The 142,829-nt window shown below is 40.4% G+C and overlaps 5 protein-coding genes across 9 annotated transcripts; 3 read left to right on the top strand and 2 right to left on the bottom strand.

Annotated features, from left to right (window-relative positions):
• The first annotated feature begins 22,258 nt into the window (after positions 1-22,258).
• On the top strand, positions 22,259-24,153 carry lrata (lecithin retinol acyltransferase a). Its single transcript, XM_061730895.1, has 2 exons — positions 22,259-22,791; positions 23,632-24,153. Exons 1-2 carry the CDS (start codon positions 22,261-22,263, stop codon positions 23,782-23,784), a joined length of 684 nt encoding a protein of 227 aa, XP_061586879.1. The 5' UTR covers positions 22,259-22,260; the 3' UTR covers positions 23,785-24,153.
• A 556-nt stretch (positions 24,154-24,709) lies between these two features.
• Positions 24,710-27,061, top strand: si:dkey-30k22.5 (lecithin retinol acyltransferase family protein). The gene is made up of 2 exons (XM_061730885.1): positions 24,710-25,195; positions 26,156-27,061. The coding sequence occupies exons 1-2, from the start codon at positions 24,710-24,712 to the stop codon at positions 26,309-26,311; spliced, it is 642 nt and encodes a 213-aa protein (XP_061586869.1). The 3' UTR covers positions 26,312-27,061.
• Positions 27,062-27,648: 587 nt separating this feature from the next.
• npy2r (neuropeptide Y receptor Y2) lies at positions 27,649-34,805 on the top strand. Of its 2 annotated transcripts, XM_061730877.1 has the most exons (3): positions 27,649-27,870; positions 28,713-29,810; positions 34,068-34,805. In XM_061730877.1, exons 2-3 carry the CDS (start codon positions 28,737-28,739, stop codon positions 34,161-34,163), a joined length of 1,170 nt encoding a protein of 389 aa, XP_061586861.1. In that variant the 5' UTR covers positions 27,649-27,870; positions 28,713-28,736; the 3' UTR covers positions 34,164-34,805. The 2 variants fall into 2 exon arrangements, with proteins under 2 accessions (XP_061586861.1, XP_061586854.1); XM_061730870.1 differs by lacking the exon at positions 27,649-27,870 and having other exon boundaries at positions 28,385-29,810.
• Positions 34,806-39,930: 5,125 nt separating this feature from the next.
• On the bottom strand, positions 39,931-59,199 carry LOC133441641 (PDZ and LIM domain protein 3-like). The gene is made up of 7 exons (XM_061719151.1): positions 59,023-59,199; positions 49,828-49,979; positions 46,704-46,788; positions 46,408-46,595; positions 41,575-41,702; positions 40,737-40,848; positions 39,931-40,375 (listed from the first exon to the last, which is right to left on the bottom strand). Exons 1-7 carry the CDS (start codon positions 59,113-59,115, stop codon positions 40,186-40,188), a joined length of 948 nt encoding a protein of 315 aa, XP_061575135.1. The 5' UTR covers positions 59,116-59,199; the 3' UTR covers positions 39,931-40,185.
• Positions 59,200-62,938: 3,739 nt separating this feature from the next.
• sorbs2a (sorbin and SH3 domain containing 2a) lies at positions 62,939-127,781 on the bottom strand. Of its 4 annotated transcripts, XM_061719111.1 has the most exons (28): positions 127,264-127,746; positions 120,803-120,990; positions 105,343-105,398; positions 104,010-104,099; positions 102,702-102,728; positions 102,442-102,566; positions 100,525-100,950; positions 97,761-97,887; positions 96,437-96,612; positions 94,770-94,836; positions 93,917-93,967; positions 93,579-93,792; positions 92,994-93,108; positions 91,282-91,353; positions 88,768-88,824; positions 87,400-87,449; positions 86,471-86,646; positions 80,264-80,343; positions 79,877-79,974; positions 79,349-79,463; positions 79,091-79,219; positions 71,284-71,478; positions 69,343-70,386; positions 67,535-68,005; positions 67,041-67,124; positions 66,725-66,762; positions 65,266-65,372; positions 62,939-63,442 (listed from the first exon to the last, which is right to left on the bottom strand). In XM_061719111.1, the coding sequence occupies exons 3-28, from the start codon at positions 105,350-105,352 to the stop codon at positions 63,381-63,383; spliced, it is 4,206 nt and encodes a 1,401-aa protein (XP_061575095.1). In that variant the 5' UTR covers positions 105,353-105,398; positions 120,803-120,990; positions 127,264-127,746; the 3' UTR covers positions 62,939-63,380. The 4 variants fall into 4 exon arrangements, with proteins under 4 accessions (XP_061575095.1, XP_061575103.1, XP_061575121.1 ...); XM_061719119.1 differs by lacking the exon at positions 100,525-100,950 and having other exon boundaries at positions 127,264-127,743; XM_061719137.1 differs by lacking the exons at positions 67,041-67,124; positions 67,535-68,005; positions 69,343-70,386; positions 100,525-100,950 and adding an exon at positions 101,519-102,139 and having other exon boundaries at positions 127,264-127,697.
• Between the last annotated feature and the right edge of the window lie 15,048 nt (positions 127,782-142,829).

Below are 142,829 nucleotides of genomic sequence, written 5' to 3'. Positions count from 1 at the left end.
GAGGTTGGAGGTGTTGGGTGGTGCTACAGTTGTCAAATTTCAAAGTCGAATAGTCTCATGTTCAGGCTGAGTCAACTTACTTTATTTTGTTTTACTTTCAGATTCCATAGCACTTTTATTACTACTACTACTAATACTTCTACTGTCATTTAGCAGATGCTTTCATCCATAGCGACTTACATCTGAGAGAACAACACAAGCATGGATGTAGGAGGGTACAGCTGGATAAGTGCTGGTCAGACTGCTGTGAGTCCAGTTGAGACACAGGTGCTGCCATGCCTGTGCTAGATAATTCATACAAGAAAGTTACGTCTTAAAAGACACCATCATACATCATCTTCTCATAAGTGCATGCATCTCAGTCATGCAAAGAGCTGGACAAATCTAACTCAATCTGAGGAGCAGAAAGTTTACTAAATGCAGAAACAAACAATACTGATGTATTGATGTGAAAAAAAGAATATCAATCTTAATCAAAAGATGTAATCCTAAACATAGAAAACTATTGATCTTGAGCTTCCAAAACAATTCTCTATTTTTGAATAATTTCAAAGGCAGAGAACCATCTCACCATATTGATTGTTTGTGACAAGGAGCTATGTGAAAAGATGATTTTGTGTCTTGCCTCAATTCCTATTTGAAGCTGTGGTTTGACAGTATGATAAAAATAGAGAACATGTTGAATTATACCAGTTCAGCGTAGCTTTCACAGCTCTGCAGCCTTGACTTTTCTCTCATTTTACCCGCAGCCCTGAAGATTTCAGAACATTTCATTTACTTGGCAGAGGCGATTTGGAGATTGCAATTGGCAAAAGCTGACTGGCTCTCAAGCAGAATTTATTCTCCCAGCTCTCCCACATCAGTTCAAAGGAGAAAAGAAAGAGAGAGAGAAAAACAAAATCCAGTAACTGTTCATGAAAGAATGAACAATTCAGTCACTGAAAATCTGTTTTTATACCTGTCTTTCACTAAAAATAACCACGGACTAATGAGTGTGAGGTTGAATAAACATATTTTGCATGTTTTTTTCTGAATTGAATTCCTGAAAACATTTTATTTATTCAATTATAAAGCTGTTTTTTGCCTCACAGCAAAAACAACAAGAACAACAAGAACAACAAGAACAACAACAACAACAACAACAACAACAACAACAACAAAAAACCCTTCTTGAGTCTCAGCCAGAGCTTTAGTTTGCTTGTCCAAAGATATGGATGTTGGATACTCAGGTGAATCTAAATAAGTTATAAGTTTATGCATGTATGCGTTGGACCGGAGACCTGCTGCAGACTGTGCATCTTCTTTTGGATGAAGTGGGTATGAGACATTAATTAAACTTTTGTCAGTTTTGAGTGAGAATGGAATATGTGTTTGCAACAAACCTGGCATTTAATGTTAGCGCTAGGGGGAATCAACCTGCATAGAAATAAATAAAAGACCCATTAATGTCAGTCCACTTCAGTGATAATGTGGATACAGTCCTAACAGACAAACAACAAAGCAATCTTAACCATATAGGTGTACAGAAAGTGCACTAAAAGGTCTGTTTGCATAAGAATCTCCTTCCAAAAAGGATGAAAGTTCATGGTCTCTGCTTCAATAGAAGAGTATCGGAAGTTAGATATTTATGACAAAAAAGGCAAGTGTTAGAAATGGAGTCTATCAACTTAGCTTCTTTTGCATCTCTTGACAGTTTACGCAACATTCAGCTGCCCACATGTACAGACTTATAGCAAACTGGCAGTGACTTGAGGGACATGCCTGCACAAAGAGTCCTTTTTTATACACTTGTTGTACAGTTACATAGTTAAAATGGCTTTGGTTTGTCTGTAGGGACCCTATCCATGCATTCACTCAAGTGGATTGGCATTTTGAGTGTTCTCAGAGGCATAGCATAGCTATTTATTTTGATGTCTTCCCTCAAGTGCTGACAAAAACTGACATTTTGCTGTAAACAGATCATATGTTTTCACTCAGAACTGCTCTGATTCAGTTCATGTTGGTACCTGACGGAAGTTGACACTCCTTACACTATAATATGGGACCTTGGACTGTTACTACTCTGGATAACTCCTTAAATAACAGCTTTCAAAAACTTTCATGGCCATTCTCTTTAATTCTCTGAAAACTTTGATTTAACTGTGATTTCATTTTTATGCTTTCATTCATTGACTGTGAAATCCAGTAGCCCATTTTTCATGTCAATCAAGCCATTGTGCGACTCCTTGTGGCCAGTAGTGCACCTTAACTGTGGAGGTGCATCGCCCCCATGTGGATACAAATAATTTACCTTAGACTATGATCCCTCGGAACAACTTTGTACCAATTTGCAGCTAACACTTTATATAAGTCGACAAGTGGACCAAAGAATAAAAGCAAAGGGAGATATTCACTGAACAGTTTAAGTGCTCAGGTGTTTCTTTCACTTTTTTAACTCATTTGTGAAACATAATTATGGTTTATGATCACTTAAACCATAGCTTTCATTGTATATTGTTTTACGTTCTTGGGATAAATTAGGTTAGATCTAACAACAAACTATTGTAAATGTGCATTCATTAATACTTGAAAAGCTCATCATGACCAAACAATAGCTTTAAAAAGAAAATGGCCTTCTCTTTAAGCCCTTATGCACCCCTAGAATGTTATCATAATGAAGATGAAGATTCACATTTTATCAGAGCAGCATATGAGCCAGTTCTTATATGAATGTTTGATGGGGAATTAACCCACTTGTGGGGGTAAAATCCCTACAAACCAAACAATACATTTCTGCATATAAAACTAAACTCACAGACAGACTGCAGACTGTTTAAGCAGTGCAAAAGTGAGGCAGTGGATTTATCAAAGCTTTTCTTGTTTAAAAAGAACACAAAAGCTAAGGTCAGGGTGAAGAGACTGAAATCACGTTCGCTGAAAGATCTCAATAAGTGCTCCCAAAAATGACAGCATAACCACACTGAATGGCTGCTATTATGCCTGAACCCCTGTAAAAGTGGAGGATAATGACTAGAAAAAAGGTCAGTACGCGAACTGCCTTTGTATGCCTGAGTTGCTTTTGTATCAACATCAGCTTTAGTATTATTTGAAATAGCTGCACTTTGTTTGCCTAAGAGGATTACTGATGAATTTCTTCGGCCAATCTGCAGAGAAATGTTGCTTTTCTGCACACACAAAGAAGCTAATTTACCAGCTTAAATCGTATGCAGCAGGCTATATATGCAGCTGAGTTATTGTTGACTGAAGACAAACACTTTCAAACAGAAAAAAAGAAACAGCCAAAGAGAGCAGACAAATGAAAACTTATCAGGGCCAGCTTTGAAAATTAAGCTACAACCTCAAAATCAAGAGAAACTCAGAAGATACTGCTTGCAAAAAATGATTAATACGAGCACCAGTGCACGAGTCTCCAAAGTCATGGAAAAAATAGTAGCAGAGCAAATTGAAGATCATCTTAACAACAGTCCATATACCTTGAACAGGATGCAATTTGGCTTTAGAAAACATCATTCTACTGAGACGGCGGTTTGCTTCTTTCTGGAAAATATCAAATCAAAGCTTGATGGAGGCGGTGTCATTGGTGCTGTTTTCATCGATCTTAGAAAAGCATTTGACACCATTAACCATCAGATACTGTTGACCAAACTGTCTAGCTTTAACTTCTCCCAAAGTACTCTGAATTGGATTGAATCATACATATCTGCAAGATCACAGTGTGTTAGGATACAAAACATGAAGTCAACATTACGCAACAACAATCTTGGGGTACCGCAGGGGTCAGTGCTAGGTCCACTGCTTTTCAGTTTGTTTATAAATGATCTGCCAAGTTGTTGTCCTTCGAATGTCACCTGCCAAATGTATGCCGATGATACTGTTCTGTATGTCCATGCAAAGGACAAAAAACACGCTGCGCAAGAACTGACAGATGCTATGACAAATGTGTATAACTGGCTTGAGAAATCCCAACTATACTTGAACACATCCAAGACTGTGTGTATGTACTTCTCAAAAAGAGCAAATACTGACAGCGATACCAACGTTTCTGTGCAAGGCAAAACAATTGAGGTGGTACAAGAGTTTAAATACTTGGGAATCACTCTTGACTCACAACTTCTCTTTAAACGACAGATAAAAAACACTGTGAATAGAATTAAGTTTAACTTGTCCAACTTTAGGTTTATTAGAAACAATCTAACTCTTGAGTCAGCAAAATTGTATTTTGATGCTATGATCATGTCACATATGTCCTATTGCATAACAAGTTGGGCATCGGCCTGTAAGACGAGACTAAAACCGATTGAAACGGTTTATAAACAAGCTCTGAAAGTATTGGATAAAAAACCAAAAACGTACCATCACTGTCAGATATTACAAAAACATGAGCGCTTAAGCTGGGACAACACTGTTAAACACACAGACGCTATCTTGATTTACAAAATCCTCCATGGCAAAGCACCTCCTCCATTACAATATTTTGTGAAAAAAAATTCAAACAGATCAACAAGAGCTGGTTCTAGAGGTGACTGTGTAGTTCCTTTTAGAAAGAGTGCCTTTAGCCAAGCCACTTTTTCTGTTCGTGCTTCCCACACCTGGAATTCAATACCAAACACAATACGTGAACTCCCGAATCTGTCCTCTTTTACCAAACATCTTAAAGCTTGGCTATTGGAAGAACAACACTGTTGCCACAACCGTGCCTAAAACATGTATACTTTTCATTGATGTTGCTTTTCTTTTCCTTTTCTGTCCTATTGTGTTTTTAAGGACACTTGTAATTGCTCCTCCTGCTAACTGTTCTACTTGTCGTTACTGTTGTTTTATTGATTTTAGTATTTTATGTTGTTGACACTAACCTGCCTAAGGGACTAAAGATGAAAATTAGCCGTTGGCTATAATCTTGCATATTTACATGTATATGTTCATTAATATGTATTGTCCCTGTTATAAATAAATAAACTCAAACTCAAACGAGTTTAGGTAAAGATGAAACAGGGATTTAATTGACTGCTGAAAATTGTCCAACCTTTTCTGTCTTGGGTTGTACGATTTTATCTACTGTTGTGACAATACTTTACAACTGTTTAATGTGTCTGGTGATGAGGAAAAAAACATTAAAGAGGAAAAAAACATTAAAGATAATGAACTGCTTTGCACTGATTTGTGGTGGTGGTGTACAGTTTAAGTCCCTGATATTTCAAGGACTATTCCTGTCCTTTTATAGGTAAAGATTGAATCACAGTCAGTGCATTGGAGAAAAACTCATACCATGCTGATATACTTGAAGTATTGTTCTTTCCTTTTCTTTTTTAAAGATGTTTTTGAGAAAATTCAGGATACTTCGAGAGTGAAACAGTGAACACTACTCGTTCCTCATACCAGAAACTATGTTTATGTCTCACTTCAAAGTCAATTTATTGAGTGTTTTACCAACCTCAGTGAAATTTGGTTTCTACGGTGTAAAGGTAAACAAACTCGCGATGGGTTTTATTTTGGGTGAATTTTTAAGAGCATACAGTTTATTTAAAAAATAAAGAATTCTCCAAATTGAGAGCACTCCAAATGCTCTCAGTTTGAACATTTCTTTATTTTGATCACAAATGATTTGCTGCTAGCAACCAAGGCTATAACTCTTCAGAATAGGGTCGCAAGAGGGGCAAATATTTTTCTAAAATAACCCAAGTCTCATTATTTCATATGAGTTTAAATAAATGCTATGTTGTGTCTTACACCAGTGTTATTTATTTTATCGCTACATTTTTCTTTATGGCAGAACATAAGTGTAGTTGATAAATTCAGTAATTCAACAAATGTAATTCACACAACCACACTACAAAGAAAGAAAAAAAAACAGAATGTCCCTTTAAATGCCCTCTATATAGCACTACCTCTCCTGACCACATGGGGGCAAAGAGATTTGCAATGTTGGCAAAACAATTACTGACAATACTGTGCTAATGAGTGGGCACCCCGAGTCCTCACTGTAATACCTTTTCGTTCCATTAGAGGTACACTTTATTGTGTCTTACCCCAGGGATTAACCAAATGGCAACATTCAAACCTGCAGGTTGAAGTCAAAGTAGAACTGAGAAAAGTTGCAGTTCTTCCTCTGGCCACTAGGGGCTTGCTCCATTGACTCCCAGAAACAAAGAAACCGGTAGCCTGGTTCAAAGCTCAATTCTTGGCCGCCATTGCTAGATTTCGCAGCTATACTTTATTTATAATTTATTAGAATCACATCAGTTAAAATTATGTAAAGCATCAAATTTATGTATAATTATGGGCATGGTCTTTTGACTGATTGTAGAATAGCTAATGCCTAGCTATCATCACTTTTGGTACTTAATATTTAGCACTGTCAGAAGTTCTGAGCCCAGCTACTGAGCAGTGGAAGAATAGAGAACGAAGCATATTGTTCATATTTGAATGAGAAAATCTTTCGTTGTGCTCCTAGGGTCCGAGGATGACGCTCAGCTAAGCAGCAGGCTGCTTGTGCTGACCATGCATGGGCTAAATGCAGCAGCCGTTTCTAATGTTGCTGCCAAAAAGACGTTTGGAAAAGGAGGTCCCACAACAACTGCATGCCAGCTACTTTGCAGCTCCTCCAGTGCAGAATGGCTAAAGTATCCAGGAGCCATGGCAGATCATTGCAGGGACCACGGTGAGACCCATAGTCAATCAGTCCATGATACGATGGGGGGTCGGAGGTGGCGGTCCCAGCAGACCTCCCCTAGTCCTTGTTTCAGCTCTGGCAGTTCTTGTTTTGGATGCTGCACCATTTGAAATGAGGATGTTTGGACAGATTTGGTTAGAATGAATGTAACATAGGATGGGATAAATTAAGCCTGCCAAGCTAAAATGTCTAAATGTGACTGAAATGAGGGTGTATGGACTGAGGTTTGTCAAGTTCTTGTTATACAGTCTGAGAGGCTGATTCACCAAACATTCTTGTGATACGCTGCACCCATGTTGCTAGAAATTGTCAGCTTGATGAATATTCACTGTGGACTGTGTTGCTATTCTCTTTTAGATTCTCCTCTCTGAGCTTCTACATCCTTATACACCTAGTCGCTCTCTCAGGTCAGCTGATCAGCTGCTCCTGAGAGAGACTAAGGCCCAATCCCAAACTCCACCCTAAACCCTCAAGCCCTGAGCCCTCACAGACTTTCAGTGACGTCAGCGTCACGTGATCAAGTGTGAGAGGGTGTGAGGGCTCCAAATGGTATAAATAGGAATGGGACACACTTAGCAGAAACCGGAAACAAGTCAGATAAAAACGTCTGTTTTTTGGGGTTTTTTTCCAATAAACTTTATTTAAAATTTCAATTTACAAAATTCCTAGTCAGATCAAAATGTTACGTACCGGTATTATAAGTTTGGGAATGATCATCCGGATGTTTGAAAACAAAGTGGTAGCCTATATAAAGGAGCATAAAATTCAACAAAGAACACAATTTAAACATGCGCACAGTACAATATGTATTTCCTTGTTAACATTGTCTTTCTTTCAATCTACCCATACCAGCAAATCCAGTATGCCAGGCTCAATCGCCGAGTAATTTCTTTTTTGTAAGCGCGTGTAAACTGAGTTAAATATTCCAGCTGTGTTATGACCATCTAATATTGCTTTCCATTTTTCAGCATGATGTCATTTCATTTTTGTAAGAGAGCGTATAAATTGATGGTAACCTGAGCTAAATATTACAGTTATCTTATTACTATTTACTGCAACGTTTTTGTTCAACTTGCTGAAATTGTTTAAATTTTGTGGTCATAAATAAATTAATAACCAAATTACTGCCTGACTTGTTTGTGTTGGATCTAAAACTATCTTGCTAGTATTTACATGTATGCATTTCTGTTAACATAGGGAATCTTAATTCAAACACTGTACTCAGATTAAAGAAAAGCATGTCTTGTTTATTCAACACCAGCAGGTTAACTGAGGATTTGTCTAATCCAGTGCTTCTCAATCCTGGTCCTCGTGGGCCCCTGTCCTGCATGTTTTAGATGTTTCCCTGCACCAACACACCTGATTCTAATTAAAGGTCCTCATTAGCTTGTCACCAAGGTCTGCACAGCTCTGTTGATGACACAGGTACTTTTATCACGGTGTGCTGAAGCAGGGTAGCATCTAAAACATGCAGGACAGTGGTACTCGAGGACCAGGATTGAGAAACACTGGTCTAATATAAAATGAAAACAAATGAAATTGAACCTCAAATTATGAATGAAAAAATGATGAAGAAAAACATTTTGTCCTCCATCTTCCCACAAATGTCAATTAACTTAGATAACTGGTCATCCCTCTTCCTTTCCCTCTCCTCCTCCTTTTCATCCAGCTCCCTCAGCCTCTTTTCCTGTCTTTAGTGTTGAAGAAAGTCCAAAACGTCATTTGTCCTTTTTTTGGATTTCTTTCCTCCGTTTGAATGAATGAATGAGTGAATGAAAAACTTTATTTCGAACATGCTAAAAAAAAGAAAAGAGAAAAAAAATATATATATATATATATATATTTTTTTATATATATATATATATATATATATATATATATATATATATATATATATATATATATATATATTTAAACCAAAGAACAATAGTTAAATAATATGTTTGTTGGTCGCTCCCTGTTTGTAAAGGAAATAATAGGGCCGTTGAAAAATCATCACGGGACAACAGTTTCTGAATTTAAATCACCAGTGGGCTATGTATTTATACTTACAGGTGAACTTTCTTCTCGCAGTCGCACATGTTCCTTTTCCTCCGCCCCCTGTTTTGTTTACATTCTCCCTGGTAACCTCCTTTCATGTCACAACGCAATGAACTGTGGGTAATTCCCTTTCCCAGAGTGTGCTGGGATGCTGACTTGCGGGAAGGGGGCAGTAAGGGCTGAAAATGGCTGCCGGGAGCCCTCGCGCACTTAACCACTTGAGGAATGGGACAGCCTTAAGCCCTTACGCAAGGTGCGGGAGCGCGCACGTAAGTCTACGAGTCTGCGAGGGTGGAGATTGGGATTGGGCCTAAAACTAAGAGGAAGCTCAGAGGGGGCCGCGCCTTCGCTGTTGCTCCAAAACTATGGAACAACCTGCCTCAGCAAATCAGACAGTCCTCCTCTCTGTCTGTTTTTAAATCCCTTGTCAAAACCCATCTTTTCTCCTTGGCTTTTAACACTTAGCAAGACAGTTGACTTTATTTTATCCTTTTATTCTTTATTTTATTCTTTTATCTTTTATTTTATCCTATTTTATTGATTGATGGTATGACTTACCTTTATTTTATGTCTTTTAACTTATTTTATTTATTTTTTAAGTCTTGAGCTGTTTTGTCTTGTTATTTATTCTGTACAGCACTTTGGTCAGCTGTGGTTGTTTTAAACATGCTTAACAAATAAAATTGGATTGGATTGGATTGGATTTTACTATTTTTATATGCATTTGTTTGTTGGTTGCTAGTACGATGTCTGCTTCCAGAATTTTCTGGTATGCAATTGATACCTTCCTTCCTTTCACCAGCAAAAACTTTATGCCAGTGACTGCTGTGGCTGTTCAACCCATGACTGATCCACTCTCTTCGCTTAGCTTCTGAAGAAGTGAGCTTTTGTCTGTACTTCTTCTTCTCAAAACATGCCATTGGTAATTATTGTGTAAAAGTTGTACTTTAACTTCAAAATGTATCTAATTTATCAAATTTTTGCTTGCAACCTGCTTGTGTTCAACTTTTCCATGAGGAAGTAGAGAAACGTTTTGCTCGTTGCTCTTCTGTGAAAGCCATATTCATGTGTCAAGTGTCACTACAAAGTATCGTCCAGTCTTTGCCACTCAAATACTGCCATTGTCTATCTCTCAATGAAACTCTTCTTGATCTTTGTGACATAGCATAGCATTAAGAATTTACATTCTCTGCCATTTTTAATCATAAACTGAAAGCTTTCCATTTCTTCAAGCCTTATCTTGTGATTGATTGAAAACCGCCCTGTGATGGACTGGCGACCTGTCCAGGGTGTAGCCCTGCCTCTCGCCTGACAATTAGCTGGGATAGGCTCCAGCAGACCCCCGTAACCCTGCAAAAGATATAGCGGGTATAGATAATGAATGGATGGATGGATGATTGAAAACCGAACGAAGCTGTCGTCTGTGTTGTCTTCTAAGCTAGCGTTCAGAAAAACACCACAGGCTGTGTTGCGCATTCTTCTCGACTTTGTGTGTACGAAGGCTTGCTTTCTCAATGCAGCGTGATGGACACCCTGGCTACCGCGAGGAAGATTGTAGGTCACTTCAAACACAAGCATTTTATTTTTTAAGTCAGAAAAGGACAGTTAGAAGTAAGAATACAGTCTAAAAAGCGCATTACTGGGTGCATGCTGGGTAGTTTAAGTTTAAGCTGCTGTTTTGGACAACCTGGATCAGTTAATTTGGCATTTGTTCACTTTTTTTATGTGTTACTAAAGTATCAGATCAGGACTCGATATCGGCAGATACTCAAAATCAAATGATTTAGGATGGGATCTGGCCCAGAAAAACCTGATTGGAACATCCCCAGTCAAAACTTGACCAAAAAAGCTACAAAGGTTTTGTGTGCTACTCTTTGTTCAGAGATATTTCACAACAGTTTCCATTTCATACTGCTGTGTTTTTAAAAAGTTACTGTTCATATTTAGAGGTTTGTTCTTTTGAACATTTACTAATTCAAAAAAGGCAAATGTTTTTCTATTGGGAAATTTACAGTTCAAGTGTCACTTAATTAGCATACCTCATATTAATATCATAAATTGTTTGCAGGCTATACACCTGTAACATGCTTTGGAGAGGCTGACAGTTTGACTGACTGCTGACATATCCTTTGATTCTGTTAAAGGCTTTCCAATATCTTGTATTCTGTAGAGTTTCTACTGCATGTAGGTGTTAATAAAGGTTATTCAGTAGTAGTTCTTTGAAGTGCCCCTGGTAAAACACACCTCTTTTTATTACATCAAATCAAACAGTGAAGATATATGTGACAAAATAAAGCTTAATAACGGTTCATCTGCCGGCTCCATGTTGACATTAAGATCATAAATCTTACCTTATGTGACCTGGTTTTATTATGTGGAAAAAAAAACAAGCCCAGGATGGATATAAAGCTTTGCTGACCTGAGAATGAACTGCCCATGAACCTAAACAGTGTTGAACTTTTGCTGAACTGGCCCCTTTATGTAGAGACAAACAGATGGAAAGTGTGTCTCTCTTTCTCTAAAAGCCATGATGACTTTCTTTTGACACCTTGTCCAGGATGCTGTTGATTTATTTAGCCCCTGATGCCATGCAGACACACTTAAATTGAACTTAATACATCAGGATGCAAAGCAGCAAGGAAAGGCAAATCAAAATGCATAACAACATTTTAAGTATTTTTTAAGAGCGGTTGCTGAAATTCCCAAAATGTTCACCCCATAAATGGAAAAATTAAATGATGTTGGGTCACTGTATTTTCTGGAAACATTTAAATCTTGATGAAAATATGTCAGTAAATAATATATAACAAAACAAACAAAAACAAAAAATAAAAAAAACAGAAATCCACAGTGCCAGCAGTTCATTATCATAAGTTGTCTTACCAAGAATGAAATCGAAAAAGCCTCGATAAGGCTCGAGCCGTAGGACCATGGTGTAATTCTTCCCAGAAAATGGGGCAAAGGTTTGCTCCAATGCCATGTTTCAGGTTGCGGCCACAGATGATAAGTCAACTGGTGGTCACCCCGGGTAACTCCATAAGAGTGCCAGTATGCAAGTGCCTTAAGGGTTGGGTCATTGGGTAGCAAATTAAGCAGTAGTACTGCTACTACACATTTAGCAGAGCTTTTATCCAAAGCGACTTACTGCAAGAGAACAAACACACCCTTTTGCCCAGGGAGCAATTAGGGTTAAGGGCCCTGCTGAGGGGCCCAAGGTGGTTCATCTTGGTTGTCATTCTGGGTTCTTGAACATGGGTCCTCCAGACCCAAGCCCACCTCTGTAGACACTAGACTACCATCCCCGGTAGTGCAGACCTCTCTCTTCCCATCTACCTGGGAAGATACCACGGCATTCTCTTGCCAGCTGAAAAATATAGTCTCTCTTGTCCCGGGTCTGACTTAGGATCCTCTACCTGTTAGACTGCTCAAAAAGCCTCCCTAGAGAGGCAATTTAGGACAGGTGTGTCTATACTATATGCCTGGACCACCTTAGCTGGTTTGTGTCGACGCAGAGGAACAATGGCTCTGCTCCAAGCCCTTCCCAAATGACTGAACTTTTCAACCTATCTCAGAGTGAGAGTCCAGCCACCGTACATCGGAAACTCAGTTCAGCCATAGTAGGTAGTAGGTGAGGGCAGGAACATAAATTAACTGCTAAACACAGTCATAACCTTTGGCTCAATTGTGTCTTCACAACAATACACTACTAAAAAGTCCATACTACTGTAGGTGTGACATCAACGCCCCTGTTTATCTCCTGCTCCATTCTTCCCTCACTTGTAAACATGACCTTAAAATGCTTAAAGTCTTCTACCTGAAGCCGCGCCTTACTTGCAACCTGGAGAAGGCATTCCATCCTTTTCCGACTAAGAAGTGTGGGTTTGTATTTATGTATGTGTACGCATATGTGTGCGTATATATATGTATATATATTAGATATAGTAATAATGCACATATATACACTTTTGGTTTCTACCGTCATGGTATCAATCAATAATATGTGTGCAGACAAGGTGAAAAAAAAAAAAAAAAAAGAAAAAAAAAAAAAAAAGAAGTGTGGGTTTGGAGGTGATGATTCTCATACGTTTCGTTTTACACTCAGCATTAACCACCCCAGTGGGAAACTGAGGCTCATGGTTAATGACACCAACAGGATCACATCATCTGCAAATTTCAGAGACAGATTTTTTAAGCAACTAAAACAGACTTCCATCCCTTGGTTGTGCCTAAAAATTACATCCCAAAAAGTTGCAAACAGAATCCAATTCCCCTCTAAATGAATTACTACCGGCAATGTTGACAAAACTTTTGATTTGTATAGAGACTACATGGCCCGAAGCAATCCACACAATATTCCATACTTCCACAACTCCGACCACAAAATACCCCAAAGGACAGGGTATTTTTTTGCCAATGTTTTGAAAGAAAATGTCGGCTGATTGAATAAACTCACATGCCCCCTCCAGAATCCTAGGGTGTAGAGTTTTGGACAGCCCGGATGGAATGCAAATTATCCTTCTAGAGGCTGAGGTTTGACTTACTGACTGGACTCTCAGAATTTTTGCATCAGAAAGGCTGAGAGATTTGGCTCCATTATAATATAAACACACTTTTGGATCCCACTACTTACGATAAGAATTCCAAAAAGGTTGGGGTACTGTATGAGTTGCAAGGAATGGCAGATACATTCATATTAAATCCCTACTAGAACCTAAGCAACATATCAGATGCTGAAACTAGGCTGAGACATTTTGTCATTTCATGGAAGATATCATCACATTTTGAATTTGATGGCAGCAACACATCTCCTTGGAACAATGCAACTTTAACCATTGTTTAGTATTTGCTCTTCTTTTCACACCTGTCTGGAAGGCAGGCGCATCTGCAGGCAGACCAGTTCAGAACCCAAACTCTTCACCTCCAAAGCCAAGTTGATGTAATGGGTGCAGTATGTGGTTTAGCATTGGCTTGCTGAAATATGCAAGGCCTTCCCTGAAAGAGATGTTGTCTGGATGGGAGCATATGTTGCTTTAAAAACAATGTACTTTTCAGCATTGGTTGTGTTTTTCCAGATTTGTAAGCTGCCCATGCCATAGGCACTAATGCAACACCATACCATCAGAAATGTAGGCTTTTGAACTAAGTACTGATAACAACCTGCCCTGGACGGTACAGGAATAGTTTCCTGCCATTTATTCATGAATTTTTGATGCAGTTTGCCACAGGTTTGCATCAGCAACAACCAATGCTGCTGTCCACTTGTCAGCTTGTCAGCACGAGCTCAAACAAGCTCAACAGGTCTCCTTCTTCAGTGCCCCTGTTCCCTGGTGAGCCCACCACATAATTCAAGGATTGCTGCCATAGCAGACACCGATGAACTTGCAACTATAGCTCCAGTGCTGCATCCAACAGAGGCACAGAACACGGCCTATTCAGACTAAATGTTCGCCGCATCCTTCATGTTGTGGTTGAAGCTCCGTTGGGAGTTGAAGATCTTTCCACCAGCTTACACTGCCACAACATTCCCGGCAAACTCTCACAACATATTTGGGCCTACTGGATCTGTCAGGCAACCTGTCCTGCCATCTGATTCAACTCATCACAGGGTGATGAGCAGCTGAGCTCTTTTCTTTTCCTGAGGGTCCTACACATACAGGTGCAGATCAGAAGAAATGACTGTCAAGCAAGTCATTCAACTACGTATCCTTATGCATTGTGTTCGAAATGTATAAGCTATGACTACGACAGAAGTCCAACAACAGAACACTGATCAGACTCAGATCAGCAAGCTGTTCCTCCAAAGCACTCGCCTACAGGTGACACTGTTGTTGCCCATATCAATGTTGAAATCCTCCAGCGGAATTACTGTTCTGTTTAGAAGCACCTTAAAAAAAACCCTACTAAGGACTCCAAGAAGGTGGGGTACTCAAAACTACCATTTGTTACTTGCACTGGAGGTCCCGTTCCCTGAACCAAATCTCATCTCATCTACTGTGAAAAAGCCCAATGTACAGGCTTAAAGATGAGGGGCTATGGGGGCAATAAACAGGCACAGACATCTTCCCCTCCAAAGCGGCCCTAAAAACAAGCTTTAGAAATTGTGGGTCAGAATACCAAGGCCCATGCTTTTGGCCACTAACCAGATCACAAGTCAAATCGTTAATGATTGTGTCCCAAGTTGACTTATGGAAACCATGTTACGACGCTCATTTCCTCTAAGTGTTCTCAGCGCTTGAGCCATCACTAAACCTACAGACCCCCTTCTGCAGGGAATCTTTTTGCAAATACTTTATTGAGCTTATTGTCAATGTATTGCACAAAAAGATCAAACACAGTCTTTCATTGACTCAATTTTTTGACTTCCAGTTATTTTGCAAACTCTGTACCTTGTTTATTGCACTCAGGCTGACATTAAGCTCAACCTATTTTGGCTGTTAAATACCCTCATTTTTCAAAAGCTACCAGTCTGTCACACAGATGACCACGTGTGTATCTGAGAAGCACAAATTCTGTGATGCAGCAGTAGCATTACATGTGACTTTTAGTTGAAAGACTTTAGTCCTGGAACCTTGACTTTAAAAAGACTGTAAGACAGTAGGTTTTTCACTTCACTTTGCTGTACAGACAAAGGCTCCATTCAAGAATCATGATGTGGCTTCAAACTGTTTCTTTTACAACGTTAACTGTGTGCACTGAAAAAAATAACCCAAAGGATAACCAAAACATATGAGCAGTATGTAATGTCTTGCGAGTGAGACTGAGCTCTTGTGACAGGACTATGGTATTCAACAAATGTTACTTTGACGAAAGCATTTAATTAATTTCTTTGGACCAATTTGAAAAAGACAAGGGGATTAGCTCAAATTTCATCCTTTACTGAGTAATTAAAAACCTCTTTCAAAACCTCTTTTGGCCATGACATTTTTTTTCTCTTCAAAAACAGCAGTCTTTTCTTTAACATTTAATACTTTGTTCTCGATGCTGTACCAAGGATGGTAAATTCATGTGATCAATGAATATATATATATATATATATATACACACATATATTTTTTTTTTTATTGAGTCCAATATTTTAGACTGGCTTGGATTATAAAAAGGGCATCAATAGTGTAACCTTGATTTGAACTTAATTTATTGATGGTTTAGTTTATTTTGGCTTTGTTGGCACACCCATTAAACAAACAGTTATACGATAGTAGGGTCCCTGTACCTGCCTATAATTAGTGTTACTCATGTCTTGTCTTGAGTTCTGTAGAGGTAAAGGCCTATTTATTCATCGCAAACACATTCTCAGCAGAAGGATTCTATTTTTCTCACAGATAAGGCAATGGGCCAAAGTCAAATTCCAGTGATCTTTTATCCCTTTTGCAAGGATTTACAGAATCTAGGTCAGGTATAGTAACAAATGGTCCATAAACCTGACTTCAAAAAGGCAGCAGTTTTTTTTTCAAAGGATTTGATAGGTTAAATGAAGAGTGTGTAGCTGTTGCTTACAGGGTTAAGATAATCTTGTCAAGGATAATTTTCATGATACAGTTCTGGGAAAGTGTAGCCTGTTTTTAGCCAGGACTGATCAACGATTTACAATCATTCAGGACATTTTGGCCACTGAGAGTCGTAAATGTTCATCTCCCACAAACTCCTTTGCAAGTAATTGACTGGATTATGACCATTTTACCTGTTTAGCAACAAAACAAAATGGGGGATAACATGAAAATTATTAGGAGAGTAGCTCCCACTCCTATTTCAGTTATTTTAGACCATGTCATTTTGTTTTTGCACTGTAACAGTGCAAAGTTAAGTTAAGCCAATGTTTGATTGTGAGCTGACTACAACATCAGGAAAAATACAAGGGGGGGGGGGGGGGGTAGATGTATCCTTCTGAGAGACATCAGAAAAAGTTTGGGACTATATACAGTATCTTCAAAAATAATTGTCAGTGTACTCAGATATCCACTGTATAGTGAACCCACACAAAGGAGAAAATTGAAAATCAGGTATAAGGATATCTCTCTCCAACACTGCTGCAGTATGTGTAATGAAGCCATGACAATTGCCACCTCAATACTTTGTCACATTTTTTTGTTTATTACATAGCAGTATTTGCAAGCCCAGTAGAACCCTCAGTTGCAACACTGATGATGGACAGTCACAGCCTGTTAGACTGGTCAGAAGCTCAGCTGTCTCTGCCCGAAAATGTCTGAATTATAGAACACAGTTACTGTGGCAAACAGATACATCCATTATGCAACATCGACCACATGTGAAAAGAACTTAAATACTCTTTTTCAAAATATTTGTGGATCCATCTGAACGCACAAAGCCTCTTTCATTGCAGTGTGGCAAGACTCTGCTCAACTTTCAGCTCAATTTTACTTCCACAGATCCCAATTGTGATGTATGAACACTGTAGACCATGAAGGTCAAAATAATGCTCACCCGGGGTTGTAACAATAATATCAATGCAGCAGCAGCACTCACATCCTGCACACAATACCACGCTTTCTCATTTTCTGAAGAGGGAACTGTGAAAAATTTACTAATCTGCACAGATGTAGCACATGTAAATGTGCCTGAATTATGAATCCATGAGTATGCTTATGAACATGATTTATATTTTTGTGAAACTCTCAACCTTAATCTTAAAGGACTTGAAAGCTTGCCTACTGTCACATGTCAGGATCGAAGCAGCTGTAAACACCAAACTAGAGAGTTGACAGCAAACCTAACAGTCAGTCCAAAATACTGGATGAACCCTGATTAATGTTTTGACCTCTGACCCAGCTTGTGGGCTGTGAGATTTAGTGGTGACTGACACCAGACTAACGGACTGGTTCTGACAAGCTTGATGTGGCTAGCATGGTAAGTGGGATGGACCTGCATGACCTTGGGAGTTTTAACTGGACTGACAGGGTTGATGACTTTAGTGATGGGTGATGGGGAATGGACCAACAAACCTGGGAGCGGATTCCACCCTGAGGGGCAGGTTCTTTTTAGATAACCACACCCTCTGACCATTTCTGTAGCGTGGAGCAGGTAGGGTCCTGGGTGCCGGCTGAGGTGCAGACAGGGAAATGAAGACAGGCTGGGGCACGTCCACGACCACCACTGGAACAGGGAAAGGGTGAGGTGCGTCTGGGACCACCACTGGAACCGGAGGGGGCTGTCGCCGCCGTCGTTGTCTCCCTTGAGCCTGAACACACTTGGGCCCACCTCGAGCCAGGCATGTTCCACAGGATGACTCTTCCTTAATATAGTCCTCCATAGCTTTGCGTTCAGGAGATGTGAGGGAGAACAGTCTACCACTCGGTGGGGTGCTACCTGGCAACAGGAAAATAGCACAATAATACGGACAATGTGGTGGTAAGGACATGGCTTTAGCCTTGCTAAAGGCTTCTGCTAAGTCATGATAACATGGTGGTAACTTAACTAGGTCAGGGTTAGTGGAATCTGAAACAGCGACCAAATCGCTGGATATGGGAAAACATGTTTCGGTACATTTGGGTCCCCAAGCAGTAATCCTCCCACTGACCCAGTCAAAATCAGGATTGAAAGTCTTAAGCCAAGGGGGCCCTAAAATCACCTGATGAGTCATGGAGTTGAAAACATGGAAACTTATTCTCTCGGTGTGAGAGTCAGGGCAAATTAATTTCACCAATTGTGCACGGTGGGTAATCATACCCAGAGGAGTGCCATCTACTGCTTTCAACTGAAGGGGGTGTTGGAGGGAAAACTTCCTCAGCCAAAGTCAGCTGACCAGAGAAGAGTTTATAAAGTTAGCGTCAGCCCCAGAGTCAATGAACACGGAACTGAAAATTGAATCAAAGTCAGACATAATCTGTACCTGAGGCTGAAATGACGTAGAATTACTGATGACACAGCTTGGACTCACCCTGACCTGTTTCCTACTAGGTGAGCCGGCACCCTTGACATGGCAGGCACTCACATTATGTCCCACTTATCCACAATAGTAGTACCCCCCCTCCCGTTGTTGGTGAAGACGTTCCTCCATGGAGAGACGGGTGTGACCCAGCGGCATGGGCTCCTCTGTAGGATGATTAATGGGGACTAGGCTGTCTGCCGATGGGTCCCGTGAGTCGCTCCTCCACCCATGTCGTGTTGATGAGCGAGTCCGAAGACGTCCCCTCTCCTGGTACCGCTCTGTGAGCCTCTTGTCTATCTTGATTGCCAAGGCGATGAGTAAATCCATGAAGTCCATGAAACCAGCTGGTCTTCCACTGCTTCAGAGAGTACTTGAAAAAAATGCATCAGTCAATGCCGCTGGATTTCACTCGCTTTCAGCAGCGAGGGTGCGGAAGTCAATAGCATAGTCTGCAACCTTGCGGTTGCCTTGCCTCAGCTTAAGCAATGATCTGGCAGCGTCTCTGCCTGTAGCGGTGTGTTGGAATACTAGCTAGAGAAAAAAAAAGAAAGGAATACCAGCTAGAGGGCTCGGGTGAATTGAAAGAGTGCTGCTTGAGACCCGGTCGGATCGGTGATTTTTGTAACAAATTTATCAAACGAGCCTTTCAGAGAGGCATTAAACTCTTCCATTTTCTTTAGTTTTTTTCTTTTTTCATTCCCTGATGGAAATTTCCTGAATCTGTCTCGTTCTCTCGACATTGTGTGACAGTTTGTTACACACTCCACCCGCACCTTGTGTCAATGCATTTGGTCTGACGCAGTTGTATTGAACAACAGACACGCGCAGCTGCGCAGCGACATCAATCAGCAAGCACATCATTGCACATATATTTATTATTATTATGCTATCATTTTTGTCCATCGTTCTTGTAGTTTCTTGTGCCGGCCCCCCTTTTTTTTTCTCTTTTGTGCATGTTTGCAGGCTGGAGCCTCGGGAGCTGCGTTCTGGCCTGTGTTCCCGCCCCCCCCCCCCCCTATCCCCGGTCATCCCGTTGCTGCTTCCGCCTGCCTGCACCCCCCCCCCCCCCCCCTCTGGTCATCCCGCTGCTGCTTCCACATGACTGTTGTGTGCTGCTGACGCCGCTTATTCTTGTTCTTATTTATCCTCCTTTTTATCTATTACTTACTGTAAAGCATTTTGGCTGTTGTAAAGTGCTCTATAAATAAAGTACATTACATTACACTAGGGGCTGGCTCCAAAACTGAGGTAACGTCCAACTTTACAACAAAAACAAGCATGAGCCACTTGCAGCCTGGTCCAAAAAACAGTTCTGCTCTGTCTAGATGGATTTTATATCCATGAGTAAAAATTATATTAAATCACAAATTTGTGTATTAGTAGGGGTGTGTTTTTGTTTTGAGTGACAGCTTCACAACAGTCCATGGTATCTTTTATTTATCTATCTTCACTTTGGCTACTTTGCACTTTTAGTGAACTTGACTTCTGAGCTGTGAATAATAACCTAACAGAGGAAAACCATGCTTTTTTTTCCAGATAATATGGTACATCATGTTGCTTATTGTACTTGCAGACTAAAGGTCATTTGGGTTTGTCAGAGCACAGCTGGAGACTTAAAACAAAGATGGATGAACAGATGGATTGAATGAGGATGAATAAAGTAATACTAGTTGGCATTGTATGTTAGCATACGATAAGCTAAAATTGTTAGCATAGACTGTAAAAAAACAATGGAAGAATCATTCATTTCTGAAGAGCATTTGGATGCCTCTTCTTCATCATACTGAGTGCAGCCATGTTGCCCAGGAAGCCGACAGGAGCACAGCCACTGTATGTCAGTCAAAGTTTGCAATGGCTACCAGTTCTTTCAACCGATCCCCACTAAAATATAGCAGACGTTTACAGTGGAATATCCCATTTCACATGTCAACTCGATGGTGAACTTAAAACTTACTATCAAGTTTAACTGACACTGAGTAACTACAAACTGCAGATTTTTGCTTAGTGCAGTAGCATGATAATTATGAATGACTAAGTGATAACTGCTAGCCATTTGCTGAACCAACTGTCAATCAATCAACTTAGAAATAAATGTATTGCTTCCATATAGACTATCCTGATGTGGTACAAAGTAATTGACACGGCTAAGTGATGTTGTGAAATCAAGCAACTGAGAGCAAAACTGTTTTTTGAATCATGTTGTAAATATGTTTATTTCTGCTCATAATTTGGATATCTTAACATTGGAGTCAGCTTCTAAGGGCCAGTCGAGGAACTGCATTGAATCTTAATTAAACATAAGCCCAGAGTTAGATGCTTGGCACATGTTTCTAAAGTAGGCCTAAAGTAAGTGTGCTCTAACCAGGCTTGTTTGCTCCACATTGTTGCTGTTTTTGGATCAACCAGAGGCTAGGCAGGGTAAACCTTGACCAAATGGAAATTAGCGGAGCTCCGAAAAATTGGGCTTAAAAAACACTTTTCATAAACCTTTGGGGTACATAGAAGGTTTTTCCAGATCTTTAAAAAAAAAAAGAAAAACCGAACAAAACATTCTTGATGGGCTAGCAGGACGCAAAGGGATTTTAATGGTGGCTTCCCTTTACAACAGAGGTCAGTAGTTGAAATTGGTACTGATGTCATATCATAGTTGACTGCACTGCAGTTGCAAAGTCGCAAAAAGCATTGATAATACATTATGCCATGAACTGAGACTAGCAGTTGCTGCTGCTGACCAATCTGCAATACTAGTTCATAACAATGCTGTAAGTGGTGTAACATCAAAGCAACACAGTCTTTGACAAATAGTAATATCCCTCCAAGCTAAATTACATTTAAAATATGTTTAAAAGAGAACAAGTTGTTTAAATTACATTTTGATATGGTCGAAAACAGTTTTTTTGACAAGTCACATAAACTAAACACAAACCAACTTTGGATGACTGTTGGGAATGTTGTATGACTTTTTTGGGCAGCTAAGTAAGGGGAATGGTGGGCCAATTAGCCCAGAAAAGATCCATGCAGGATGTCTGTTGTTTCTGAGTCAATGGTCATAAAAGAAGACAGAACTGTTATAAACAATAACATTAGCCAATTGCTTACTTTGTTGTTGCCATTGGTATTCTGTAGCAAAGGTAAGTGGGATTTCTCTAAATTTCTGAGTCGCAATGCTGAGCTCAATGAGCCTTTCATCCGAAACCTTTGACATGGAGCTTAGAAATTCCAATTTCCATGTGCTCTATTCCGACCCATTAGATGACATGAAAGCACATAAATCATTTATAGAAAAATACCTTATCAAAGATTTATAAAACTAAATATGAGTCATATCTTCTTTCTACTTTCAGCCTGTGTCCAAAGGATGTATTTTGTACCAATAACCTACAACATTTCTTAATTGGGTTATTGGGGCATTCTAGCCTACATCCATAGAGATTATCCTTTTAGCTTTTAATGAACCAAACTGAAGTGTTTCCAAAACACGTGCAGTAAAAAAAAAGTTGCAGCTGGAAATAAAATGCCACAGGTGAATGACGCACGTGCGCACGAGCGTTCACATGCCAACCGGGTCCTCAGGTTTCCTCCTCCTCCTCCTGCCAGTCAAGATAAAAAGCTCATTTCCGTGAAAGTCATTAGAACATTTCCCCACTTCACGTACAGTGTCACGATGCTGCAGCTCCTGACTTTCCTGGTGGAGAGAATCTCTCTTCTGTTCAGACTCAGGTGTTTGGAGCTCAGCTGGTCGGAGTGCGGAGAAGGCGAGCGCCGTTTCCAGCCCGGCCCGCCGGCCCTGCGCAGGGGAGACCTGCTGGAGGTCCCCAGGACCATCTTCACCCACTTCGGCATCTATATCGGTGACAATAAAGTTGCTCACCTGATCCCCGACATCCTCCCCGTGTTTACAAGCAACAGCAAGCTCATCAGTGCCGTCATCACCAATGACAGGCTCATCCTCGGCTGCATGTACAGGCGCGCCACCGTGCGCGTGGACGCGCTGGAGGATTTCGCATATGGCTCCAGCATCCTGGTTAACCGCCCGGATAAGACGATGAAGTTGCAGCCGTTTTCAAGCGAGACTGTGGCCCAGAGGGCCGAGAAACTCATCGGGGCATTTCCATACAGCCTGCTGTGGAACAACTGTGAACATTTTGTGACATACTGCAGATATGGATCTGCGAAAAGTCTGCAAACAGAGAAGGTATGACTGATGGACTGCTTACATGGCTCATGTTATTTAGAAGATAGACCTGATGATGTGATATAGTTGCAAATGTGTAGCATCAGTAATAAACCAGTTATAGAAGGGGAACAGATTTTCCAGCAGTTTCTTAAAATTATAGGTCAGAGGGATCATAGTGATAATACATGGAACAGAAGTAACACAAGTTCATTCAGATACAGAAAATGTTAACTGGGAAAATGCGATGCAAGGCCCTGAGACTGGCTCAAAGGTGTAGGGCTTTATAATAATAATAATGACAATAATAATGATAATGGTTCATCTTTAAGAAGCCAAAAATATACCGAAACATCTCTCTTTGCGATTAATTAACATGATGATGGTCTAAACTATTTAAAGTAGAATATGTTTCTGTATTTTGAGGGTAAGATTGAAGCATAAATATTTTTCTGACCTTTCTAGAAAAAGTCCTCCCTATATAGAGGAACATTTACAATAAAGGAGGGTCCACTTTGCTATATCTTGTATTCAAACCAAGCAGTATGTACAACCATTGAAATAAAACCCAAGTTGGCCTAAAGTTAACACAGCCCAGGAACTATTTATCCACTATATAAAATAAATGTGGTGAGACATTTTGTTATAATTTTATCAACATTAAATAGAAGCAGTTTATTATTGATGCCATTTCCTTTGAAGTGTGCTAAAATGATTTGAGTGTATACTTTTTGTCAGTTAGGAGTTCAGATAAAAAAACAAACAACAATAAAAAAACAACTTTGTGTTATTTCACACATGTTATATGATGTTATATGATATATATTTAAGTCTATTTTTCTCTTTTTCTTTTTTTTTTAGTTCTTTGAAGGCCTGAAATCAGTTATCAGAGACCAGCGCAGCGTCATCATCACGGGGCTTCTTGGACTTATCTCCGTTGTCTACTTTGGTATGGCCCTTACGACTACATTACCCACAATCCTGATTCCCTTCACTCTGTGGATGGCTGGTTGAGGGAGTTACCTTGCTGAACTTGCAGAGAAACTGAACTGGACTCTAAATACTGAATTGAACAGTCTCATCATATGGTGCCTTGTGTTTTGCAAACAAACTTTAATCTTTTTCATCTAGGTTATCTTCAATGTTTTGCATTATGGCATGCATTAATAGTTTCTTGCTGTTTACTCATCTGTGTAGGGACATATATTGCATATTTGATAAAAGATTAGAGTGATTCATTCTTATTCTTTTCTCATTCGCCACAAAAGTGAGTTTACTCTGGAAATCAAAGCGTATGTCGATGTGTATACTGTATAAATGTATAGTAGCAACGGATGAAGCTGTAAATATGATGATTGTATAATAAAGTTTATTTTTACTTGAGCCTTGTGTGAGTCTGAATGTATGCAGAGTCATTAATAATTTAAAATAGCCTTATTTTCTGTAGTATTGGAAGTTTGGTTGCTTTTGGAAGAGTTATGAAAGCTACATTTTGAACTTGAGCTTTTGGTCCATGCATATGACCACACATTTAGATATTATAACCTCACAATACACGTGGACTTAAGTTTAAAAATAGTTAGATATCATCACATTTCTGTTAGTATTCTGGGAAGAGGTGAATAACAAACAAATTCAATGTTGGAAAACTTGTATTTTCATTATAACAAAGGCTGCTTATTTGGGTATTATGGCTCAACGTGTCTGATTGGATTTGTTGCCAAGTCTGCCTTTTTAATGAGGATTCTTGACGTCAATACACCGCGAACAAAGCCTGCATTTGGTAATACAGCAATGTGATTAGAGAAAGCTCCCTTTTTTTCTCCCAAAACCACTGTGAACATTGACCACTATTTAATCGTATTTACACTCTTGCCCCTCCCATTTCAGGCATAAATAAAACATTCGGGCGTCAGGTTGCTTGCTTCAGACTGCCATCATGGTTCTTTACCAACTACTCAGCTTTTTCTTTGCAACTTCTGCAAAACAAGAGGACTCCAAAATGGAGCCATCTCTTTACAAGAGAGGTGACTTGCTAGAGGTGCCCAGGACGTTATTCAGGCACTTTGGTATCTACTTGGGCAACAATCGGGTGGCTCATCTCATTCCCGACATCCTGCCGGCAATTTCCAAGGATACATCTGCAATTGCCAAGATGGTATCGAACAACCGCCTAGTGCTGGGGGTCATCACCAAGGTGGCCAGCGTGAGAGTTGACTCAGTGGAAGATTTTGCTTATGGCTCAGAAATACTAATAAACCACATGGATAAAGTGTGCAAACAGCCTGCCTTGGATGGGGACGAGGTGGGACGGAGAGCTGAGAAACTCTTGGGATCGGTCACCTACAGCTTACTGTGGTACAACTGTGAACACTACGTCATGTATTGCAGATATGGCTTGGCTATAAGCTATCAGACATACCAGGTAGAGTCAATCGTCTCTTGTCAATACGAAGACTAGTATTAAGGAGTTTTCATCTGTCTATAAACTAAAGCGAACTGAAATGTTTCCACAGGACATCATTTTTCATTACTGTAATTTGTGTTTTCATACTAATTAATGTACAAGTTTTTGATGCTTTGCCTCACAAAAACAAAATTCTAAGTTTTAGTAGTTAAATAACTTTTTTTTCTTTTCAAGAGGAATTATATGAAACCCATATTAGAATATTGTATCTCTAGACACAGCTTTGGCATGAACAAGCAGAAATCCTTTAATTCTATGTGTGAACAGCATCCAATTATAGTGAGAAAAAGGCTTTTGAGATGTGAGTTTATTTTAGATTAGATCAGTCTGATTTTATCCTTCTTAAAAGGTCCCTCAACCGCTCATCTAAAACCATCTCATTGTCATAAAATTACAATGTCCTAAGCCTAATAGAAGAAAGAAATGCTTTAAAAGAGTTATAAATTATATAAATATAAATGCCTATCAAAACAACTTTTCTTGACAACTTTGAGCATTTATATGGGTATTTTAAGTGGAAAGGTGCGTTCATTCTTTTTACGCTGATCTGACATTTTCTAGAAGATTTGCATTTTGCATGTGACAAAAAGTTTAAGACTCTTTGTATGAGGTATTTGCAAAGCTGTAACACAGGGTTACACTAAATGTTCTTAAGTGGTGTTGCTGCTGAAAACCACATGTTACCTCAACAATGATTTCACAATGCATTTGACAATGATAACTCAAACAAACCTGTTGTTTGAGTCCACTGCAGTTAAAATGAGCTTAAGTCATTTATGAGGCAAGTAGCTCCATCTAGCGTTAATTCACGCCCAAATTACTGCAATCATGACTCAGACTCGCACTGCTTGACTAATTCAACACTTCTCCTACACAGTACCTCTTTCTGATTATGATTCTTTTTTGTTTTTCTTTCAGTTCTGCACAACAGTACGAAAGATTGTGTTCAGCAGAATGAGTGCCTATTTGACTGCACTGTGTGGAGTATTTACCATGCTGTACTTGAGCTGCATGACACCGCCGGCAGTCTTACTCACTGTGCTCATCTCTTTAACTATTTGGATGGCATCCTAACTTCTGCGTGAGGGGAGGCTTGTGAGAAAAGACTGTGGTGAAAACTGGAAGTGTGAAGCAATAAGAAACAAATATGTGATCACTATCTGTAATAAACATTCAATTTCACTATTTTAGTTTTTTAGAGAATTTTGTTATTTGTTTGTTTATTCAGTATTTATTTTGACTTGACAAATGCATTGCCTTGACAAAAAATGTATCTCCTTCAGAAATTGGTGCTGTCCATAACCTTATCATTATTTTTAAGCAATATGTCTTATTCGGTCTGTTATTCATCATTAAAGTTCACTAGGCTTTGATCTTTACAATTATTCCCTTTGATCAGATGCAGGTGATAGATTATAAATTAATTTTGATTCATATCTGAAACACCTTGATAACTAAACTGATGCTCAGAGATATTTAGAATAATATTAACAAATGAAATATGTAAAAGTATGACAATTTTTGCACAATTTTTTTGTGTCCTTTTGTCTTTTAGAGTCACTGATAGAGTGATCTGAGTGATACCATACATCATTCATGTTGGCCTGGACAAAGTGCAATAAACGTCATCCTCTGTAATAGGAGTATTGCAAACAAAAAGAAAAAGTTACAATGTTAATAGAGATCCTTTAATATTCAAGCATTTTTTGACTGACCTGTAAGGATTAAGTTAATAATTGCTCAGGGGTCATGCTCTGGGTCTCCGGAAAGCACCGAGACACAACTTGTATTGCAATCCAAGCATACAAATAAAACTGAATTTAACTGAACTGAATTCTTGTGTAGTTTCCATATATAAATCATGAAATGCTGTATTGTGTTGCTGTTCATCTAAGCTTATATTTCCTTCCTTTAACGATATGATGAGGACCAAAATATTTTTTTTTAATTATTAATTATTAATTATTGTGTCCTAATAAGTAAGACCTTATTACCAAACGTGCGTATTCTCCTTCCACGTAACTGTATAATAATTGGAAAGGTTTGGTATCATAACTAATACACACATTTTACTTTGGTCTTGTGAGTCACTGGTCTGTAAATATACGAGAATAAACAGGTCATGGTTTAGTGCATTTACGTTACAGAAAGCGTTGCATATTAGGATCCTAAATTCTCAAATTCCCACACAATAGGGCGCTTGTTGACATTTGGGCTTTTCCTGTTGATGACACACATCTGAAATTCCGAACTCGCGCAGAAAGGAGCACAAGAATAAGCACAAGCCATTGTGATTGAAAAAGTAAGCATTTGTAGATGTGTGGAGTCGTGAGGAGGGCAGACTCCCTCCGCTGCCCTGCCCACCCCATGTTTCTGTGTTTCTCTCTGTCTCTCAGGGCAGAAAAGGCACCGACGATGCCAGACGGACTGCAGTGCAGCGCGCACTGGCAAAGGTTGCGCGCTTTGCTGCCGAGCGCACCATGGTCCGTTCTTGGAATATGGAGGCTGTTTCTCATTTTCTTTCTTTCCTTCTGTTAATTTGGATGTCACATTAACAATTGGAATTGCGCCAAATCTTATACCACACGCGCAAACAATGAGGGGACTCTAATTATCTCAGTCTGCAGGATGAGGTGAGTGGAATTAGTCCAACAGTTACACCTTTTTTTTCCTTTCTTGATAAACGATTGTTTTAAATGGCAGCGGGAGTCGTTGGGATCGGTGTTTTAACTTCTAAAACGATTTTATTTCTCGTTTGGCTTGCAATATATGCAACATGAACAAAAGGAAGCTGGCGTGACATCGTGTACAATCTCAACAACAGTTCCGCCATACAAATGAAATATTTTTAAAGTCCAGCAACTGAGCAGGAAGGCAGTATTCTTGGCTTTGACATAAAGTGCATTTATTTTCAAATGTTAACACACCACTGCAACATTTAGCAAGAAGAATATGTGACAGAGAGAGACAGGTGGATTCACTCCAATGTTCAGGGACCTTTTAAAGGGAGATTCGCCCCCACAGCGTGTTGTGCTTCTAAATTGAAGCTTGAGTCAGTGAGTTAAACAGCAATTATTGTAAAATGTCATCAAGGTTTAAAGGGACAAACTGACCCTGAAGTGCTTTTGAAAGTCCAGCTTTTCCCTGCAACCATGAGGTAACCTTCCCAGAAATTGATAGCTGTCATGACAACAGAAAATTAAAAAGTAAAATTTGTAGAATAATATGCAAACTCATATATTTAATGATACAAAGAGATCAAATATTCTCATTAACCTTGCCATTTCAACAGAAAATTGATATTCCTCTCAGAAATGTTACAGCAGACCAATCCAATTGAAAATTAACTTGAGATAGTCCATCTTTTTTTTTTACAAGCTGTTTTATATCTAACTTATAAAATGTCTAAAAATAGTTTTAAGTCATATGCACTGCATGTCTACAAGTCAAACTAATGCTCACACTTGTTCCACAGATTGGTTTTGGGGGACTGTTAGCCATGGATGCAGCAGATGAACTGAACATGACTCAAGCGCTTGATTCTGAGCTTGAAGATAAATCTTTCAACTGCTGCTCAACTGCGCTCCCAATAACTGAAGACAACCTTCTGATTCTGGATGACAGCACAAAGTTGGTTGGGGTTCAAGTTATTCTCATCCTTGCTTACAGCACCATCATCTTGTTTGGAGTCACTGGAAACTCCTTGGTGATATATGTGGTCTACAAGTTTAAAAATCTACGGACAGTGACAAACTTCTTTATCGTAAACTTGGCGGTAGCTGACGTGCTGGTCAACACTCTGTGTTTGCCCTTCACCCTCGTCTACACCCTCTACGATGAGTGGATGTTTGGTCAAGTTTTATGCTTCATGCTGCCCTTTGCTCAAGGCATGACCGTGCACGTCTCCACCATGACCTTAAATATCATTGCTCTGGACCGGCACAGGAGCATCGTCCACCACATGGAGACCAAGATGTCCAAGGACATGTGTGTTGTGGTCATTGTCATCTCGTGGGTCTTCAGCGCCTTGCTGGCAAGCCCTCTGGCCATTTTCAGAGAGTACGGCTCGTTTGATCTTTCACCTGAGGAGTCCATTCAGGTGTGTATGGAGAAGTGGCCGGGGAGCAGCATGAACGGTCGGATATACAGTATGTCAATGCTCGTGGTTCAAGTTGGTATACCTTTGGCCATCAACTCCGTTGCATACATTCGCATCTGGAACAAACTGAAGAACCACATGGTTTGCGGTCGAAATGACCACCAGCGCAGGAAGAAGACCACCAAGATGATGCTGACCATGGTGGTGTTGTTTGCTGTCAGCTGGCTGCCCTTCCATGCATTTCAACTGGCGATCGACATCGACAACACTGTTCTGCATATGAAGGACTTCAAGCTGCTTTTCACCGTGTTCCACATCGTGGCGATGTGCTCGACTTGCGTCAATCCCATCCTGTATGGGTGGATGAACAACAACTACAGGACGGCCTTTTTGTCTGTGTGCAAGTGCTTTGGGCCCTTCGGTGTGAACTCGAGATGCTCCAAAAGCAGACAGACACAAAAAGACAAAGACAGGGTTTGTACAGACTTCAGATCCACAAATGTTTAAAGTGAACAATCAAAGATGGCATGATGGTCATTTATTGACGCATATTGTGTTATTTTTCTGCATCTTAACCTTTTTTATTTTAAGTTATTTAAATTATTTGACATTTCTAAAAAAGGGCTTCAACTTTAAATAAATTAAAACACCGTTACTTAAGTTTTATTACTACATCAAATGCAAGTCAGTCTTTTATTGCACATCATGGAACAAAAGATGATAAGATCAAGATATGCTCAAATTTGACTCTCCTTTCTGATTCCTTAAATGGCACTAAACTGTGACTCCAGATTGTAACTGCTGTTGTTTGGTATTGAGGAAAAAAAATAATCTTGCGCCAGCAGATTGCCATGTGACAACTGCTTTATATCCTCACAGCACACAAGAGTCTCTGCTCTTCCACTGCAGTGCTGCAACACCAAATCCATCAAAGTAGCTGAGCAATCCCTATCAAAGCCGCCAGAAAAGGACTTTCTGGAATTCTGGAACCTAATTAGTACTTTTAGTAACGAAATTTTGATCCTACTTTTTCAATTCATTTGATAGATGTTTTCATATATAATAGTGGGGATAGGCTCCAGCAGACCCTGGTGACCCTGCATGGGATAAGGGGGGTATAAAAAATGGATGTATGTTTTCATAACACCACATTTGAATTATGTTATACAATCATAATAAAAATATAGAAAAAAAAGGGGGGGGGGGGTACATTTTTGGCCAATAGCTATCAGCCCCTAGCAACAGACAGCATTTAAATACTATGCAGGACTGTTTTGAATGACATCAGTATGGCATTAGACACAATATGAAGGTACATGTATGCAGTCGCACATATGATATAGAAGGAATTCACGCAGGTTTAACTTCAGAATCTGATGAGACACAGACGGTGCTGTTACAGATGTATGGCCACAGCAACCAGCTGCTTTTGACAATAGATACCTCATATATTCTATGTAAACAACAATGTCATTCTTCTCAGAGAACAAGTACTTGAGGCGCCCTTCTTAGATTTGCATTAATGTAGTGGCTCCTCTGCGTCTCTCAACTACAACCCTTCATGGTAATACAGACTTATCCGTACCCCATATGTCTGCATGTGCAAGTGGTGGAATATTAAATCTAAAAAAGATACTGACATTTTCAACAAAAGATCAGTGCTTCAACAGAGATGACTCAAACAATTGAAAAGAGGTTTTAACACAGAATTTGAGCTCAGGACTCGAGATATACAGTTCAGTGAATTCATTCAGTCTTTGTAGGTTATTTAGGTTGGAGGATCCGCTGTTACATTCTAGCATTTTACACTCATTTAGTCACTAGGTTTGATGCCAAAGGCTGATGTGATAAGAGAATCAGTAATTTAGCTGCTGAAAGCCTCAGCTAAATTGGCATTCTTTATTAAACAAAACAGCGGGCAGTACAAGTTTTATTAGCTGAAATATGTGCATGTTGAATGTATTTTCTTGAAATATCTTCTCCTGTTTCATACTTCTACATACCTTCAGTTGAACGCTTGCTGTTGCAGACAGAAATGTTATGTAGTACAGTATATGCTGCCGCTAAGAACCAGGAATTCACTGATCGAAAGGATCCAAGGACCTTAACTGAATTAATAAAGCAAGGTTTTTCAGGCTCCTTATAATGTATAACTCCATGAAGAAAATTAATAAAAAACAAAAAAAAATTGAAATCTTTTTGTGTCTGAAGAAAGAAGGATCGCAATGTCATGCTTTTATTTTTGCATGTGCATGTTTTTATGAATGACATTGGTCAACATGCTATCTATGAGAAGTATGTAATTAATACTCCAGATAATACACTAGTGAGTAGGATACTTTTGAAATAAAAAACTGACCAGTAAACAAACAGTTCTACAAGATTTCAACTTTCAATTTCAATTTGGATGCTTATTCCGCTCTGGTGTCACAGCAGTGAATTTGGATTAATACATTATTAACTGATAAATATGTATTTTGTTATTATAAAAGTAAACCTGCACAAAGGGGGGGGGGGGGGGGGGGGGGGGTCTATTATTTACTGGTCAAAAATACACGCAAAATACCAGCCATGTATTTTTTTTTATTTGTGCAGAATGGCTGTACAGCAGCATCTTGCGAGGTGATCCTCAGCGTCCAGAACTGAACAACAGCTGAGCCAACTGTAAATATCTGATAAGGACTGATAAGGAGGGCAAAAGCCAAATATAGACGAGAAGTTGAGAATTTGAGAACAGGGGGGACTTTTTCACTTCTCCTTTTGCTATTCTCTCATTTTAATGCCTTTATTCACATTCATTCACTCTTGTATTACTTTGTTAGGCATTCGAAGAACTGAGGTTGTAAAGTTGTAACATTTTAAAGCTGAGGAACTTGTATCAAAATTTGATGTTGCTGTGGCAACACTTTCAATGTCACTAAGGCCACCCGCTGAGAAATACCCTGTAATTAAAAAGAAAAGAAAAAAAATCACTGTCTGGGCTCCTGATCAAGTATGTGAGAGCTCCACACATACACTTGTTTTTACATGCAGTTGTATCCTGAATTATCAGGATAAAACTGGCATGTAAAACCTAGAATCCACTGGAAACATGGACCCGTCTGGCATCATTAAACTGGATCACGTTGTGTGTCATCCTCATGTATCTAAATTGTATTTCTGCAAATGCTGTAACAAAGAAGATGTTCCTTCTTTGAAGTGAAAACTAGTCTGTGCAGTTCTCCCAATATATCTGAGATTCAAATGCATTCTTGGTCTCAAATTTGTATTTTCATACTACGACAAAAGATAAATGTGAAACATTTGCACAGAGACAGCAGTTATTGGTTTTAATACCTTCTTATTTATATATACATACATAAATACATATATACATACATACAAATTGCTGTGCGAGCCACAGCAGAGACGATGCCTTCGCCATTCTGATAATAGCATTGGTTCTCTTTTTGAGTCTCTGTGTCCCCACAGCACAATTATGTTCAAGTGTTTCTGTTTACTTGAATTCATGGTTTTAGCTTTATTGTTCACTGACACGTGCAGATTTTGAGCAATCTATGCTTTCATTATTTCTATCAGACAAATGCTAAAAATGATGGCTTGTATAGGGGATGCTTTGTCAATGTTGTCCCGTATCGCCAGCTGCCAGTTATATGTTAAATCAATCATCATAAACATAATTTCGGACCACTTCGTGTACATTTACTGTGTGGAGGATTTCCCTGATGCTGGGAGAGTGAAGTTATATGAGCTAAAGATATCCACAACTTTTGTGTGTGTGTATACACAAAAAATGTGAGGGACATTTTGCAGTAGTTAGAAGTTTGAAGAAGTTCTTGTGGTTTGAAGACATCTAAAGGCTGGGATCTAAACAACAAAGGGGAGAGGTGGGTCAGATTGATTCAGAGTACAGTTAGCAGGTAGAGCTTTACTGGCACAGGTGTTGCACATCGACTTATCAACTTATCCTTTCATATTCCCAAAAGCTCGACAATCATATTTTGTTAGCTGTAACCTGGGGGCCTGTCGGAAGAACCAGCCTCACAAGAAAGGATGCTTGCGCACCAGCCTGACAGTCATTATCACTGAGGATTTTTTTTTGTCCTGGTAGTCATGGTGTGTACTCTACCGTGCCAAGCAAATCTGGCATATAACACATGTGACTATTGTATGTGTGCCTGGAGCACAAAAGTGCTGATTGATCTAATTATGTAGAAGTCTGTGCCCGGGGGGTTAGAGTTGTGCCCTGCATATGTCTCTTTTACGTTCCCTGAAGTATCCCAGGCCCCGCTTAGGAAGAGGTCTGCAAAGAGCTTTTTAGAGCATCAAGTATGCTGTCTTTAATAGAATAGCCTACCCTTGCCCAAGGACAATTGGCGCCAGTTCTACAACACCAAACTGAAGTCAAGTTGAAGCAATTAAGAGATACCAGATGACTGCAGGGGAGTCTGTGTGGGAGAAGTGGATGGTGCAGCAAGAGGTGAAGGAACAGTTGGCCCGCTCCCAGCTGAGAACATAGATTAGGTGAGGTGTTTTTGTCCTGTAAAGCTGGAGGATGCAATTACCTTTGCGGAAGACCTCCTTGCTGTCCACCCCAGTGGTTAGCCACAGGAGGACTGTTCTCTTGTCTATACTCATCCAAATATACCCTACACTTCACTAGCTGCAGTATCTTCTGGTTTGCTATGTGTACTGACACAGTCTCTCTCTCACTTTGTCTCACTTCCCCAGAGCCTCGCAGGTGATTCCTTGGCTCTCTGTCAGAGCACAAACCTTCCAAGCGTATGTGGGGGCCAGGACACCTCTGCAACAAGTGTCCTCTCATGACAGACCACCTCCAGCCAAGGAAGGAAGTACAGCTTTGTGGTAAAACTACCTGAGTTGTACCCACTGGACAATGGTGGATTTGGGATTCATGTCTATAATTTCCCAGAAAAAGATTGGTTGTGACGCTTTGGTTGATTTTTGGTAAAAGTTAAAGGGGACCTATTATGGCATCTAATACCTATTTTAAACAAGCCTTGAATGTCTTAAGAAACAAGCTTTTGATTGTTTTTGCTAAATAAATTATAAATTCAGCCTCTGAGCCATGTCTTTATCTTCCCATTCTCTAACCTCATTATCTATGCGGGATTCTGAGTGGGCGGGGCTATGATAATGAGGCATTGTGCTGATTGGCTGCCTGACGCGATGACGCGGTACACCGCTACGAAAAAATGGCGGAAGCTCCGGCCGGCAGAGTTGTTGTTGTTCCGGCCAGAGTTAGTTGTGGTCGTGGTTTCACGCATCGCTCCCGTCGTTACGTAACGACGGGAGCAGAATCTGAACGGCTCGTAGAAGCCACATCACACTGGACGGCTCATCCGGCGGCTGTACAGACACTGCAGAATTTGGTTGCTTTCCTCCTTCTCTGAGTAGGCAGGCTGAGGGGAGACCACTTTATATGTGTTAAAGCAAGAAAAAACATATTTTTCATAATTGGTCCCCTTTAAATATATCCAAAAGGTTGTTTACAGATAACCTGTGGTCGCAGTGTAATTTAAACATAAATGTACAAAGCACAAAAAATGTTAACATCATCTTGATTATGTTAACCAACCATACCATCTGAAACTTTGTGGTCGATATATATATTAGAGAAAATTATATATACATACGTACAACTGCATTTTTCTTAATATAGTTTTTGGGTGTTTTAATATAACTATTTGGTATTTACATACTTTGTTTACCAGTAAACACAACACCAAGTGTTTGTTTACTTTTAAACAAAACGCCACCTTACTATAGCTCTGACTGACTGATGAAGACACATCTTGAGCTCTATGTCATGTTGTATTTTGCAATTTTCATTTTCTATTCACAAACTACATATAAAAAGAGTGAGGTTTTACTTGTATTAAGCCGTGCTGTATTTTTGTTTCGCAAGGTAAAATGTTCAAATGAGCACATTAATATCTTATGATAATGTATACATTAATACATAGTCATGGATGTTAATACATGTATTTTTGGCTCAGGTTTGACATTTCTCGGTGTCCTTGCTTTAGAGGCCAGCGCTGTAGTATCAGACTGATGCAGATGTGTGCATTATAGATTGAGCAGGAAACTGATTGATCAGTAGACGCAAAAAAGAAGTTCCTGACCTTCCCTGACTTGTCTTTGTTCGAGCAATGTAATTACCAGTAGTTGCTTTCACAGTGATTGCGTCAGTGCTCAGATTTTGAAGAGCCCTTCCTGTTGACCATGTCCTCACTGATTTACTTTGCGCCTACGTGAGGAGTCAAGGGAATGGGACATTAGCTTGAGATTTCCATTTTTAGTAAGCTATTGATGGTGTATTCAGCATTAAGTCAATAATTGTTCTTCTAGCCGTCTGACATTATTGAGGAGTTTCTCTTGCCGCAAAGTTTCCCCCAAGGATGAGGATACCACTGGCTTATTAAGTAAAATGAATAGCTTTGCAATGAAATTTAATTTAACCCATCTCAGCTAATGGGTCGTTTTCTTTGGGCTTTCATGTAAGAAAGCGCCTGAGTCCTTGCCCAAAACCCATCCGTTGGCTGTGTATCATTACATGTTAATATTGGATTAATGTAATTTTGTCAGAAGAGTATTGATTTTGAATAAACTAAATCTATTCCTTTGTGGAATAATTAAGAGGAGTTAGTAGCAAGATACAAGGCAGCACCATATTGATCAGAGACACTCTAGTAAAGAACAGAATCAGCTCTTTAAACATGTAAGTGGGAAGCACATGATATGTCATATTTTTAACAGGCAAATAATTTGAAAAGAGCATCAATATGAAAAAATTGAATTGTTAAAAATTCGTCTTTTTAACTTATTAAATCAGTTTGTTGTTTTTTGGAGGTGGACTTTTTTTAAACAACTTATGTGTTTTCATAATGAAATCATTTGTGACAATGAAACAATCCTAATAGAACTTTGTCTTGTACATTTAAAGCATGATCAAAATTAGACAAATTCATGATAATTACATGTGGGCTTTATGTAGCCTATCCATTTACGTTAAGTCAAGAAGTCTTAATGCTTGGATTATTTCAAAAACATAAATATGAAGATGCAACCTAACTTGGTTAAGTTCAGTAAACAACACATCATTTATGAAAATGTCATTATTTTCCATAAAACTGAACCATCTGAATTTAATTACGGTATGACCAAATAAGTAATGAGTGATATTGTGGCTCCCCCTGTTGTCTTCAACACCTTCTCAGCAGTAGTTACTCCTTTTAAGATTGTATGCACAGCGGAATAAATGAATCCTTTTATTTATGCCATTGTTCTGCTTCAACACTTTGATCAAGCGATCAGTGGCAACGACAATGCAGCCTGTGCATGCTTGCCACCCTCAGGGGGAATCTAAAAACACCAACAGCATTTAAACACTCACTGTCCTTCCTGGTGAATACCAAGGGTAACTTCTCATTCAAAGAAGAGACTTCAAGTTACATAATCCATCACAAAATATTTCTCCATGGTGTGCCAGTCTATTCAGCTGTTCTCTGCAGGCAGTCTCAGAGGATGACTACTCACAATCACAATGCAGTTTTCCTTAAAACAAATAGATTCCAAGCACACATTAGCGTTGTTCAGCTGAATACTTAGTTTACTTTAATTAGTTCTGTGTAAATGCATATTCAATTGTATATTGCATTGTAAGTTAAAGACCTTCAAACTTACTAATACTTACTTGGTGGCAAAGCTATAAGGACAAATAAAGCCAACATTCTTAAGAGACTCCTCAAGCAGTAGGTACGGCGTCGTGGCACGGCGTCGTAGGCACGGCGTCGTAGGCACGGCGTCGTAGGCACGGCGTCGTAGGTACGGCGTTGTAGGCACGGCGTCGTAGGTACGGCGTTGTAGGCACGGCGTCGTAGGTACGGCGTCGTAGGTACGGCGTCGTAGGCACGGCGTCGTAGGTACGGCGTCGTAGGCACGGCGTCGTAGGTACGGCGTCTTAGGTACGGCGTCGTAGGTACGGCGTCGTAGGTACGGCGTCGTAGGCACACCGTCGTAGGCACGCCGTCGTTTTGACGTAGAACCATAACTCGTCCTTTAGTCCAATCTTATCGGCCATAATAAGTGAAAAGAGCTGTTCTATGGATTCATTATGGTGTGCATGGGAGAATAAATTGAAATACTTTACATGAATGGAATATTTGCAATATGAATTATTGGATGGATGAACAAGTATGGTAGTGTTTGGAATTGTTTGTCATCCTACCTTTGACAAAATGGTTGGAGTGCAATTGCAGCCCTCCAAGTCCGTGGATGACAGGTGATTCTACCTGTCTTCACTTTTTCATGTTTGATTCAAGCTGGGAGCAGCACATGGTCACATTGCTCAGCTGATTTGTTTGCTGTGGTCTCATTGTGTTGCCAATTGCATCCATGTCAGCTCACATGGATGCACGCTTGGCTGTATGGGCCGGACAGCCACTCCAGAGGTAAGTCGCTAAAGGTTCTAATTGGTGGTTGCTCACCTCCTGTTTGGGAGTGACAACTCACCTGGGGCCGCATCAAGGTCCCTGCCCTCACTGAGGCAGACACAGCTGCTGTGGGACTAGGCCTACCTTTGCCTTCTCTCTTAGGGAGAGATATAGTTGCCAGTCAGGATAAAATTCTGTGGTGGACTGCCTGTCACACTGGACACTGCCCCCTGAGCAAGTGTTGTGAATGGTATGGGGACATTTTGGGGAGGCCCAGGGGGACCTATTTGCCTCTGAGAATTCAAGTGGCTGTCCTCTCTGGTATTCCCTGACAGGGATGAGTGCACACTGCCATCGTAATCCCCAGCCAGATGGGCTATTCTGTGTTTCTTCCTGCGCCTCTGATACTACTCATGCTGCACAGAATGCAGGCCTGGAGCTACAGGGTTCTCCTGGTGGCTCCCAGTTGCCCGACAAGATTTTGGTTCCCCACATTCTGCAGCGTCCTTGTGGCAGAGCCCTGCCAGCACCCTGAGAGGGTGGACCTCTTGTCCCAGTTGTGGGGGGAGGTATGGCACCCATCTCCAGGCCAGCTTCAGCTTAGGGTGTGGCAAATGAAAGGAGGTGGCAGCCCATAGTTGGCTTGGGGCCCTCAGTCTGTGAAACCCTGTGATATGTGAGGGCAGTTTCCTTGCAGAGAACATATGGGCACTGCTGGGATGGTTTCTTCAGTTCCTGCATGGTGCCAGGAAGTTGTGTCTCCCAAGACAGGTCCTGAGTGAGCCTCCTTCTGAACCTATGTCAGAGGTGGCTCTGTGAGTGTTGTTGTCCAAAACTGAATTTCTTCTGGCTGTTACAACTTACAAACGTGTCGATGAGCTCCATGACCTGTCTGCCAGCTCGACCCGTCTCTGCTGAAAGGTGGGCAGATCAGGCGTGACACTATGCCCAAACATTGCCTTCCTGAGGGTTTTGTCCCCCCATTGTCTTGGACTTCTGGAACCAGAAACCATTAATATCTGCAACTCCTAAATGGTCCTTTGACAAAGTATCCATTGTTAATTGATACGCAGATCAAGACCAAAAGAAAATCTCTTTTTTTACCAAGTGTTTTTTTTTTATGTTTTTTTTATCCAGCAAGCAGAATGCAGTCTTTCTATGTTTTTTATGTAATGTAATTATTATTCCTCTGTCCTGTTTATTTCTGTTCTGTGTCGTGCTGCTGTGACAAATGAATTTCCCCTTGGGGATGAATAAAGTCTACCTTACCTTGACGCTTATACATACATACTCAGATTCTGGTATACTGTCCCTTGAGATGATAATGGAAACAGACTTGAGGATAATATTTACACAAGCTGAATACTAATGTATGGAAGGGGTGTAAAAGAACTGCAAATTAGGTTGATTCAATAACAAAAAAAGAATAAATAAATAATAACAAAAGATTTATTGGACCCCCTCCGGGGGTCCAGATTGAAAGTCACGGGACTTTAATCTTGGTTTTCTTACCTATATGTAGAAATTTCTCCAGATTTGTTTTATGATTTGGTGATGTTATGGACTAGAGGTGATGAAATCCCTAAATTCCTTACAATTGCATGTCAAGAAACTTGACATGCAATTCCCATCCTTGCTCATGAATGAGCCTTTTGGGGATGTTCCTTTTATACCCAATCCTGACAATCACTCTAATTAACCTGTTCACCCCCTGTCCAAGCTTTCTTGAAATGTGTTTCAGGCATTTAATTCAAAATGAGTGACTATTTGATGAGAAAACAAAGTATATAATTGTGAATAATAAATGTGTTGTCTTCATAGTGTATATAATTGAGCATAGATTAAAAAAGGATTTGCGAATAACTTAACTCTATATTTATGTCTCACACAATGTCCCAAGATGTTTGAAAATGGGGTTGGTACTTTGGACAAGCAAAAGTACATATAAATAATCTAAAAAAAAATCTCAAATTGAGCAAGGCATCTATATCAAAATACTGTCAGATGTGAAAATGTAAACTTGAAACAAAACAATAAATTAATGGATATGAACACATTACATTTGCCATTATTACCGTAGCTTGAATCTGCATTAGATATTTGAGTCTGCAAAGAGATAATTATGAAAAGAGAAACAATATGAGCCAAAGTCTTTATTGGAAAAATATCAAATTATGGCAGGTCTCACAATGTTTTGTTGCCACATAGGACTCTTTAAACAGCAAAACAGTTCAAATATCAGCTGTGAAATGTGAGCTACAGGTTAAACCATCAAACTGGCATGTACCATAATATTTTGCACAAACCACATATTACAGATCAATACTCAAAAACACAAAGTAAGGAGCTTTGGTTTGCCAAAGTGCATGTGTCTGTGCCTATAGGAGGGGAATCTATGCAGAGCGAAATGTCGTGATGAGGTCGTGTCCCTCTGGTGGTCTCATTCTGGCACGAGCGTGAGTCTCACAGTACAGCTGCTCTTCCACAAAAAAATAGCCCATCTGTTTCAGGTTCATGTCACAGTCGGAGCACACGAAGCATCCAGGGTGACGATACTTGTCCCGGGCTCTAACCACTGTCCCACTGTAGCAGAAAAATCAGAAAGGATCAACATCATGATACAGCAGAGATGATTGTTCACTGGTTTATTACTCTAGTGCATGTGTTTCTAGGTGCTCAGCGGTTCTTGATGGACAAAAACACTCCAGCGGTTAAACAAAATTCACTGAAACACTGTGTGGAGAGGTATAATACATAACTGTTTTTGTTTTAAATAAAATAATAACCAAGCAATAGCTCTATGATGCTTCTGCTGCATCGCAATGGACATTTATGTACATACTAGTCAAAAGGTTTTGACTGAAATGGTAGCCCTGTTGCTCGTGTTGATGCACGTTGTTGTCTTAATGTGAATCCCAGATGATTTGTGGTATTTTTAACTCACACGATCCCATTCCCACACTTGTCGCAGAGAGGCAGTTTGTGCAGGTTTCCTGTTGGTGGAGTTGGTTTCGTTGTTGGAGCTTTAACTGTCCGAGTCACAATGGGACGAGTACCTGGCCACAGGTGAAAGAGACCGTTCAATAAAACAAACCCTGTCTGCATGGACCACAGAAATTAACATTTTGACATTTAGGCTATTTGAGAGAAATGAGAGACATGAGCACTTCAGGAACAGCTGCATACAAAAGCCTTTTGAATTCTTATAATGCTTCCTTTCTGCTTCTAGGCATTAAAGTCTGCAGGGCACTGTTTTTTTTCCACGTACTTGAGGAAACACATGGAGAATAGCTTTTGTATTGACACATTATGCAGCTTAAATAGCACGGCACTTGAATTATAAGGGGAACACATTAGAGAGTCTGATGACACATTGTGTGGCTTCACATTGTCTTTTACAAGGCATAGTACAGTGTGGAATGTTTAATAATTCATATAATAATTGCTGTTTAGATAAAAATTGTTATTGCAGAATAGAAAATCACTAAATTTAACATTCTGTGTTTTTCTTTTTTAAATCAAAGTATGTGATATAAATAAATAAAAAAAGTGTCACTCTTTCCAGAGTAAAAAAAAAATGAAACTGTAAAATTGGTAAGGATGTAATTTTGTTAACAAGAAAATCCTATTGTTAACTACAATAATGTTTGTATGCCAAATACAAAGCTACAACCAGCAGCAGTTCGACCGACTCTTTCTAACCCAACCTGTCAAATGCTGTTGTTGTTCTGGAGGGAATGCATCATCTGGCAGGAAAACACAAAAAAGCCCAAAAAACTCACCATCACTGTCAATAAAGTCCTGGAGGGCTTTAAAGGAGCCAGACTGCCGAGGCTCCTGGGGCTCCTCCTCGTCTTCCTGTAGCATTCGGTACACATCAGACTCCTTGATGCTGGTGAAAGTTTTGGTACTGAGGAGACACAGCACATTCAGACACAGACATTCAGAGGGCATTAGATCAAAGCACAAATGCACACTCTTAGAGCACACTCTTAGATCCTATCAGCTACAGGAAATAGATTATACTGCAATCTAAACTACTTTGCTGTGAAGCTAGTGGTCAATGATGACAGCAGCAGCAGATGGAGAGGATATAGTATAATGATAGTAGTAGGGAAAGGGTTATTGTGAGTAATTTAAAGCCATTTCATGTAACAATACCACATCTGACCACATGGGGACAGCATGTCACAAGAAAGTGGGGTAAAGGGTTATTACAAGATATCTGGACCGTCAACACTTACAAACACAGTACTGTGAGGAACTTGCGAGCAAAGCAAAACTGCACGTCCCCATGTGGACAGAAGCGGCATTGCTACAGAGAGTAGCTTTAAGAAAAAGGGGACCCATAATGGCATTTAATGTATATTTTAAACAGGCCTTGAATGTCTTAAAAACAATCAAGAGCTTGTTTTTTCTACATAAATCAGAAATTCAGCCTCTGGGCCATGTCTTCATTTTTACCGCTCCTAACCTCCTTCTCAGGGAGGGGGAGGGGAGGCTATGATAATGAGGCTCTGTGCTGATTGGCTGCCTGAATGACGTGTAGCAGGGGAGGAGACAAAGCCTCTCTCTGGGCTGAAGAGCAGCCGGCTGCGCACCCAATTATAGCCTGTCCCATGCGATGTGAGCATCAGCGACAAAATCAATTCCATAAAGCCTGAATTATGGTCCTGCGTTAAATCGACGCGTACCCTACGCCGTAGGCTCTGCGTTGGTGTAACGCGGAACCATAAATCAGCCTTTAGTTACCTCGTCTTCACACAGGAAGATTGAATTTAATTCTAAACAGGTACACCACAGTTATTTACTCCGATTCCTCATCATTTCATTTCTTATGTTACAAGACAAATGAATCATGTTAACTGTAAAGAAATCACAACACTGAATGTTCACAAACGGCAACTTTATTGTTAAAAAAAATAAAATAACATAAGTTGTATAGGCTATAAATAACATGTATGCACTATTGCTGGCTCAAGAAAGGACCGTGCATCTTCTGAAGGTGTCGTTGAACAGCTTCAGGTGCTTGAAAGATCTGAAACCATAAACAGAAAAAAAATGTATTATGGTACTAATAGAGCTCCGTAACACGGAGTAACACCGGAGCTAAGCTAAATTAGCCCATGCAAAGATCATACTTGTACACAAATATAAATAACATAAAAAATTAACGTCACTTACCGCTGACTCGTGTGCAGTTGCCGGGTCCTGAGCGGGTACTGTTGGTACTGATCCTTTTATGAGGGTAAATGTCGATGCAAAACCTCATTTTTACTGTCCCTCGCTTTGGAACAATGGCGGACGCTCCGGCCGGCGGAGAGAGTTGTGGGCGTGGTTTCAGCAGCGGAGGAGACCGAGGCGCGGTTTGCATTTTGGTGACATAATGAAAATGCGCAAATCTGAACGGCTCGTAGAAGTCACATCACACTGGAAGGATCCTCCGGGCGGCTGTACTCCTTCTCTGTGTTGACAGGGTGAGGGGAGACCACTTTATATATGTTAAAGCAAGAAAAAACGTGTTTTTCATAATAGGTCCCCTTTAAGAAAAGAAAGAAATATTTTAAAATAATTATTTCAACTGTTTTTTATGCCTCAGTAAATTACAATTCCTTTCACATACCTGATAATGCTTGTGAATGCACTGTGGTTTATGTAAATGAATATGAGTAATTTTGGTTGGATGTCATTTTTGTCTTTGGCAGTGGTTAAACCACAAATAAATCCCTTCCCGTCTGCTGGCTGTCATATTTTCTCAGTTCCATCCATATCTGAGATAGCCTAAAGTAAAGATTTTCAGTGATCGTTATAAACAAGAAAACAGCACATTTTGACACAAATTGACCCCTTGCTGTTGCTGTATTTTTGGCAAAATAGCTTGGAAAATGTTTGTCCTTCAGTTGGTGCTACACGACAGGCAGTTTAACACTGAAATAATTTGATAAAATACAAAAAACTGCTCCGTTTTTGGGGGGGATTTTTAACTATATGAAGTTGGGGATTTTTAGGTAATTATTCTAGCCTGTAAATACATTTTTTTAAATCTTAGAAATAACAAAGTTGATCAAAGATTTTAAATGTTTTAGTTTTTTGATATTTTTTTATAAACTCAGCAGAATTACATTTCCTTAGAAAAATTAATAAAATAAAGGAAATTAGCCTGGACAAAAATGATGGGGCCCTTAACTTTATTTTGTTTCACAACTTCTTGTGGTAACTATTTCAATCAGGCGATTCTACAAGCGTCTCTGTAAGACTTCTACGCCCGTAGACAAGTATTTTGGTCCACTCATGAGCAATCTGCTGCAGCTGTCTCATGTTTAAAGGGTTCCTTCTTCAGACTGCATGTTTTAAATATTTCCTCAAATGTTCACCAGGATTTAGATCAGGGCTCATAGGAGAACACTTCAGAATAGTACAGTATTTTGTTCTTTATCACTCTTGGCTGATTTTAGTCTTGTGTTTTGGATCATTATCCTGTTTGAAGATCCATTAACACTGATAGAGACCAGGCTTTCTAGCACCAGGCACCACATTTGGCTACAGATTGTCTTGATAGTCTAGAACCTAATTTAGCTTCCTCCATGTTTGAATGGTTCATTTTTGCATCTGTAATCATAGAGCTGATATGACTTGCCACAAAGCTCCTGTTTTGTCTCATCTGTCCAAAGCACATTCTCCTAAAAAGCTTTGTGGCTTGTACAGATGCATTTGGATAAATTCAAGTCTGGCATTTTTATGACATGCTTTCAACAGTCGAGTCCTCCTCGATTGTTCTGATGTACTTTCACCTTGAATCTCTTTGGAAGCTGTTCAAGGCTATTTGGTTGCCATTCATAGTATCCACCTCTTGAATTTGTTTTCAATTGTCCTCCTGTGGCAGAAGTCCAGGGATGTTCCTGTGCACCCTACATTCACTGAATGAAATGAGCAACTACCGTCACAGGAACATGAAACTGGGATATATCTTATAGCCTTTACCTTTAATAAGCTTGTCCAGAAAGTTTTTTTTTTCTGGATCACAGACAATTTTCCCATTTTTCTTTCTCTGGTCCATCTTCAGTGTGGTAAACACCATGATACCAACTGCTCCCCGGGTAGGAGAAAAAATGGCAGCCCACTGCTCCTAGTGTAACTAGTGATGTAAACAGAAGACTAATTTTGGTGTTTTTTGTTAGATACATACTGAAAAATAAAGATTATATTATATTATATTATATTATATTATATTATATTATATTATATTATATTATATTATATTATATTATATTATATTATATTAAAAACAGTCGAGTGATGACGTTTTTAACCCTTAAAATAGTCAGACTGACTGATTGCAGGATTAAATGCTAATTACAGGACACTAAACTTATTCATGCTTATGTCACTTTAGATTATTGTGGATCATGCTTTCTTTAATAGAAGGGTACCAACAAACTTATCAGACTCTGTAATGTTAAATTTAGATGAAACTTAGCCAATTTTGATTATTTTGAGTCATATTGGCCCTGTGATGGAGTGGCGGCGTGTCCAGGTGTGCGCCTGCTTTTCACTAAAAGAAAGCTGGGATAGGCTCCAAAAGATTCAATGACCCTAGAATAGGAAAACGCAGGTATGATAATGGTTGAATGAATGGGTGGATGGATGGATGAATGGATGGATGAAGTGCTGTTATGTTGAGTACAATACCTGCATTAGTCATACTGGTAAAAATAAACAGTAAGGGGCTTTTTGAAACTTTTACATTTTAGAGATGGTTTCTGTCACCACAGACCACAAAATGCTTCAAGGTCGTTTTCATCCCAACCATTTGTGTTTATCTCATAGTGCTCATTTCCAGCTCGTTGTCTTTATTTTGGGACTCTAGAGCACCTTTCCTGTAAGAGCTAAAAATATTCTCATTTCCTACATTGGTGTTTTGTACCGCCCGTTAATTCATACTCTGCATGGATCACGTCATTTTAGTCTGTATCTCTTGAGGGTCCGACTCCTTGTTGTTTGTTTAGATGTTTAGAGGCCGGAAAACTGGTGCGTTGGCACCAGTCCTATTGGCCTACACTTGTAAACTTGGACACACATGAAGAACAATGAAGTAGTAGTCATTAGGGGGGGAAATATTCATAGTAATTTTAAACTTTAGTAGTTGGCTCACAAGGAATCCTTACTATATATATATATATATATATATATATATATATATATATATATATATATATATAGAGAGAGAGAGAGAGAGAGAGAGAGAGAGAGAGAGAGAGAGAGAGAGAGAGAGAGAGAGAGAGAGAGAGAGAGAGAGAGAGAGAGAGAGAGAGAGAGAGAGAGAGAGTATTAATTAAAATATGAACCTTGTATTTTTCAATTTCAGAACACTGATGGGTGCTTTCATGGTATATGTGCTGCTCTCCCTTCCCAATGAAAAAGGTCCTGTCTGTTTGCAATCATAGTATATTTTTCTACACTTCAGGATTGAACTTGTGCATCTGAATTCACTTGATTTAACACAATATACCCCCATTTTTGCCTATATTACCATGACTCTGACATGTGTTGGCTTTAGAACGATAAGAAATTCATAGTGGATCCTCTAAATGGCTATGAATAGTAGCAGTGGCCACCTCTCAGGCTTGGGGGGAACCAGGCCTCGCATTTGACCTTCCATGGCATCCTGGATATTTCCTGATGAGTAGAGGCCTATAGGAGTGTTGTAGGACGAGCTGACCACCTGGCGCTTGTCGTCAATGTTTGCTGCTGCAACAAACGGCTGAGCTCTCCGGTTGTGAGCAGCGCCAATTGGTTTATACTCCTATAGAGTGAAGATGGGATTTAAAATGAAAAATATATTATTGCGGCAAGAAAAAGAAGCAAAATTGCCGGAACAAAAACTACATTACTGCTTCACAGTTTTACAAACCTGTTTCTCCGCTTCCAGATTTATTTTAAACGGGTGAGCTTTACCGTCCTCTGTAACAATTGGCGACCACAGTTTTGATCCATTTCTGAGGGGGAAAAAAAGACAGAAGGTCACCTCTTCATCTTTTTGAGTCGTTGGGTCTATCAAACCAAATCAACGTGAAGGGGAAGATCTGCTTACACATTGGTGTTTACAGGGAATGTCAAATTCCTGGTATTTTCATGATAATTATGCCTACTGTTAGGTAACTGTTTAGCAAATGTCTATATAAGAATATTGATTCTGACCATTTTACTTGGTAATTAATTACTTATCATGTGTTTCTATATTGCTTGGGATCTTGGGTCATAAGACGAAAGTGCTGGGAACCACTGAGATTACTGTATCGGACTAACATTTTTGTCAATTCTGCAAAGCAAAATTTGGTTTGGACCCTCTGCAGCGATCGTGGCAGACACCGAGAAACAAGTTACAGAACTTCTTTTGGTACCAGCACATTTCCAACACAAAAAAGAGAACATGCTTAAAAAAAACATAATAAACACTTGAATATCACACATAAATACCGGTGTGTGTGTGTGTGTGTGTGTGTGTGTGTGTGTGTGTGTGTGTGTGTGTGTGTGTGTGTGTGTGTGTGTGTGTGTGTGTGTGTGTGTGTGTGTGTGTGTGTGTTTAATCAGAGCCTTGAGAGCAGAACATCACAGAACACTGGAGCCTGCTTAAATCTTCCATCCTTGATACCTGTAGTTCCACCCTCGGGTGTGAGTCCAGAAAACATCAGGACTGGTTTGATGAGAATGACACAGAGATAGAAATGCTCATCTCTAAAAAAAGGGAAGCCTTTTGTGTCTGGCAAAACGACATAACCTGCAAAGCCAAGAGACAGGCTCACTCTAAAGCCAAGGCTGACATCCAGAACTGTGTGAGACAGATTAAAAACTCCTGGTGGACTGAGAGAGCACTGGAAATCCAGAGGCTGGCAGACTCTGGAGACACCAGAGGCTTTTCAGTGCTACAAAGGCTGTCTATGGCCCAAGCCACCGTGGCCAAAACCCTCTACACTCAAAGGACGGACAGGAGCTGTTGATGGACAACGAGTCCATAAACAACCGATGGAGAGAACACTTCCAGGAACTCCTCAATCGCAACAGCACAACTCAACCAGATGTCATCAGTCACCTCCCTCAGAGTCTCATCAAGGAAGACATGGGGGAACCTCCCACCTTAACAGAGGTCCAAGATGCTATCAGGAGCCTGAAAAACAACAAGGCCACCGGTCCAGATGGGATCCCAGCTCAGGTCCTAAAGGAAGGTGGACCAGAGCTCCTGTGCCGCCTCCATGCCCTCCTTCTGAAGGTCTGGGAAAAAGAAGAATTCCCCTCAGAGCTCAGGGATGCTCTGATAGTGACCATTTTCAAGAAGGGGGATAAATTGTGGAAACTATAGGGGCATCTCACTCCTTTCAACCACTGGCAAAGTACTCGCTCGTGTTCTCGCCAACCGCTTACTACCACTGTCTGAGGAAGTTCTCCCAGAATCACATTGCGGTTTTTGTCCATCTAGGCAAAGCAGATATGATTTTTACAGCACGCCAACTCCAAGAGAAATGCCGTGAACATAAGCAGCCTTTGTACATGGCTTTCATACACCTTTAAAAGGACTTTGACACGGTAGATCTTCAGGCTCTGTGGAGCATCCTTCTGCTTTACGGCTGTCCGGACAAATATGTCAGAATACTGAGGTTACTGCATGATGGAATGACAGCCACAGTTCTCAACAGCAGCGGCTGTCTGAGCCCTTCATTGTGGAGACAGGGGTCAAACAGATATGCATCATTGCACCCACCTTGTTTTCGGTCTTCATTTCCGCCATACTACACCTCATTGGCAAAGAGCTGACACAAGGCATTCCGATCTGGTACAGGACTGATGGCAGGCTCTTTAACCTTAACAGGTTAAAAGCCAAAACCAAGGTTCAATACACCACCATCATGGAGCTCCAGTATGCAGATGACAATGCCATCGTAGCACACTCTGCAGAAGACCTCCAGGGCATCCTGAACGCCTTTGCTAAGGCATACAGAGCCCTGGGTCTGGCCTTGAACGTCAAGAAGACCCAGGTGCTACACCAGCCTCCTCCCAACCAGCCACCTACTCCACCCACGATAAAAGTGGACAACACAAGGCTTGAAAATGTTGACCACTTCCTCTACCTTGGCAGCCTCCTCTCCTCCAAAGCGGACATTGACTCTGACGTCAATCATCACCTGAGCTGTGCCAGCGGAGCTTATGCCAGACTCTGGAAAAGAGTCTTTGAAGACCGAGATCTCCGGGTCGACACCAAGCTCCTGGTTTACAAGGATGTGGTTCTCCCCACCTCGCTGCATGGGGCAGAATCATGGACAACCTACAGCAGGCACCTCAGAGCTCTAGAACAGCAACACCAAAGAATCTTGAGAAACATACTCAGGATCAAATGGGAGGACAGACACACTAACATCAGCGTTCTGGAGGAAGCCAAAATGCCCACCATCACCACCTTAATAATTCAGCACCAACTCCGATGGACTGGCCATCTCATCCGCATGTCCGACACCCGTCTCCCCAAACAGATTCTATACTCCCAGCTGGAAAGAGGTCCGCGAGCTCCAGGTGGGCAGATCAGGAACAATCTGAAGAAATTCCTGATAACATCTCAGGACTGGGAGCACATGGCCTTCAACAGGCACTGCTGGAGGGCAGCGGTGCAAGAAGGTGCTGCACATTATGAGAAGGAACTCTACCGTGTCGCACAAACCAAACGACAACTCCATAAGGAAAGACAGAATCAGGCTCCAGCGCGACCACAACCCACCACCACTTTCCCCTGTCCACATTGCACAAAAATATGTGGGTCACGGATCGCCCACCTGAAGACCCACAAGTAGACGACCCCGCGAAGAAGACAGTACTCGTCTCGAGTGACCGCCGATGATGATGGTGGTGTGTGTGTGTGTGTGTGTGTGTGTGTGTGTGTGTGTGTGTGTGTGTGTGTGTGTGTGTGTGTGTGTGTGTGTGTGTGTGTGTGTGTGTGTGTGTGTGTGTGTGTGTGTGTGTGTGTGTGTGTGTGTGTCAGCTTGTCGTACCGTTCAACAGTGAGACAGAGCTGTCGGGTGGATTCCTTTATCTTGCTCTGGGCCTCACAGTGCAGCATGTCTGCGGCTGGGACTCCCTCGATGGCTAAAACAATGTCACCGGGGCACAAGTTGGCCTTGGATGCCTTACTGCCCGGAGTGATCTGAATGGGAGCAGGTGTAGGGATAACAACAACAATAACAACAACAACAAAGCAGATATGTGTGACTTGTGACAACAGAAACAGCTGACACTGAAAAACATAAAACACCCGTGTGGATGCCTCTGTGTACACCTACAGGATAACTGACTAGCTATGTGAAATGTAAGACAATTTCTGAATTCAACAAGTTATCTTTAATTGTTTCTATTTGTCTTATTTATTACGTCCTTTAAAATGAAAAAAGCTATGAATAATTGCAATCTACTGTATTTTGACCTACAATACAAACACACACATCCTTTAAATCAGGATTGTGCAAGCCAGCTGTCGTTAGTTGAAGGTCATGAGATGTTTGGGGCTGACGATGAAGTTGTCAGGGAGCAGAGCAGAAAAAACACATTATTAAAATATCAGCAGTAGTGGAAAGTAAGTAAATGGAATGTTGATGTGTGCTGACAGGCGGAGGTAATGGGGGATGCTGGAAATTTTGTAGTAAATTGTTTTGCTTTCAAAGTTTAATAGAAAAATGTGACTTTGGTGGAAGAATTTGTTCATCTCTTTTGCCCTGTCAGAAGCAATACTATATCCGTCAAGCACAGCACAAGATGTTATCAACAACTCTACCAAATGAGATTCTTTCCTCGATACACATGGTTTTATTTCAATAAATGTCCCTATAATCCAATTTTAGAGGCAGATCAAAAATGAGAAACAGATTTCTGTATCAGAGTTCTGGTTTTTCCTCCGTCCTATCCAAAAAACCATTCCCCTAAGATTTATTGAGTATCCCTGTAAATAAAGCATTGTACAAAGAAGTTCAAAGCAGCTGCTACAACAACACACGCCTCTTTCAATGATGAAACAATGACAGCAATAAAGAATGATTTTTCTCTTCTCTGCATTCATTTCCTTTTTTTCTGTTGATACACATGTTTTGAATTGTTTTGTTTGTCATTTAGGGCTTTTAAATAACTACATTGCTGCCTTTTTTCTTTAAAGAAACTAAACTCCGTCTGCTCTAGAATCAGTGACTCACTGCATTAAAGTGGTAGATGTCTGCACTTCACTCTCTTAGGTTTTCAATTTCAGCTTGACGATTTTGAAGCTCCTACTGAGGAGGCATCGGTTCGGCACTTTCCACCACCACTTCGTACCATTACATGTGCATTTCACTGTCTAAAAGGAAGTGTGTAAACTCCTATATGACATCACTCATAAGTTGTCTGAAAAGTGCTTTTAAAGCCCCTTCTTGGCTGCTCTGGCAGGCACCATACTGACAGGAATTGACTCCTGAATCACGTCTGGGACTCACTCTATCAAGCTGGACGATGTGTCTTTTGCTACACATGATCATTCTTGTGAGATGTTGCCCCCATGTGACCAGAGGAGGTATTGCTGCATACAGTTGCTTTAATTCAGTGTTTCTCAATCCTGGTCTTCGTGGGCCCCTGTCCTGCATGTTTTAGATGCTACTCTGCTTCAGCACACCGTGATAAAAGTACCTGTGTCATCAACAGAGCTGTGCAGACCTTGGTGACAAGTTAATGAGGACCTTTAATTAGAATCAGGTTTGTTGGTGCAGGGAAACATCTAAAACATGCAGGACAGCGGCCCATGGGGACCAGGATTGAGAAGCACTGCTTTAATTAAACAAGCTGAAAATACAGGACTGTCAGTTAAATGAATGCCATTATAAATCTCCTGCTTAAGTTTTTGTTTAAATAATTATTTTGTAGTTTCCGGTTTCAGTACGTAAAAGAGACAAAATGATGTGTAATTTCACACAAGAATCGGTACATGAACACCAGCAGAAGGACAGAAAACTGCTGCCTGTCTGTTGTTGAATTCCATGTAGATGGCGCAAGGCTCATGAAAAGAAACGGTCTGCTCTCCATCAGTAGCACTTCATCTCATCATACTGTTCGCCATGACTGGGCCCCTTATTCTCTTCCCTTGCTGGGATCACAACTTCATGAGATTTTCCTTCCCTGAATCTCACCTGGCCTAAATATGTATATGAAATACAAACCAAAGGCTCGGCATGGACAACTCATTAATCACCCAGTTTTCTAAGAAGATGCACATAAAAAAAAAACGAAACAAAAAAACAGTGACTGCTCACTGAGATGCAGTGCGGAAAGCCCTGTTATAGAAAGACATTGGCCGGGTTGGGTCTTTTAACTGCCTGTGTCTTGTAACGGTGATAAACTAACTGTGTGCAGTGACAGCATCCAGATGGAATATGTATTCTGTTTCCCAGAAAGTATTCAAGATGAGTAAGAAGTCCCAGAAAGCCACTAGGGTCATAGAGAATATCGCGGCAGGCAACTTCAAACTGAAGGGAACATTCTCATTACTCCACGCAGGGTCTGATTCATGCTCACTCATATTGCAGTAGTGGACAGGGTCAGCTAAACTACATAGAGATGTTACACTGAAACTACGATTAGGTCATCTGCCTATAAATAAACGTGGATGAAAGTGCTGAGAGGATGTCTCATGCTGCCAAAGAGGGAGCAGTAATTTACAGTGGAGCATTAGCTGCTGTGCTGCTGGAAGAATTCGTTATAAAGCTCCGTGTCTGTCAACTGAATCTGTGCACAGATGTGCGTTTCTACTGAATCCTTTTGCTTCCACAAAGCTCAGCTGTCACGTCCGACATTTGTTTTTGCTTAAAATATAATTCCCTTTACTTTTTTTTTTTTTAGCTCAAATTTATTGCAGAATAGAATATAGTTAGAACTCAAATACTCAATGACCTCGAAGTATCACTGAAAGAGTCAGTTAAATTCTCTAAATATTAAGGGAATATGAAGGGAAGAACCAAGGTTGATAATACAGCTACAATCAACATTCTTTACAACTACAATATGACAATTATTTGCTTGTTGCTAAATTAAGTATATGGAGCAAAGCTGTTCAGCTTTTTTATTTTTTGAACACTGTTGTGTTAAATCTGCAAACCCACATCATATTTCGAGTACTGGTAGGTTGTTGGTGCAACTATGATCACTATAGTCTCCCAGCATTTTCTGGACAGTGTATTTATTAACAGAGTGTAAGATAACTGTTGATAATCAAAAATGTACAGTTATATCAACATTAAAATACAAATTATAATAATAATATCAAGAGTGTGCACCATGAGTGACGTGCATTAACATTTAGCAATAACCCTAGGAGACGACTATTACTTTGGCGCTAACATGAATCTGACATGAGCCCTTTGACTGCTGAAGGTTGAAGCTTTTTTGGTTAGGTCCTCATGGTGCTGTGACTGGAACTGACTGCATTCAACCTCTTTGATGGCAACTCAGAGTCAGTTAGTTTGGTGTCTTAGTACAATTGACAGCACACATAATCAATATAAGAGCTATTCTATGATGGCTATTATTTCACTTCTGGAGCCAGCCTCTAGTGGTCAATAGAGGAATTGCACATTTTTGGTCACGTCTGGATTGTGTCCGACTAGCAAATTAAATGTATACCTTTGGTTCCAGTGCAGATGTTGTAAATAAACTATAATTGTTAAAGACTTTGCTCGGGACACACTGTACTTGACACAGAAGAAACAGTCCAATTCAGATTAGCCGCAGTACAGAAGCTAATGTTCACTTGTGTTGTGTAAGATTACAGTCTAAATTATTCAGATGTAATTTGGAGCAGTTTAGAGGCAGTTCTACTGTAACTGGCTTTGAATGTTGGGAGCTGCTCTCTTTTCATACTGGAACGCCAAATATCTTTAAAGGGAATTAAGTTCCTGACAATGGTCTGCTTTCATTCCGCTCTACAAAAAGTGTGGTCAGATTTTATTGGGTTTTATTAATTGCTTCTGAATATCAATCAAGGTCAGCTTTTGTGACTATTAAATCATGACCATATATGAGCAGCTGCAAAGCTAAAGCTAACACACAGAAGGTGACAAGAACTGAGAGGAGATGCTGTGGTGCTTGACAGTATGAAAAAAATGTAAACTTGTTGTTTTTGATGTTAAACCCACAGCTTTAATTTTCTAGTTACTTAGTGGACATCGATTTGGTCCCCTTTCACCACATTGGTTTCAGAGCAGGAAGCTTTTTATCGGTGGGATGATGAAGAAGGTGGCACATTTCTCCATCAGAATAGCACAGAACACAGATTTATTTGACCCTTATTAAATTATCAAATCAAATTTGAAAACTTGGACAATTTCACAAGTGATAAAGTATTTCTATCACTGTCAGGAAGACATTTAACATTAGTTTTATACAAAGGATCACAACGATTAAGGACTATAGATGCTGTACTTTTGGGAACTGCTGTATACATAAATGTTAAATAAATGTAAAATAAGCAGATGTGCTTATGTATAGCATACCCGCTGTCCTTCCAGTATAACCAGTGGTGTCAACAGCAAATGTCTGTTATCTCAGGACTATAAGGGTTTTCTTTTTCTCACTTTAAATCCTCGAGAAGTATGATTTAAATCTTTTAAACATTTTTTGGATGTCTTTCTAAGGGATTATGGTGGATTTCTTCTGAATAAAAAACAAAAACTCCTCCTGGTTCAAAAAGATACAAAGGGGGAATGTCTATGTTTATGCAGCAAAAGATAAAAACTAAAGTCTCCACAGTGAAGAGAGCACCGGCTGCCACTCTGATGACAGGCACTGCTCTCTTTGAGAGAGCTCCTCCAAGGACACATAAAACATTATCTAACTATTTCCACATGCTGTTTGAGAATTTTTGATGAATATATGCTGTTCAAATCAGAACAAAGCACACCTTAAAAGCTGCTGTCTGCTGAAGATAAAGCTGATCATCATTCTTGTTTACTTTCCCCGGCCAGCTGGGAACATCGCTGAGTCATAAACGGGAGGATGTTCCTGACCAAAAATGGCCCTGGAAGCAGAAACTGCATTCATTTGTGCTTGAATGAAGTTTACTGCAGGACGAAAAAGTTTCATACTGTAAGTCCCAAAGGCATTTTCTTTTAAACAAATACACTCTGAAACGTGACTTCCTGTATATTATAGCTCATATACTGTACTATATTCCCTTCGGGCTTCTTCCCCTTTTGCTCTGATCCTCCATGTCTCCCATCGCAGGCCTCTTTCACCACTGTCTCATATAGACTCCAGAGTGTCCACTGACACAACAGGTGTGAGGTTACTGGATAAAGCCAGTGGTTTGAAACCTAACTATACTTTTATATAGTCCCTGAGGTATTTCCCAGAATAAAGATGAACATAACCCCAACAAGAGTGGGATTACCGTCTTCCTCTAATCTGACTTTCTGGGAATTTAGCTCACAAATTGAGATAAAGGCCTTAAGATCAGGGTTCTGATACGTTTGTGTTTTGTAGCTGTGGAAAAAAAAGGGGGGGAGCTGACTCTCCAATATATCACACTTTTACTCCATTGATTTATTATGTGGTTTCTTATTAGTATTAAAAGCACTGATTCAAATAAGTGGCAAGGTCTAAGCCCTGACAAGGCCGCTCCAAATGGTTTTCTTTTCTAAAATCATCAACTTCAGTGTTTTGGTTCACCGTCCTAATATATTGTGTCACACAACCAGTACTCGAGTTGAGGGGGGATGGCATCCCCCCTGAAATAAAAACGGTCAAAATCATCCCCCCAGTAAAACTGCCATCCCCTCTTTCCATCCCTTATGTCATTTCATCAATGAATGTGGTTTTACTGCTATTTCAACATTTAGTCATCACCAGAAAAATAACTTATTTGACCATTTTCACCTGTTTCAAGTAAATTTTCACTTGAAATAAGTAGAAAAATCTGCCAGTGGGACAAGATTTATCTTCTCATTACAAGCAAAAAATCTTTTTCCACTGGCAGATTTTTCTACTTATTTCAAGTGAAAATCTACTTGAAACAGGTGAAAAGTGTTGTTTTTTCCAGTGATGAGTCTTGTTTTAAGTGTAATAAGATTTTTTAACTTTTTTTAACTAGAAACTAAATTCGACTTATCCTGTGAAGGACAGAATCATATTGATAAGTTCAGAAAACTGTTTTTAATTGTTGTGTTTTGATGTATTTGATGTAAGCCCAGTGGATATTTAAAGCTTACAGAAGGCTGCATTTAACTGCTGCTATGTCATTCCTGCAGTATTTCTGCAGGTGTTTTGGTCAGTGTTATTATTTGTAATATATTACATTATTTGTAATCAGCACAAATTATCTGTCCCCATCTGATAAAATCCACCATCCCGCCTGACTTTTTTTTACAACTCGAGTACTGCACACAACTTACATCTACTAAGCTTCAGCTGTTACACAGCCCACCCTGACATTGTCCTGCAGGATACTTCGGTAAATGTGGGGATACATTTTTGCCCTTGATAATACAAAATCGGGTCCAGGTCCTGAGAGTAACTCAAATAAAGATGCTCCTCTTCAACGTACTTCTCTCTTGGGATTATGTTTTCATGCAGCTGGTGCTGTGCCGTGTCTGCACTGGAAGTATTAGGCTACTGTTTATCCCTCTCACACAATTAAACTATGGGTCAAAAAATAAACAACATTGTCCCACTTGCTCCACGGATTGCCAAGGTGCTCTTAGGCAAACTTCACTTGAGTGTGTCCCTCCATGGCATTCTGTCAACCTGCCTGTTCAAAGACTTACATTTGGTAAACATATGAATGAGCTGTCTGGCAGTTCCAGTGACGTCTTCAAGCTTTTTGTTCCTACTTGTTCCTTCTTTATCTCAATGAGGATTCCCCGCTGTGCCTTTGGAGTCATCGTGGCTGCGTGCCCACTTCAAGGAAGAGTAGCAGCAGCACCAAACGGTACTATCATTGGTCTAACTCAGGACTGATGGGTGCTTTAACATGTTGAGTTGACTTTATATCCCATTCCAGTCTTTCCCACAACAACTACGGTAATCACAAGAGCAGCAAAGGTCTTTGGATACCTTCTTTTCTTTCGAGGAATGCGTCCCATGAAGGACAAACTTCTTCTAGTTTTAAATCACAAGTACAAACTAATTTAATGATGAAGTTATTAGTCTGTGAATGTTTAATGCGTGTGCTCAATAAAGACGTAAAAAATTATAATAGTTTGTTGGTTTTCAGTTTAACCACCTTGTGTTTGTCTATTATTAAGCAGTAGACATATATCCAATCCCATTTATGCATTTAAATAAATGCAATGACTACAAGTTCATTGCATCTACTATAGAATAATTACTTTTTGTAAAATTACCATTTTTCACAGAGAGGCAGGAGACCTGAAGACTGAGCCATTAACTGAGATTATTTGAGTTGCTTCATGCTTTTCAGTCTAACTGCTCAGCTTCATGTTCTCCTCCAGCTTCTCTTTGGTAGTTTAGCTGTTCTCATCAATAAATAAAAATTAAAAATTAAAATGGTATCTGAAGTGATTTTGTTGTTTGGTTGAATGTTGTATCAACAGGAAATGCCCCATTTCATGCAGGAAAAGCTTGTTTTCATTAAAACTGTAGATGAAGACAACCTCTAAACTCCAGCCTGACCTTTTTTCATTCCGGCAAATTATTTGACAATCAGTCAGTTTGATTGCCCGAAATATGTGATTGTTGCTCTGCAAAGTGCGACAGTCCTGCTCAACACCTCCAGTGCCTTATTAACACACTAAACTGGACGATGCTGTGAGCTGAGCTTCTGAACAGCTGATATGTGACAGAATGTCTCATCATTCCACCCGATTACAAACCCATCGCCCTCCGTGTTGACTCGGCTGGTGTGAATGTCCTGGAAGATTGCTGCTTGGGATGCTTCACGATTAGAGCTTCAATTTTAGAATCATTCCCCGCGACCCCACATGTTTCTGTCTGAGATCCACGCACACTGATACAAATATTATGCTTGATCTACTAAAAAAATAAGTCAACTTTTTGTATGAGATTATTATGTAGATCAAGAAAGACTAGTCTTTGTATAAACTACTTAATTTTATGTATGTAAATAATACATTTTGCAAGTACAGTCAACTTAATTGTGTTAAGTTTAACTTTATTTATCAAAATTAATTTTACTTTAAAAAGAAAAAAAAGAGAAAAAAAGAAGAAAAAAAAGAGAAAAAATGGAAAAAAGAGAAAAAAAAGAAAAGAAAAAGAAAAAAAAGAAGAAAAAAAGGAAAAAGGAGAAAAAGAATAATAATAAATAAATAATTAAAAAAAATACAAAATTAAGTTGACTTTACTTGCAAAAATTAAGTTGATTTTACTTGCAAATGAATTTTGTACATGCTAAAAATTGAGTAGTTTATAAAAAGACTAGTTTTTCTTTATCGACATAAAAATCTCATTCGAAAAAGTCGCCTTAAATTTTTTTAAAGTAGATCAAGCAAGATATTTTTTACTTTGGTGTTCTACTTAAACAAATAAAGCATGTCTCATCTAAACGTTGGTCAATCTGGCCAATAGATTAAAATTGATCAAGGAAAGGTAAATACAACAAGATCATTGCTTGTTGTTTGTGTGTAAATGAAAAGATTGCCTGGGATTACATAAATACTGCTTGTTAAGGAAAAAATTCAAAATGTCTTGTTTTTTGAACAAATGCAGATTAAGTTCAAAACTAGATGTATTCATGTAAAGCAACAAACTTAATTTTTAATTGTTAATATCACAGATTTAAATATGTTATATTTACATGCACTTTGATGTATTTTCTCAGTGCAGTGAGAGTGTGTGCGGTAGCGCGCATACACCAGCGCAGGGTCAGCTGCTATTTGTATCTAAGCCTGTTGCATTTACTGCGGCACAGGTGCCGCCGCAGCATATTTCCAGGATGAGCCATCCTGGAAGGACAATGTTGACGGTGAAGAAGACTGTAATCCCTCTGTAATTGTGGCTAAAAACATGCTCACATGAACATCCCTTGTCTAAACTGTAGAATTATTGAATCATCTGAACATTTGATAAGTTAATAAATAAAGAGTTTGCCTGGATACACTGCACTTGAAAACAATCTCAGTCATAAAGTCTCAAGGAGACTATAAATGTTTTGTTGAGCAAAAGAGCTGATTTTTCTCCTGTCCTGATAATATCCCATCACTCACCCTGGAGATGGTCAGGGGCTGGTTGAAGTCTTTTCCTCCAGCCAGGCGGAACCCCCAGGGGGCCGGCCCGTCCAGCACCACCTCTACTGGCATGATGGCCCTTTAGATCTCCCAGCTGCTGTGGCAACAGCACAGTGAACTGCACACTGCTGGGATCACAGTTAAACAGCAGAGGAATATCAAAGTGATGGAGATTTTGAACCATGCAGGGGGGGTGGGGGTGGTTGGGGGTTGTGTGTGCAGAAGGAGGGGAATTGACAGAGCCCACCCCAGCAGTGAGGTCATTGGTCCGATTTTGGAAACACACTCCTCATCTAAACCAGCAGCAACACGCTCACTTATTTCTGTTGAGAGCTTGGCTTATTGCTTTTCTATTTACTCTATCTCCCCTCTAAATGAAGTGACATTTGTAAGACTCTCAGTCAGGGAGTACTTGTTGTAAAGAGAGAGAGAGTGTAAGGACAGCTCGAGGTCTGGCCGGCCTCGGCCCGCTGCTCCTCTCCTTATTTGGTTTGGAGGAAAGCTCCTCTCCGAGTCCCTGGAGGTCTCCCAGGCACATTCCAGCCACTATTGATCTGGATGGGACCCATGCTTCTCACCCCTGAGCTTTGGATAACAATCCAGCTTTATTTTACTCATCTGAGAGTAAACCGTCCTAATCTGTGAGGCACCGCCGGCATTCACGCTGAGCAGGGCATGCTGTCATCATCTACATGAAACAAAGTAGCATTAATAAGAACCAGCGTCTGTAGAGAGTCTAAAAAAATCCTTTCCAAGTGAAGTACTTCAGTGTGTATCAGATTCATGGTTTGTATTAGTGTTACCATAACAGTTTGAATAAGAGAAGCACAGCTCTCTCTCTCTCTCTCTCTCTGGACAGCATCATCAACTATAACAGTAGCAGCAGTTTGCTTACATTGACCAGTTCCAGTATTCTTTTTTTTTATCCCTGTCTAACAATTGTCAGTTTATTCTGGCACCAAAAACACCGTCACAGTTATAGGAAATATCTTTAAACATTATGCTATTTATAAAACAGCTATGTATGCCATGTAAGCTGTTATCAGCAGGGACCAAACCTTGCTTCAGTCATTTCTTAAAGCATTAACATCATTTAAAAACTCTGAACTTATTCTTGATGTAAAGTCAGATTAAGCAGTGGATAGTTTGAATAAGTGCTGCACCTGAAACTTTATGCAACAGTGATGTCTTGGCAGGAGAGGTGTTTTCCTTCTCGGCGTAAAGATTCTGGTTATCTGGATTTGACTTTGATTTCTAGGGGGCATGCCAAGCCTCAGCATGCCATTTTATAGACACCCGTGTAGATGAGAGAAATGGATGTAGCTGTCCGGGCCAGATGCACAATATACTACACTGTGATTTTTCATAAGATGACCTGCGTGACCTGTTTTTAAGTGTCAGTAGAATAACATTTGCTGGCAGCTGAGCGCCAAAGAGAATGGAAAACATAAAATACTGAAAGCCAGTGGTAAAGAAATTTAAACTCACTGATCCTCAATGACCCTAAACCCGCCCATCATCTCCTAAACCCGCCCATCATCTAATAAACCCGCCAATAATCTATTAAACCCTCCCATCATCTAATAAACCCGCCAATAATCTATTAAACCCGCCCATCATCTAATAAACCCGCCCATCATCTATTATTAAACCAGCCCATCTAGATCCACTGATACAAAGGTTGTCTCGAAAACCCCTAAGACCATTAAAAGTAAACCAGTAAAAAAAATGTCTCCATACTGGGACAATAGCATCATGTGTGTATATATTATATATATATATATATATATATATATATATATATATATATATATATATATATAAAACCTTGGCTCAGTCAGGTTTCAGTTAAAACAAGGCAACTTCCTCCTTCACTAAGATGATGATGACAAATGGGTGAACTAGTGTTTTGAACAACACTGAAGAACCAGCGGGTGATGTAACTGTGGCAGCATCTGCTTCTGATGTCAAGCACCACTAAGCAGCTTCTGTACGCTGGAAGAGGGCTTGTGGGGAAATACATTGTAAATAAATGAATAAAAAAATCCATTTGCTGTAGAAAAGAAATGTACAAGTCCATGCATATTTCAGAAGATGAAGGTGGTGCTGGCCTTGTCAGTATGCCATTTTCTTTGAGTTTCCAGTCCATGAATTGCAAAATATCATATTTGTATCATATCCCCATTGTGCTTGGTTTGAACATCTACAGACTAGCTTTAAATCAGGTTTGCTGTTCAATCATTGTCAGCTGGGTTTTATTAGCAATACAGCCTCATAAAATCATCCAACAAATGCTACAATATTGTAGAAATACCTTAAATCCAAGAATAGATGTTGAGTTTGAGATTATCATGAGATTAACATTTTTATTACATGTAGAAACATATCAGGGGTAAAATTCACATCTTCAGTCTGAAACTAAGTCATCTCAAAAGGCAGACAAGAGGCCTACTGTTTCAACACTGAAGAGTTCGTGTTCTCTGCAAACTATCACTTCTCATGTGGTTTTTCTACACTACATATGCATAAATGATTATTTTTGCATCACAGAAGAGGTTTACATGTACATGGCTATAAAATTAGTTAACTGAATGTAAGGCAGCAATCACCAGCTCTACTTAGCCTACAGAAACATCTGTTTGACTGGATGGATAAATAATAAGCACCAAGGATGAAATGTGAAGAAAGAGAGGAAACCAGATGTGATGGTGGGTGAGAAAAAGCTGAGTTTATAAAGCAAGTGGATGTTGGCCATTTTACAGCTCTCATACAAAAGGCTTACAAAAACACCCCAGTCACACACACACACTCATACCAACACACACGCGGACAGAAAGTGTTCTCACAGCAGCTGACGAAGTAAATGACGAGGAGTGATGTGAGGGACAGTGAATGATAACATATCTTAAGGTGCTTCAACAATAACTTGTCAACAGTGTCCATTTTTTTTTTGGAACAGAAAAACAAGAAAACAACAAGAAAAGAAAACACATCGTGCATTTCCTTAATGTGACAAACTTAAATGGAAAAACGCCAATTATTTCAAATAATACACATGAACAGTGATGCACTACCCACGCGCCCTGACAGCAGGGTCAAAAGATGCCATCAGTCTCGTGGAAAAACCGCAGTCACGTCTGCGTCCTGAATCTTACTCATAGTCAACATTAAAGGACGGGTCACCTGATCTCATGAAAGCTACCAGGTTATTTGTCTCTCTTAGAACATAACGACACATGACAAGAACAATCCTTCAATTGCAGGTTAGGTACTGTTACAATGTTTAAAAAAAAAAAAAGTAACATGGTGTTCATTCTTTCTAAAATCATCTTACAACACGTCTTGATCAATACTTCGTCCTCTAATAAATATAATACCTAACCTTCTGCATACACTTTCTGCACGACTACGTCCCCTGAAGCCCCACAATCGGAGTAACCTGCAGTGGGTCCAGTCTGATGAACAGATGAGCATAAGCTTGTGTTCAGGTTATTTTTGTTTTGTTTGTTTGTTTTTTTTAAAGTGCATCAATCCTGATTTGAAAGTGATTGGAAGAGAAGCAAAAATAAGAGCTCAAAATACCTGTCAGCTAATCTTACACTTGGACACCGTTTACACAGTGGGATTTCTCTGTTAACCGAGGTGCTATATATTAAAAGTAACCGAATGTGATCAATTATGTTTCAAAATTCAAACCAACCAATGAGAACCCTTGATAACATAATATTGATACGTGTGGAAATTAAAGTTTGAAGTGGCATGATGATGTAAAATGCAGGCTAAGAATCCCAAAACACAGCTCAGACAACTGACACAATACTGCTGTTAAAACTAACACTCTGCATTAAACACCTTTGGGGATCTTTAAGATTGAACACTGATATTTACCGTAAAATGAATTTTGTGACTGCGAAGAAATCAAAACAGACATGATCTTGGTGATCGTACTGCTGTTAAACAGCTGAAACAGAAACGAAAGCATCACTGTGTTCCTTCGATATCCTTCCTCCGTCAACGTTAAAGGTCACTGACTGGAGCACGAGATTTGGGTTCTCCGTGATAGAAAAATAAAGGTAAAAAGATAAGATTAAAAAAAAAACAGCATTATCTTATAGAAGTCCTCCATTAAAGATGGCTAGTTAGAGCTAAAAGGTTCTGTCTGGAAGTTTTCCAGCCACACGTATGTGCAGACACACACACACACACACACACACACATACACACACACGCGCGCGCCGGTGTGCTGCGGGTCTCTGTTGATGTGCTGCGGGTGCTGTGCTGACGGCGATGGACGTGTCGCAGAAAGGGGCGGGGCCACAGGGACTCTGGAATCATCATTATAGCTGCTTCACATAGTTTCCTGGGAAGGTTCCAAACAGCTTGCTCCTTCTAGAGGTCCCTGAAACACAGAAACCGGGAGAGAGTCACTCAGCTGGAGCAGGCCTAGAACATTCAAGTGTTGCAGTTGTCTGTACATGTCACAATTAAACAAGACAGACTTAGGGCACATTTAAAAGCAGTCATGTGAAGTCTAAGTAAAACTTTCTTTTTGTTTTTCTTAAATAAAATTAGATATACATTTAAATAATATTGTAAATTATTGTCAGGTCACAAAAAAAAAAAAAAACCTATATAATACCATCTTGCAAATGAAAGCTGGGGGTAAAAGCACCCAAGTATTGCTCCAGGACTGAAAGGGAAATAAACACATTTGTCTTTTGGGGTTTACACAGTTGTACAGATCGGGGATATTACACTGGAGCTGCGCTCAGCTGACGTTTGGTCTTTTCAATATGAAATAGGACAACACTGACATCTAGTGGTGGTAGGTCGTTATTTGTTTCTTTCATATGTAACTAACCATAATATAAACTCTTTAGATACCCTGAAATATACATTTACCTGCACATAATGTCATGTTTAACAAACTCAGCTTGTAACCAACACCCCGATACTCACTCCCAAAGACTTCTCTAGTAGGGTTTACATTAGGACAACCCCTGGCAAAAACGTTGGAATCATCACTGAATGTTCATTCCGCGTTTTTCATTTTGTTGGAAAAATAAAAGGAAATATCACAGTTATGATGACAAACTTTAATTTAACAGTTATAAATAGAGGATGATGTTACAATGTATTGAATCAGTTATAAAAAAACAAACAAAAAAACCCCACAAAAAACCCCAACAATAAGTACTTCTGCATCTCCTCTGGTAAGTTCTTTTTAATTCTATATGATTTCTAATCCTCAAAACATTTAGTAACCTCAGTGAACGTCTCCTCACCATAAAGCAAAAAGGATAAAAGAGAAAAAAACAATAACACATTGTCATACACAACCCTGGCTCTGTGACCACCAGTCGCTGACAGGAAGGTTCATCTTGTGCATATCAAGATGTGCGTGAGGCTACCGAGAGTTCATCTGACCAATTTTCAAATGTGCTGAAATCTATTTTCCAAAAACTGAATTTTGTCATCCCTGAAAAAAAGCTTAAATGCTCTTTGCTTTGTGGCAGGACGCATTATCATCCTGAAAAGTGACTTAATCATCACCAAAACTAAATTTCCTTGACTGAATGAAAAACAGAACGCCTGCATTATTTACTGCTCGACTGCTTCTGTTTAGTGCACTTAAACCTCATTTTTATTCTTTTAGATGTTAATGAGTTATGTTCTTTGTATGAAAATCCCATTTATTCAGCTTGTTTTGGAGTTTTGACCATTTTGTGATGGTTATGGTGAGAAGTATTTAGAAATCATGACTGAGAAGTGAAGAAATCAGACAAATCCATTTCATTATGCAGCTCATAATACTCTGTAATGGCCATGAAGCAGATGATGGGGCACGACGTAAAAAAATACAGAAGCACGTAATCTACAAACATAAATGAAGTTTTCCTTCATTGCAGCACTTAAGTTAATGTGTAAAGTTACATTCTACAATGTTGATAGACTTGATTGTGAACCTTCACAAATTGCAGAAATTCCCTCTGAATTTCATCTGGATTCAAACTCTGTTCAACCCACTCGTTCTTTAATTTCTCTTGATCAATCTCTCTGCCATCAGGAGCTTTGCCACTGTCCTCCTGAAAGACATAACATCCAGTCTTCTCTTGATGTTCTGATCAACTACATCCACCACGTCTGCCCTTCATGTTTTGGGTTTTTGAACAATTCTCCCGATAGGTTAAAGTTGACACTTTACATGTTTTGCCATCTTACCAACAAACCAGCCATCATCGCATTTCTCCATCACATCAACAACGTCTCCCTCCCTCAGCTCCAGCTCGTCCTCGTTGCGAGGTGCGTAGTTGTACAGAGCCTGGAACCTGTATTGGGCACACCTTTGTGAGTTTAACTGTATCTATTCAAATTACTGTTTAAATTGTACATGAACATTCTTACGGTCTATCTACACTTAAAGGAGCCGTCTGTAAGAAATGGCCAAAACTGGTACTGCAGTCACTTTCAAAATATTGTTGAGCGGCGTGTACCCTCCCCCTCCTCCCCCCGACCAGAGGTTGCCAGGTTTTTCATCCAACACGTTCGTAGTGGCTGCTGCGATAATTAAAGCCGAGCTGGCAACCCGGATGCCGAAACAATACTGACTTGGTGATTGGGAGATAGGTGGAGGGTGGAGCTTCAGAAACAATACTGACTTGGTGATTGGGAGATAGGTGGAGGGTGGAGCTTCAGAAACAATACTGACTTGGTGATTGGGAGATAGGTGGAGGGTGGAGCTTCAGGCCAAAACAAAAAATGACAACATAAACATCAGTTGAGGGCTGCAACTCCTCTTTTTAAACTGGAATATCCTGGCTTGAGTGCTGTTGTCAGTGACATAAGTATTTGAAATGAACATGATTTTTAAATGTCTGTTGACATATCGGGGTCATTTTATGATTCGTTTTATTATTACTCTTACATAGAGAGGGAACATACAATTTAAGAGGGAATCGTAATTTTAAACAGCTTACCATCAATTCAACTCTAAAAAGTATGTGCATATCTGTTTGTGGTGTAAAATTGTGGAACAAACTTGATGAGGACATGGAAATGTGCATTAACTCAAAACAATTTCAAAATAAGTATAAACAGACACTCTTGGCCAGCTACAAAGGACTGGACAGCTAATCTTATTTTATTTTTTAGACAGGATTTTCTTATGTAATTGAAATTTGTTGGGTGTCTGTATCTGTGTGTGTGCATGTATGTATGAATGTGTGAATATATGAGTGTGTAAATGGATACGTATATGTATAGGTGTATGTGTGTGTGTATGTATATATGTGTGTGTGTGTGTATATATATATATATATATATGTGTATATATATGTGTGTATATATATATATGTATGTGTTTATGTTTATATATTATGTTTATGTAATTGTATTTTATATATAATTGTATTGTATGCTGTGTGGCGATGTAAGGGGGGGCTGAACTTGATAAGCTTTGCTTCCTTCAGCTCCTTCTCAAACTTGCACGGCATCGTAATGTGCTCTTTTTTATATTATACAGTATGTACCTGCATGTTTGAGACAAATAAAAATCAAATCAAATCAAATCAAATCAAATACAGCTCCTTTAAGTACAGCGAGACACATGTTTTGTTTGGTAATGGATGTTCAGAGAAAAATGAAGACAATCATAATATCAGCAATAACAAATGTCACTTACGGATCTCCTCCACCTTGGAGCGCCTCTTGTACTAACCGCTGAGGAGGAGACAGAGTAAGAGGGAGACAATTAATCAAAATGCGATACGCGTGGAGCCTTTGTTAAGTGTTTGAGGAGGAAAGACTGCTCCCTTGTCATTGACAGATACAGAACCCTGTTCCAAAATGGAAAATAATACTGTTTGCAGAAATTATCAAAATGTATGCTTCAAAATAAGTGGTGGTCATGAATGATAATGAGATTTCTAAAGTTTTCTTTCCTGCACAAAGACAAGAGTGCATTAGGAGCAGGGTTGAGTGAAGACATGCCCCCCTACCCTTCGACCTCTAAGGGATGATTGATAGGACCTCCGGGTCAAGATGGGGCTACGGGGAGGTTTACCGCCAACAACTGGATCCTGCTTAACAGGCAGAAAGACCAGAGGCAACAAACACCTGTCATCTCCAACAGTAACCACGTCAGCAACGTTGATGATGAGCTGAACACCAAAGCAGAAAATCTAACCACATACTGTTAACGTCATCACTCAGCATGCTGGTGCCAATGAAAACCCTCCTGATCACACAGGGGGACAACTAACAGAAGCAACTCCCAAGCATTTTCCCGTACATCATCATGTTGGATATTAATGTACGATGGAAGTTAGTGTACATATACTGATTAATTCCCAGCCACTAGAACTTTCATAGACAACAGCTAATGAATAATATATGACAATTTTATTAACTACAGTCAAGAACACAATAGTTAGGACGACACACTGTTAGGCAAGCTCCTAACATAATCTTCATCTCCACATTCCAGCTTTACCTTCAGTTTGGGAGACCTACGTTCTGGATGTGGTACGGGAGGAGCAGAGCGCGGGGCGGAGAGGGGAGGAGAGGCAGTTTTAGTGGGAGAAGGGGGAGGAGGGGGGGAACGTGATTCTGAAACAGGGCAAGATGTGGTTGACCACGAAGAACAGGGGGAGCTTGAGGGGTGAGAGACAGAGCGCTGCGGGGGAACATCTGCTGAGGGGTGAGAAACGTGAAGAGGAGGTGAAGACACAGATGAAGAGGTGGAGACAGGAGGGAGTGGAGAAGCTGTGAATTGGGGAAGGGGACAAGGGGAGCCAGGGGGACAGGGAGGGAGGATGCCGCGGTCATGCTGCTGCGCCCGTGTTAAAGAAGATGAAATGGATGATGAGGGGGGAGGAAGGTTGGAGGTCACAGGGGGCGGTGTGGAGGGTGAGGGGGGGCCGGGGGGAGGAAGCTGTGGCAGAGTGGGAGGTGAGACTTCAACCTATGGGAGTAAAGATACACACAGGGATACTGATGCTGAGCCACATCACCATAAAGTCAGATTATTTGTGCCTCAATAAAACCTAAGAAGGGACATGAAGGAAAAATAGAGGGATGAACAATAATAACCACACTTGCTTTGACTAAACTTTTCTATCATATTGAGAACTATTTCACTTATGTCCAACATTTCACATGTAAGAAATAACAGACACATAAAAAAAAAAAAAAACATACAATGAGTATTTATCTGTATACTATTACTAAACTGCTGTCAAAGCTGGAATTCAAGACAAAAACATCAATATTGGATTTTAGGGCTGTTCGATTAATCGATTTTAAATAGTAATCGCGATTATGTAATTAGAACAATGTTAAAACGTGAAACTCGTAAAAATCGATTTTTCACTTTTTTTTTTTTTTTTTTAAATACCTTGTCTGCACACATATTAATGATTGATACCATATTAATGATTGATGGAAATACCTCTCAATACCTGCGACAAGTGCCCCATGGGAGAGGCTCTTTAGTGTAGGAGGGGGCGTTGTAACATGCCACCGGGCATCCCTCAAGCCAGATGCGGTAGACCGGCTCGTGTTCCTTGCAAAAAACTTGCAAATGTGAATAGCAAATGTAATGACTGACATTACACACCTCTACCTCCTTCATGGGTTGCATTATTATTTAGCATGCAAAGACCCAGTTTAGTTTAATTAGAAAATGTCTTGTTTTATTTAATTGGAAATATAACTTACTGTATGTTTGCAAGTGCTGATTTGCTGATTTTTTTTTTCAGAGATAAAACTTTATATTTGATTATATTTTTTTAAAACTTTTTTTCAACTTGTTTTACAGAGTTTTGCACTTTATTCATTCATTTTTGGTTTAATAAGAGCAAACTTTGCACTTAAAGCCCAATGGGGCAAATGTTCAATAAAAAAACAGCATATTTGAAATCATTTCTTTGCCTTTTGTCAATTCACAAAATAATCGTAATCGTAATCGAAAATCGGATTTTGAGAGAAAAAAAATCGAGATTTTATTTTTGGGCAAAATCGAACAGCCCTATTGGATTTGTACACTTGATTACTCATATAGTTTACTGTGCTTTATCTCAGCACCACTTCATGGCACACTGTAGGCTTCTATAATTGTAAATAAAACAAACTGGAATTCAATGTGTAATCAGTTTTGAAGATTTTTTTGTGTAGTTATATGTATTGTTTGCAACTTTATATACTTAAATGGCAAAGTGATCCATCAGTGGGAGAGCAAAACAATTATTATTTTCGCCTCAATGTCCCTTCCCAACTCTTGCAGCTCACACCATGCTCTACCTGTGGACTGAGCCTCTCATTGAAAACTCTGGTGTCCTCCTCTCTGTACATCACGGCTTCATCCTCCTCCTCGATGAATAACTCAGTGAATCCTTTTCCTGTTACTGAAACTGGCCTCTGAGTATCAACTGGTTGCTCTGTCAGAGATATCAACTGCTCTTCCCACAGATGACCCAGCGGCATCATCGTTACAGGCTTATGAACCTCTAACCGAGTTCTTCCCGGTGCCTGGCTTTCTGAAGGGGCTGCTGGGAGCTTCACCGCTTCCTGATGGGATTGTTCATCTTTTTTCTCGAACCATCTGCTCTGAGATTCACTTACTGGCTCGGTGTGTGGGAAATCTACTGAAGGTCTTCGAAAAACATCACCCTCATCTGTGCAGCTGGAACCGTCTAGAATCATGGACAAGAGCTCATCGTACGGGTCTTTTACGTGCAGCTCAATCTCAGGGCTTTTGCTGCTTTCACTTGCATAAGACGTGATCTTGTGATGCTTTGGAAGTTGTGCTGGTGACTTTCTTAACACCGGCCCTGTGCAGGACAAAACCTCTGGCTTACTGAGGCCTAACATTTGGGCTTCTTCTGTGATATGCAAGCCCCCACCACCGTTATAACGAAGAGAAGAGCCAGGCAGTGAAGAAAAGAGTGAGGAATGCGTAGCAGGAGGAGGGAGAGGAGGAGGAGTTGGTGGTGGAGTAGGTTGGGAGAAAGGCGGGGCAGCTGTGGTGTGGCCTAAACCAGCACCATTCTCTGTGAGAGGTTGCGCCCTGGAAGATGCTGGATGTGAAAGAGTGAAGCCTTTTTGTGGTTGCAAGGGTGAAGCTGGTTTAGACTCCTGAGCTGTTCGGAAAGAAGAAAGGTCAGCGGGGAGAGGAGGTGGTGTGGGCGGTGCAGGGGTGTCTGTGAGGGGACGACTGGAGGCCGGTGGCTCTAGCGTGAGGGAAAGCCACTCGCTGGTGACAGCTTGCACTTCATGCCTTCTCAAGGGGGGTTGAGGGGAAAGGAGGTCACGAGTGGTGGAAGATGGAGGTAGGTGATAGAACAGCTCCATGAAAATAAAGTGAGAAAGAAGGAACAAAGGGTAATTAATAAAACTAGACACAGAAACCCATTTCAGTGAGTGTTGGACTGGCCACAGATGAACAGGGCTGGTACAGCTTATGTATATGTGTATACCAGGGGCGAAAATCCCGGGGGGGACAGGGGGGACAAGTCCCCCCCATTAGTAAAGCTGTCCCCCCCTAGAATAATTTGAGACAGAATTAATAATTTTGGAACAATGCAGTAGTATTTAAATAAATGAAATGAAAATTTGTGACCGAAACCGAAATCGAAAATAATAATAAACAGTAAAATCTCATTACACTTAAAACAAGAGTCATCACCAGAAAAATAACTTGTTATTTGACAATTTTCATCTGTTTCAAGTAAATTTTCACTTGAAATAAGTAGAAAAATCTGCCAGTGGGACAAGATTTATCTTATAAGCAAAACAATCTTGTTCCACTGGTAGATTTTTCTACTTATTTTAAGTGAAAATCGACTTAAAACAGGTGAAAATTGTTGTTTTTTTCCAGTGATGAGTCTTGTTTTAAGTGTAATGAGATTTTTTTTAACTAAAAATGAGACATTTTAACTAGAAATAAGACAAATATTCTTGTTAAGATTGTGGGTTTTTGCAGTGTATTATGTCAGATGTGCTGTATTATTGCCACCTTCCACCTAATACCATTGTTTTGTATTGCTCTAAGAAAGGTCTTCTGCCTGTTTGCGAGATAGAGATGAAAATGTCAAAATGCTGTATTAAAGGAAGGCTAAAACTTTTATTCCTTGTCCCCTCCTGGATTTATTCTCTAAAATTTTACCGTTTATTGTCCCCCCCCAACTATGAAACGGGATTTTCGCCCCTGGTGTAAACAGTCTGGACCCCTCACTTCCTTACCTTGACGGGTGTTGAGCTGGGTGTCCTGTTGCCATGGTAAGCATGCGGATCTGTGTGGTGGGCAGAACTTTTGGACGGAGAGCGTTTGACGAAGTCAACGTAGGCAACAGGAAAGATTCCCTGTTTGGTTGAGTCTGGGATCTTCCCCTCATACCAGTTCTGATCCACCTGCCTGATCACAATAACTCTCTCACCCTACACACATTCAACACACACCCAACCACACAAAGATTAGTTGCTAAGCTGCACTGTTGTCATAAACAAAGACCTACAAGACAAACTCTCACACCACAGCATAGAGGTTTCGCTTATCTGGTCGGAGCATGTCAATATTTATCAACTTTATCAACGAGGTCTGTCACAATACTATCACCTGTATGATGATGAACCTGGTTTCCATGATGTGGCCCTCAATAAGGCCTGGCGTAGTTGTATATATATATAGACCCTCCAGGAATCCGCGATTCCGTGATCGCGGAATTTTTCGCGGATTTCACGGCTGTCCGCGGATTTACAGACCTTCCGCGGATTTCAATGTCTGGTGCAGAAAAATCACTTTTACTGGGGTTAATATTGCATATGTCCGCGCTGAATATGCGAATTATGCGGGGCTCGCTTGATTTCACCGCATCATCGCCGCATAAAGTTTGGAAAAGGGGGGAAGTGTTGTGAGTGACAGGTCGGGACGCCCGGTCGCGACGTGCGGGACCCGCCCGGGGACCTCCGCACCCCTCACCGCCACCCCCCAAACAGCAGCTCTCACCCGCGGGGGTGAGAGGTAAAGAGAGTGCCGCTTGCGCGGGGGGCGCGGCTGCCGGTGGACTCAGGTCTCCGCGCTGACCGCGTACCACTGCGCCTGCGAGGGCCGGCGGAGGCGGAGCTCCCATACACTGGGGGATCTTGGCGGCGGACGCGTGGGGTGACGGCGTTATACATCCATGGGTGACGGAGCTCTGTCTCGTCCCCCTCGTCGCGCCGGTGCGCCCGGCAATCACCCGAGCACTGAGCCGCGGGCTGGAGGGAGAGAGACGGCCACCGCCCCTCTCCTCTCCTCTCCACCTGCGCTCTCCTTTTTTTTTCTTTACGACCTCAGATCAGACGAGACAGCCCGCTGAATTTAAGAGGGAAGAGCTCAGCGCCGAATCCGCAACTTCCAGCATATTCCGCAATTTCACCGCATAAAAGCACATAAAAAACCCGCACATTTAATCGCATAATCAATGATTTTAGCCCGCGGAATAAAGGATTTTTGCCCGCGGAATAAAGGATTTCTGCCCGCGGAATAAAGGATTTCTGCCCGCGGAATAAAGGATTTTTGCCCGCGTTTTTCTGGAGGGTCTATATATACTTGTTTACCAAACATTTAATCAATTCTGATGCCAGTAAAACATGCTTAAGCAGTATTTTTCTTAAGGAATGAACAAATGTCTTTGAACCATGCGGCTAAACATGGAAGTGATTTAAAGCCTTTTTTTTTCCCGCAGCCACAATGTCTTAATATTATCAGGAAATTCAAAGGAGACTTTATGACCTGTTTTCAAAGGCAGGCACAGTTGAATTGTTTTCTAATGTTTTAATGAAGTGTCAATGACATGCTTTTGATAAAATACAACATAGATGGAGAGCAAAGATGCTCTTTTCAACTATGCCTTCACTGCTCTGTTCATTGCAGCCAGCTTTATAAAGATGGAGCCAGCGACTCAGCTCCACTACAACCCATCTTCTAAGGAATCCACCGCCTTTTAAATTTATGTCACGGCTTTGTTCAATCCACTTCTGAGTTACAGCAATTGCAGTATGTTTGATTTAATTTCAAACACCTAAATAAAAGGTTTCAAGTTGAAAATAAAATAATATATCCCCCTCAAATGTCCTTGATCTTTGAAAGAATGCACTATTATTCTGTTTTATATTATTATTACCATGACAATGCGTGTGTGTTATTTATGTCCCTGTGTTTATGATTATGGCTCCAAGATAATATTTTATTCCAAGTTAAAGCAGCTGTTGTGACTGTATTTACTGCAATGCCGTCCTAGCTGCCTCCCAGCTTGTGTGATCACGAAAGGCCCAGAATGTGGCAGCTCGTCTGGTCTTTAATTAACCCAGACAGGCAGATGTAACACCTCTGTTCACCAAGCTTCACAGCTACCTGTGGCTATTCTAATAAAACCCAAGTCGCTCTCATTTGCCAACAAGGTGGTCTTGGCATCCAGACGTGCAAATGTCAACTTGATCGTACACTCCTCACAAGCACTGAGCTTTCCACAAGAACAGTGACTGGTGAGAGGATTTCACCAGTGTGTGTGAGAGGGAAACATTTTCAACTGTATATATGAGCAGATTTCACTAGTTTGTGTAAGAGCGTTTCAGTAGTATCTGTGAGCACATTTCAGTTGAATATGTGAGTGGATACATTTCCAGTTGTATGTATAAGAGCATTTCACCTGTGTATATGAGAGATTTCACAAGTGAGTAGGGGTGGGCAAAAATATCGATATGGCAATATATCGCGATACTTTCCCAGCCGATTCAATATCGATATTCAAAATTTGAATACCCAAAATTGAATTTGAATACCCCTCCTTGAACCGCCACCTTACTGTGGTGGAGGGGTTTGTGTGCCCGAGTGATCCTAGGAGCTATGTTGTCGGGGGCACTTACGCCCCTGGTAGGGACTCCCATGGCAAACAGGTCCTGGGTGACGGGCCAGACTAAGAGCGGTTCACAAGCCTATCATGAGAAGAAGAAAAACAAGGACCGTTACGTCGCCCGGATCGGCGTCACCGGGGCCCCGCCCTGGAGCCAGGCCTGGGGTCGGGGCTCGTAGGCGAGCGCCTGGTGGCCGGGTCTTTGCCCGTGGGACCCGGCCGGGCTCAGCCCGAAACGGCGACGCGGGTCCGCCTTCCAGTAGGCCCACCACCCGCAGGAAGGACCATGGCAGGCCGGTGCATTGTGGGCTGGGTAGCAGTCGTGGCGGGGTGCCTCGACGACCCAATCCCTGGACATCAACCCTCACAGTGGGGACATGGAATGTCACCTCGCTGGGGGGGAAGGAGCCGGAGCTTGTGCGTGAGGTTGAGAGATACCGGCTAGAGATAGTCGGGCTCACCTCCACACATAGCTTGGGCTCTGGAACCCAGCTCCTTGAAGGGGGCTGGACCCTCCACTACTCTGGAGTTGCCCAGGGTGAGAGGCGGCGGGCTGGTGTGGGCTTGGTTATAGCCCCCCAGCTCAGCCGCCATGTGTTGGAGTTCACCCCGGTGAACGAGAGGGTCGCTTCCCTGCGCCTTCGGGTCGGGGATAGGTCTCTCACTGTTGTTTGTGCCTACGGGCCAAACAGCAGTGGGGAGTACCCGGCCTTCTTGGAGTCCCTGGGAGGAGTACTTGATAGTGCTCCAACTGGGGACTCCATTGTTCTACTGGGGGACTTCAACGCTCACGTGGGCAATGACAGTGATACCTGGAGAGGCGTGATTGGGAGGAACGGCCTCCCCGATCTGAACCCGAGTGGTGTTTTGTTGTTGGACTTCTGTGCGAGTCACAGTTTGTCCATCACGAACACCATGTTCAGGCATAAGGGTATCCATCAGTGCACGTGGCACCAGGACACCCTAGGCCGGAGGTCAATGATCGACTTTGTTGTCGTTTCATCTGACCTTCGGCCGCATGTCTTGGACACTCGGGTGAAGAGAGGGGCTGAGCTGTCAACTGATCACCACCTGGTGGTGAGTTGGATGCGCTGGCGGAGGAGGAGGTTGGACAGACCGGGCAGACCCAAACGGATTGTGAGGGTCTGTTGGGAACGTCTGGCTGAGCCCTCTGTCAGGGACATCTTCAACTCCCACCTCCGGGAGAGCTTCTCTCGGATCCCGGGGGAGGCGGGGGACATCGAGTCCGAGTGGACCATGTTCTCTGCCTCCATTGTCAACGCGGCGGCTCGAAGCTGCGGACGCAAGGTCTCCGGTGCCTGTCGTGGCGGCAATCCTAGAACCCGGTGGTGGACACCGGAAGTACAGGATGCCGTCAGACTGAAGAAGGAGTCCTACCGGGCTATGTTGGCCGGTGGGACTCCTGACGCAGTAGATAGGTACCGGCAGGCCAAGCGGGCCGCGGCTCGGGCAGTCTTGGAGGCAAAAACTCGGGTCTGGGAGGAGTTCGGGGAGGCCATGGAGGAGGACTTTCGGTCGGCCTCGAGGAAATTCTGGAGGACCGTTCGGCGCCTCAGAAGGGGGAAGCAGTACTCTGCCGGCACCATTTATGGTGCTGGTGGGGAGCTGTTGACCTCGACTGGGGACATTGTCGGACGGTGGAAGGAATACTTTGAGGATCTCCTTAACCCGACTGACATGCCTTCCACTGAGGAAGCAGAGGGTTGGGGCTCGGAGGCGTGCTCATCCATCACCCAAGCCGAGGTCACCGAGGTGGTTCGTAAGCTCCTCGGTGGCCGGGCACCGGGGGTGGATGAGATTCGCCCTGAGTACCTCAAGTCTCTGGATGTCGTAGGGCTGTCTTGGCTGACACGCCTGTGCGACATTGCATGGAGGAAGGGGACAGTACCGCTGGGGTGGCAAACCGGGGTGGTGGTCCCTCTGTTTAAAAAGGGGGACCGGAGAGTGTGTTCCAACTACAGGGGGATCACACTTCTCAGCCTCCCGGGGAAAGTCTACGCCAGGGTACTGGAGAGGAGATTACGGCCGATAGTCGAACCTCGGATTCAGGAGGAACAATGCGGTTTTCGTCCCGGTCGTGGAACACTGGACCAGCTCTATACCCTCCGCAGGGTGCTCGAGGGTTCATGGGAATTTGCCCAACCAGTCTACATGTGTTTTGTGGATCTGGAGAAGGCATTTGACCGTGTCCCTCGTGCCATTCTGTGGGGGGTGCTGAGTGAGTATGGAGTCCGGGGCCCTCTACTAAGGGCTGTCCGGTCTCTGTATGATCGAAGCAGGAGTCTGGTTCGCATTGCCGGCAGTAAGTCAGACTTGTTCCCGGTGCATGTTGGACTCCGGCAGGGCTGCCCTTTGTCACCGGTCCTGTTCATAATTTTTATGGACAGGATTTCTAGGCGCAGCCAGGGGCCGGAGGGGATCCGGTTTGGGAACCTCAGGATTTCATCTCTGCTTTTTGCAGATGATGTTGTCCTGTTGGCTTCATCAGACCGGGACCTCCAGCATGTGCTGGGGCGGTTTGCGGCCGAGTGCGACGCGGCAGGGATGAGAATCAGCACCTCCAAGACCGAGGCCATGGTTCTCGACCGGAAAAGGGTGGCATGCCTTCTCCGGGTGGGTGGAGAAGTCCTGCCTCAGGTGGAGGAGTTCAAGTATCTCGGGATCTTGTTCACGAGTGAGGGAACAATGGAGCGTGAGATTGACAGGCGGATCGGTGCAGCGTCCGCAGTAATGCGGTCGATGTACTGGACCGTCGTGGTAAAGAGGGAGCTGAGTCGAAAGGCGAAGCTCTCGATTTACCGGTCAATCTACGCCCCTACCCTCACCTATGGTCATGAACTTTGGGTAGTGACCGAAAGGACAAGATCGCGGATACAAGCGGCCGAGATGAGTTTCCTCCGCAGGGTGGCTGGACGCTCCCTTAGAGATAGGGTGAGGAGTTCGGTCACCCGGGAGGAGCTCGGAGTCGAGCCGCTACTCCTCCACATTGAGAGGAGTCAGCTGAGGTGGCTTGGGCATCTGTACCGGATGCCTCCTGGACGCCTCCCTAGGGAGGTGTTCCAGGCATGTCCCACCGGGAGGAGACCCCGGGGAAGACCCAGGACACGCTGGAGAGACTATGTCTCTCGGCTGGCCTGGGAACGCCTCGGACTCCCCCCGGAAGAGCTGGAGGAGGTGTCTGGGGTGAGGGAAGTCTGGGCATCCCTGCTGAGGCTGCTGCCCCCGCGACCCGGTAACGGATAAGCGGGAGAAGATGAGTGAGATGAGATGAGTGAAAATTTGAATAACATTTTTTTTTTAATATATATATATATATATATATATATATTTTTTTTTTTTTTTATTTTTTTTTTAAATATTTTTTATCCCCGATTTTTTTCCCATTATATCACCCAGTGCTCCTACCTAAGTCAGTCCTGGGCATTGCCACTCTCTACCAACCCTGGGAGGGCCCTGCACTGAGCTCAGGTTTTATTTCACGTTTTATTTCATTTTATAATTTATTTTTTATATAACACAATTGCCTGTCCTTAAAAAAATGAAAAATAATGGACAGAGGTTTATTTATTTATGGATTTATATCTATACTGACTGATCACTGTGCCTGTCCTTGGTTTTAGTACCCATCTTTCTTGTGTTTATTATCATTTGCCACATAATTAAAGCAACCTCATGCTAAATTTAATGTTAATTTCATATGATGTAAATAATATGAAAAACATATACAAATATGTTGTAACTTTAGCTTGTATAGTTATAATAAAACATTGTTTTGACTCAGTTTGTCCCATGAATTGTCACTATAATCTGATGAACGTGCAACTCGGATTTTAAGATCCATCACTATCATCTGATGTACCATATTTTCTGGACTATAAGCCGCACCTGTATATAAGCCGCATCCGCTCTATTTTTAAAAAAACAATAAAAAAAGATATACAAGCCGCACCTGTATATAAGCCTCATCCGCTCTATTTAAAAAAAAAAAAAGATAATCAAGCCGCAGATATTTATGTTGTTAGATTAGATATTTACTACATGTACAGAATGATTTTGAACTGTAAATGATGTACATGTTTGTACCTAAATAGATCCTTTCATAACAGTGTCTTTTAACACGGCAGCAACTTTGCTGATTAAAACGGGACAGAACCAAGAGAAAATAACCGGTATTTATTTATCTGTTTGAAATCTGCTTCTACCTACTTCTATCTGCTAAAGAAGAAGTATCGTATTCTTCTTTGCATTTATTTTGTCTTATTGTAAATTCTTCTTATTCTAATTCCGGTTAGCACTCCCCCTAGTGGTGGAAGAAAAATCCACAGAATAGCCGCACCTTTGTATAAGCCGCATGGTTCAAAACCTATGAAAAAAGTAGCGGCTTATAGTCCAGAAAATACGGTACATATATACAACTTGGATTTTAAGATGTGTAATGCATTTTTACATTTTTCGGTGAACTATGTAGAATATAATAATCGGGATATCGCATAATCGGGATATCGCAATGTGTATCGTATCGTGGCTCAAGTATCGTGATGCGTATCGTGAGGTCCTTCCCAATACCCACCCCTACAAGTGAGTGTGAGAGGTTTTCAGTATAGTGTGTAAAAGAGTTGGATTTCATATGTGTTTATGAACGCTAATTCAGAATTATGTCCCTCACGGCACCTCATAGACTGGAATTGTGCTCTATTCACATAAGGCGATCGCAGTCGGGATTCGTCTCTCACATCATTTCTCAGTGGTGGAACAAGTTTCCAGTGGCTACAAGAGCAGAGTCGTCTCTACTCTCTCTATATTGAAGAAGGTGTTGGAAACTTTCCTCTTCCAAGAACACCTTCTGTTGTGAACTGTGCTCCCCCTTTGACATGTCGAACTACACTTGAATGTCGTCTTAGTGGCACTTAGCTGCACTTGCTTGAATACTGTCTTATCTATAGCCAATCTACTATGTTACAGTGGTTTGACTGTATTCCTCTGTTGTTGCTCTGGATGAAAGCGTCTGCTAAATGTCACGTGACAAGCCTTAGTAGAAAAACCATAAACATGTACAACCGTTAGCGTGGCATTTCCAAGTTAACATATACTGTAAACCTGGCAGTCCCTGCAGAATACATATATAGAATGGGTACCTTTCTTAGAGAAAGCTCCACATTTGTGTCGGCATTGAAGTTATAGCGTGCCATGGCCTCCCCGATCTCTCTGACGTGTGCTGGAGGTGGAGGACGAATTGGCTGCTGCTTCTCTGTGGACGGTATCTTCTGTGGATGTGTTAAAATTGATGTAAACAAGAATGTGTCATGGAGGATGAGGTGAATATTGAAGTACAACTTTAAAAGAAGAAGGAGGTGCATGCAGTCATTCAGTATTCAGGACAGAAGCACACCTACCTCTACATAGGATATGGGGAATATCCCCACACGTCCTCTGTGTTCTCCTTCATACCAGTTGTTGTCTATTTGTCTAATGATGTTCACTGCATCCCCCTTTTTAAATGTCAGCTCCCTGTAACACAGGTGTATCATCTTTGTTTGCAGTTTCTATGCAGTGTGTAAACATAACTGGAATAAATAAACCTCCACTTGTGCAGAATTTATGGCATACAAGCATCAGTGGGAAAATGTCAGCCATAAAAGTGCAATAAAGTTAATGGCGAACACTGGACAAGTCAGCTTAATTCATGCAAAATGTATGCTGAAGCACTGCAAAAAACAAAATCGACTGAAGGTTGGTATGGAAGGTATATGAGGTTACAGGATGCAATGATGGCGTTTTTTTAAAAAGAAATGGAAAATATGCAGCTTAGAAAATAACATCTGACGAAGCTAGACGTTGAGATGCGCTGACGTGCAGTCAAGCAAGAGCGCTTAGAAGCTTTTGCTTCTTATGCGCTTGTGCAGTAATTTTACTGAACTTACTTGGCCGTTTGTGCCTTAAAATCATAAATTGCTCTTGCAGGCTGTTTCTGATGGAGGAGAGAGAACAGAATAAGTTGTGTCATCTGTTTATGGGAGACCTAGAAGAGCAGAGTGAGAGAAACCCAAGAGGCATCACAAAATACTAAATACTTATGGACATGTAAATAATATACTACAGTACATGTACATGTTGAATTTTGATCAGTGCATTTCATTGAGTTGTGCTACTGGTACACATAAAACTGTTGAACTTCCACTTTAAAAATTATTTTTTGTTTCAGCCTATCATCCACTTCACAACACATAACTATCTTTTTAAAACTTTACACTCTTTTAGCTACACCCGTTTGGTGTGGAGAATACTAGAAATCATTTTCCATGTGGTACCTCTCTGTCAGGAGTGAGTCTTCTGCTCTGGGGTGTGTGGCGTCCATCCAAAGTGGAATAACTCCTGGTGACATCCTGGTCTGTGATATAAAAGTAGACATGAGTTACCACAGTAACCACCTGTCATGCAATCTGGGACACAAAAACAGAGCTTGGGAAAGCACTGAAGGATGAGTATGTGATGTCATTCCAACATGTAAATGAGGGAATGACAGCTTGGGGTAATAAGTGTGTTTATTTCTATTTCATAGAAAAAAAAAAACAAAGTGACTGAATATTTTCCACAATATGGCAAAAATGTATACACATGCAATACCACAAAACAATTGGTACACAAATGAAACATCGGGAATACAGACCATAAACCATGAACAAACACAACAATACAAGCAAATGGCTTAGAAAAAGAAATAATTTGTGATTAAATATGTGATAAAATGACTGCATTAGCCAATCTCCAAAACAGGTGAATAATGCAACCAAAGAATAATAAATTTAAACAAAAAAAGGGAATATTTACATATATTTACTCCAACCCTGTCTCTCAAAAATTACTTCTCTGTACAACAAAAAAAAAACAACAAAAGGGCTATTTGTTCCAATGAAATACTGAATATTGTGGTTAAAAACATATTTTCAACATTTACTTGTAATACCGAGTACTGAAACCACAATCACTCTGAAACCCTGTACAATGTGCTTTTCTTGCCAAACCAAATCAAGTGTGCACATCTCAGTTTTCAGGTGTGAAAATTGAACGCTTGGTTAGACCAAACAACAAAATACTGAATTATGCAGCAGTGATGCTGTGTCTAAAACATTAACAAAATGAACTTGGTTGTAGAGAAACTTAATTTTGAGGAGAAAGAGTTGCAAACAGATTGATATACTGTAAATTCTCAATTATTATATTTCCTAAATTAGGGGTAAACCAGACCTTCATTTCAGGTCATACATTGTTTAGGTGAATTAATTTTGTGTTTAACAAGCAGAAAGAATACCTCCTTAGATCTGCTCCTATTTTAATGTGCCTTTCCAGCCGCTCCAGTAACAGTCTTGTCTTAGTTTTACCCTCACTCACTCACTCATCTTCTCCCGCTTTATCCGTTACCGGGTCGCGGGGGCAGCAGCCTCAGCAGGGATGCCCAGACTTCCCTCACCCCAGACACTTCCTCCAGCTCTTCCGGGGGGAGTCCGAGGCGTTCCCAGGCCAGCCGAGAGACATAGTCTCTCCAGCGTGTCCTGGGTCTTCCCCGGGGTCTCCTCCCGGTGGGACATGCCTGGAACACCTCCCTAGGGAGGCGTCCAGGAGGCATCCGGTACAGATGCCCAAGCCACCTCAGCTGACTCCTCTCAATGTGGAGGAGTAGCGGCTCGACTCCGAGCTCCTCCCGGGTGACCGAACTCCTCACCCTATCTCTAAGGGAGCGTCCAGCCACCCTGCGGAGGAAACTCATCTCGGCCGCTTGTATCCGCGATCTTGTCCTTTCGGTCACTACCCAAAGTTCATGACCATAGGTGAGGGTAGGGGCGTAGATTGACCGGTAAATCGAGAGCTTCGCCTTTCGACTCAGCTCCCTCTTCACCACGACGGTCCAGTACATCGACCGCATTACTGCGGACGCTGCACCGATCTGCCTGTCAATCTCACGCTCCATTGTTCCCTCACTCGTGAACAAGATCCCGAGATACTTGAACTCCTCCACCTGAGGCAGGACTTCTCCACCCACCCGGAGAAGGCATGCCACCCTTTTCCGGTCGAGAACCATGGCCTCGGTCTTGGAGGTGCTGATTCTCATCCCTGCCGCGTCGCACTCGGCCGCAAACCGCCCCAGCACATGCTGGAGGTCCCGGTCTGATGAAGCCAACAGGAGAACATCATCTGCAAAAAGCAGAGATGAAATCCTGAGGTTCCCAAACCGGATCCCCTCCGGCCCCTGCCTGCGCCTAGAAATCCTGTCCATAAAAATTATGAACAGGACCGGTGACAAAGGGCAGCCCTGCCGGAGTCCAACATGCACCGGGAACAAGTCTGACTTACTGCCGGCAATGCGAACCAGACTCCTGCTTCGATCATACAGAGACCGGACAGCCCTTAGTAGAGGGCCCCGGACTCCATACTCACTCAGCACCCCCCACAGAATGGCACGAGGCACATGGTCAAATGCCTTCTCCAGATCCACAAAACACATGTAGACTGGTTGGGCAAATTCCCATGAACCCTCGAGCACCCTGCGGAGGGTATAGAGCTGGTCCAGTGTTCCACGACCGGAACGAAAACCGCATTGTTCCTCCTGAATCCGAGGTTCGACTATCGGCCGTAATCTCCTCTCCAGTACCCTGGCGTAGACTTTCCCCGGGAGGCTGAGAAGTGTGATCCCCCTGTAGTTGGAACACACTCTCCGGTCCCCCTTTTTAAACAGAGGGACCACCACCCCGGTTTGCCACCCCAGCGGTACTGTCCCCTTCCTCCATGCAATGTCGCAGAGGCGTGTCAGCCAAGACAGCCCTACGACATCCAGAGACTTGAGGTACTCAGGGCGAATCATCCACCCCCGGTGCCCGGCCACCGAGGAGCTTACGAACCACCTCGGTGACCTCGGCTTGGGTGATGGATGAGCACGCCTCCGAGCCCCAACCCTCTGCTTCCTCAGTGGAAGGCATGTCAGTCGGGTTAAGGAGATCCTCAAAGTATTCCTTCCACCGTCCGACAATGTCCCCAGTCGAGGTCAACAGCTCCCCACCAGCACCATAAATGGTGCCGGCAGAGTACTGCTTCCCCCTTCTGAGGCGCCGAACGGTCCTCCAGAATTTCCTCGAGGCCGACCGAAAGTCCTCCTCCATGGCCTCCCCGAACTCCTCCCAGACCCGAGTTTTTGCCTCCAAGACTGCCCGAGCCGCGGCCCGCTTGGCCTGCCGGTACCTATCTACTGCGTCAGGAGTCCCACCGGCCAACATAGCCCGGTAGGACTCCTTCTTCAGTCTGACGGCATCCTGTACTTCCGGTGTCCACCACCGGGTTCTAGGATTGCCGCCACGACAGGCACCGGAGACCTTGCGTCCACAGCTTCGAGCCGCCGCGTTGACAATGGAGGCAGAGAACATGGTCCACTCGGACTCAATGTTCCCCGCCTCCCCCGGGATCTGAGAGAAGCTCTCTCGGAGGTGGGAGTTGAAGATGTCCCTGACAGAGGGCTCAGCCAGACGTTCCCAACAGACCCTCACAATCCGTTTGGGTCTGCCCGGTCTGTCCAACCTCCTCCTCCGCCAGCGCATCCACCTGGTGGTGAGTAGTTTTACCACTTTACATTTTTTTTTTAATGTCATATAGATATTGCCAGTCATAAATTTCGTCCTTACTGTGTTTTGGTACAGTTTTGTTTTCTATCAGTCGTTTGTCAGTGAGTCTCAGCATTTTCTGCAGTATTACAAATGACTTTATAGGACATAATCCTTCCACTTTACTAGCAGACTGTTCCAGTTAGACATCTGCAGAAACGTGTGGCTTCAACTGACAAAGCTTTACCACAGAGCTTATGGACAGACTGTATTTGAGAATTTACTGTATATTGGTCTGAATGAATGTCATACAAATGAACAGCAAAGCAAAGTAATGGGTGTGTCTGTGGAGAAATGAGGTGACATGAGCTCCAAGGGCAGGCAATAGTGAAACAGACATGTAGGTAAATATGTGGAGGCAATTTTCCTTTAGAGCCCAGCTGATATTATCAGTCAATATGGGTTTAGCCAGTTGGCAGGTGCTGGTGTGCTTTCTAAAGCTGTCCTAATCTAAGATGGAAAATACAGTAGTGGATTTTTCTTTGGGGATCAATAAATTAAATTAAATACATTGCTTAAGAGCAATACTATTATTCTAACATAAATATTTATTCTTGATTGGGCTCTAATCTACATTTGTATATTTCCATGTCCATGTATGTACATGTATGTTAAAGTCTTTTGTTCTTTTACATACTTTAATCTTTGTGCCTGTGTACATGTGACATGTGTATCATCTCCACCTGAATAACAGAGACCATTTCCATTGCCCTGCTCCTCTCCATATTCATTATTGTTCGAAGCCTCCATGTGTCGTCCGTAACAGGCACTGACTGGTGACTGCAGCTGTGGTGACTGCAGCCTCGGTGTTGAAGGTTCTCCTCCATACGAAGCACACCCAGGGGGGCTGCCATCTGGGTACAAAGAGGAGTGACCCCTGTGCCAACATCCCCTCCTCCCTCGCAAAGAGGAGCTTCTTTCAGGCACATTTGGCAGCAGTTCGGCCAGGATTCTCCTCAAGATGCTATCATCAGGTGGTCTAGTGCTTCTGTGGCCTCTCTCTGCTTGAATGTGCTCATAAATGTCTCTCAAGGCTGCATCTAGTGCTTCATAAATGGCCTGTTTGGACTTGGGCCTGCTACCTCGACCGCCGCCACCACTTCTTCTAGAGGTAGGTGGTGATGAGCCCTTTTTCTTGCGGAAAGGCACTGGGCTGACCAAGAAGGCCAACTTGGACATTGCTTGCTGGGACTGTGAGCCCTGGATTTGGGAATGACTGCTGTGGCTCTGCTGTGAGGGTCTCTGGTGCTCCTGTCGTGCTCGTTCTCTTTCATGGCGAAGCATGGTTGTGAAACGGGTGTATGAAGCCGGGCAACGACCTTTGCAGGTGCTGATGAGGTGGCGGTGTTGGTAGCCCTGGCTCTGACCAAGGTTTTGGTGAATAGGGTGATGGTGATGATGGTGATGATGGTGATGGCGGAGGTGGTGATGGTGGAGGGTGGAAGAGCCATAAAGACTCTCAGAGGACGTATGCGAGCAATGGTCAAAGTCACTCTCACTGCAAAATGAAGAACCCTCCACCTGAATGAAATCACTGAGGTCAGATGCAACGGCGTCCTGTTCACTGTCAGAATAGTCATGGTTGGCTTGAGGGCCTTGTGGAACAGGAGGAGGAGGAGGAAATGCCTGACCGCGGCTAGGCTCTGGCCCAACGCGAGGCTGGCCTTCAGGTGGACTACGAGGTCGGTGTAAGTGAACCAGGCTACGAGGCACAGTTCCACTATTTCCATTGTTGTCTTCTTCTAGTAAGGATTCGATGGAAAAACGGCGCTTTGGAAAGCTGGGCGTTCCACCACTGCTAGCACGAGATGACGAGCCACCAGGTGTAGTGGTACCTGAAGGCAACTCACTATCACCCAAGTTGGGCATGGATTTGGACTTCTGAATGAGACGCTCATATTCAGTAATACGATTTGGCACCATATCACGTGGCACTTCCACACCCCAGGAGGGTGTCCAAGGGGACAGGCGATGGCGATGTAGATGAGGCTGGCGTTCTAGTTCCAGGATACGAGCCCTCACAGAGCGAATAACTTCAGATGGGATGAGCTGAGCTCGATCGATTTGGTGCATCTTACGGTAGAGCTGGAGAAAGCCTGGCGAATCATGTGCTCGACGACGGTGGAGACGAGGCAGTGTACAAGTGGAGGCTGAAAATGACGAAGGATTCCCGTCGCACACCAGTGACCCAGCACTCTCTGAACGAGTGTTACGCCCCCCTGAGCCAGAGTGCCCATCGTTAAGTAAGTCATCACAACTGCGTGACTTCAGCTTGCCAGAGGAGGGTGGAACTTTCTCTCCACTGTTCCAGTTCTCTACATCCTGGCATTTTGTTTGCCAACTGTTCGCACAACAAACAGACTGCTTTGAGGAAGAGCTGTCTTCTGGGCTGGTATCCTCGTGGCAACGACCAGACTCAGAAAGCACAGGGGGAAGAGAGGTTGTCTCACAAGGAGCCGAGGAGGTCATACTGTTTGAATACATGTTACATGCGTCCCCACCTTTGAGTTGTCCAATAAGAGCAGCGTGAAGAAAGAGAAGAAGGAGGAAAGTAGGTTAAGCAAAAATACCCAGCAATAGGGTGGAAGCAGCTAGGGAGAGGGAGAATAAATAGGTCGGAAAAAAGGTGGGAAAAGAAGATGATTTTTCTTTGTTCAGACTTCCAGCAAACCATGAACTTACGATCACACCAGACAGACATCATATTGTGAAAACACAACAAAATCTTCTTTGATTTTCTGGTGATAAGTACAGTACACATGCATGTCTGTCTGGGGAAAAGAATGAGGAAAAAAGACAAGGAGACACAGAGAAAAAGAAAAAAAAAGAATTACCAAGTGGAAAGGAAATGCCTTTGTGAGTTAGTACCTTTGGCTCTGGAGGGGGAGGATGGTGAGGAACGAATGACAGGTCTCTTGAGGCTGCTGCTGGGTTTGGAGGCATCCACTGGTTTAGGGGAAGTTGCAGCTCTGCTCTGAGACGGAGGATTCGTTTGGGAACTAGACGGCTCAGACTTCCTTCTCTTCCTGTAGTCACTGGCAGCACTGCAACAAACATCCAAAAAGGCAAAAGGCAGAATGAATTTAGGCACAATAAATGCATTTTGTGTGCATTTTTAATTACTCATACTTAATTTATAACTGTATTTAATAACTTTATCACTTTTTCTTCCCTAAATTACATTTAATTTTAAAATGTTGCCAAAGTTCAAAGAAAATAAACGATTTTCACATTTTTTCATTGTTATCGCATAGTATATATAAAGTGTATCCAAGAATATCCAGATAAATATTTTTTAGAAATTAGTGTAACGTTTGTCTCCAAACTGTCTTTAAAAACAAAAACAAAAAAAAGCCCAAACCCAAGAGGCTTTCTATTCAGAGCAAACAGGCTTAATGCCAAAGATGTGAGTTACATGGTCTATTCATCAGATCCCTTTTCTGCTCTCTCTGTTCACCGAGGGGCATGCGACTGAATAAGCAGGCCAGTGGTGAAAGGGAGACAGGGGGGTGGAGGGAGGGACAGAAGGTGGACGGCAGAATCAATAGGTTTGCAGGGTTAATTCATTCTGGTTCACTTTGTGATAAAAGCATCCTGACATCAGTGACAAAAGAGCCACGTCAATCCATGCAAACTGCCATTAACAGCAGCCCCTGTAGATCTGCGGCAGAGACAAGGTTAAAATAATTAAAATGAAAAAGCAGAGTTTTGATACTGTGCTGAATCACAACAAGGAGGATTGCTGTTAAGAGGGGGGGGGGGGGATGCAAAAAATAAAGCAACAAAACAGCAGTTACCTTGCGGGTCTCTCTAAAGCCTTCTCAGCAGGAGCGATCTGGAGAGATGTCTGAAATAGGGCAGACAAAGAAGAGAAAAGTGAGCTTCGCATGAACAAAGACTTGAGGCAGAGCAGCTTACAATGCACAGCCTTGCATGCGGTTGCTGCTGTGCCACACTCTAAACACTCCCTCAGCAAAAGGTACAAAAGATGCTGGTTCCACATGGCACACCTGACCAAGAAGAGGCCCACTGGCGCACACGCCAAAGATACATGTCTCTTTTGGGCTGCGTAGAAGGATGATGGCAAAGGTGATACAGCAAAGGTTGTTGTGAGCTGAGCTCAGGGGGTAAATGTTGCACTGCAAAACCAGGCATGGATCAACTGGAGTGGGACTTTGTGGAAAAGAATGTTCAATATTCTTATCAACTGTGAGGAAATCCCTTACACCGCTGACTGCAATCACAGAATTATAGAGGGTATGCCAAAGATTAGCAATATATTCTATACTGATTTTTTTTTTTTAAAAAGCTCAAGGAATTCATTCATACTTTTCACAGTAGAACAACGGATATTACTTACAAAGCAGCCCGATAAACAGCAATCATCTATCTGGCCACCATCCTGCTTTGAAATCACACTGCATTGATGCTGCACAGCACCGCAGTCATTTTAAACAATTATATTTTATAATTTTTCACTCTGGTAGCACAACTGAACAGTCCATTGAAAATAAAATAGCTTACTTTTCTTTCTCTACACACTTTTCTGCGATCTCAGTGCAAAATGTCAAGAGTTTAAGAAAAGATGGTAGAAGGGGGTAAGAACTGAGTAAACAAGACTGCACTGCAATGAGAAACCCACTAAATTTACTCCAAGTTACTGTCGTGAAACTACGCTCCAAAATATCCCAAAAAAGGCTTGAGTACTTCACCTAACGCAGAGATGTCTCTTATTTCATGGAGGCTACTTAATATATATCATCTCTAGAGTGAGCTATAATACATTATTACTAATTACCAAAGGCAGTAACTCAGCAACCTGAAATATGTTGCTGCTAACACTCAAACCGACAGTAAACAAATCGAGCATCACTTTAAATATTGTAGCTGCAAGGAACTGTGGGACAACTTTTTTTTTCATAAAGGATGCTTTAGTTTTTCTAAGCTAAAGGGGATAATACAGAAAGCACTGAAGCGCTTTTCCTTAGCATTTAAAGAACTTGACCACAATTCATTCTGGATGCCACTTAAATACTTCCAGGTCAGTGAGGATCCTTTCTTAGCAAAGAGGATTATTCATCCGTATCCTGGGGGTTGATTCAAATAGACAGTTACAAGCTGTGAAATTAACAACACTTTTGGACTGATCGTGAATGTGAGATTACCTCAATGCGATGGCGAGCAGAGATGTCTGGATTATAATCCAGCCGTTTTTTAGGAGGCTTCAGCCCCAAGCAGCAGCAGTGAGCAGGAAGGGGAACAGAGGAGGACGAGGAGGAATAGGAGGAAGGTGAAGATGAGGTGAAGGAGGATAAGCAGTGGTGGCATCATGGGGAGAAACCAAAACATAAAAAAAAAACATTTGGAGAGAGTGACACCCGTTAGAAAATCTGAAGTCAAAGATGGACTACTTCAAAACTACTGCAAGTGAACTTTGCAGGCAAAACAGTAAAATGAGCGATCACTGCACACTCCAGCACACATTTAGAGACATCCCAACACTAATCACACCTACACTGATGGAAAAAAAATAAATTATTATGTAAGCATATTTTAAAAAGTCACCTATAGATACATAACTGTTGTGCTTATCTGAAAATGAAACTTTAAGATTAAGACTAAAAGTTACTGATGCTAATATAAATCAGCCTTCACACCACACACACACACACACACACACACACACACACACACACACACACACACACACACACACACACACACACACACACACACAAATATACATCGACCACACACATGCAGAGAGTTAAAGGCCGTTGTGAGCAGAAAACCAAGCGAAGCACAAGCTGCAGTGTTTATTTGAGTGCAAATCAACTGCAAATTCAAATGTGCTGATGTTAGTGCTGTTTTACTAATGCACACAGTCAAATGTTCAATTGGTCAAAATGCAACTGTTGCTTGTCTCCTCAATAAACACTCAGTATACAGAGAGATTCTGTCCTGGCAGAATCAATCAGTGCGTGTTGGGACACCATCTACACTAAGGGCTTATTAGGTGGTGTGAAACATTTAAAATATTGCAGGCAGAAATCTCAACCCACAGCTGAGCGTGGCTTTAAAAAGCACAAAATGTCATGCCAGCTCCTTGTGAGAAATTTTCACCTGAATATTTCAAACAAGCAAAACAGCAGGTCATCACCTAATGCCATGTGCTAAAGCCATGTCACAGGCACGTCTTCATGACACTAGAGGTCCCTCAGTTTGATGTAATTTGATTTTACAAACCCTGCTGTAAAGCTGCAGGCAAATTATCACCACCTACATCCAGCAGAGGGCACTAAAGTGATAGACACACAGCATTCCTCCAAACTACCAAAGTGAAAAGAAACGGAAAATACTAGCAGGCATAAACAGATGATCAAATTTATAAACAGGCTAAATAAAATATAAAATGACCAATTATTTTATTTGATTCTGAATGTTGATTGTTTTGACTTTGGCTAGCCTGCAAGCCAGCTCATCTAAAACATCTTGTTCCACTGCCGTCTGACCACATGTCCAGCTAAGAAAAAGTAATGAATAAACTTGAAAATTTTACATGAGCAGTTAGTAATCCCCTAAACTCTAATCTTTGTTTATGTAAAAATGTATCTATACGTTTCTTTTTTTGCTGAAAAAAAGGCCTTGAAACAGTTTGGCTTTGACAATCTTTTTCCTCATTCAGCATATGAGGATCTGACCACATCCATAATTTATTCCCTCTCTAATCTGAATCTGTCCACTTTTAATATTTGACCATTTGAGCTATAAAAATTTTAAAGAGCAAGTGATTCATGAGGGCAGCAGCCGCAACTGACCGGAGACATCAGCAATGAGTCTGTCAGCCCAGAGCAGCATGTACCAAGAGACTCATCAATCCCATGCAGCAAACACATAGAGGACATAGAGAAAACATAATAAAGAACCAACGTACTGGTTAACCGAAATGCCCCCTTGTAATCATGGTGTTTTCTAGTTAAATGGTTGGAGAAGCATCAAACTTTTTAATTACATTAGTGGCAAACCGCCATTTGTGAAGCAGCTGTCTGAAAATTGAAGACTGTAGAACCATATTCTTACTGGTACTTTGGAAGTGAGGTATCTTCAATTACATTTAATACACTCCTGTCATAATTTGACATCTTTATGTAAGAAATGAAGGCTTATGGAAACCCATTTCATGCTATAAGCCATATACAGAACACGTGAGGTCTGCCATCTTTGTAACAATAACAAAACAACCCACATAGCTTCTGCTCAACTGTGTTCCCCACACAACGTATTATTTCTAATTTCCTTGGGATCGGGTAATCTGGGATTTGTTCTTTTGATCTTGTAGATAATATATATCTGACCTTGCTTTTCTGAGACTGTTATTTAGTCTGCAGTTTCAATCAGATCAAAGTCCTGATTGTTATTAGAGGGGGCCTTTGAATAAAAGTAACCAGGTTTTGTTTTAATGCCTGCTAGTAACTAGACAAAAACCAACGAGCAAAAAAAAGACAAAAGAAAAAAAAAATAGCAACAGAGAAACACATCACAACCTGTCACAATAGTGTGTGAGGGGGCATCACTGCACCAAACAGGAACCACATGCCCAAACAACTAGCCCAACCCAATCTAATGGTGGATGTCTATGGCAGAGTTGTGGTTGAGGGAGGAGCTAAGCCCTGACTTACCGGGCGCCCAAACTCCAGCTCGGAAAAGAACCTATACCAAGGCTCGTTCTCTAAATCTATGTCATCATAGGTCTGGGAAAGTATGAGAGAGACACAAGTAGAAGAAAAGACAGAAGAAATGAAGTGTGGAGGGAAGTCACACACAAAGAGACATGGATCTCATGGTTAGGAATGGGCAAAGTGAGATGTGTACAGGATAAACCAGGATGAAGACTGCTTCACGCAAACAAGTGTTGATGCAGAACCCTTTTGCTTCTCAAGTTTCACTCCTGCAGTCCACTGGAGACTGGTGCTATCACCATCAGCCAGCAAAATGTCAAACACTATCACACTCCAAATGGGGATTAGGCTATGTGTCAGTTATCAGAAAAGGCCAGAACATGAGCCATTTCACTCATTTGGAAGTTAATATTCCTTATCTGGCACCAATTAGATTCTGTCTCTCTGTGTTTCCTTTTTATTATCTTCCAATGAAAAGCATCATAAACTATTTTGTTGTGGACAGGTGCTGAAAAAAACCCTGTCAAATATGACCCTTTCTTCACATCTTATGTATGTTAAAGTCATCACAGATTATTACTTCAGCACTGACGTAACAATGAAAAAGCACATTTACATATTTGCTGTTCAACATTACTGGATGAAGTTAAAAAAAAGAAAAGAGAAAAAAGAAAGCTGGCAGCAGTGTAGTGCTGTCTGCTCTTTCTAACCTTATTCCCACATGAAATGCATGCTAGTTTTCTCGCCAAAAGAAATCCTGCCAGGTGATGTTTTGTGCATGTTGTAGTTTTGCATCTCCCTTGCTAAAAAGAGGACTGAGATTTCAGTAAGATGAGTCAACCAGTACAAAAAAAGAGGTCTGGAGGAGAGACGACCAGTAATGTTAATATGAAATGAGCACACAGATACCAGCCATAGGTTTTCTTCAAAAAAATGTTTCTCTAAGCTGATAATTGTACAGATAGATGCTTCAACATTGGATTAGACATTTTAGAGTGGCTATTTTTCCTTGAATAATGGAGAAAAGAGACACTTAAAAGACAGCAGATAAGCCAGTATGAATACTGCCTACAGCTTTCTCTTTTTATTGCCTCTATCAGGAACTGACTCATGCATTATTGCTCTAGAAGTGCTCTCTGCAGACATTACATTAAATGTCAAACCTTTACAAAAAGCTTTCCTTCTCACACTTTTGAAAAGGCTCCTCATCCATAACATATTTCTCATCATCATGTTGCAATTTCAGACACCTCCAATTATTCTTTTGCTCCACCTCTGCACATAATTTTCTTTGCTGTCTGCACCGTAATTCAACCCACGCAACTAGTACCATCACTAGGTGATACAGCACAGGAAGATATTCACTTTTAATGCCCACATTATTTCAGACTGACAGAGATTCATACAAGAGCCCAGAATATAAAAAGTATGATACATAACTGATCATGTCCAGGTGAGTATGTAAGCTACGGCCGTATGGGACTTTTTATTCCTGCTTCTTGCATCAATTTTGTTGATTGATTTCCACAACGTTTTGCATAAAATGTTGCATCAGTTCCGATGTTAATGTCATCAGATACTGGACATGATGTTCGGCTTTAGATTTAATATTTACCTGAACAACAACTGGCAGTAACACACAAAATAAGAAAGACACAGGAGGATCTTTTCTGCAGATCAAAGGAAAATGTCAGTAACTACAAAACACTCACTGGTCTTTCATGCTCCAAAATAGAGGATTTCCCAGGCTCGTACTCAAAGATACTCTTGGGCTCTGCACGGTACTTTCTTGTGTCCACTTTTCTGTCAGGAGGACCCCATTCATTCCTGGTGCAAGGAAAGCAAAAACATTTCTGTCAGAAAACAGCTTGACTTGTGCCCTGGTCTATAATGGTTCAGAGAGGATGCCAGAGAATATACCAACAGGGTATTGACATTACAATATGTTAGCAGTTGCAACAGTGTCAATGTTTATAATGACAGTTTTCTGTACTTTAAATAACTAAAAATAATAATTACTATGAGAATTTCAATTGTGTATAGAATAACGTTGCTAATGCTTTAACTTTCTAAAACTGGTAGACGAGTGGGTGAACAGTGGGAGGGTGGATTTGTTGCTGATTACACAAGTCTTGGCAATTTATAAGCCCTTGATATAGCACTTATTTCCTCATACAGTAAAGATGAGAAGGAACTTGTTTTGGTGGCACAAGAGGACAAAACATGGAAGAATGCTGCTCATTCTAATGGCTGATTACGGTAAACTGACATATTACAGCTGAGGAATTTTCTCTTACATGTCTGGTGAATCTCTCTCACGATCGCTGTCCCTGGCTCTGAGCTGGAGGAGGGATGGCATGGGGGGAGGTGGTGGGGGCACGGGGGAAGGCGACGGCTCCCGAGGGCCCAGCTGCCCTCCGTTGTCTGAAGGACTCTTGGACAGAGGTCTGTAGGTGTGTGTCCGAGGAGGTGGGTGTGCCATGGTGGTGCCTGATGAAAGGCTGCAATCGTCTGTGAAGGACAGGATTTAAGAAGACAGTGGAGTAAGAAGCAATGAAACCAGTAAAGCAGAAATGACAAAATATATGGGTTGGAAAGACACTACTTATTATATATAATGAGGAGAAAGTCTCACCACTGTTTATGAGAGTGTATGTTGCATTATATGTGTCAGAATAGTCATCATCTGTAAAAAGACACAAACAATGATTTTGATATGTGGAAAGATATACTTTATAGCAAACAGGGTACAAACTGTGAAGAAACTCAGCCAGCTTGCAAAAAAGACAATAACAAAGGAATTTCAAAGAGTTATTATTTGTCACCGTAGAAGACTGGTAACTGCCCAAGATACAAAAGCCTCTCCCCTTCTGTCCATGAACAAAAACCCATTTTTTTCAGGGTCTCTTTTAAAGTTTTAATAGGAATGTCCAGTTGGACTGAATAAAACTAAAGTAGCTTAAGCAGGAACCAGACACTTATAAGAACCACCTTTCAGTTCTAAAGCAGAAAATACCAAACAGATATAGAGTCCTGGTAATTCTTGCAAAACATCAAGTCCATCACAAATATCTAAATCATATTAAACCACCTAATCTTGAAAAAGCGTTGTGTTTGAGTGAATTTGTGAGTGTGTTTATGGGTTGTCATAAAAGGAGCCTGAGCAGTTTAGAACAATCAAGCCTTGTGCTGCTTGTGTGATTCCCTCAATCCCACAAAATCAGAGCACATTTCCCAGACAGCTCTGTGTCCATCAGAGGTTTCTCTCCCTCACTCGGCCAGCTCCAGATTCTCTTGCTCGCATCTAATGAGTTCTGGCACTGAAGTTGATTGGGTGTTTTGATTTGACTAGAACTGGCACGCACAGGCACACAAAGACACACACATGCAAGCAAACTGCATGCATACATGACCAATTACATCCAAGATGTGCAGTCATCAAATCTCAACACATAACGGGACATTTCAGAGTTTTGGTATAGCCTTACCTGCTTTGTGAACTTTATGAATCTGTTTGAACATGGTTTTGTACCAGTCCTTGGGCCGGTCCACCGTCTGCATAAAGATAAATTACTATTAGAATTCATGTGCTTTGAAATCCAAAATAAACTGTGTGACATAAATTGCAAGCCATAAATTTACCCTCCATTAGAGAAAACATTACAGCGCTGAGAAAACACACTCAGCCTTTTTTTACATTCATATTTCACTCAGATAATCCAACCACGTTGAGAGATTAATTCATGATTCATGAGGATTAATTTATTACATTTGGAGACATTCCATGCTCCTCTAGTTCAATTCAAACATTTATTTAAATTGTAAGCGCTTAAACTGCCTTTTTTGGCTAAAGATCACTTACTGTAATTCTTTATATATTTCTGATTTTACTTTTTTGTCTTTTTTTCCTGTGTCAATCACACAAAGACCCAAATGGTCATGGATCTAATAGACACCAAACTGGTGTCCAAACAATTTAAATACTTATTCAAGTATTTTTATTACAAATGTACGGAACTGAAACACAGCAACATAATCTCTGTAATGTGATATGTTTCTCGTCGAAGCGAGAATACTAACATGTGCAGCAAAAAGCTTTGTCCTGAAACACTTTGTCACAATTATGTGGCTCCAGGGGAGACACTTACAACATTGTATCTTCAGAGAAGTTCAGCTACTGTTGCAAAAAAGCAAAGCAAATCACCCAAAAAAATAGTTAGAACAGTGTGACTTCGTGGTTAATTAGATTTAATTGATACTGGGTTTTTTTAAGGACCCAAGTCTTAATATATAAAGTATGCATAAATAAACACAGATGAGACTATCATTTGCTCTATGATAGCATGAGTCATGTGTGTATGGTAAGGTGATGCTTTCAGAAATTCATGTTAGAAGTGTAGTTTTGCCCCCTGCAGGTGTACAAACTATGGTCCTGTAAAACTAAAGCACTGGATTCAATCTCTTGAGCCTGGAAACTTCAGGAGAAATGTTTGTCTTCGTGTAAACAGTATAGCTCAACAGCCACTTCAAAAAAGAGCTATCAAATGGCAGAGAGACTTAATCCTCTCCTTTTTTCAGTAGCACTGAGCACTGTGCTTGGCTTCCGGACAGAGACGAGGCAGTGAGCGAGTGTGTGTGACGTGCATGTAGCATTGGCACGGACAAGAGACGGGCCAATTACAGCTTCTCTCTCCACGGTTACCAAACAGAAGGGCTGCAAAAATGCTTGTGGGTTCACAACAAGGAGCATCTGTTCTTTTTTTCTTTGTTTTTTCCCCCCTTTCAAACATTTTTCTTTTTTCTTTGCTTTTAGTAGTTTTGTTTTTCAGTATACAGTATAATTTAGCATGTCTACCTTTGAATCCTTCTCACTCAGGAAGTGAGTGAAGTGTCAACATATGGAAAGCCTTAACAGAGATAGCAAAGGCAGCACTAAAGCACATCTTTATAACAAGCACACAGATTGAGAGCGAAAGAGATACAGAGACAGAGACAGTGAGAGTGAGGGCGAAAAGGGATATTAATAGGAGGTCAAAAGCTGCCGACAGTTGAAAATAATCCGTCACTCGTGCTTGGATCGTATATCAAGACAGCAGAATTGGGTCAAAAGACATTCATGTGAAGCAACTTGTTGCAAAGACATGGGCAAGCTCACCGTGCGAATGGCAATAGGGATGCCCGACTTGTCCACGGGGCCGATCCCTTCATAATGTGGGGCTTTAATGACGGATACCCTCTTCTCTTCCTCTGAGAAGCGAGCGATGGGCACAGTGCTGCTGACGGTGGTGTGGCCAGAAACCACAGACTCTCTGGTGACTGACTCACTGCCTTCTACATACAAAAAAAAGGAGAAGACAGATATGCCAGTTTTTCTCTGGAATCTTTTAAATATACTCTCTATATTTCAGTTCTTTCATCTCCTACTGGTTCAGGAATACTATGATGCACTGGGATGCATCTTCAGTGATGCATAGAAAAAAAAAATCAGTTGAGCAATGCAACACCCCAAGGTCCCGAGTTAATAGCTTTTTTGATTAGTAGTTTTAATGAAGACACAAAGCTGTTCTCTCTCAAGTACCTTGAGTTCTTTTCAAATTGTGTATATGGAAATGCTTTTACCTTAACTATTAAACATTGCCATTCGTTTTTTGCTGTGATTTTATTCAATCATTTAGATTTTCTTCATCGCTGCACTATATTTCATGAAACATTGAAGTGAACTCTGATTATGATTATTCAAAATTTCTACTTAAAAAAAAAAAATCTGTTCTTTAAAAAAAGAGAAGAAATCATCTCCTCTCTCAAAAATCTATTAATGCTCAGCTCTGTCACCACCACAAGTCCAACATTCCAGTTGCTTGCAGAGGCAATGACTTTCCAGAAACAACATTCCTCTATTAACCTGGAATGGGTATCTAACCACAGGTCGAGTTATCTGTCCATAGATGTCCGATAGATGTATTCCAGCATTCCTGTATAAAGGGACTGTTGTGTTGGGTGGGAAGGGAACACACACAAAAACCCCTAGATTTAACATGGCAGCACCTGTGTCCAACTGGAATCGCAGCAGTCTGACCAGAACTTATCCAGCTACCCTCCTATGTGATTTCCTGCTTGTGTTGTTCTCTCAGATGTAAGTCGCTTTGGATAAAAGCGTCTGCTAAATGACAGTAGTAGTAGTAGCTAATGTCCCTCCGGGACCAAACTTTGGGTGACACAGAGTTAGATAATGCTGGATGCTGCACTATCAATACTTTAACAATGCTTTGGAAAGCAACATACTTCTGGAAAGAAAAAATATATTTACATTTCGTGTATGCTTGAGCTCTGTGCACAGTTTTGTTTAGGGATAGTCCAGAGTTCTGGATTGGATACAGATAGGCAGATAGTGTAATCGCTTCCCTTGCAAAATGTATGGCCTGGAAAAAAACTTTTGTTATTCTCAGCTCATACAAATCCACAAAAGAGCAGTGACTCACCTGAGCTTCTGCTCTGTCCCTGGAGTGCCATGTGAAGTGAGGGAGGAGGTGGAGGATATGACGGGGGAGACATGGGCCTCTTTGAATGGCTAGCACTTCCATTCATAGCGTGAGAGAGGACCTGGCCCTAGGAATGACCCACAAGCCAGAAGCCAACAGTAAGACAATTATTCATTACAAAACACATGAGTTTTGAGAATCTAAAATATTAGAACAATACAGTGAATATAAAATAAACAAACAATATTAACAAAACACTTAGTTATCATATTACACAAGTGGTAAAGAACACAGGTATAACATAGGAATGGCTGGACATGTAAACACAAATATAGTGGCTCTAATGTGATTCATAGTAAGTGCCACTTGAGAAGTGACTGTAACAGTTAAGAACAGTTAGTGAGGGAAAGGGGCACTTACTTAATCACTTCAAAACAGAAAGAAAAGTTTAAAACACAAACTGTTAAAAGAAAAAACCTGCTTACATTCACATCCATCTCGTACTAATTAGTTAAGACATGTTAAGACAGCAGATGTGATATTTTCAGAATGGGAGGCACCTATGCAAAATGCTCTCCCATTACTTTGAAAAAGAACAAATTAATTTGAAAGAAATGCAAATTAATTTTTTCATGTTCACATGTCAGTTTCAAGGTAAGACTGGTGACAGGAAAGAAATGCTACGGCAGTGCTAATAAAATTAATAATTTAATTAGAGTGAGTAACATGATTTTTGTTTATTTTTCTTTGATCATAATGCTGCAGATGAGAAACTCAAACAGAGAATTGAAAGTGGCCATTGTAATACACATCTCTGAGAAAGATTTTAACTATTTAATGTTGGTATGATTATTTCCAGGGCAGGACAGTGGCTTAGTGGTTAGCACTGTTGCCTCACAGCAACAAGGTTCCCGGTTCAACTCCCTGCTTGCGTGGGTTCCCTCTGGGTACTCTGGCTTCCTCCCACAGTCCAAAAACATGTGTAGTAGATTCTAAATTGCCCGCATGGTTGTTTGTCTATATGTGTGGCCCTGTGATAGACCGGCGACCTGTCCAGGGTGGACCCCTGCCTCTCGCCTGTAATTAGCTGGGATAGGCTCCAGCAGACCCCGTGACCCTATAGGAAATGGATGGATGGATGTTTATTTCCTGGCTGTCCAATCCAATCAGCTTTTTTGTAAAAGAGGATCTATGTGCAGCACAACCACGTACACCCAGAATCTTCTTCACTTCACTGCACTGACCGTTGTAAACAACACCCCTTGGAGTAATGAATGACAATACAATGCAACTCAGTACATCCAAACTTAATTGCTTGGTAAATGTCAAACAAAGTGGAGTAGCCTAACTTGAAATGACAGTTCAGTTTTTATGACTTTTGAGATGTTTGTAACTTTAAATGCAGCATGCACATGCTAAGCCATGCCATAACCAAGAGTTACCGTACAACAATCTTTGCAAAAAATGATATCAGGATAGTATCATGAGCTGAGTGCTTATGTAGCTAACGGCCTGACTAACGTGGTGCGTTACATCGTACAGTCTTAAAGGAAAGCTGTGGACATTTTAAATCTGGTCTATGTTTTCCTTCTTTTTGTGCTCAATTTATTAGCAGACAACTGTGTTTGCACTGTTAATGATGTGCAACAACTGTTCTTAGTCAGAATCTGATTTAAAGCTCGACTGTATTTTTTTTATGTCAAAGTAAACTTATTTTTGCCACTGACAGACTGAGACTGTTAAATGACAGTAAAGCAAACAGAATTTAGTCTCCTTGCTAGTTGGGATAAGCAATGTTATATTTTCATGACATGTGGATATTCATCTAATTGTTTCACAAGAAGAGGAGGACGTTGTAGAAAGTCCTTCATCAAATGATGAATTAACCCTTAGTTATAAAGATGTTTTGCCAATTTGATGGGGAGGCGTTCTTATTGTATTGGAGTTATTAGAGGAAAAACTAAATCAAGGACTGTCTTGGAGAACCAGGTATCTCAGGAAAATACTCATGTTCCTTTGATCAGGGCACAAAAACATTGTCACTGGAGAGGGAGTTTCACCGCTCTAAAAATCAACTACAGGACAAAACAAAGTTCAGGTTTCACATGGCAAGTATAAACTACATGTAAAATGTTTTTTTGTTCTTGCAATCTGGAAACTTGTAAACATTAAGTATTTTACTTTGTTTAGTACTATTTCTCCAGTACCAACACCTTGTAAGCAGAAATAATATAAGAGACCACACAATATAGTCTGCAGTGAGCATGATCACCTGGTAAGTATGCTAGGTGAGGAGTCCTACTGCTGTTTGCAAAAGTTTATCATCTGCCACATCAAAATCAGAGGTTGCCAGTTTGATTTCAATAACTGTCTGATATTTGTCAGATCCATACTTTTTTGTTCCAATGAAGAGTTTCACCCAAAAATGGGAAAAAACAGAGCCAATTTTTAAAAATATTTGAATTTCCTAAGAAACCATCTAATACGGCAGGAATATATGAAAATGAAAAGAAAAGAGACACGTATGTAAGCTGACATTGACTCTTATGAGCACATTAACATCCACAACAAGAGGGCAAAGTGTGTCGGATTTGATTTTGACATATGACAGGTGGGGGGACAGTTGATGGTTAATGAAAGTAAAAAAGTGGTAGTAGTCACACACTTTGTGGAACTTTGGTTTAATTATTAAATGAAAAGGTGGAAGGGGGGAACAATGATTGTAATACTGTGTGTTACAGATATGGGTTGTTTGGATAATTACATTAGTGACAGTGGCTGCTGCAGTAGTGGAGCCCACAGAGGTTGTTAGCGCATCATCAGGGCCAGCAGTGGACGTGTAGGCAGAGACATGGCTGAGAGTGGGCGATGGTGTGGGCGAGGCGCCAGGTGAGTCCAGGCTACAGATCTGCAGCTCATCCAGCAGACCCGCCGTGGACGAGGAGTAGTGGCTTAAAGCTGACACTGTCACAGGGGATGCTGAGGGTGACACACAGCCACCGATGCTCACACCGCTGCCTGTGGTATGGTTAGGCCCGCTGACCGCACCGGCTCTTACCGCAGCTCCACTAGGAACATACGGGGTGGGCGTCAGGGCCTTGGGCATTATCCTTGACAGGTACTCAAGTGATTCATAGCTCTGGCAGCGATAGGGGGCGTGACGTGCTGTGGGGTCAGGGGAAGGTAGTCCCTGGTGTTGGAGTAACAGGGAATGGATAAGAGAGGAAGGAGAGGAGGCGAGTGTTAAGTTTGATCACTTATCAGCCACATTGTGAGAAGCGTGTGGAAGTAACATGTATGGTTGGTTGATGATGAAATGTAGTTGTGAAATCACGCTGTGACATGAGGCTGCAGCATCACCTTCTGAAACATAAGTAATGCTGTGAATTGAAAAACTTCTGTTAATTCAGACTTGATGCAAAACACCAAATGATCCTGTCAGCAACAGTACATTAAACATTTGGTCATCACACATACGGTACAAGTTCACACATGTTTCAATGTTTGGACAGAACCATCAAGGTTAACAAACTTAAGGGCAACACACAAGTAACCCATGATCTTTGTTATATGTTGTAAAGGCTACAAATACAAATGTAAATCGGACAAAACAACTTTTACATTAGCTGTGCTTGATGATGTTTTGTGACCAGTGTGTAACCCTTTAGGCATTGTTGATGTTCCATGGATATACAGCATTTACAAGACTGCATTACATTATTTTGCTCTGTTATTATAACATGTGGTCAGTTATGTACCAACAGTTCTGCAGCTGAAGGTCTTGGTGGAATTGTAGGAGGAGGCTCTGTCATTTCCGCCTGGGATGAAGCTGGAGTTGAGGTGTCATTTCGGGCTTGAACGGGGACCTTGAGTTCCACTCTGGGATTTGACGTCAGATGTGTTGGATTTTTTACATTCTCTGTACCCAAGTGGACAGAAACTGGAGCTGTCTGTGTTGGGTGAGGAGAAGCATTGGGACCACTGAGTGGAGGTGGGGAAGTAGGTGGAGGGGAACTTGGGATCTGGGTCTCAGAATGGTCATCAGCGTGTGAGTTCTGGTGAGCAGGTGGGTCAGGTATAGTGACGGGGGTTATCTTAAGGGAAGATACCTTACGTTCATTTGTATTAGCAGAGGCAGTGGACCGATTAACCTCTTGAAGTGTGTTTGCACTGGTCTCCGTGTAGGAGTAAGAAGACATGCTGCTCATGGTGTAGGACTCTTTCAAAACGTCCTTGTCATTTTTCGTGAATGTTAGTGTTCCAGGACTGAAATCATTAGCCAGAGCAATAACAGTGCTGTAATCTGGGGGATTTGTGCTGGAGGGTGAGAAGTGAAAACTTTCTCTCCTGGGGGGTGGCAATGGTAAGGGACTGATGTCCTTGTTAGCCCATAATAAGCAGAAGCCAATGTAAGTTAAAACAACAACAAAAAAAGAAAAATCATCAGCACAGAACTTGATATGGTAAAACAGTTCCAGATTTAACTTAATAAAGAGCAGTGAGATTTACATAAATTATCCATAGTGATGATTGTTATTATAAATAAGCTTTTTCCACAGACAATTTTACAAGTCACTAAGCTTAAATCAGACAAATGTTAGATTTTTTTGTTTCTTCCATTTGAAGTTTGGACAGTTAATATGATCAACGTTCTGTCATTCCAGGGTGTAACATGTTTTACCTGTGTCGGTGACTTTTTGTCCTGCAGGTTGGGTCTGACACTTCTGAAACCTTTGGCAGCAAGCGATGAGTTGGTGGCATCGCCGTTCTTGAGGCCGTCAGTGGCACTGCGCGATCGCCATGAATCTAGAGATGAATTCAATAAAATTAATGTAATGTTCTTCTGCTGTAATTTTGTGTTCTTTTGTATTTGTGATGTTTCATTGCCTCTTTTGTTGCGTATCAAATTAAAATTCCCCACAATGAAAACGAGAAACTTACCCAAGTCTGATGAGTGAGAATTACTACCTGGGGAACAGAAAACACACGGAAATAATAAGAGTGGAGTCATATACATCCCAGAAAGTAAAAAGAAAACTATTACTGCATGCAAAATGAAATCTATAAAAGCTGTCATCTCACAAAATATGGACTACAATAGGGATGTCCCAATCACAACTTCTTACTCCCAAGTCCGAGTCATTTGAGTTTGAGTATCGGCCGATACCGAGTCCCGATCTGATACTTGGGCAATCCACAAAAAAAAAAAAAAAAAAATTCTGAGGAGCCCATTTTCAAATTTTTGCTCTACGCTTACGTCACCTAGTACTGCCAACTCCTCAGTGAGGAAAGTAAATATTGACTTTACAAGTTTTATGCAATTGTAATGGATGCTATAGGAGAGAGGAATAACGTTGTGAGTGGGATAAAAAAGGGAGTAAAAAACACGCTAAATATATTTAAAACGGTTAGCCTACTACCCCGCCTGACATAAACTGTAACTGTTAACAGTGAAACATAATGTATTGACAGACGATAAATAAAAAAAACAAACAATGTATATAATTATTAATTAAATAATATAACTTTGTGAAATAAAAATTTAAAAAATCTGATCATCTCCACTGAATCCTGATCATTCAGAAGTCATGTGATTGGCCCTTATTTTCGATCATGGTGCAGATTGGGACTTCACTACTGCACAAAATGAATTTATATTACTGTGACTGTATAAAAATGAAGCAACCACTATCATCAAGATAGCACACAAAGCTCATCCATGGACAGATCCTCATCTCCCCATCAGTCATGGTAAGAGAGCTATGTAATACCATGTTAAAAATGACTGATACAACTCTTTTGAAAAAAGAGAATAGATTAAATTGTATGAACTGAGATGAACGGGACATAGATCTGGAAGACATGAAGCTCCTCAGAGGAATGGAAATGAACATTAACAGCTGATGGGAAAGTAATGATTCGTAGCTGAGTTAGGAATCAAAACAAGCCAAAAAACTGCACAAAAATAAATTAAACAATTATAAAAGAAACACAGGAAAACATTGCATTTGCAGTCAAAGCATTGCTTAAGCATACAGAGGCAGCCACAGCATATTGCTGTTTTATTTAAATCAGACTGGCAAAGCCCCAACTGGAGTTTCATTAACAAGCCATTTCTTTTTCCATTTCACACACTTACCTCATGCTCTGACTAAAACATTATCTCAAGACCTCAGTATATTACAGTAGGTATTCAACAAAATAGTCTCCTTCCAATATATATTAATTTATGTTTGTGAGTGTTAGTACCTGTGCCTAGATTTGGTGAGCTCTGGACCCTCTTCATGGGAGAGAGTACAAAAGACAAGGCCACACTTTTGCGAGAACATCCTCCACTATCTGGGAAATCACAGCCAGGTGGGTGATCATTTTGAGGGCAAAGCAGCAGCAGCAGCAGCAGCAGCACACATGCACATGCATGTACACAGTGACACAAACACACACACCGCATAATGTCTTCATCCAAAAAAGAAATAAAAATAAATAATGCAAAAAAAAGTAATAGGCAAAACACATGCATTTGAAATGTTTGCTTTTTATTTCAGCATATCAGTTGAGGGATTTGCTACTAAACAATTATTGTAAAAAAAAAAGATGTTTTTATATGTTGTATTATATTTACTTATACTAACTTAAACATTTCAAGAACGGAGTTAAAAAGTGTACATTTTCTTCCTTTTTAATTTCAGTGATGATAAAAGCTTCTAAATGAGACTATAAGTAACAAATATTACAACAAATGTTGGGAAAAAGGTGAAAATTGAAATTAACAGTCCAAATAGTTTTATGGTTATGGTTAATTATGGTTAAATACTAGTGCATTTGTCTTTTGTGACTGTTTAAACACTTCCAATAGCTAAATTGGTGAAAGAAGAGTTATTTCTTCCATAGTAAATAAAACAAATACATTCTCACATATTTGTCAAATTCATTGAAAAACTTGGAAATTAGTATAAATATAGACCTCTATCTAAAACTTAGGTCAATACTTCCCAGTCCAAGATACTGAGGAAAATATGGTCTTGATTGGCTTATAATAAGCTCATTATATTCCTAGTCATCTTTCAAGAAATGACAACCCTATTTCTGTGCGGGCTTTCATTCTGTAGGGCAAATGAGCAACATGAATCAAGATACTACTGCCAGACAGGCTGATGATGTTGACGTATGCTGTTTCACTTTCGTTGATTACTCATCCCTGGTACTGGACTGAAATTGTCAGTTCAGCCCAGCATAAGTGCCACATTTTAGGACAGAGCTTTAGAAACGTATTCAAAACAAGAAAGAAAGAACTGGCTTAACCTAACATGCTTATTACACTTGATGCTTAAGGTTTTTGTTGGCCAGGCACAAAATTATCCAAGAATAAACGTGGAAAAAGGTGACCAAGATTATAACTACATTTCTCAAATATGTGGCAGAGGAAAATAACACATTATACCTAATAAAATAGCACATAACACAAATGTAGAATCCATGCCAACAACAGCAAAACAAAAATCAATTGTAAAAATCAAAATACCAGTGGACATAGATTGTAGATTGATGAGGCCTTAATCTACATGTGTTTTTGCAGACATACCTGTATTCATACTGAAGAGCACTTCTTACTGATTTAGTACAGTAGGACACACTTTCCTGAAAAAAACAACACTTTAGAGTCAGACTCTCAACATTTATAGTTTTTAAGTGAACAAGACCGGAAAAAAGTGGGTGTCACTTTTAAAACACACATTTAAATGCCAAAAAGCAAACTTCTAGAGGCTGATGAACCAGTTAAATCAAAGTTCCAAGTCAAAATACCAACATGAAAACAAGAGGATCTCGCAAGCATGCAGTGTCCTGGTAAACACAGACACATGACTGCTTTGGCCAGAGCTGGAGCAAAGAAAGGAGATACTACAACATCCAAAGACTGAAGGAGGATTCAGACGTCATTGCTCTGACCAGATTCGGTACCACACGAGTGAAAAAGTCCCAAAAAAATGTAGAGTTTAATATGCTTTGCTTAATAACCACACAGTAATGCATACAAGCATGTGTCTTTACTGTGAGTTTTATTAGATACCGTGAGCTGCAGCATAAACATAGAAACATCTATCTGATGCAGACAGCGCTTGACTAATTTAAGAACAAACTAATAAATCTAAACTAATGTACAATTCTGTGTCCTGAAAAATGTGTAGGCCGTATGATCTGAATAAAAAGGTTGATCTGATGTTTATAAGCATTAGAGCTCTAAATTGTATTCATCATGTCCCCGTACTTTACCCACAATGTCTGCAGGAAGAAGAATCATGCACACTGTAAGTACAAACATTGTTTGTGAATATTCCGCAGTGACTGCAAGTCAAGTCAAAAGTTCAGCCAAAGGTTGCTTTGCCCCCGCCTCCCATATTGGACATGTACAAGCAGGCATGCAATATTCTTACACATGAAATATAAAACATATCTTGGATGATAAAAAAATGACTTTAAAAAAATATACACAGAAGATTTGAATCTCAAAGTAAAATAAGAAGGAGCAAACATGATTTGAGACCTCTCAGAGGGCATAAATCTGTTATTTACTTGTAATTCAAAGTACTCTGTGATACTTATCCTATGTTTGCCTCAACAGGTGCTCTACAGAAGAACTACAAGCTGGCTTTTTAGTGATTTGATCAATACGGGCTTGTCCTTTTTTGCTTCAACTTCTAAACAGCTCCTAACATAAGTGCAAAAGAGCCACAACGACAATCAACAGATTTAGCTATGAAGACGTTTCAGCCACAGTTTAAACCAATGGAATGTAAATAATGTAAGATCATTTATTTCTGCCGGATGACAAATAAAATACACAGACCTCAGTAAGATTACCACACACGAGTAATAAAGGGACCAGTAAATGAGAAATAATACTATGTTCACTTAACTTTACCCACGCGTGATGTCTGTCTTGTTCTGTATGGAGACCTTTTCTTGGATCTGGTGAAACTTGATACATGATTTATATAAATGGCACCAACACCAAAAGCCAAAGGCAAAGCAAGGACTGTTCCAGCATGGTGTGAGAACAAGAACATATGTGTCATCGTGGGATTAGGGGTTCCAACAAATATAACGACAGAATATCCGTGGAAGCTGCCATGGAGACCGTACATGCTTGGAATGTAAATAACTGACACATTGCTAACACATGCACACACACAAATAGATACATGCACACACAGACACATATTTACACACGGCTGGATCTGTTTTGTTCTTTTTTTTTTGTTTAGTTTTTCCATGAATGGATCACAACAGTGCAAGTGCATATGATTTTTAAATCATTACAATCCTGTCTAAAGAGACGTATATTTAATTGGATGAGTGAAATGTCTGGGTAAAACATCTGGCTTGAGTTTGCAGCACAATTCGGCATCTTTTCTCTCAGTGTCTTTACTCAGCATGGAAGAGAAAATGCACATATATTTTAAATATGCTGATACAATAATACTACATGACAAATTAGACTCACTTAAACACACACTGTGTTTACAGATTAGTTGCCAACTAGACATAAAGGTTACACGATTAATGACGGCACATATACTGTAAATACCTGTAAAAACGTAGGACATACATTTCCATACTTTTGTTACAGCTCTTTGGCACCTTGTGCCTGACTGAACATGACAAGTAAAGTCTTGATAATCATGTCTGTTGACGGTTTTTAGTTTCACATCCATACTCTGAAATAAATATGTGCACCGTCATACAATTTGGCTTTAGTGGTAGATGCCACTAGATGGAGGCGATAAAATGATCATGTCTTTGACCACAGTGAAATCTTTAAAGGCAAGTTTAAGTTTATTTGTATAGCACAATTCAACAACAAGGTGATTCAAAGTGCTGTACAAAGACATTAAAACATAGATAAAAAAACAAGATTTAAAATGTAAACAAAAAAAGAAAGAAATAAGAACAATAGATAAATTAAGATAAAATCAGTAGTTAAAATATGATTAAGTTTTGGAACTGCTTTATTCAAATGCAGCCGAAAATAGATGTGTCTTAGACCTGGACTTAAATACATTGTGAGTGTTTCAGCTGATCTGAGGCTTTCTGGGAGTTTGTTCCAGACATGTGCAGCATAGAAGCTGAATACAGCTTCTCCATGTCTGGTTCTGACTCAGAGAACTGATAAAAAACTGCATCCTGATGAACTGAGGGGTCTGGAAGGTTCATACTGGGTCAAAAGGTCAGTGATGTATTTTGGACCTAGACCATTCAGAGCTTTATAGACCTTTATCAAAACTTTAAAGTCTATCATCTAAAAGCCAGGCAGCCAGTGTAAATACCTCAGAGTTGAACTGATGATGTCCGCTTTTTTGGTCTTAGTGAGGATTTGCTTCAGAGCTCTGAATGAGATGCAGTTGTCTCACTGATTTTTTTTAGGTAGGCCTGTGAAGATGCTGATACGATAATCAAACCTACTAAAGATGAATGCATGGACTAGTTTTTCCAGGTCCTACTAAGACATGAGATCTTTTAACCTTGATATATTCTTAAGGTGATAGTAGGCTGACTTTGTTATTGCCTTAATGTGTTTTTCCAAATGTAGGACTGAGTCCATCACTAGACCCAGATTTATGGCCTAATTGGTGGTTTTAGGTATATAAATTGAAGCTCTGTGATGACCTGTAATCGTTTCTCTTTGTCTTCAAAGACAATTACCTCAGTTTTGTTTTCGTTTAACTGGAGAAAGTTGTGGCACATCCTGTCATTAATCTCCTCATTGCATTTATCAGGAGCCTGTACAAGGCCTCGGTCTCCTGGTGACATTGTTATATAAATCTGTATGTCATCTGCACAGCTTTGGTAGTTTTTTTTGTTGTTCTTTATAATCTGTGTCAGTGGGAGCATGTAGATGTTAAACAGAAGAGGCCCCAGGATAGAACCTTGGGGAACTCCACATGTGATTCTAGTCTGCTCAGATGCAAAGTTACCTATTGACACAAAATTCTTCACTTTCAAGTATGCTTTGAAGCAGTTTAGTACAGTTCCAGAAAGACCCACCCAGTTCTCCAGTCGCTTGAGTAATATATTGTGGTCAACTGTATCAACTGCAGCACTGAGATCCAGTGAGAAGATTTACATTTTTCCACCGTCTGTATTCAAACATATGTCATTAAACACATTGGTCAGCGCAGTCTCACTGCGCTTGAATCTGATTATAGGAAAGTAACATCTAGACAGAAAACCTAGTAACTGTAAAGTTGAATTTTTATCGTAAGATAATTTTCTCATTATGACAACAAATACCTTTTAGCTGTGATAATAAATCCCTTACATTATAATGAGTATTTCTTCTTCACTCTGGCAGGGTAAAGCCTCCAAAAACTCTGTATGCATTTGCCACTCACATAGAGCCATCTCTATCATTTGTGGAAAATGTCAAAGCTGAAGTGCAAGATTAATAATTACATGCAGTCATTCTGAAGTTCTGACAAAGTTTTAGTCTAATTAAAAATTAACATTCAAAATATTCTATCAGTCTCTGAGGGGAAATCAATTATTGTGATTTCCGTGCCATGTGTTTGTCATTTCTTAATGTAAAAAATAGATTATTATCAGCCAGTATTGGATGCTTAACCCATAGATGCCTATAAGTAACAGCATCAAAAAATCAGTGAGGCAGGCATTACTAAAAATTCATAAACATGAAGTAGTTGTTAACTGATGTTATTTTTTAGGAGATTGTGTCGGTAATTGTCGTGTTGACAAAATAACTAGAGTTCCTATGTCTTTACTGGATACATTCACATGGTGTTGACTTTGACCCCGTCCACACGTAGCCGGATATCTGCGGATATCTGCTAAACCGGAGATATTTTCCTACGTTTTGACCTGTCATCCACACGAAAACGCAAATAAACGAAGGTTTAAAAAAACTCCGGACAAAGTGAAGATTTTTGAAAACTCCGTTTATGTAGATGCGTGTAGACACACACAACCGGAGTTTTGCGTTTTGGAACGTCACATTATGCGCAAAAACAACAACAAATCTGCTCTGACGTGCGACTTTTGTTTACTATAGAACTACAGATGATCCAGCATCTGTTCTCCAAGCTATTTATTAAATAAATGGACGCAGAGCCTACACCGTAGGGTACGTGGCGACGCGCACCGTACGGAGTAGGGCCCGCAGAGCCGCCGCGGAGCCCGCAGAGCCGCCGCGGAGCCCGCAGAGGTGCAGCTTCCACGGGAGCCGCAGATGATCTACAGGTTAGAATGCTTATGAATGTGGTCGAAAACGCAGATCTTCGGTTATGTGTGGATGCAAATTTTTTTATAAACGGAGGGGGGAAATATTCGTTTTTAAAAATACCCGGGTACGTGTGGACAGGGTCTTTATCTGTTTAGATAGTGTAGATGGAATCATTCGTTTAAAGCATGAATATGAAAAAGGAATTCCAGATAAGAAGGTTAAAAAAATCCTGACATTAAAGATGAATTAATTTCAAAAATGTCTATGCAGGGAAAAGTGACATACCTCCTACTTGTTTATTTCATGTAAAATTTTGCAAAAGAAGGAAACAAAACATAAATCCGTCTTTTCAATCTAGTCCTAAATGCGCAAATTTGGAGTTCAGTTTACAATAAAACAGAAAAAATAAATAAATTGCCAAAAATAATTAATGAGAAAATGTAAAAAAGAAAAAAATAGTTATAAAATGTTGAAATATAAATTGTAATAACTAAAATAGTTAAAAAAAATGGGGAGATAATATTTTCATCAATTGTTACTTTTTTTCCTTATTTCAACATTGGTGTACTTTTTCTATTTCTTATGCTATTGCTGTCTATAGAAAAAAAAAACGTAATCGCTTTCATTACTTACAGTAATTGTTTTATCAATTTATATTGCTTTTCACACATTCAAACTACAATTGCCCATTCCCTATTCCACGTGCCACTCTTAAAAAAATTCAGTTGCCACTTCCTGGTTTAGAACTTCAAACCTCCAACTTGCATATCAGTGAAACCAATAAGTAGATAATCTGTGAATCTGTTATAATCTGTCAAACCTCTGTATCTTCTTTTCTCTGACAAGAACCCGGTATCATGGACAACAACACATTTGTCCATGTATTCCATGCTGTCAGTAATACTACAGACTTCTGCTTTGGAAAAATAGTGACATCAGCAACACATGTATTTCTTACTCTTGTTTCATGAGGCACATTGAAGACACACATACCTCAAGGACCACCTTTAAGGCCAAATGCGTGGAACTGAGCTCCTAGAATGAAGTAGGGTATTTTGACCTGTGATAATTAATATACAGTACTTTCATTTCCACTATTTCTTTTTGTCACTATAGAAGGGATTACAAAAATGGTTAAGACTAGGGCTGAATGAATGGTTCCAGTTGACTGCAGGAAGCTAGGCATCGTGGGATACCCTTGGCCCCTCAATACATAATTTTCATCGTCCTACAGCATTTCCTCATAAATCTGTCTCCAAGAAATAAACTGTGTGAGCACATGCGCACACACACACACACACACACACACACACACACACACACACACACACACACACACACACACACACACACACACACACACACACACACACCTCAGGGGACTCTACAAATGTCAAATTCATTTTATCAACACTTATTTCAAACTTAACCAAAAGTACCAGCTGATAAGCCCTATATCCTACACTAACCTCACAACATATTTTCAATTTAAAATTTTATGATTTACGTTTTGGGGATTTGCTTTAGACCCAAAGAAGAAGATACGTCTCATAATGTGACAGTGTAAACATATTTAGGTCCCCACAACATGAGTAATAGCTACTCACATAGACACACACTGTCACACACACGGGGGTAAATCATGGGTCTGGCGTCGCAGGCTGTCTGTGTCCAAATGATGGTCAGATTATAGACAGCATCATGTTTCTTCAGGACAGATCAGCGGCGACACAGCAGCTGTGACCATGGTGCAATGTTAAGAGAAGACACTGGAAAAAATGGTTTAGGCGTCGTAGCTCTGATCAACTCTATTAATTCCTCCAGATAAACCATTTACAATTTTAAAAACACAAACTGTGCAGCCCTCTCTGAAGTCAGGGGTAAACTAACTGAAGTGCAAGCATTTAAATATGTACATCACCATATGGGACATTAGCTTCATCAATATTCAGTAAATGCTTTTCCAAAATGCTTCCTGCATTATTTAAAAGATAATTAAGGGGTGCCAATGCAAATTGGCAAGCTCCTTATTCCTATTGCTCAGAATTATTAGTAAATAGTATTCAACCATTTCTAATTATAATATAAGTAAAGAGTATATTGCTATAACAGGATAACAAACAAGGGTCCCTTATTTTCCCACAAGCTGTTTCGATTCAAGCCCAACTTCTGCTGGCCAAAACATTTGGTAGGATTACGTTTTTTTAATAGTTTTTTTTTTTTTTTGCAGTGGTTACCCGCTGACTACAATTTTAGCACTGGTATACCACTCTGGAAACTAGCGTGTACATAATTACTGGCTGTGATAGCTGTGGGACTGCCAACAAAAGTCAGATCCAAAAGCCAAAGAAATCCAGGATGTCCAACATCAAGACCAAGAAGTTACATGAATCTGTTGAGAAACCCACAGAACTTCCCAGTTTTCCATGTTCTAAAGGGCTTTAAGACCGAATAAATAAGACGTTGTAATTATTTATGGTTAGAAGCTTGACATGTGAAGTATTAGAAAAACACAGCTTAATTTTTAGTGCATTGCAGAAATGTGTTTTTCTAAATTCTGCTTCCCTTAATAAGACTAGAGTTTTTGTAATTAGTAAGAATTTTCTTTCTTCTGACAACAGCAACTATATTGTTGACTGCTACAGACCCTAGATTCTTCAAATGTTCATATGAGAATTTCCATCTCTATGTCTGTCCAATTATGTCATAAAGGTAGATTGGAATAAGCACATCAACGCTAGACCATAAGACTTAAGGCCTATCTTAGCTCCAACACTCATTCAGTAAGGATGTTGGGTAGACAAATAAAACAATGAATGTCACAACCCCAAATGCCCTAAAAGAGCTCTAGCCAGGATGCCATTAGTCACTTCAGGCCGCTTTGGCATAGACAAAACAAAGTTTCAGGAAACAAATACCACCTACCTATAATTTAAGCACTTCAACTTTTCTACATCCTGTGTCCTACAAGACAGAACAATCCCACTAGTAGAAACTACTCCCATGCTAAGAGCATTTCAGTGTGGTAACTACTGGAAATGCTCTTTATTATTATGCATTTACTTTTTGTCCATTCATATTACAAGGTCTGGCATACAATAAATGGCATACATGAGTTTCATTACCAATTGTGGGGAAAACTATATATATATATATATATATATATATGCTTTGCAGAATTTAACCCCCTTTTATATCACAGAAAACTGCTTGTGTTGTCCCATTTAAAACCATATTCCTAAACACTTTGAAGGGTCAACACTGATTTCTAATTTCCCACACGAAGGCATTTCCTCTCCACTTGCAAACATTCCCCAAGCATATCCTCTTATGTACAAACAACACTTTCCACATCAGTTACTTGGGGCACCGTGTTCTGCATTTACTGTTACATAAACACCATAACAGGGTATAACCTATTACCATTGGACTTGTTATAATAATAATAACTTTCACTATTAAGTCAATAACTTGTAATTACTTGTACAATTTTAAATGCAATATCATAAACGTTTTAAAGTTGCGTGGTTATGTTATAGCAATTTCTAACAAAGCTTTTGAATATCTTTTGTGAATATTTATGAGTGAAATCAGCAGTAGAGGCTGAGCAGTCATTGCAGATAAAGGGTCAAGGGTCCTGACCCCTAAGTGGTTACTCTTCAACTGAGACATACTCACGAGATGTCAACAGATTAAGCTCCTTAGCAAATCTATTTAAGTACTGAAAAGACGTAGAAGTCATCAGACAGACAAGTTCTAGTCAGCCTTTCTGGTACAGAAAAGCCTATCAGCTATTACAAGTTTGAAAAAAAAAAACATGTTTGCACAATATTGATAGATGTGAGTTTCAATATTCTAAATTAACTATTATGAAACACTACATATTACTGTATGTGTCCATATTGAACAGTGAGTACATGCAAGCGCTCAGGAATTTGAACACTAGGATAAAACCAAAGCGTAGAGCAGAGCAATTTGTCCAATCTAACTGTAGAAATCAGTGAGAACGAATCCCTTTTAAACAAGGGAAATATGTCCCTGGAGATGCAACATAAATCTTTAGCCAAGTCTCTAGACTTGTCTGACCTTAAAGGAAACTCACGGGGACAACAACGTATCCAAAAAAGGCAGAACTTAGAGTTGCTGCAGTGAATTGGGGACTAAGTTATTTTAGCTGTGCATTTTTGTGGCAAAAATGTGGGCAGTGCAGAGCTGTGGTGGGAAAAAAAACAAAAGCTTTCGGCATCAAAGGAGTCTAGCTATAAAGGAACTGACCAATGTTCTTGATATTGACACTACATTGTGAATTATAAAAGTATTCATTGGCTAAAGACTCGAGGTAAACATACCGTGAATCCATCCAATATCTATCCACACTCATTCCTATTCAGAGTCAGGGGAGTAAACATATAGACAGTGTGTCATTTATAGGAAACAATAACTTTAATACTTACGGTTTAGTAATTTTAGTGTGAACATTTAAGTGTATGGATGTATGAAATCTGTATTCCAAAATTAATAAGAGGAATATTATTTGTCTATATGTTCTATCAATTTGGCAGAATGACAAAGTATTTAAAGCAAAAGCACGTGAGAAATGTCAGCAAAAACATTTACTGGGTACTTTGATGTTTTGGTACCAGCTTCCAGCAAAACATTTTCAAATGAAAGTCAATGTGAAATGTGGATATTAAGGTTTAATCCATATTAAGGTGTTTGTGGCACAATCTTTGTGAAGGGGGCACCTTCGCTGCGGTGTTAAATATCCTTTAATGGAACACATCAGAAAGATTATCGCCACTTACCAGTACTGTAATATGACAGTATTCATACAATTATTAGAATTTGACATGTTTTCCCGACATTTAAGAAGCCAAAGTTAGCCCTCTTATACATGAATTAGTATAATTTCAGAACAATGCATAGGTTACATAGTTTTAAGCGTTTTTTCAGACATAATATCTATCAAAGTGATAGCATTTATTCATTCAGGATTTGGTCACTTTTTCTTTACTCTTCCTCGTGTTTTCATTCTGACATTCTGAAAAATTGGCAGACAGCCTCAACATACACATGTGATATCTGCCACACACACACAAATAAAGAGCAAACAAAGTGAGTTATATGACTGCACCTAAATGAGTCGGAATTTTCACCATAAAAAATCAAATTATGGTGAGATTTACTCCTGAAGGTTTAAATGCATATAGCTGTAATGATGTGTTTGCTATGAACTGGAAGCCACTGATAAAACAACTTTCTTGAATTACTCTTTTTAGGGCACTATGCAATGTATAAAACAAAACGATGGTGGTTGAAAACATTGCTCAAACAGTAGGAGAATCAGTTGAAGCGCAAAGAGTTCTTAACAGTTTTCTCTGGCATATTTGGCAAAAACATAGGGAAAATAACAACTTGACTTCACAGCAAATTTGTCATAGATAAAGCCATGGAACTGAAAACTTCATGCAGCGCTGTTTTAATTTATTAACACGATCGGTCAAATAACTGAACAGCTCTAATATCCCAAATTAACCAAAAATGAAGAGACTGTATCCCAGCCAGTATTTATATAAGTGGTCCCATGTGGATTAGAAGTGCGATGCAAAATGGGTCCAAAATGGGTTCATCTGCAGGTTTCATGGTGGCTCTGCCTGTGTATGCTCATACGCACTTAGACAGGGATCCTTATGAATTTTAGGTTTGCTCCTTTCTTGCCTATTTAGTATACTTTTTTCCCCCTCGTCAGACACATATGGCCCTTTTCCACTAGTATCTACTCAGCTCGCTTCTACCACGCCCCCGTCTTGCGCTTTTCCACTACGGGCTGAGGCGGCCAAGCAGATACTTTTTCTGTAACCATTCTGCCGAGGTTCTAACCGGGCTGAGCCGGCACTATATCTGACGTCACCACCCTCCACGCCACTGATTGGTCGGGGGGCGGGGCCGTCACACGTTTGAATCAGGAAGCGGGAATCAGCGCGAGAGCGACTCGCGGCTCGTGGTGATTTTATTATACAGCACAAACGTCTGTTTGGTGATCCAACTCTGAGGTGCAGATGTTCATAAACCTGGTGGCTGACGAGAGAATTAAAAAAGGGATGTAGACGGGCGATAAGGAACGATCAGATCCACAGGCGCTCTGTTTTACTCTCAGCCGCTCGCGGCTCCAGCTGATTTCTGATCTGCGCCAACGCGAACAAAGGGGTTGCGCAATCGAGTACGTCACAGCAGCTTCACCCCAACCCGCCCACTTCTCACCTGGCTATGGAAAAACAAACCAGGACAAAGCGGGTAGAGGCGAGACGAGACGTCCCGAGGCGAGTCGGGCTGAGTAGGTGCTAGTGGAAAAGCGCCAATAGATTTCACCCCCATAGACTTCCATTTGGGGCCCATAATACTGAAACCATAAGGGCCCCATGCCATTTTCCCATTTCAAGCTCAGGCCCACTCAAGTAACCTATAATCCAGACAGGGTCCATGTAGACATGCCGGCTGGCAGTTAATATTACAGAAAAGCACCAAGCTGCAAGTTAATGTAAAGAAAGAGTCCAAAAGAGGTGAAAATTCTGGTCAGCATTAGCGCTGGACTTAAAAACTAGTCTACCTTGAGCCAGTCAGAAAGATGCCAAATGATTAGCAAAACAAAATCAACAAGATATTTTAATTACTTTAATACTACTGGAAGAACCAAACACATCCAATGAGTCATCATTGAAAACAAATCTTGTTTTAAACTTCTCTTGGACACAAGTACAAATCTATTTGTTGTTACATGAAGGACATTTCATAAGGAATGTTTTATCAGTGCCATGTAACTGTTCTACCAGCACATTACGGCCACTAGTTGAACAACAGCCATTTCCAACAAAGTCTCCGTTATCAGCCTTGTTTGTTCAACCTTGCCACTCATTAGCAGACCCCCCTCCAGCTGTATGAATGGATGGAGGGGGGTCAACATGCTGACCCTGCATGCCCACTCACTGCTCATACTGCAAACAACAGAGGCCCGTGTGTTCTGCAGATTGCATCACAACCCCACTAACGAGCAGAGGCATTGGCCTGAGAGCACTAATGCAATTATGTAACACAAGCCTTGGTGCTGTGAGTCAGAGCTATGGGAATGAAGGAATGAATAGGATGTGACAATTTGTGGGTCTGTTATCTTAACATTTATATATACCTTAAGATGAAATCAGTGTATGCTGTTCTAAAGGTAATGATGAGAAATAGAGATTTAAAATAGGCAGGATGAGAAAAAGCACTGACAAGACTTGCATAGAAAGGAAAACAAAAAGTATTCAGTAGGCAAAGGGAAAACTATACACACTGAATGCAAGATGGATTGATCATAACAAAAAGAAAATCCTATTGCAAATAATGTAACTAATGAAAGCAATTTGTCTTTCATAAGTTGTCTGGTGAATAGAGTCTAGGGACACAGCATAACAAGTAAACAATGCTTTTTACAGCACCACTCCAGTTCTTAGATCTTCACACTGGTTTCCTGTCTGTCACAAAATAGATTTTAAAATCCTGCTGTTGGTTTATAAATCTCTGAATGTTTTAGGACCAAAATACATGATCTCCTGGTCCATTATGAACCAACCAGAACCCTCAGGTCATCAGGGTCACACCTACTTTCTGTACCCAGAGATAGAACCAAACATGGTGAGGCAGGGTTCAGATTTTATGCTCTTCACCTGTGGGACAAACTCCCATAATGCATCAGGGCTGCTGAAACTCTCATTTGCTTGAAGTCAAGGCTGAAAGCCTTTTTATTTACTGCAGCATCTCAGTAATCCACCATAATGCACTACAACCTACACTTCTTGCATCTCATTTGTTTAATTATTTTTAATTTATGTCTGTCCATCTTTAATTTCTGCTTTTAAACTCTTTTACTTTAAATGCTTTAAAAAAAAAACTTTACGTAAAGCATTTTGAATTGTCTTGTACGTGAAAAGTGCAATACAAATAAACTTGGCTTGCTACTCTTTCATGTGAACCACATAAAGAAGCGGACTTGTGAGAACACTGAATAGCTCCATAACAAAAGCCAGTCACAATACTGCAGACCAGGCTTCAAACAAACGATAACCTACTAACATAGACGTGGCTAAAGGGAAGCAATATGAAAAAAACACTGCAACCAAGAGTTGAATGTCAAAGGTATTTAAAAAACGAAGATGAAGCCTTTCCTGACTTGACCAGTTTACAGTTTAACAGTTTCTCAAATAATGTATTGAAGAGAGAAATACTGTTGGTCAAAAAGTAATCTCAATTATGTAATTTAAAATATGCTTAACTACTGTATAGCCCTATAAGCTGAGGACAAACCCTGCCCCTACATTTTCTGCTCATAGAATAGTAAGCACTTGTCCCGTGAAAGCAGCAAGTCTTCACAGAGAGCTTCAGGGACAACAAACTTTCCCTGCACTTCACCCCTAGACAGCATGAAGTACGTAGCGTAATAGCCACCTAACGCAGGTAGCAAGGGTCGACAAACTTGGCAGAGATGACTGATACATTTTACTACATGACATGTTACTACAAATTTCATTGTATGTGGGACGTTTGTCACAAATATGTTTGAGGGCGGGGGGGGTATGAGTTCAGGATATTAATCCTGATTTTTTTATTCAGTTGTTTTTCACTTGCAGCTAATGCGTTGTGAACAGTGCTGCTTAGTGTTAATAGTATTTGCCAATAGTGGCATTCCACATTTCAGTGTTAACAAAAACCTAATTTACTCCTTGTGTATATAGAAATTAAATAAAAAAAACAAACAATTAAAACTTAGTTTTCATTTGGGGCTCTACAGAGAGCACTAAAGCAGAGTAGCTATCAGCTGAGTCTAAGATTACATTCCTCATGCATAGTCTGGATTCCCCAGGTACCAGTGTTAAGTGCTGACCATGAAGATAAGGGGAACTTGATTAGCAGAGGTGCTATATTTAATGCCATTACACAGGACCCTTTAACTGTAAGGTGGCTCAAACTTTGAAGAAAAAAATAAAAATCAATTACTGTACTCATAATTTCATCTAGTTATAAATCACAAATAATTATTATATTATTAACTTATCTTCCTTTACATCATTCTTTTATCTTATTTTTATTTCTAAAATTCAGCATAAGGTCAAAGAACAACAAACATTTCTGAGCACTATCTTATCTGTATCTTAGATATAAAAATAACAAGTCAATGATGTTGCACACTGTCTGCAAACTTCTAATGTACCTCCGTACCTCGTATTGACTATTGAGTTGAGACACAGTTTTGCTGCGATAGCAACTAAATGTGTTTGTCCTACTTTATATCAGCTTTTAAACAAACAGGATCAGGGAATAATGTGGACAAGAAGGGTCAAAGTTTGAAGTAGGCTATTTCAGGTTTTTAGATGCTGAGAGGTGAAACAATAGCATTTCTGAACGATCTGGTAAATTATTGCATTAACAAAACCCACATCAACACATTTTGTGCCTAGTTCTACATCAATCAATTAACTAATCAGAGTTTGTTTGTTTTTTTAAATTGCCTTATGTCTGTCTCTCTCCAACACATGCTTGACTTGCCAGTAGAGGAGATTCTGATCCACCCAAGCAATCAGCATATCTCATCTTAATGTCTTACCAAAAACAGTTTTTCAAAAGCATTATTCAGTTCTGTAAAAAGAATACATATTTACTGAAAATTAATTGAATATCTGATAAATAACAAAATCACCATGCTGTAACATTGGAATGTAAGAAGATTAAGTGTCTCTCTGTATGTTGGATCCAAGAAAGGTAAACCACGAGGGCCGCACTACAAACGGAGACTGAGAACCACCCATTACTGTGTTCACGAGGGGTCAAGGTGACATTCCTCAACGCCTCTGAGACTGGCCTAATGGAGGGATTGGTGTATGGCTTTTGTTGAATGGGAAACAGGAGACCGTGAAGAGGGTGTAACAAGAGAAAGGACTACGTGAAAGCATCAGAGGAGAAAAATGAGATTCTGGGGCATAATTATGGGCAGGTAAGGTGCTTGAAGGAAAGAGGACAGAGGAAATTCTGGGGAAGCGTCATATTTTTTTCTTCTGATTTACTTCACAAGTGAGAAACTTGACTCTCCATGGTATTTTGTGTACACTGAACTTAAATGTCCTCTTTTTATGATAAAATGTCACAACTAGGCAAATGGTATGGGAACTTGTAAAACATTTTAATGTTTTCAACCTTTAAGAATGTAATCTAAGTTATTGATGCTATTTCTGAGGTCAACGCGGAAATAACAACTGACTTTATATGACACCATTTCCCCCGTCAACTGTTTCGAAAAACAAAAATCCTACACTTGGCCTATAATTGTGGCTTTGGCATAAAAGATAAATACAATTCTTTATTGGTGTATGGAGCTGTAAAATCTATTCGGATCTCTTAATTTGCATTCTCCTTCAAGAATCATGTGCTCATAACAAGTAAATAAATATAGACAAACGACAACTGAGTAGACAGCGCTATAATATCTGCACGTATTCAAGGAGACAAATAAAGCGATGGTTAAAACTATACTGAAATATAAATACTCTCATATAAATAAGGAAACCCAATTAAACATGTAAAGGAAAATTCATAATTCCTGAATACGGTATATTTAAAATTGATTTTCTGTCTTTTCGTATAAAAGTGCAGACATCAACACTGAAATCCGTCAGTGTGAATATTGAAAAATTTGCACCATTTCCCTCCAAAAGCCTCACTTCTCAAACAACAGAGTGCAGGTACAGTAATCCATCAAGCTTAGAAAATGAAATCTTACCTTCATAAAACCAAAAGAATGGACACTTGCTTCCTAAAGATGTCAGAAAAAGATGAGCTGCGAGCCCCTGTTCCTTCCTCCTACTCTCTTCTTTTCTGTTGTGTTCCCTCTTCTTTTCCCTTCTGCATCAGACAGGGGGTCTCCTTCTGGTCTCCTGCCCTATTCCTAGATCTTTCCCTGTTTAATGCCTGGGAAGCACAGAGACAACAGACAGGGAGAAAGTTAGATAGAGAGCCAAGGAGAGGGAGTGACAGGGAAGGAGAGTTCCCTGTTTGGGTGAAGCAGTGATCAGATACAGCTATTTTCAGACTAAGGCATGCACGTCTATGAGACTGGAAAGTTATCCCCCCCCCCAATGTAGACTGGTGGGGGCTAGGTGACAGGGCTGACTATCTCTATTTTACCACACACAAACACACACACACACACACACACACACACACACACACACACACACACACACACACACGTGACATAGTATATGCATACGACATAGTACATGCACACTGATGCCTACAAATAAACTGTATTAATACACAGTCATAAAGTACAGACAATGTCACATATGTATTTTAATTGCGGGGGTTGTATTAAATGAGGAAGGACAACATGATCACTAAGCATGACATGCAATTAAAAGAGATTTCATAGATTTGTAAATCCTCTTGGGTTGAACTGTCAGAGTAGACGGATGTAAAGTGGCCTTTGTCAACAAAAAACTGTCAGGAACATTCACACGAGATTTTCTTTCACTTTTTTGCATCTGATTGTTTGACCGCCCATCCAGAAAGCTTGCGACAAGTGCATAAGTGCAAATTGACTCATACATATGACACGCAAACATTTTCCCTTTCTATCCACATCAATAAACCATGTGCTGTCACCATCATGTAAAGCTGTAAGTATAAATAAAAGCTATTCGTCAACTCACCTGTGTCATTAATAGTCTTCCTGCTGTGTAATCCATATAAGAATGTATATTTGGAAATGACCACACACATACACAAACAGGCCGAATATACACAGGAGAGAGGTCAGCCTGAAGCACCTCTAGACCCCAGACTCCCTGCTATTCCCAGAATGATGATGTAACTTCTGCTATTAGCATCTCATACTTAGGGCCTGGATACCTAAAACCAGCCAGCCAGCTACTGTGCAAGATGCTATTTGAACTAAATCCACTTACTTCTTTCACAGGCATATTCATCAAGGGGCTACATCAATCAGCAACCAAGACTGATTGTTTAAGGTACTTTTAAAATATATATATATATTTAATTTGTACTTTAGTCACTGGCTCTATGAGTGTACGTCAATGACCATAGGTCACACCGAAAGCAGTGACTTGTGCCTGGATCTATACCTTAAGCTTTTGCTGCAAGTCTTTAACACAAATAGTTCAGTGACTAATACTTAAGTGTTAAATCGCAGGTAGAAAAACTAATGTTCACAGAAGTACTGACACTTTTCCAACTTTTAAATCAAACAAATGGAAATGGTGGAGTTGTCCTTGATAAAACTATCAGGGTCTGTTTTCATTCCGATAATGAAGCGATAATCTAAAGAAATTACTAATTTACATGAGTCCAAGTGGCTCCAATTATGAGCAACACTCCAGAAATGATTCACATCAAACACTTAAACTCCAGACCACGCAGTTTATAAAGACCCCTGCAACGATCAGTGAATCAACAGCCGTGATCAAACAACAGCTGGCCTCTAGAAACTTCTGGTCATATGCCAAGGATCTCTGAGGTATGGTGAAAAGCTGGCAACTGACAGGTGCTAATGATGAAATCTTGGGGGCCACAATCAGGGCGGTATCAGGGGAGCAATAAAGTCGTGTGCTAAAGTCTTGACCCCCGTCCTATTACAGATATAATCAAGTACACACTTTATCCTGTAACATATATGACACTTTACAACAGATGACTACTGGAGATCTACAACAACATCTGATGAATGTTTGAGATTGCATTCATTTAACTTGAACTCCGACTTGGATTAGCATGCCCCGCCAGGTCTTGCCAGTGAAGCGATTACTTAAACAATTAAAATCAACATGAGCACATGAATTATCTCATTAAAGTTCCTGAGCAAACTATATTTACAGTGACTGACACAAACTCACACCCAAACACACTGACACTTTGACCTACGAGCCACTCCAAATGACGGTATTCGCGTCGACATGGTCTCACCCGTACAGTTTCAACACCTAATTCATTATCAGCTCCTGCAAGACCCTGCCATTCCCAGTTAGGCAAGTGGCAGGATATAAAAAGCAGAAGAGCTGTGCATGGAGTAAGAGTCATTTTAGAATACTAAAACCTGGGAAAAGTACAAAAAAATAAAAAAAAATGATGATTTGCATATTCAATTTAAGGTTAACTGGATACTGTACAGCAGTGGAAAAAATCTAAATGTGCTGAGTGATTTTTTATTTTTTTTTATATATAATGCAAAGAAAAAATAAAATGTTAAAATACGCCAAACGTCTGCCAGTGATATTTTTACAAACACAAAACTTGACTCACATCATCATTTGAAATTTAGCTGCAAAACAGCTGCGCTGCACCAGCCACTGTGAACTGCAACCAGTGAAGTCAACGAGAGTGGTCCCACTAAAGGCGGCGCCACGCAGTCAGAAGCATCCAAGAAGCAACCCCTCGCTCTGACATGTCAAGTCTATTCTGGCTTCAGACTGCAGCTAAGCTGCATCAATTTACTCACAGCAAAAAGAGCTGGGAGGAAGTCAGACACAAGGATGGTATAGAGAACGTGACCACTTTTCAAAATAAAATATCCAGAATTGGCTCCAATTTTTGTATCCACAGATGTTGAAAAGCACATTTTAATTGACACCACTTATAATTTGTATATGTCTAATTCTACAACTGCCAAAAGAACATCATTAGATGAAAACATTACCAACTGATTCTCACATCTTCTCAAAACTTCATAAATCCAGCAGTTTCTAAAACACTGAGTATGGAGAAAAACAAAAGTAAGTCCAGACCGCATTGCTGCTGCTGCCAGTGAGAACCAGGCCTGACACAGTGCATTTCTGGATTTAAATGAATGTAACTGTACACTCAGGGCACTTACTCTTTCACCTAACTCAGCAGGAGAAAGACCACTACTTTCTCCATGCTGGTCAGATGATGAGTTTAAAGCGCATTATAATTGTTTTTTTTTTAAATCAACCTAACCCTATAATAAACTTACTTTTTGGTTATTACAGATACTTAATAGATTAAACACCACAATATTGAATTAGTATCCAACTAGTATATATTGTACATGGGAATACAGACTTGATTTCGCACTAGACCACCAGCATCTAGACCATCAGAGCATCCATTAAAATGACTGATCAAAAGCAAACTTAAAACCTACCTTTGAGTCCTGCAGCAGCTTTTAAATACAAACCAATTTTGACTGATGAATCATAGCTACTAAAGGTCACGGAAGCTCAGGGGAGTGAGCACATCCTGACGTCAGTGTCTTTTATCAGTTAAGATTTTAAATGAGTCAAGGGTTTCACATTATTCCATGTGAGCCTGCCATGACAGAAACCTCTAAACAAAGGCAGAGAGAAAAGGAAATGAAGTGGGAAACACAAGCGCCAGAGAGACAATGAGAAAGGAGAAGGTTCCAAAACAAAAGATAAACAAAAGAAAATTAAAAGAGAAGTGTCTGAGAGAGAGCGACAAATGAAAGAGCGTGACCTATGAGCATAGGTTGAGCAAGCCCCTGCTACATTGTAGACTTTCAGGATAAAATGTCACATTCTTTGACTCCCCAATGGCCTTTTTTGTTCCCCTGTTCTCCTCTCCAATCCATCATTCCATCACACATGTACAAAACACATCCTCCTTGCTATTTCACCAAATTGGCAGGTGCAACTGATTTAATACTAACATTATTTATGACACACTGGCCATTAATCACATCAAAATGCTGTGATCACTCATTAAGTGTGTATATTTAAGCCGCTATGAGAGGTTTCCTGGCGCTGCAGTCCCCTGCAAGACAGATAGCCACCAACTGTTGCTCATCATATTGCATCCCGCTGTGTTGCTTCCTCTCCACCAGGCAGCAGAATGCAGTCACATAAATACATAAACTACCACAGCCAAAATAACATCCAGTAAACCCTACATACATGTACAAAATAGAACATGTAGAACAACGTACCCTCGCAGGAAAACCTACTGGGAGTGATAGTGTTACACATTGTGTGGCCTGGACACATGGCTCTGTTAACCCGGCATTCAAATTGCTCCTGTAGATACCATCCACCGCTGCTGACCTTTTAACCATTTCCTTATTACATCATCCCCACATACCTTTTCACAGACAGCATCAAAGGTATGTTGAATTTGTCTGAAGCCTTTGCTTTGGACGCTAGAGACTGGAACACAAAACTCAAAAAAGGAAGGATAGCGAAAGAATTGATAAGAAGGATATAAAATTATGATAAAATCAAAAGAACCTTAGAGAGAGTCGGGCTGGTTTCGACCCATGTAGCCTACTTTATCTACCGCTGTTTAAATCCAAGCTAACAATAGAGATTATCTACACATCATGATGGATGCAGGACAAACGCTGATATCTGTTTACTACCTGCTTTTTTTGCACTGTTTTTCCTTCTTTCCCGCACTGCACTACTTTTTATTTTTCCTTCCAATGTATATACTGTTTATATTTTGTAATTATATATTTTTTACTTTTTTTTACCCTTTCCCTGCATGTGTGTTGAATGTAGTGCTGCTGCACAAAGTGAATTTCCCCATTGAGGAAGAAATAAAAGACAATCTAATCTAATCTATATGTTTATTATTACCAGGCTTGTTTTCAAGAGGGGATTCTTATCAAGTGCTGGTGGAGTTTACCGCTAATGTTCAGTCAATATGTTTCCACAGCTTAAAAGCTTGAGGTTTCAGCATGTATCACCATCGTGGTCCAGACCGCATCTTCCTCTGATGCACAGGGAGCAGAGATCCAGCGGAATGCAGACTTTATGGAAACAGGCCAGCAAACCGCATCCACAATGAGCTGAATCAGTCTCTCGCACCCAGAAGATTACATCTAGAAAATAAATGCTTCTCCCCAAAGCCTTTAAAGGAACTCAAAACAAGCCTGTAGCACCCTATAATGTAATAATTTCCTGAAAATGTAATAACGCCTGAAAATGTAATAAAATGTGCACTTAACTCAATCGAAAAATAAAATATCCTGACTGATGTTGTAATAACATTTGTTACCGATAATGTAATACCTTATTACTGTACATTATTGGGAATTTATTACATTTTCAGGTGTCTTTTTTTTTTCTTCCAAAACTGATAATGTAATACTTGACAAATAATGTAATATAGATGTTCATTTTCCGTCCAGAGTTCTACATTTTGCGTTTTAAGTATCTAAGAATGTCATATACACTGGATTTGAAACAAAATTGAATTGCAGACTTTGAGTAGCATGTAATAAATTCCCAATAACGTAATAAGGTATTACATTATTGTTAAAAAATGTTATCACAATATCCGTCAGGATATTTTATTACATTATTGGGAAAGTTATTACATTATTGGCTTTTATTACATTTTCCTTAAGCTTCCAAGATGGGCAAGTGCAAGCACTTTATTTGTTCATTGTTATGTCCCCACCTCCCATGCTCTGCTGAGGAATTTTACATTTAAATTTATGTGTCGACTCCATGAGTCAGAAAATTGTCTAATAACTGCACTCACTAACATCAAACGGAGTGATACAAGGTATACACGTCTGGACTATGGAAACATTGGAACAGATGTTTGCATGTATTTTAATGTGTGACCTAGTAATTTGTATGTATTTTATATGGAACCTTTTTGAGTCTGTAATAAAGCTCACAGTAGACCACATACAACCTGACAATAAATGTATAAGGGAAATAATGTGCAATATCTTTCACTCACTGCAACGTGCAATTATGTAAATATCCATCTGTAAATATCGGTCTGTTATCTTTTTATATACTAGTATTTCTTATTATTTATCTTTCTTATTATTATTATTATTATTATTATTATTATTATTATTATTATTATTATTATTGTATACCAGTTTACTGTTTATAGTGTTTATAGTGTGTTATTATTATTACTGTGTTATTACTTTTCTATTGATGCCTCTTGTTTTTGCACTATCCCCTTTGCTGCTGTAAACTGCAAATGTCCCCTCTGTGGGACTATTAAAGGTTTATCTTATCTTATCTTATTCATTTCGATTGAGTTAAGTGCAAATTGTATTACATTTCCAGGCGTTATTATTACATTTTCAGGAAATTATTACAGTATAGGGTGCTACAAAGCCCGTTCACCTCTTTGAATACCATGAAATCCAGGGTTTTTTCAGCAGCTGCTGCTCCGAGCAAAAAACGGAAGATGGACAAAGATGGTCAGCTCACTCACCTCAACACTCGCCTCACTTAACTCCCCGAATTCCGCCGATATCTCGTCAGGAAATAAGGCTCCTCCATGTGAAACGACTTCACTTCTCACTTGGACAATGCGCAGAGGCGACAAACACCCAGACACACAGCGAGCTACAGAGACTGAGCTGGATGCAGCGGGGCGGCGGTGTGATGAAACCGTACACCTGCCATGTCGGCCGGCTATTAAAGGTATCTCCCCCCTCGGGGGTCACCGAGCCCTGGATAGCAATGCGGTGAAGCGGACCTAAACCCCCCCGCCTCCTTTCACAAGACAAAAGCCTAAGAGGGGCTTTGCCGAGCCGACACCGGTCGCGTCAGTCCAGAAATGGGCAGAAATCCTTCGTTTCCGTTTTGTTTATTAGTGAGTGATGCCGTGACTTCGTGCGCCAAAATGGCCTCTTGTTATTTTCATTCAGCGAAGTGACTGGCCGCGAGCTTGTCATTGGGTCGCCGCGTAGCCATGGCAACGGCCGCGGTTCAAATCAGTGTTTGCAGGGGACACGAGGCCGGTGTTCTGCCAATCCTCGCTCCCTGCCGAGAAATGCTACTTTGTGTGGTTCTGCGCAAGCGCACAGTGGATTTTTTAAAGTTTGATTGGCACCGTCCATGATTTCTTGCACAATGTGAAATGGATAATATGGGATGTTGAGTATTTGATCCTTCAAAATACACCAGTGTGGCGTAGCCAGAAAATAAACATTGGGTGTTCACTAGCAAAGTATGGGTGTGCCAAATTAATTTTCAATAAAACTGGACGATACACTTCCACAAACATTCAAAAGCATGTATATCCAACATTATTAACAGTACAAAACATATCCACACGTCTCCACATCTCATCAGTCATAAAAAACATATCCATGTTTGAGAGTACATATGACATGCTCTCAAATAAAATCAATAATAAATAATAAGTATCATAATATATATACCGTAATATAATAATAAGTAATAAAATAACCACACTTTATGCTTGTCCTAAAGAAAATATCACAAAAACATAACCACACACACACGTTGCGTGCCCAATGAAGCGAACATAGTGAAAGTTTTTACATGCGAAAATAAGATTTTTTATTTTGAATTATTTTGAACATCATGATTCACATACTAATAGCCTAGATTTAGAATACAATATGTTAGTAAAACTATAACAAAACAAATGCATCAAGTTTTTGGGTGCCAGCTGTCTCTGTGGGTGGCACCGGCACACCCTGGCACACCCTGGCACACCCGTGGCTACGCCACTGAAATACACTACCCATGACATGAATTGCATTACCCTTTGTGAACATTATACGATAAAGAGGGGGAAAACTACAATTCTATCGATTTATTTGATATTCATTCATTCATTGGCCTTTATTTAGCCAGGCAGGTCATAAAGAACATTCTTATTTACAATGGCGGCCTGGCAAGCAACAAGGACCACTTGGGGGAAAAGGAAGGGGGCTAGGGAGTAAAACACAGTAAAATGGTAGCTCTACAAAAGGTAGAAAACCATTAGGTAGCATTTTTTGGCAAAGCAGCAGAAATTGGCAGAACACCGGCTTGAGCTCACTAACAGGAAAGTGTGCACTGTGCCTTCTGTTTGCAGCAGGAACAAACAAAAGACTGCCTTCGTACAAGAGGTGGAAAGATTCAGTAGATCCAATAATTCCATGAGGCTAAAAAAAAACCTTAAACCCTAATAACCCAGGATTAATACAAAAGACTGAAATAAAGAGAGATATGGGCCAAAGATGAAAGGTGACCAATTAGGAAATTAGGTCAAAGGAGACCTATTCTGATTTTTTTTCAAAAGCAGAAATGGTTTCTTTTCCTAAACATCTTACTAAGAATATCTGTGAAGTATTGTGGTCAAAATCAATAGCCAGTTTTCAATCTTCTTATTGCCTCTACCTGAAAGCAACACAAGGTGCAGTTCCTGAACTGGCCGCTGGAGGCTGACCACAAAAGCGATTTAAACTGACTCCCATAAATCAGTCTGACTCCCATGTTAATTGCTCAACTTTCTAGCAGAAAGGTATTTTTAATATTAGGTGCGCGTAACCTCTTGATTGACAGTTGGCTCAGCCAATGTCTACCCATTATCACTTCCTCATTAGTCATCATCATGCTATCACATTTACTGAAACAATTAAACTTTTTAGAAACCCAGCATTATCTAAATGCAGCAGTTGTTGTGGCGTTTTCCATCAAAACAAAATCTATTCCACTGAAAACATCTGCTGGCAGCTCTGCAGCTACTGCGGTACTAATTAGCTGAAGGAGCTGGTAGCCACAGGTAACTTTGGCTTCTCAGGCAGGATGATTGTGTAATCTACTGCTGCTCACCCCTAAATTGCACAAGCTTTGGAATTCTTGCAGTCTGCCTTTGATGTAGTGCAGTCTCATCTGGAGAAACTGAAATTGGTTTTAAATGCTGACAAATCCAAAGTTTTTTTCAAATTCATCAGTTCTCCCCATCATATTAAAACTGTCCATCCATGGTAAAGCTCTTGAGCTGGTCACTAGCTACAAATACCTGGGATTAATTATTGATGGGGAGTTTACATTTAAAGCACACATTAAAAATCTGGTCTCTAAATTAAGGGTGAAACTCGGTTTCTATTACAGAAACAAGGCATGTTTTTCCCTCAGAGCGTGAAAGTTTCTGATATCAGCTACTTTTCTGCCTGTTCTTGCTTAAATGCTTTAAGATCAAATGACATTTTGCACCTGGCTGTTCCTCGTGTTCGGACTGATTTGGGGAAAAAAGCTTTTAGTTTCTCTGCACCGTCTGCTTGGAATATCCTCCAATCTGAACTGAAAATGTCTGAACTTATTTCACTTGAAGCCCTCTATTCTAAAAGACCGACAACGAGAATCCTTTCAGCAGTGCCTGTGTTTTTAAACTACATGTGCCATTACTGAAGTTGTTGTTTTTTTCTTACATGTTACTGAAGTCACCACTACTGCACTTTATTTGCTAAAACAGTTTGCACTCTCATTGTAATGTCTATTTTGTGATTGCTGTTATTTGTGTGTTATTTGTGGACGTGTGCTGCTGCCTTCCTTGGCCAGGTCACCCTTGTGAAAGAGGTCTTGATCTCAATGGGTCTTTTATCTGGTTAAATAAAGGTGAAAAAATAAATAAATAAAGAGTCACGCAGTATAAGAAAAAATAGGTGACATCGCGGCTCTGTTGCCTACTTATTTCTGTTGTCTATGGTTAAAATACAACAGATATCCAACAGATGAAAAGCTCCATATCAGGCACATCTTTCAATGTTTTAGGGGTGGAGTCAGCCGCTTGATCGACCCTTGTCTTTCAAGGACTGTAGCTCTTTTGACAGGGGTTTAAACTTTGTGTCACCCACTTTAAAGACAGAAAAATGCAGCATGAGGTGATTTATACAACTTATCGTATATATATGTGTGTATACATATATATATATATATATATATATATATATATATATATATATATATATATATATATATATATATATATATATATATATATATATATATATATAATATATGCACGGCAAAACTTTGGTCCAATAAGTCACAGCTGATATTGATCTGATAAATTCTAAAACAGAAAAATCTATTAAACATCCCCTGTTTTTAAGCAGTTTCAATAAACCTATTTGCAGCCTTTGTTCTTGTTGTTTAATTTCATATGTATGACAACTTGGAAGGGTGTCCGTTATTTTTGCAACCGCATTAGGGGAATTTTTAGAAATACATTTATATATATAATGTGAGGCGTAATCTTTTGATTGACAATCAACTCACCCAATGGCTAGTCGTCATCGTTTGTAACTGGCAGTTTATATTAATCCAGCATTGACTAAACGCAGTGGTAATTTCTGATTTTGCAACAGACACATCATGTGGAGTAGCTCTGGGTCGGTTGACAGAGCTGGCAGCCATGGCTAGCTTTAATTGACATCGACTTATACAACAACACGGCAGCATGCCGTATGAGGATAAAGTATATATTCTTTATTTTTTTTCTATTTTACAGTCTGTGGAAAAACAATGCATTACACCACCCTTCAGAAAACCAATGAGCAGTGTCAGGACAAAGGTTCATGGCTTACATCTTGATTAGTGCACGTCTTTGACTAGTTACAGTATGTGTTTTCTGTCAGTGTTCTGGTTTCTCCCCACAATGGTAGACATACATGTTAGGTTTACTATCAATTCTTAAATGTCTCTGGTTGTGGGCATTCCTACTTGTCCTTCTCTTTTTGTTGGCCTTGCAATGGGTTGGCTAACTAGGGTATGGTTGGGGTAAGCTCCAACCACAAGCAACCTTGAACGGGGTAAAGGTGTACACAGACAACAGATGGATGGATTTTCTCCTAGATGGGACTTTTTATAGAATATAATGTAAAATTGCATTAGTAAAAAAACATACAATAAAAACAACACAAAAAAAACAATCATAATTTCAAGTGTTTCTGTTTACTATTTATAACTGTGGTTCATCTGCAGATAAATGTGTGTGGTAACCAGTGTTGTGCTAGTTACTGAAAAATAGTAACTAGTTACTGTAACTAAATAATACATTAGTCCCCACACTGGTTGTAACCTTTGTCTCTAGCCATATCTTTATCTTCCCCGTTTCTAACCTCCTTCTCTATGTGGGATTCTGAGTGGACGGGCGGCTATGATAATGAGGCTCTGTGCTGATTGGCTGCCTGACGCGATGACACGATGACGCGAATGGCGCGATACACCGCTACAAAAAAATGGCGGAAGCTCCGGCCGGCGAAGTTAGTTGTGGCCGTGGTTTCAAGTGGTTTCATGTGGTTTCACGCTCCTGTCGTGACATCACGACAGGAGCAGAATCTGAACGGCTCGTAGAAGCCACGTGACACTGGATGGCTCATCCCGGCGGCTGTACAGACACTGCAGAATTTGGTTGCTTTACTACTTCTCTGAGTTACCAGGCTGAGGGGAGACCACTTTATATATATTAAAGCAAGAAAAAAACGTGTTTTTTATAATAGGTCCCCTTTAAACTGTATTTGTTTTACTCCAGTATTGATCAAGTAAAGTAGATGATGCCCATTTCTATTTGTGATGGCTAAACTGTGAATGTCTCTGCCTACCTACCATTTTCTCTCACACTAACTAAGCTATTAAATTATTTACAGAGTGGAACCTGGAAAGCTGGGTGGGCTGTGGCCATGCCAGTGAACCTGTCCTTTACACATTAAACCATCTGTTTGTCCTGTTATTTATCTACGTTGCAAAGTTTCTACAATATAAGACACAGATCTAAAGACTTGGGGCGTGAATACAAGCAGCCTATTTCTCATAAATATGTAATAACTTTTAGTAATGGTCTAGTGAGATGCAAAGTCAAAATATGATATCACCCCTATGACATAGCACTTTTGGAATATCCTCTAATCTCTTGGAAATACCAGACAAATATAAACCTCTTTGTATGTTTTTCTACTCAGTGTTTCACCTGCTGTAATACAGCAAAATCAAACAATGCAGCACCTTTGATCTTGTTCTTATGCATACACTATCATTTTTTATTGGAACTTCCTGCTATGGTTAACATGTCCTTTGAAATACATCTAATACCACAAGTGACATAATAATGTCCATTTGACTGTGTCAAAGCTGCAGTGTTGTTTAAAGGAACATTCTGGACTAGGTTTATTATTAGATGGGAAGGTGTGTAAACTTTCATCAGGAACCAAAACGACATGTATCGAAACGGTTTTGAGTGGCAATTAATATTAGCCCTAGGGGCAATAGACCTATGTCAAAATAAATGACTATTTTGAGACTCTGACAAGACTCAAAAATGCCTTGCGTCTTAAGTGATAATGTGGATAGAGTTCCTACGGACAAACGAAGGTAATTTTAACTTTGCAAGTGTATGAAAAGAACTGCTTGTACAGCCATCTCTGTCTGGTTGCTGCTATCGTATTATAAGTCCATACAAGTTGACTACCAATGTCGCCCAACTAACTGTCAATAGGCACAAAAAGATGATAGGTCATGGCACCTGCTTATAACACTTGACTGATTTGTCTGATCAGAGGTGTAAAATGGCAATTTATTTTGACATAGGTCTACTGCCCCCAGGGCTAACTTTAATTGACATTTTGCTGCAAGAACAAATTCCATTTAAAGTCAAAACTGCTTCGATCACATTGTTATTATCCTTGGCAAAAGTTTACATTCCATGCCATTTGAAAACTGTAAAGTTTTAACTCTAGACAGTTCCTTTATTTAAAAGGTTGATGTATGCATAAAGAGCACTTTCCTCTGTCAACTTAAAAGGTCTACAAATTTAGACCGCTACTGATAGCTGACCTTTGTGAGGTGTCAGCAAGACCACATCTGTGAGTGTGTGTGTGTGTGTGTGTCTGTGTTTTTGTGAATGCGCATGCATGCATGCATGTGTTCAGTCTTTTATCACCAGCTCTTATGTGTAAAAAAGACAGCCCTTATTGAATACTGTCAAGAGGGTGCCTTTTTATAGTTGGCATGTTATTCACAGACATACTATCAGCCGTTCACTTGGCGGCCCAGGGTAGACGATGATGAAATATTGTGTCTGGTATGCAAAGATCTATTGGTGATACAGGTGTAGACATACACAGAGCAGATCACAGTGGCATATGCATGTACATTATTGGAAAACTGATCGGTGCCCCCTGGAAAATTGAACTACAAATAGTCACTGGGATCTCCTATGAGAGTTAATAACAGCGTTTAAATATTTACAGTAGAGGGGGTAGCTATTGTGCATCATTCATTTAGAGAACTCAAGTGTTGACATAAATGTCATCTAAAATCTGGCCTTGGATACTAGATATACTGGATCTGACCCTGGTTGTGGAACTATCGCGTTACACTTCACACGGTGCAGCTGTATTTTTGCTAAAACCTTAATCCACACGTAACTGTGCAGTATTACGTCTCACAGTCACACCCACTTCATACTTCATACCTGCAATTATCTAATGTCCAAGCCCTATCAAAGCACACTCCTAGAATAGCCCAGAATAAAAGGACAGCATCCTGGAACATTCATCTTATGAGAAAATAACTCTTTTATCTCTGCAGTGGCACGCTCTCACATCTTTCCACTGTTGCTTTCCAAAGAGATCCACATTTGGAACAGCTGATACTATGGTTCACTCATCTGTCCAGCGTTAAAGTAGCATGGTGGTGCTGATTGTGGGGGGTGGCATACGAGTACAGGAGGACATTGTCAGGCAGTGACATCATGGTGCTCCAACTTCCATTCCAGACGGGCTTTGATGTCTAAAAGTTGACCAGGTGAAATGTCTAAGCAAATCTGTGAGAGGCTGCTGATGTTGGCCCCCAACAAAAACTTTCTGATTAGCAGCTTCATTTAAGAAATCCTTGTATTTATGTCGGCCAGCTTATTGCTCCCTGTTTTGTATTGCTGTTGTTTTGTTTTCTTATGTTCTTATTGGCATTTGTTTTGGTTCCTTTAGCTATCATCAATCACACTTTCTCAGGAATCTATTTTAATCAAGTTGGAAGCTCTCTGCATGTGCTGTATTTCATCTGGAGTCAATGCTAATACCTATAGAGTAAAGAGGACAGGACACTGCCACATGTTACCAAGCAGCCATCCATCATTCAGCATAGTGCAATTCCCCTTAAAGCCATCACCCTGGCCTGCGATGTGCTGATGTACTGCATCCGTCAAAAAAGTCGACATTGCCCCCTGAAAAATTCTCCCATCACCCATGGCTCAAACAGTTTATGAAACACTGAATTTGCACTGATATGACAGACGCTGAGGGCATGCTGACACAACAGGAAAGCGAGAAACAGCAGCTGACAGAAACTGAAGGATAAATATATATATATATATATATATATATATATATATATATATATATATATATATATATATATATATACATATACGTATACATAGTATACTGTATAACATAAGAACTATAATAACTTAGAAATCACATAATAGCTTGTTTTTTACAGAGTTGTGGAACTGTCAAAGAGCCATAGAGAAATATCTTCAGTTGCATTACTGACCTTTTCAGGCTTTTTAACGTATTTCTAATTCCTACTGTACTTTAATGTAGAGTCAGCATCTACGTATGACTATCCTGAGGACACTTCCACCAGCAGAGGCTACATTCAGATAATGAAGCAACTACTGTGTTACAATAGTAGAGCCCAAGGTTGTTGATCTTGCCTACATTTTTCTCTCATGTAGTTTTAGGAGTGGTGCCATACAGGGGTAAAATACTTTATTAAAATATTTTTTTTTAAATAGAAAAAAGATTGTCCTGATGACTGTTCAAAAAGAAGTTCAATATAAAAATGGTAGAACAGAATAAAATATATATTAAAATCATGAAGACATAAGATTTTCCTCAGCACTGCATCTAGTGCTCTATTTTGACAAGCTAGCGACAGCCTGATGTACAGTTTGCTAATGGTGGTTTTATTTGTAGGCTTACTACCAAAACGAAATCCAATTGCCTAATTATTTTCTGACATTAAATCAAGCATATAGGTTTGAGTAAAGATCAGCTTTTAATGAAACTCACACTATAAATGTCATCTTGACAGCCACAATACAGTCATAAATTCCCCATAATTCTTATAGCCAAGAGGGAGCAGGCTCTATTCCATGGCTTTGTTGATAGCAGTGTTGTTCAGTGAGTTTGTCAATAGTTCCTACTTTATGCCAGACTTATCTCAACAAATATTGAACTGAGCCATTAAATCCAATCAGGCCATGGTGGAACAATCTGGGTGATTTCAGGTCACAGTTGAACAGCTAACATCCGTTTGTTGCACTGGCAGCACATAAAGTCTTATAGCAGCATTATCAACACACACGTTTTTGTCATAACAATTATACAACACATCTAGAAACAACAAGCACAGGGAGATTAAACCATGGGATAATTTGATTGATGATTACAATTAATTTGATACACAGTCTGAACATGCTGTGCTTCAACGCGGTCAGTATTGGGATCATACTATTAAATATGATCCGCTGCTGCCCTGCTCTGATTTCCGAACACTGGAGTCTTGGATCTCACAACAACCACAACCACGTCAACATCATATCCTTATCAGGTCATGAAAGGGAGTGCAGAGCAGCTTCTTGCACAATACCACTTAATATTCCCCATGCATCCTTCAAACACAGTCTATACATTTCTAATATTGTTCTGCACATCATGTGTGCCAGTCCTTCACAGCGGATGCAGCAGGCCTCTCCTGCGTCAGTGCTGAGTGGATTGATAAGTGCCCTCGTGGCTGATGAAATGCTGCATGGCTGCTTGCTGATGCAGTGTCTGCCAGTACACCCTTTCATAAAGTAGTTAAAGTGTTTTCAGTGTTTGGGCCTCAAAAAATCAGAGTACTGTCTTTGAAAGTATAATTCTCTCTAACCTTGTAATTTCTTTAAAGCAATGTTTTGAGTGCTCCACAATAAAGAGCTACATTTATTTTTACTCACTCTGCTCTATCTCAGCTCTCTGGGTAAAGGGCAGAAGGACACCCTGGACCAGTCACATTTAAGACAGAAAATCATGTCTATGAGCATAAGATTCAGTAAATGATATGTTTGGATTAAAAGCCAACATAGAACCATGTGACTTATCCACAGTAACCAATGCAAGCAGAACAAGAACCAAAACACATAACCGTAAACAGTAAAACAAGTGCAACTTCATATAATTGGTGGAATTGTTGTGGAAGCATATTTCCATTACAGTATATGTCGTCAGAAACAAAGCCTAATGTCATTCTTCTTTCCTGTTTTTTGACCCCAACTTGTCTCACATCATTAAAACAACATAGTTAAAATGCTAAAACAAGCAGCTCAATAATGTGACGTGTGCTAAGACTTTTCTCGGACTTGCGTTTTACCATTTCCAAGAAAGAAGCTGATTTATCAGCTGAAATTTCCATTACATGAATGATAGATGTTTCATGAGTGTAATTGATACTTAGCAGAGTGAAGGAAGCTTGAAGTGAAAAATTACCTTTAAACCTGCTCTAAAGCCCACTTGAAAAGCATCAGTTTATCATAAAATCAAACCCATTGCAATAATCTATAGCAGCAGATTGATAGTTATTTTTATTTGTTTTGTTTTTTGCTTGTTTTTGTTTTGGACAGCATCAGAGAAATCAGAAAAAGATTCCCAATCCACCCAATAGAATCTCATACAAAATTCAAGCAGGATGTCCAATGAAATCCAAAACGTAGTGTTTTTTTTATCTCACTCGTTGACCATCTTTATTCCAAACACACAAACATCACACTAATGTGTGCAAGAGTGCCTTGTGGCTCTCACAGTTGTAAAGAAATGTCAATTGGAGTTACAATTTCTCATTAAATACTGGCTGTTTTGACATAAAGTTCAGGCATTTTCAGTTTGAGTCAGATAAAACCTTGCAATTTAGGCCATTGTGGAAACCATTACCTGCCACTCAGAACTCCTTATAATCAGTTTACAGAGACGTTTGGATTCATACCAGACTTTAAGGCAATAAGTAAAAGACCAAGGATGGACAGCACCTCAGAAGCTCTTAACAAATTGTTTAGTTTTAGTCAAATGAGTTCTATGGGCTACAGGGATATTCCCTGATGCTGGATTTAATTTTGTCAATATTGCACAAAAAGTCCTAAGGTGAAAATCATAACTTTACTGAATTATTTTGAGTAAACCCAATGCTCCAATTAGTTGTTTTTTTTTACAAAGATTAACAGCTGATATTTGTAATTCACATCACCTCATCTATGCTCACACCAATGTCCTCGATATTAATATGGAGTATTGGTTGTGATAATTGCATGTCAGAACAGTTGAAACTACAATTGGGCTTAATGCAAATAAGAGCATTAGCTATTTACTTTACCTACTTGTTAATAAGCCCGAAGTAATAAGTATTTATACAGAAAAAGTCCCTCGGAATTCTGTTACAGGATTACGGGATTTATAGGCTGTAAATCCTCATCATACATGCTCATCTTCTTCTTGGCCCTCTACTTAGGTAATGGCTCATGTCATTCTTAATGTAATGTATATCCAGAGAAAAAAGTGGGAACATTCTTTGGGAGCCAAAGAGAGGAGATTAATATAGACTGAACATGCAAAAGTCACGGCACACAACTGCGCACTGGTTCCTTTGGGTTTAGAAATTTTAATGAAGACACTAAACATCTAAATTTAATGAGTCTCTGTAGAGGAATTGTGGGGAACAGTGACAAATATGACGAGAGAACAAAGTTGTTTGTGTCTAATAATGAAACACTGTTACATTTTAAAAGAATGACATGTTAGAAACTACTTGGTAACTGTAAAATGTATCACATTATCAAATGCAATTGTTATTTCAAGCATCACTTTCTGTTCTCCTGTTCTGCTGCCGACTTACAGGCAGTGCAATCCATCCTGTTTTTGTTGTAGGAGGAACGTGACCTCTGGATTTCCTACTCCTTTTTTGGTAAAGGCTTTAGGAGAATCCATTCACTAAATCAGTTTTGACCACATGACCCAGAGAAATATTTGAGCATTTAGCTGAAGGGATTGAACTTATTGCAGGGGAGTGAACCAGCGAAAAAGGGGACCAGCTTTGCTATTTATTTATATAATGAAAAAAGGGCCTGCTTATGCAATATGATTACAAAATCTAATCATAATAGGCAGTCTTTAAAAGGATAATGCATTACATTTGATCTTCTTCACTTTTTCTTTTTTTTTTGAAAAAAAAGTTAAATTAGGGGAAACAAATAGTAAAAGAGGGGCAATGACAGCTAAATGTTTTTATTTTAATGCTTGAGCTCTTGCAACACTTATATCAACTTTTCACATATACATTTTGTGGTAATCACCAGAACTTAACACTCACTTTGTCTTTATGTCTTTTTTAAAGAGCAGAGGGTGTTTAGTCCTATCTGCTAACCATTACTGACAGGCTGGGTCATTGCTGCAACTGCCAAACTGTTGGAGCTAAAGCTTAAGACGCTGGCACAAAGATCCGCCTGCTGCCTGGTGTGAAAGCGGTGTAATCCTACTCTGAAAAGCCCCCTTGTCCCTGCTCTTGCAGGAAATGGCTTCACACAACTGGTAAAGAAATTCTGCCATCTTTCTGTATTTTAGGCAATGGTTAGAATGCACTACTGTAGAAATTCTTACATAGTTCCATCAAGACTTTTCAAGAAGGTGTTATAATGAAACAGTCTTGTAATGAAATGAACTCACAAACAGTAAATATATAATCATTTCCAAATAAATTGTCTAGGTAAATAAGTTCTCTGCTATAATTGTCAAAGGTTGTGTGTAAATGCGTCTTTTCTCGTCTGGCCAGATCCTGCTCACTTTGCGCCTCCCATTCACACCTATTTCCACCGGTACAGAACGTACCAGAGCAATTGCAGTGAGGTGGGAGCAGGTATTACACGATGACTCAAATAGGACCATCCAGAGCCAATATTCAAGCAAACCAAGATGGCTGCAGAATTGCTTATTACACCTTTAAACAAAAATATTTTACATAGAAGATTACAGTCTTTCATCAACATTCCCACACCACTGCATGGCCTTTTTGATGTCTCTTGTTGATACTAGTCTGGATCTCATGAAGCCTACGTCACAAGCCTCATTTCTGTGCCTAACCAGCAGCAACTCTACGCAGTTGGTGCTGCTGGGAATCAAGTTGAATCCAGAGGACACAGACTAATTCTTTGCATCAAAGAGGAAAATAATTGGGAAGGCTGTTCAGTTTCCCTACATTCTCTGCATGTGAAAATGGCTGTAAATGGCCATTTCTCAAGAGAAAAAAGTTAATTGGTATGAGCGGGTAAGACTTGTTTAAGATAAGAGCTGCAAAAACGTTCAAAGAAAGTTAAAAAAGCTTACGCAAGCTTGCGTAACATTTTAGATCCTGAACTTTTCTTCCAAGATGCTCAGCTGTTTATAGGAGAGTTTAACATAAAATGAATGGAAATAATGGTAATCATAGCAACACTGCACTTGAAGAGCATTCAAACAGATACTGTACTTGAATAAATACTGATGCTTACAATGGCTGAAGAAAAACACAGAACAAACTGCATAAAATATTTCAAATTAATTCCACAAAATGAAGCATGTAATAATGCAATGGAGTGGCGACCCGTCAGGATGTAGCCCTGTCAGGTCGCCTGAGGAGAGCTGATCCCTGTGACCCTGAACCTGGATGATGGATGGATGGATGGATGGATGGATGGATGGATGGATGGATGGATGGATGGATGGATGGATGGAAACTTCTGGGTGCCATTTATTTATAAATGTCAATTTCAAAAGGTTAATCTAGGGTGTATTCAAGTTACAACCCTATCGTATCTGGCCCATTTTGAGCTGCATGTTTTTCACACTAGTTTTCCCTCCCTTCACTTGCGTTTCACCCTGCTGCACTGCAGAGCCTGAACAGCACGGTAGTAGATGCACGTTGCTGATTCCAGTTCGATATTGATGTTCTGTCACCCCTGGGGACCACTTATAGTGAGAAGAGACCCGAGTCAGCACTTAGCGAGCACCAGCCAGTGATGAAACACACACACATGCCATGTCTGAGTAGAAAAGATTCAGCAAAATTGATTGTTATTGCACAAGAGTGTGGATGTGTTTATTGAGTAATAAGTTTACTCATTATTTTCAAAAAAGGATAATTTGTATCAGAAGCAGCAGTGAATGAAGGACAATTGTTGAGAAAGGTTTCAGTATGAAGTCTTTCCTCTCAGGGATGCAGCCTCTCAGTCATCCAACACTGGCTGCCCGTTCATAATGACAAATTCTATGTAGTGTGACAAATCTTATGGAGTCATCCGTGCGGATTATGTTCTTCTGATTGGCGATGCTAAGCTGCTCTGCTCTGTTTTTCCTCCCAAGTGTGGGGCTGACGTCAAAATCCACACACAGTATATTGCTTATAACTGCCTGCCCCTCCCTTCACCCGAGGTGTAGTATCAACCATGCTCTTGAACAAGCTGCGAGGCAGTGGCTGACACCAGTAGCAGAGCTGGGGTTCTGACCTCCAAACATCATTGGTCAGCAAACTGGGGAGGGGGAGATATACTGCAGTGTCTTTTTTTTCTTTCTTTTTCTGCAGAGGGTAGAAAGAACATTCATTGTCGCTTCCCACACCTCTCCTTGTATGTACATTGCTCTTTTCTCCTACCGCATCTCTCCATCTGAAATCTCAAAGACTCACATTGCATATTTTTTCTCCATCACCGAACAAGATTGAATCATTCCCTCTTCAGCTAAAAAAGGCAAGCCAACATTACATACTGAGGGTCTATGAGTCACAAATGAATTACTGTGTTTTGGGAGCAAACACACAGACAGATGCACAAAGCACACAATAAAAGTGCTATCGTCTGAGCACACTGATAATGGAGTTTCCGTGTGAGTTAACGTACACGGTTATATAAGACTAGGCTAACATCCACTATATTTAGCCGTGAATAGCCGAGGGGGCAAACTCACCTTCTGATTCACGCCATTCCAACTCTCCAGAGATCCAGCCTGCAAATGAGGCAGAGGAGATTTACCCAAGCTGGTAAAATGAAGAATGTTTCACACACTCTTCCATTGATGGAGCTGCTCCCCCCTTTCCGTTATCCCTTCTGCAGGAGTGTATACAGCCTCACACACACACACACACACACACACACACACACACACACACACACACACACACACACACACACACACACACACACACACACACACACACACACACACACACACACACACACACACACACACACACAGTATATGCCAGCTACAGAAAGTGAAGGATGCACCCACATGTACTTGTAAGAGCCCTTACTCAGCCCTCACTACAGTAGGTTTATCCTCAGTCTCAATCCATCATTCAAGAGTAAATGTACTCCATCTGTGAGAATTGGACCTCAACCTGAAGTCTGTCAGCTTTCATCTCTCTCTTTGCTTCCCTCCCCACTTGGGCTTTGAACCTGCAACCGTTCCCTGATGCATCACTTCCATCACCTGCTATTTAGCTCATATTTCATTGCGCTTTTTCTTGAAGAAAAACACCTGCTCCTTGTCTTTCTCAGTTTATTTGCCATATTATCAGCTTAGCCACAAGCACAATGCTGATATATGAGATGCCTCTACTTTACGACGTCTTCTACAGTCGAGCCATTGGCACAAAGCTCTGTAATCTGCCTCAGCTTAGCAGTACGGTAAACCAATCAGGTGGCTGAGCTGGATGCCAAGAAGAACTTGCTCTATTAATCTGAGTGAAGGATAAAGAGGGAAAACAAGAGGATACAAAAGTGCCGTCTTTGAGGGAAGTGATAACACTTTTTTCTTAATTGAGGGAAAGTAATGTGTTCTCCTTTACACTTTATAGACCAATAATACAATGAAATGCAACCGTCCTCATCCACAGTATTCATCCATTTATAGACAAAATATGCTGTAGATCATAGAAGGTCAGTGTCCACCTTTCATCCCATATGCTCCCAGTCGG

The sequence above is a fragment of the Cololabis saira genome, chromosome 1 (genome assembly GCF_033807715.1).
Source record: "Cololabis saira isolate AMF1-May2022 chromosome 1, fColSai1.1, whole genome shotgun sequence".
Taxonomy (NCBI): Eukaryota; Metazoa; Chordata; class Actinopteri; order Beloniformes; family Belonidae; genus Cololabis; species Cololabis saira.
The sequence above is the reverse complement of the archived record's forward strand: the minus strand, read 5'-3'. Positions and strand labels throughout refer to the sequence as shown.

Coding starts and splice junctions, on each gene's coding strand:
- LOC133441641 (XM_061719151.1), bottom strand. CDS start 59,115: ATGCCAGTAGAGGTGGTGCTGGACGGGCCGGCCCCCTGGGGGTTCCGC. Junction 46,789..49,827: donor CTCTGTCTCACTGTTGAACG/GTACGACAAGCT, acceptor TTTCCCCCTCAG/AAATGGATCAAAACTGTGGT. Junction 40,849..41,574: donor GGACTTTATTGACAGTGATG/GTGAGTTTTTTG, acceptor ACCTGTGGCCAG/GTACTCGTCCCATTGTGACT.
- sorbs2a (XM_061719111.1), bottom strand. Junction 100,951..102,441: donor ACAAAAAGTCACCGACACAG/GTAAAACATGTT, acceptor CTCCAACACCAG/GGACTACCTTCCCCTGACCC. Junction 68,006..69,342: donor ATGAGAGGCTCAGTCCACAG/GTAGAGCATGGT, acceptor TTACTCCCATAG/GTTGAAGTCTCACCTCCCAC.
- npy2r (XM_061730870.1), top strand. CDS start 28,692: ATGCTCACACTTGTTCCACAGATTGGTTTTGGGGGACTGTTAGCCATG. Junction 29,811..34,067: donor CACAAAAAGACAAAGACAGG/GTTTGTACAGAC, acceptor TCACTTCCCCAG/AGCCTCGCAGGTGATTCCTT.
- lrata (XM_061730895.1), top strand. CDS start 22,261: ATGCTGCAGCTCCTGACTTTCCTGGTGGAGAGAATCTCTCTTCTGTTC. Junction 22,792..23,631: donor AAAGTCTGCAAACAGAGAAG/GTATGACTGATG, acceptor TTTTTTTTTTAG/TTCTTTGAAGGCCTGAAATC.
- si:dkey-30k22.5 (XM_061730885.1), top strand. CDS start 24,710: ATGGTTCTTTACCAACTACTCAGCTTTTTCTTTGCAACTTCTGCAAAA. Junction 25,196..26,155: donor TAAGCTATCAGACATACCAG/GTAGAGTCAATC, acceptor TTTTTCTTTCAG/TTCTGCACAACAGTACGAAA.